Source organism: Pyrgilauda ruficollis, unplaced genomic scaffold (genome assembly GCF_017590135.1).
Source record: "Pyrgilauda ruficollis isolate IOZ18807 unplaced genomic scaffold, ASM1759013v1 scaffold54, whole genome shotgun sequence".
Classification (NCBI taxonomy): domain Eukaryota; kingdom Metazoa; phylum Chordata; class Aves; order Passeriformes; family Passeridae; genus Pyrgilauda; species Pyrgilauda ruficollis.
The window spans coordinates 7,911,479-8,054,627 of NW_024527044.1; the positions used below are offsets into that span (position 1 = coordinate 7,911,479).

The 143,149-nt window shown below is 45.6% G+C and overlaps 2 protein-coding genes across 2 annotated transcripts; both read left to right on the plus strand.

Moving 5' to 3' along the window:
• Positions 1–31,985: 31,985 nt before the first annotated feature.
• On the plus strand, positions 31,986–90,507 carry PINX1 (PIN2 (TERF1) interacting telomerase inhibitor 1). The gene is made up of 7 exons (XM_041480950.1): positions 31,986–32,018; positions 36,534–36,643; positions 38,471–38,563; positions 38,906–38,984; positions 42,667–42,759; positions 45,308–45,384; positions 89,504–90,507. Exons 1-7 carry the CDS (start codon positions 32,000–32,002, stop codon positions 90,104–90,106), a joined length of 1,074 nt encoding a protein of 357 aa, XP_041336884.1. The 5' UTR covers positions 31,986–31,999; the 3' UTR covers positions 90,107–90,507.
• Positions 90,508–98,460: 7,953 nt separating this feature from the next.
• On the plus strand, positions 98,461–102,977 carry SOX7 (SRY-box transcription factor 7). The gene is made up of 2 exons (XM_041480928.1): positions 98,461–98,780; positions 100,699–102,977. The coding sequence occupies exons 1-2, from the start codon at positions 98,555–98,557 to the stop codon at positions 101,595–101,597; spliced, it is 1,125 nt and encodes a 374-aa protein (XP_041336862.1). The 5' UTR covers positions 98,461–98,554; the 3' UTR covers positions 101,598–102,977.
• Positions 102,978–143,149: the final 40,172 nt, after the last annotated feature.

Here is a 143,149-nt window from a genome sequence, read left to right on the forward strand (position 1 = left end):
TTTTTTTTAAGAGCAAGGAGAAGAATTATTACTGAACATAAATCCAGCTGTTCCATTAGGAAACAAAAATATTTTCAAAATAATAAAATGTAGAAAGGAAAAAGAAGTAAAGAAAGAAACAGGAAATGAAACCCAAAGATGAATAAATCTCTGTGGAGAAAATGCTGTTGGGTTTCACTTAAAGCACAAGACAGGACTGCAAAGCACAGATTTAGACTGGGTTTCACGAGACCCCTTCTCTGTAGTCTTCTCTCTAAAACTGGCACAATTGTTCAGTACAAACAGCATTTTTTTCCTCATTCTGATCTGGTGTCTGTACAAATCTGGCTTGTTCTTTGGTTTGGTTTGATTATTTTTGTTGCCTGTTCCCACCTATTTCTATTTTTATGGTGTAGTATTTTGTCTATCTGGAATGAAATACAGATGTGTTCATGAAGTTGTATAGCAGATGGAATTACAGGTTGGAGTTGAATTGGAAAAAGAAATAATCTAACAATGAGAAAAATATCTATATGAAAAGTATGCTTCCAATGTGTGTGTTTGAATTTGGGCATTTTGTCATTCTACTGAGCTTTTTGAAAGGTTTATTTTGAGATAATGAGACTTTCTGAAGTTTGAGAGGAGCTTGAGATACCAAAAAGCACAATTTATTGTTAAACTGCTATAATTTGATTGAGGGTCCATTATGGTAGTTCAATCTTTGTCTATTATAATCCCCAAATTTTGACATGAAATACGCAATCCTTTCAATCTGTTCATTAATCATCTTGCATTAGGCAGAAGGGAGAGATGCAGCTGTTTCATTTCTGCTCAGAAATCACATGGAATTCCTGGACTTATTTGTTTTTTATTTGCTTCAGGAATAGGGTTGGATTTTGTACTTTGTGGTTATTGCCTTCAATCCCTGCTGTGAAGTCTAAAAAGTCCCCTTTTAAGTGAGTGGCAAAGAGTCTGTCCAGTAAATTGAAGAGACAGCCTGGCTTTTCTCTCATCTGCAGTGAAATGTGCTCTGGGAAGGACCAGGTCATGGAATCACTGGTGTTTATCTAATTAATGTTAACGAGGTTCCTGGTGGATCCTCTCTGCCCTCCAGAGCTGCAGGTGCTGGATGAACTTCATGTCTGAAGCAGCATTAACAATGTCCTCAGATGTTCAGAGGGCTGGTGGTGGTTTGATGAACTGGGGAACTCTTCAGCATTCCTTCTCCTTCATCTCCTTGAAGGGAGCTCAGGTTTTCTTCCCTTATTTCCACAATTATTTCCACTGGTGCTAATGGGATGCCTTTGGTTTTGGTCCTGGAAGCATTTCCTTGTCCAAGCTGGTTGGTTTATTACTGTGGTCATATTGCAATGATTTCCTAATGCCAACTCTGAGGTTTTAGGTCCTTCTGGAGCATCAGTTTTGCTTTTTTGAGAATCTTCCTGTGTCTCTTCCATCCATGTGGAGGAACTTCATGCTCACTGCTGGGCTGTCTGCTCCTTTCCATGCTTCAGGACTGTTAATTTCTATAAAGATCTCTTTTGTTTTGGAAGCTGGCGCCTGAGCAAAATTTTCCTTTTATTCCACCTTGCTAAATGTGGGAAAGCTTTACCAGCTTCAGTCCTGGCCTAAAGCAGAGCCCCCATCAGTGAACAGGGTGTGCTGTTTGAGCAGGAATTGCCTCTGTGTTGCCTGCTGCATGACAGATGGGGTAGAGCAAGTGGATAAAACAGCACTGGGAATGTCTTCTGCTGTCTCACCTACTAAAGAGAAGGTTTGGGTAAAATGTTGAGCAGGTTCAGACTGTGGATCTTTTACAGAAACAAAAATCATTTGATTTGGATCAAGGTTTTTCCTGAGATCCTTTAGGCAGCAGAGCAGTGAGAGAGGCTGCAGGACTCAGTTTTATTTTCTCTCTGTTACTCCTGAGGTTTGGAGGCACAAGGCCCTGCACAGAGTCAGATTTGGCTAACTCACTCCTCAGCTCAAGTCAAGAAACAGTTTTGTCCAAGGTATGAGGGTGAAACCATGGTTTGAGGGTTGGGCATCAGGACATGCCCAGGCTCTCATGAGGAAGGACAAATCAGTGCACCATCAGAAGATCCTACAAAAGATACCAGAGCTTAAAATATATGGAAGAAGTGCTGCAATTTTAGCCCACTGAAATTCTCCTCTGAAATCTGGACTCAGCAATGGAGGCTGAGGACAAAATGCCTGATGGGTCAACTGTGAATTATGTTTGTTCTCCTGTCAGGAAAAGCTAACTGTTCAAACAAGTGATGGATCACCTTGATTCTGAGGAGAACTAGCCTGCACTCACCAAAGCAGTCACGCCATCAACACACAGTCCTGCCTGACCTGGACTAGGCATGCCAGGAGGAGGTGTAAGGCTGGTAGAAGCTGAAAGGATGATCTTCCTCCTCCTCCTCAGGGAGCCTGCCCCATCTCCGAGGCTGGCTCCAGTCTCAAGTATGCACCCTGAGTTACTTTTGTGAGGTGTTAATGGCATTGGCTGTGAGGACACTCAGCTCTTCGGTGCCAGTCCTTCTTTGGATCATTAGCTCAGCCCCGATGACATCACTTGGCAGGGAATTTGGTACAGCTCTTCCTGAGCACCAGATGAGAGTTTCACTGCCCAGCCAAGTTCAGTCTTCAAGACGAGCAACCAAACTCCTTCCCTGGTGGAATTGCTTGGGGTCTCTTCATCAGCATCCCTGAGATGCAGGATGAGGGGCTGAGTAACAGTTTGGATGCCATTTGAAGTGGCAAAAACTCTAAACTTAATAAGACACACAGATTATTCTCCCATTCCTGTTGCACTCCTTGTCTCCACTCACACTAATAAATTACACAGAGCAGGATCTGGCACTCAGTTGTCAAAATTTTTCAGTTCTTGGCACAGTTTTGGCTGCAGTCAGTGAATATTGACCCAGAGATTCCCCCATGTGAGGATTTAGCAGAAGGCCTGGAGAAAACTTTGGTTGTGGGCACCCTTTTGTGGAGGCTCAGGGACATTGTCACAGGGAGAAAGAACCACTGTCACAGTTGGTTTTTATTTATTACGGACAAAGTCACCACAAACCTTATCAGCTTTTGGTTCAATGTCATGACACGCAACGGTGCAAAAGTCAAGAGGAGGTGATATCAGACTGAAACTCAAAACAAGTTCCTGCCTAATAAGAGAGAGCCAAGGTTTGGGGGAGAGGTCGTATCTTTTACAAGAAATATATATTTTATTATTAAAATACCTCCCCCTTCAAACCATGCCTCTTGTATCACCTCAGACTATGCCAGCTCCCAAAACGAGACTGGAAAGTGCTCAGAAATGTCTAAAAATGGATTTTATCCCAGTGTGGTCATTCTATTGTTAACAAACTTTTGTGGCCCATTTCATCCTTCTGACTTGCGCCCTGCTCTTATCCCATACCAAAGCAAGAGGCTTCAACTTTGCAAGGTGCCAAAGGTTTCTTATTAAATCCCAAAATACCATCCCTGCTTTCTGTGGGAGCTGAGAGGATCAGAATGTTCCAAGAAGAGCCCAGAATTTTTTTGGTCCATACCTTCCCTTTGTTATGCTGCCAGCAGAGCCTCAAGGACAGCATATGGCCTTGTTACATTTGCTTTTTTTAAAAAAATAATGACTCCACAGTGCTGCCTGAGTTTTAATAGTGCTGTGTTTATGTCCATTTTGCTTCAATAAGTGAGATATTTCTGCAGAATTCAGCACCTTCAGAGTTGGCTGCATTTTCCTGCAATAATTCCTAATTTTTCAGGCTAGGGGGAGCTTTTCTGGCTATTTTTTTTCTGTCTTTCCCACAGTCCAAAACTGACTTAAAATGTAATTCTTTGTTTCCTTCCCCAAATCTGATGAGGTATCTGATTCCCCAGCTCTGATGCTCACTCTAAGAACTCAGCCTTGGGCTTTCTTAAAACTCACAGCCAAGAGCACTGAAAGAATTTGCATCAATGAGGCCTGGGGAGGTGTTTGCAACTTGAGATCGGGTTAAAAGTCCACAGATTTGTTAACCAGATTTGGCTGCACAACTCTCTGGATCACTTCTATGCTGGCTCAATCAGGTCCTGTGTTCAGTGCATCAGATGCTTTTGCAATGTTAGGATTTTTTCTATAAAAATGTCACATTTTATCAGAAAAAAATAAATATATTTGCATCTTCTTATGACAAGAGCAACCTCCATCCACATCAGCCAAATTTTGATAATTCAAACAGCAGAGATCACCTGTAACCCTTTATTTGAGCAGCTCAGTTCCTTTCTCAAGAAAAGAAGAACCTGGTTTGCATGAAGCAAAAACAGTTGGAATCAATCTGGTATTAAAAACTATACCAGGCATTTAAATAAACTGTTCTGTGCTTATTTCTCGTTTGGTATAGTCTGGAAATATTTAAGCAATGATTGAAATCTGGTTGTTTTCACATCCCATGGCTACATTTATAATTTATTTAGGTACTTGAGGAGTTCCAGAAGATAAATCCCTTAAACCTGCAGGCTTTAGCAGCCAGATGTCCTTCCCCAGGTGTGTCCAGGCCTGGTTATCATGGTAGGATTTTGGGATCACTGTAGAAACCTGTGAGAATACCCAGCTGGTTTTGTCCTTTGAAAATTTCTCTTAGCAGCAACAACAGAAGTTTCTAGCACATTGTTTGTTTTATGTTCTTTATTAAGGTATATTTCATCTACATTCCCATGACCATTTGTCACCCCTGTACACCTTAGATGGGTGTGAGAGGCAAGATAATAATTCCCTCTCATTCTTCCAGGGCAATTTTATTTCTTCTCCTTGTTCTATATTCAGAAAAGTTCTCCCACAGAGCTGCAGTAGGAATCTCTCAAGTTTTAAGGTTTCTGACTGTCCCCTAGAAATAGGATTGGTCCTTGAGATTTGTGTTTGCTCCATGACATCCTGGATGCTTTGGGAGGAAAAAAAAAAAAAAAAAATGTGAAAATGAATAACTTTGCAATGAAGGTGAAATTTGACTCACCCAATTTTAGACATTTACAGCGTGGTTGTCCCACTTGTGTAGATTAATGAATGGATGCCACATTTAGGAAGGAATGTGCCTTTCTTGGATGCAATTCCTGTCATTGTAAAGCAGCTGCCTGCACTCTGTCAGGTGAATCATGACCTAGAAATGTCTGCATCTGTCTTGACTTTAGAAGGAGTCCGAGATACCAGCTCAAACACAGGCATCGATCTCTGTTTGTTCAGATAATAAGGCTCCCAGTGTCCCAAGATCAAATCAATTTTTAAAGTGTGCCCTGCAGACTGCTCACCTGTCAAGGTGATCTGTTTCTTCCAATCTTTATGGGAGGAAAAGAACTTCTCACTTTTAACACTGTGACTCAAGTTGATAATATTTAAAAGTTTGGTTTCTGTAGAAGATCTCATTGGAACCTTAATGGCCACTTAACACGGTATTTATACAGCAGCACTTCCAAACAATCTCATTTTCATCCCAAACAACCTCATTTTCATCTTCTTCCCCAGCTCAGGGTATCAGTAGAGAAGTATTACCTGCTGAAAATCTCCAGCTGCTTTCAGTCTTGGTCTTCTATCCAGATTTGGCCACAGCCAATTTTGCTCATTTTTGGAATTTAGATAAATTTGAACAAGATCAGCTTGCCAAGCCCCTCCGAAGGGACACTGCAAGGTCCTGCAGCTCCTCTTCTAGATTTTTTTTGCAACATGTAAAAACAATTCAGAAGCTTGAACTACCATGTCTGATACCTCATTTTTGAAGAAGGAATCCTCCTGTGTATCCACATCTCTTGCACAAAGCTGACATCTTTTCTCTGTCAGAACAAGTGGCATCATTTGTTTTCAACTTCCAAAGAGATTTTAGAGGACTAATGTCAATGAGCCAGTGCTGAGACATTCCCCATGTTCCAAAAAGCACAGATCCTGCTGATCTCTTTGTGAACATCTCTCTGGAATCTCGACTCTGTGGGATGCTCCAGCAATCCTTGCATGACTCAACAAGAAGTGTTCAGTTCCCAAAGCCACTGGCCAGGGCTGCACATGGGAGACCCAAGTGGGAAAACAATTACAGGTGTAGTGGGATGAGAGGAACTGTGCTGACAACACTGGGCAAAAACAGCTGTGTTGCCTTGACACAAAATGAAGGGACAAAAATTTAAGATGGCTGTTGCTCCAATGTGGATTAATAAATTCAGGATGGAATAAGCCAGCATGGAAATGTGTAGGTACTTTAAAAAATCCAAACCTCTACAAACTTTTAAGACTGAATATTGCTGGTATGAAAATTCACTTCATCTGACTTAGATAACTAAAAGTTAACTCCCCAAACTCAAACTAGTGCTGCTCAACTTTGTCTTTGATCCTTGGAGAAGAACACTCACCCCTCCTAGCAGAGATATCTAAAGCAGGAGAGATCAATCAAGCTCTGGAAATGCCAATTTCCTTCCACTGACTACAGAAGGAGACAGGGGTGATCCTCTAACACAATGTAGAGATCACAGGCCATTTTCACTACTCATGCAGCAAATTCCTTTGTGCAGGAATGAGGCAACATTCCTGCTGTCCTTCTTCCATCAGCAATTCATCAGAGAAGTTCAGACATTAACACCAAGGGGCAAAATCACTGTAAAAAGTAGAGATCTTCATTGTTTCCTGGAATAATCAAAGCCTACCCCTCTCAAAAAGCCTCACAGTCTCAGATCCCAAACCTTGACATAGTCTGATGGAAGCACTTGGCTTAACTGATTTCCACCACTTCTTTTCCAGCTCGAAAGCTTGTGCTTTAATTGCCCAAGCATTTTCTGGGCAGGCCATAAAGTTTTCAGGGAATTCCTAACTTTTCAGCCCTTTGTAGGTAGGTTTGTCCTTCACTGCCTTGTTGCTCAGCGTTTGGGAGGAGCGGTGCTTTTCCTTTGACAAGGTTGCAGGTTTTTGCTGAATTAGTCTGTTGAAGGGATTTTTGCTTTCGAAAAATGATCATAAAGAAATCCTTCCTGCTGTGGGGCACCACACAACACCACAGGCCTCCATGCTTGGATTCTTGGCTTACCACAGGCCTCCATGCTTGGATTGCTCTTCCACTGGCCCATCAAGCTTCCAGAGGAATGTCTTGTTAATTAAAGACTAGGGCAGAGGACCACTGTGATAAGAACTTTCCTATTTCAAGAGATTAATTCTTCCTGACCAGGGATTTTGTCAAGCTTTTTACTTTTCCATGAGCTGTACTGCTACAAGCTCCCCCAATGCTGGGTAGATCCCACCAGCAGAGCCAGGCTCTCCCCAAAAAGCAGGCAGTGTTTATAAATTGGGAAACCCAGGTGCAGGTTTGCCATGGGGAAAAGCTCCTCAGGACAAGGTGCAGGTGTGCTGTGGGAAAGGAGGGATTCCTACATGGACAGAATTGGCAAGGAGGAGCTGAGGGGCAGTGCTGGAGCTGACTGCAGAAATCTGCTGGGAGGATGTAGTGTCAGACAGAACCAAAACATGGTGACTGACACAACCAAGGGCATCCCACTCTTGTGTTGGACTCCTGCTGCTTCTAAAAGTCCCTCAAATGTCCAGAATAAAATCTAAAGGGAGGCAGAGATGGAAGAACTTTGATAAAATATTTGTCCTTATCTCCTTTGAGCCTCACAATGTTCATCAAACCTCCTCCAGCCTCTGGCTGGGACTGCATTTTGTTAAGGATTGCAGATGCAATTTTCAAAATATGTTTGGTGTTTTTTGTATAAGACATTCTCTTTAATGAATGTCTGCAGCCTTTCCCACCTGAGTACTGCATATTTACTTACTCACCCATTTGGAGTGGGGAGAGAAGTCAAAAGAGGGATTAATCCCACTTAACTTTCTCTCCCTTAAAGAGTCTGGTCTGAGTTCTTTGCATCTGCTTCCTCTACCATCAGTGGAAGGAGATGTGCAGCTTTGGAGAGGAATTCCACATTACTTTTCTGGGTCTTTCAATAACTGGCACTCAGATGAAAAACATATTATTTACCTGAGTAAAGGCAACTTGAGGAGGTAGAAATTGTAAAATCATGCAATAAATAATTTCCTGAAGAGGGACAGGAACATTTCTGTTGGAAGCCTGTGTTTTTGGTGGTTATGAAGTCAGCTGGATCCTTGTTCTTGGAGCTGGGATTTAAACTGCAGCATCAGATTTTCATGGCTATTTTCTGATTACTGTTTTCTTGCTTTCAGACAAGTCAGGTTGGTTGTGAAGTAAAATCAATGTGTTTGACTAAATTAGCGAGTTACTATGATGCTTCAGGCACAGGGTGGGATTCTTGGAACTGACCTGTGCAGGGCCAGGAGCTGGAATTTGATGATCCTTGTGGGTCCCTCCCAACTCAGGATATCCTGTGATTCTGATTCTAAAGCTTCTTTAACTCAGAAAAGTCAAAGCTGGGTGCAGTGAGACCGTAGTGGATGTGGCACTTGAGGACATGGTTTGAAATGGTGAACATGGTGCTGGGTTGATGGTTGGACTTGATGATTGTACAGGTCTTTTCCAACCAGTTTCCAAGGATTATTGCAGGGCTGCAGTCATTTGCATCTCATCCTGATCATTCCAAAAAAGAGCCCCTTCCAAATAAACCTGAGGCCTGGAGTCACAGACCCTCTGTGGATGATCCTTCTTTTTGAGAACTCATCCACCCAAAAAATAGATTGTTGATAACGTTAAATGCACAAACTCAAATCCCAGCTGTGGGAAGCTGAACACCACTTTGCCTGGCCAAAAAAAAAGCTGGTGGGTGGGCAAGCAGCAGCAGTTTGGACAGCACAAACTCATCCAGGAGCTGGGGTGGCAGAAAGCCGTGACTCAAACACACACTCGCGTCCCTCATTGAATGGTTTTCACATTTCTTTAAATGTCGGGGTTTCAACCAAGTTTTCATGCTTTTTATTAAGGCAAAAGTCCGTGCTTGTGAAATTGTGAACTTGATGTGTTATTTTGTATCTGTTTAAAAAAAAGAAAAATGTATTTAAAGCTAAAGAGCCGTTATTGTGCGGGGTTTTCTCTCAAACTGGTGCATACACTTTACATCAGGGACCTACTATACATAACAAAAATCAGTGCTACAGTTACTGTAAAACCAGATACACACCTTTTACTGTAATAATAACTTTTAAAACCTTGCACTGTAATGGTTGCTATTAAAAAAAAAAAAACTACAAAAAAAAAAACCTCTTGTCAGAACTGATTTTGTATCTTTGATTATATCTGAAATTTTAGCATTTTTGTATACTTGCCATGTCAACCACAGCATCCTCCATGGTTGGTTTCCAGGTTCCGTTTCCTTTCCTTCTAATCCAACACATGCATTGCTCCGTGTGGATGGGCAGGGTATGGCCGTGGGGGAGCCTCCTAGGTCCCCGCCCCTCTCTTGTTCAGAGCTGAGTAGAAGGAAAAGCAAAGCCCCCAAACCATTGGGATGGTTTCAGATCCCGTTCCGAGTTCCAGCTGCCCCAACAGAACCCAGCGAGCGATTCCCGAGTCATTCCTTTATCCTGGCGTTGCTCCGGCCGCCGTGGCCGTCCAGCTCCATCCCACGGCAATGCATCATGAGTAGGTAGGAAATCCAAACCAACGAGATAACTTTGCAATCACTGAGTTTATTGATTGATTTTTTTTTTTTTTACCTTCCCCTTTTGAACATTTTTTCGAACTAAGATGTATTTGGAATCACAGCATGGTGTTGCAATTCTTTCTATTTTTAAATACTGATACATTCTGTGTGTAAAGTCTTGTTTCTTAGCTAAGAGAATCTTAAATGTGGAGCTGAGTTCGAACCATTTTTTTCCTTGTTGTACTGTGATTTGGGAATTATTTTGATATAATCCTTTAATTTGGTAGAAGATTTCCCACACCTTCTCCCTCCTTCCTATCACCATTTCATATTTTTTACAAAACTGAAAAAAAAACAAACAAACAAAGGAACAAATAATCTTTTTTTCTCTATTTAGGCTGTGTAATGTTGTGTTGTCCAGATTCTGTATAAAAATATGTATATGATGTATCTGATATTTGGCAGTGAACGGCTGCAACTTTAACCAATATAATTAACAAAGAAATGCATAATGTTGGTGTTTTAAAAAGTAAAAAAAAAAAAAAACCTAGTTAAGATGTTTGTGTAAACTTGCATGGTTTAAAATGTACTTAGTGCATTGAGAAATGTTGTTAGGGTCCTAAGTGAAAGGCTGGTTTACTTTTTGATTCTAATGGTGATTGGTTTGTTGATCAGAATATCCCCTATACTGTATGTCTTAGTTTATTTAGCATATTGGTTTCTTTTCTTTCCTCCAGACCTAGCATAGTGTATCTATTTCTGTGTGATACTGTTCCTTAAAACCAGGTTGTGGAAACTGCGTTTCGTCCGGCCAAAACGATGTTTCGCATCACGCTCGTGGTTCAGTTGCGTTCCATTTGATTTGCTGTGAAGTCCAGGTTTTGACTTTCCCTTGGGATCTGACGGCGGGGAGATGCTCCAGGCCGGGCTGTGGGTGCCACTGGGACCAGCAGGATCCGAGGGTGTGGCTCCAGTGGGACACCAGGCCCAGCAGTCTCTGACCACGGAGGGGTTTGAGGGCAGCATTTGGTCCATCCTTAACCAACAAAGGCTGGGTTTTTCCTCTCGGCAGCATGTGTTTTATCAGGATCACAGCAGGCACGCCCTGGGCTTTCTCCCAGCCCTTTAGTGGATGAATTTGGCTTTTATAGCAGCCGTTCCACACTCCTGAAATCACAGGGCACTGGCAGCAGCGGAGTGTGGACAACCAGCCCTTGCCACCATGAGAAACACAATGAGCTTTCAGCACTGGCAATAAGCTCCATGTTCCCTTCCAGAAGCACAAATTCCACGTTCCAGAGGAGCTGTCTCTGCATTCCTGCAGAGCTGACGGACATCATGACAGTTAGGACCAAACGTCCAAGAGGCGACCACGTGGGCAAAGGTCATGGTTCGTTTTCACATCTCTTGCACCCACCACTCCTCTTCCCAGTTCTCTCCAAGTTTTGCTACTGCTGAACCACCAGAATGGGGGCATTTCCAAGCCTCCAGCAGGAAGCAACAAAATTTGCTATTGACCATTAATGGCTCATGTGACTGCCCTCCCTGTGCTGGGCAATGCCAATGCACGTGTTCTTGTCTCTCAATGCCTGAAAAATCTCCGGTGGCCTTTCCCAAAAATAAGACAGAGCTAGACTTGAATATATAGAACTATCCAACTTCTTAAAGTCCTTCATCCCAGTGGGTCTCCAAGGGCTTTTCCAGCATAACACGATCTTACTCATGCAGTAAAGTGGCAGACCACTGTTAGCAACCTGCAGCCCCCTCTGGGGTGACCACGCCAGCTCACGGCCACTCTATGCAACAGTCTGGTGCAAGAGGTGTTGATCACGCCCTTGGAGGGACTTGGCAAAGGTATAACACACACAAATCCCAGCTAAACCCGTGCTGGGACCAAAGAGGACAGATTGATTCATTTAGTTTTCCTTTTCTGGGCAGTCCCCCTCTTCTTTTCTGTCCTCACACCACAAGCGGTCCAAGTAACCTAAACTTTTCCAGTTTGCTTTCATCAGCTTTTTCCTTCCTGAAAGCTTTTTAAATATTCTTTTCACACAGGAGGATAGGGAACAAATCTTTCCTTCTCAGTTCCAGAAATAGAAAAACTCCATACCGCTTTCTTTGCTTACCTTCCTTCTAGTCATTGACCAATTAACTTCCAGTCTTCCCTGATCTTCACCACATCTTTTAAACAACAGCTGCACTCTGATTTTGCTGCTTGATGTTCTAATTGGTTTTAATCCAGACAGAAATGAACAGCCTGACACTAGGCACTGGCAGGAATCCTTGCTTGGCATGCAGATATAGGCACTGTCCTGTGGCCAAATCCTACAGCTCGATGGATGCCGGCTTTTGGCCTTGCTGCTGACTGCAAATCCTGTGATTTGTTGCAGGATTGGCTGCATCTCTGAAAAGCTGCTCGTGGTGCTCATCTCCCCAGCTTGGTAAGCTTTGTTCTTCCTTTGTTCCAGGTCCAGAGTTACTGCAGTCAAACAGTGGAAATGTCTCAGCACTGGCTCTCTGGAGAAAGGAGATCTCCTGGTTGATGCTTGCACTGTAATGGTTGCTATTAAAAAAAAAAAAAAAAAAAAAAAAAAAAAAAACTACAAAAAAAAACCTCTTGTCAGAACTGATTTTGTATCTTTGATTATATCTGAAATTTTAGCATTTTTGTATACTTGCCATGTCAACCACAGCATCCTCCATGGTTGGTTTCCAGGTTCCGTTTCCTTTCCTTCTAATCCAACACATGCATTGCTCCGTGTGGATGGGCAGGGTATGGCCGTGGGGGAGCCTCCTAGGTCCCCGCCCCTCTCTTGTTCAGAGCTGAGTAGAAGGAAAAGCAAAGCCCCCAAACCATTGGGATGGTTTCAGATCCCGTTCCGAGTTCCAGCTGCCCCAACAGAACCCAGCGAGCGATTCCCGAGTCATTCCTTTATCCTGGCGTTGCTCCGGCCGCCGTGGCCGTCCAGCTCCATCCCACGGCAATGCATCATGAGTAGGTAGGAAATCCAAACCAACGAGATAACTTTGCAATCACTGAGTTTATTGATTGATTTTTTTTTTTTTTACCTTCCCCTTTTGAACATTTTTTCGAACTAAGATGTATTTGGAATCACAGCATGGTGTTGCAATTCTTTCTATTTTTAAATACTGATACATTCTGTGTGTAAAGTCTTGTTTCTTAGCTAAGAGAATCTTAAATGTGGAGCTGAGTTCGAACCATTTTTTTCCTTGTTGTACTGTGATTTGGGAATTATTTTGATATAATCCTTTAATTTGGTAGAAGATTTCCCACACCTTCTCCCTCCTTCCTATCACCATTTCATATTTTTTACAAAACTGAAAAAAAACAAACAAACAAAGGAACAAATAATCTTTTTTTCTCTATTTAGGCTGTGTAATGTTGTGTTGTCCAGATTCTGTATAAAAATATGTATATGATGTATCTGATATTTGGCAGTGAACGGCTGCAACTTTAACCAATATAATTAACAAAGAAATGCATAATGTTGGTGTTTTAAAAAGTAAAAAAAAAAAAAAAAACCTAGTTAAGATGTTTGTGTAAACTTGCATGGTTTAAAATGTACTTAGTGCATTGAGAAATGTTGTTAGGGTCCTAAGTGAAAGGCTGGTTTACTTTTTGATTCTAATGGTGATTGGTTTGTTGATCAGAATATCCCCTATACTGTATGTCTTAGTTTATTTAGCATATTGGTTTCTTTTCTTTCCTCCAGACCTAGCATAGTGTATCTATTTCTGTGTGATACTGTTCCTTAAAACCAGGTTGTGGAAACTGCGTTTCGTCCGGCCAAAACGATGTTTCGCATCACGCTCGTGGTTCAGTTGCGTTCCATTTGATTTGCTGTGAAGTCCAGGTTTTGACTTTCCCTTGGGATCTGACGGCGGGGAGATGCTCCAGGCCGGGCTGTGGGTGCCACTGGGACCAGCAGGATCCGAGGGTGTGGCTCCAGTGGGACACCAGGTCCAGCAGTCTCTGACCACGGACGGGTTTGAGGGCAGCATTTGGTCCATCCTTAACCAACAAAGGCTGGGTTTTTCCTCTCGGCAGCATGTGTTTTATCAGGATCACAGCAGGCACGCCCTGGGCTTTCTCCCAGCCCTTTAGTGGATGAATTTGGCTTTTATAGCAGCCGTTCCACACTCCTGAAATCACAGGGCACTGGCAGCAGCGGAGTGTGGACAACCAGCCCTTGCCACCATGAGAAACACAACGAGCTTTCAGCACTGGCAATAAGCTCCATGTTCCCTTCCAGAAGCACAAATTCCACGTTCCAGAGGAGCTGTCTCTGCATTCCTGCAGAGCTGACGGACATCATGACAGTTAGGACCAAACGTCCAAGAGGCGACCACGTGGGCAAAGGTCATGGTTCATTTTCACATCTCTTGCACCCACCACTCCTCTTCCCAGTTCTCTCCAAGTTTTGCTACTGCTGAACCACCAGAATGGGGGCATTTCCAAGCCTCCAGCAGGAAGCAACAAAATTTGCTATTGACCATTAATGGCTCATGTGACTGCCCTCCCTGTGCTGGGCAATGCCAATGCACGTGTTCTTGTCTCTCAATGCCTGAAAAATCTCCGGTGGCCTTTCCCAAAAATAAGACAGAGCTAGACTTGAATATATAGAACTATCCAACTTCTTAAAGTCCTTCATCCCAGTGGGTCTCCAAGGGCTTTTCCAGCATAACACGATCTTACTCGTGCAGCCTGTAAAGTGGCAGAGCACTGTTAGCAACCTGCAGCCCCCTCTGGGGTGACCACGCCAGCTCACGGCCACTCTATGCAACAGTCTGGTGCAAGAGGTGTTGATCACGCCCTTGGAGGGACTTGGCAAAGGTATAACACGCACAAATCCTAGCTAAACCCATGCTGGGACCAAAGAGGACAGATTGATTCATTTAGTTTTCCTTTTCTGGGCAGTCCCCCTCTTCTTTTCTGTCCTCACACCACAAGCGGTCCAAGTAACCTAAACTTTTCCAGTTTGCTTTCATCAGCTTTTTCCTTCCTGAAAGCTTTTTAAATATTCTTTTCACACAGGAGGATAGGGAACAAATCTTTCCTTCTCAGTTCCAGAAATAGAAAAACTCCATACCGCTTTCTTTGCTTACCTTCCTTCTAGTCATTGACCAATTAACTTCCAGTCTTCCCTGATCTTCACCACATCTTTTAAACAACAGCTGCACTCTGATTTTGCTGCTTGATGTTCTAATTGGTTTTAATCCAGACAGAAATGAACAGCCTGACACTAGGCACTGGCAGGAATCCTTGCTTGGCATGCAGATATAGGCACTGTCCTGTGGCCAAATCCTACAGCTCGATGGATGCCGGCTTTTGGCCTTGCTGCTGACTGCAAATCCTGTGATTTGTTGCAGGATTGGCTGCATCTCTGAAAAGCTGCTCGTGGTGCTCATCTCCCCAGCTTGGTAAGCTTTGTTCTTCCTTTGTTCCAGGTCCAGAGTTACTGCAGTCAAACAGTGGAAATGTCTCAGCACTGGCTCTCTGGAGAAAGGAGATCTCCTGGTTGATGTTTCGAGGTGTGGTGCTCCATGGATCTTTCTCCCCAAAAGGAATTCAGTTGATCACAAGTCTGAGGTCTTTATATAGAAAAGCTGGTGCTGGAATCAAGCTTTGCTTTCAAAAGCTGTGAGCTCAGCTGCTCCAGATCCCTCAGGGCTATGGAACATTCTCAGATGGAGAACATCAGCACTCAATCCCTTACAACAGCTTTTCCCATCAGTTTTCTTTCTGCAGAGCTTGCCTTCTGTATCTCCAGCACATCTGGGAGATGTGCCCTGCTAGGAAAAAGTTTATTCCTTGAGAGATGCCATCTAGATTTATGGACCTGTAGTGTCCCCTTGCCCTTGGCCCATCTGCCTCTTTGTGGCCCCACAGATATCAAGAGGAGTTAGCTTTTAGATCAACGTCCTGCAGAGGTAGTCTCCAACAGTCCATCCTCCTTCCCTGTCCCAAGGCCAGCATGAAAATGTTTCCATTTGATTAATTAACCATAGACCTGACATAAATTAGCAGAATCCCACAGAAATATCTCATGGCACAGCTCTCCACCAGCTGTTCATCTTCCAGTTGTCCACCAAGCTTTGGTTTGCTCAACAGGAACAGTTTTTGGGATAAAATAAAAATCTTCTTAAAAAATATAGACCTGGATTACAAGCTGGGCACATGCTTTGCTCACTCTCACTAGAAAGACATCAGAAGAATCCCTCTGTAGAGACAGACTTTCCCCTTCCTGCCCTCAGAAGAACAAATGCCATGACCAGCTCTAATTTCCATCCTTGAAACCAAATTAAAAAAAAAAAAAAACAAAAAAACCCCAAAAACCCCCCCCAAAAAAAAAAACCCCCAAAAAAAAAAAAAAAAAACCCCAAAAAAAAAAAAAAAAAACCCCAAAAAAAAAAAAAAAAAACCCCAAAAAAAAAAAAAAAAAACCCCAAAAAAAAAAAAAAAAAACCCCAAAAAAAAAAAAAAAAAAAAACACCAGAAGCCCTCAAGCTCTAAACCCTGAAAATATTCAGCAAAGTCAAGGTGAGGTGGGGATTTTGCAGGCCATGGCTGTGGATTTATGCAGGACTTTCCATGACTGTTTTATTTCCAACGCAATAAAGAATAACCAACTTATTGTAGCAAACCTTATGCCAGGTGCTATCTCCCAAAACCTTCTGCATGGGACAGTCTCCCTGTTTTTTCTCTGCCTCACAGCACTTTGCAGAATGTTGGAAGGGAAAACACCCCCTTTACAGATTGCAAATAGGGAAAACTATGTTTTTTTCTTTCTTTTTCTTTCTCTTTCTCTTTTTTCTTCATTTTCCTTATCTTAATCCTTTTCTTTCTTTCTCTTTCTTTCTCTCTTTCTTTCTCTCTTTTTTCTCTTTCTTTCTCCTTCTTTCTTTTTTGTCATTCTCTTCCTCTGTCTTTCTCTCTATCCTTGATCTCTAATTTTTCTCTATTTCTCTTTTCTTCTTTCTTTTATTTTTCTTCCTCTTTATTTTTATTTTTTTTAATATCCTCCTCAGTCTTGCTCTCTCGACCTCTTTCTTTGCCTTTCCTTCCTCTTCTTTTTTCTTGTGAGATGAGGAGCTTCCACTGGCAGCCACTGGAATCTGTGAAAGCAAATCCTTTTGCTCTTTCCATCATAGTTCCAAAGCTCACTTGAGGGTGTGCTTGTGAAGACTCCACAGATGTCCCTTTGGAGCCTTTTGAAAGTGCTTTTCTTCGTGTCCCTGCTCCATACCTGACTTCCCAAATCTTCTGACTTCTCTCTTTCACTGGTCTTATGCCCAGTGTACTTTTCTGACCTTTAACAAGCTGAAAACCGGACTTCAAAAAGGAAAAAGAACATTGTCCCAAGAGTCTGGCGTCCCTCCCACCTTCCAGCAGACAGACATGTCTCTTCTTCTCCCTGGAGCAGCAGGCTGGTACTCAGGATCCCTGGATCCTTGCTGTAGTTTTTCCTCACACTTTCTCCCTCCTCCTTCTCTGTGCGACTCCATTTGCCCACCCAAGGTTTAATATCTACCACACAGGGCTGCTGTGAGACCCTTAGGTGGGGTAGGAACACTCACCATTTATGGATCAGCTCATCAGCATTCCCAAAGTCTGTCTTGACACATCCGTGTTGGCAAAAAACAGAAGTTCTATTCATTCCTTTCGTCTGATGCCAAATTTTGGGGCATTTGTGTCTACATCCCACAGGCAAGGCTGGGTGTGAGATGTGGAGGAAATCAGATATAGGAATTCCTGCTCTTATTCCTGAAATACATTAAATTTCCAACACAACCACAGACAGAGGGGTTTAGTCCCACACTCCCAAGCCACCACCAACAACCTAATTATCTTTCCAACCCCAGATTCAGCTTTGGACTGCAAAACTCACTAAAGAATTGTGCAAGTGCACATTTTGTCTGTAAAAATGATGCCAGTGCTTTCTGTGCCACAGTCCAGGCTGTCCTACAGCACTGCAGGAGCAGCTCAGGAAACGTTTGCTGGTTGCTGTTTGAAAGGATGTGCAGGGAAAAGTAATTTTCAAATAATTTCTCAGCTTTGACAGGAGTTTAGCACCCTCAGCCAACCTCTCCTTGACTGTACACACTTCAGTCAATGGATTTGGGCTCCAGCAGACAAGATTTAGGACATGAATCCCAGCAACTGGTACTGGAGAGGACAACTTTGTCACCATCTTAGCCTACCCCATAGTCAGCAAAAAATGCTATTTTATCCCAAGTTAATCTTAATCAGAATGAATGGTTAGCAGGGTGAAAGCAATTCTTTTCAAGTGCAGGAATTTCTGCTTGGAATTTCTGCTAGTTCCTTCAAGAGCTCCACTGAGGTGGACTTTTGAAAGCTCTAAGAAAATTGGATTGGGAACAAAATGGTAAAAAAATAAAAGAAAAAAGAGCAAAGTACCCACTCAGGGGTAGAAAAGGAGCCCACAAAAGACCCTTCTTGTGCACCATGTGAATTTGATTCAGGGAAAACAGTAGGACAAATTACCTCCTTCCAGCCCCACAGGCACATGGAAATTCTTGGAGCAGCTTCGAGTGGGTCCCTCCCACTGGAAAGCAGCACTTGGAGAATTTCTGCTTTGTTTGTCTTTGAAAACTGAGTCACAAATTCAAAAGTACAGAAGGGGAGAGCTTTAGGTAAGGTGAATCAAGTCTTCTGCACAGGGGAGTTGGACAGGAAAGAACTCTTCCATCCCTTAAGAATTTCTGTGAATTTATTTTTCCAACCCACATGGAAACCTCAAGGCTAACAGCAAGCATGAAACAAAAACATGCAAAACCATGCATATGCCAAAAAAACCAGTTTGGCTATCATGGAGGGAGATTGTTTTGATCTTTCCCTGTTTGCATACTTTTTTTTTTAATTAAATATATAAATTATCCTGCATTTTGAAACAAAAGCTTTTCTGAAATGAAAAGAAAACAAACTGAAGGAAAATGTCAAAGAAGACCTCCAAGAGCTTCAAATCACGTCATTCGTTTCCCAACGGATGTGATATTTTCCAACAGGAAAAGGCCTGAAGTTGGCATTTCCCAAGAAGTTTAACTGTGATTCACTGGCTTTTTGTGGAGAGAGAGAAAACAATTTTCCTTCCCAAATCTTGACCAATTTTCCTTCCCAAACCTTGACCGTCTATCACATCTTTAGAGGGTTCTTTTTACAACGGGATCCCCTTTGATATGGGAGCTTGCAGCAACATTCAGAGCCCTGAAAACATCTGGTGCCACAAGATTCTTCCTCACAGGATGGGAACAGCCAAGTTTCCAAGAGGATGTAACCCCCATCAGACAGTGGAGCACCAAGAACAGCACAGGCAGCACCTTCTCAAGTCCTGCCTGCCCTTCAGCCCAGCCAGGGTGGGGCTGTCCCTCCTTTCTGAGGTGCCAAAATCTTCTACTGCCTTCAAAGCAAGCAAACAAAGAAAAGACACCCTCTGCTTTGTGTGGTTTCACTGGCTGGCAGTGAAACAACCCAAGCCCTGAGAAGGTTAATCCAGAGGTTGGCAGGAAGATTCTCTTTAACTGCATTTTAACATAACCACATTTCTTTTCCTCTTTTGAGTGAAACTTGAAGAGTTCCTGGAATGCCAAAATTGGGAAGAAGTCACCATTATCCATCAGGGAAGCCCATTCTCCCACACCCAGCCCCCAGCAGGACCCTGCCCATTGCCCAGAACAATAAGCACATGGTAGAGGTTAGAGGGACCACGACAGCCCCTGGCTGCAGTGACAAAGACAAAAAGCACACTTGAGATTAAAGCACACCTCCAAGCCTGCTCCATGATCCTGATAAAACCTGCTGCCCAGGAGGGAATTCCCCACTGCCTCTCCTCCAAGGTCCCAAGCCCACACTCACACTTCCCCCTCTGCCCCTCTCGCTCTGTGATTTCTCATCTCGACGTCACGCCCCTCTCCCAGGCCAGGCTTACTCCAGGATATTCCACCAAGCTCGGCTCTTGCTTCACCACCAGCGAGGAAGGAGTCTGCAGAAGGTTCCTGTCTGCCAAGGGGGGATTTTCCTGGGATCATGGACACCCCTGGGAGCTGCAGGGGAGCCCAAAATGGTGTCATCAGGGCTGATCTCCAAGCCTGTGCTCCCCTTTGGAGAAGAAGTTGTTTTGTTAGACCTGGCCTGGAGCTTTGCACCAGATCTGGGCTTGTGCACTTGCCTCTTCCTTGTCCCATTTGTAGGCTTTGGTTTCTGAGCCGTTTTCCTTTTTTGCACTGTCAGGAGTTTCTTTACCGGTGTTTAATTGTTGTCAGCTGCAAAATGTTTGTTAAGCCTCTCCACCAAGCTCTTTAAGTGAACGTCAGTGGCTGTCTTCCCTTGGACAATAATGAATGTATATATCGTAAGTGCAGACTATACAGAAAAGTGGCTAAGTCAAGGATCAGAAGGTTTTGTAAAGCCTGTTTATTTTTTTAAATAAGTTTGAGCATTTATATTTTACCACCATTTACGTGGTTTTGGGGAACCCAGATTGTGTCAAGATCTCATGCCAAAACAAGCCAAAAGTTGTTTGATTTCAACCTTTTCTTCCATGAACCATATTTTAAATGATATTTTGTCATTTTAAATGTTTTATTGAAACATGTACTGATGAAAAAAAAAAGAAAAAAAAGAAACAAAATGTCATCTTGACAAAAGATTTATACATGAATCAGAAAGTATTTATTTCAATTTTGTACCTTTCCATTTTAATACATTATAATGTATTGACTCAACCGAGATAATATAAACAGTTCATTTTAATAACATGTTTGCAGTGTGCTGTGTCTTCTTTTTCTTTCATTTCCACTCCACATTGAACATAGAGATTATGAAACCAAAAGAAATACTTTAGATCCTGACAATCCTGGGGGTTTTTTTTAGACCAGAGCACAAGTGTGTTTGAGCCAGATGCTCCAGGAGACCCAAACAGGCACTGGGTCAGACCATGGGATGAGGTCTCCTGAGCGAGCAGAGGACCTGGGCATAAGAACAGGGTCAGAGTAATCCACAGGCTGCTGGAAATCCAATTGCCTGCTGCTGGCTCTGGGTGATGTGACACCCTGTGGAGTCCCCAGACAGGGAATGGCACCACCATCACCCCACGTATCCCGTTTCCATCCTCTGGCAGCGGTGTGGTCCCTGTACTGAGACCCCAGCTGAGCCACTCCCACAGGGACTGACACCTGTCCTGGCCCTCTTCATCCCCACTCAATCCCTAAGTAAGGATTGACTCTCTCCTCCACCCAATTCAGCACCTATTCCTGATTTTCTTCATTCACCTCCTTTGTCGCCTGCCCAGGGAGGTGCATAAACCCCTCACACACACAGGGGGACACATCTCTACTGTTCCCCAAGAGCTGTGCTTTGGCTCCTCTGCTTTGTCCTTTGTCAGGGCCATCCCAGACATCAGCACACACTGGGAGAGGAACTCACTGAGGACAGCCCTGGCAGAAGGGTTTGGGGGTGCTGGTGGGTGAGAGCTGGACATGACCCATCCCTGAAACCCCCCAAGTCTTGGGGCAGCAGGGGAGGGGGGATTCTGCCCCTCTGCCCAGCTCAGGTGAGACCCCACCTGCAGAGCTGCCTCCAACGCTGGGGCCAACAGCAGAAGAATGTGGAGCTGCTGGAGAGAGTCCAGAGGAGGCCACAGAGATGCTCCAAGTGCTGCAGCCCCTCTGCTCTGGAGCCAGGCTGGGAGAGCTGGGGGTGTTCACCTGGAGAAGGGAAAGATCCAGGGTAACTCCACTGTGGTAATTAAAAGGAGCTTGTGAAAAAGAGGAAGAACAACTTAGTACACAGACAGATGGTGATTGGACAAACAGGAATGGTTGTAAACTAAAAGAGGAGAGATTTAGGTTAGATGGGACATTGGGAAGGAACTGTTCCCTGGGAGGGTGGGGAGACCCTGGCACAGAGAAGCTGTGGCTGCTCCTGGATCCCTGGAAGTGTCCAAGGCCAGGCTGGATGGGGCTTGGAGCAAGCTGGGATAGTGGAAGGTGTCCCTGCCCATGGCAAGAGGGTGGAACAAGATAATCTTTAGATACAATACAAACCATTCCTTAATTTTCTGCTCCAGTTTTCCAGCCTCAATTTGTGCCTCCTGTTGGGTCCCTCTCCCAGCCCACTCCTGAACCCAAATGGACATTTGATGATAACTGATCCCTCAATCCATCACTCCATAGGGAAAACCCATGTATTAAGCAGTCTGTACAAGCTGTCCTCCCTCACACCTGGGTCTGCCATGTCATGGTAACTCCTGTCCACAGGCACCCAGGATATGCTGTTTGTGAGGACAGGAACCTGCTGGTGAGAGCTCTCTGTGGTGCTGGAAGTTGGTATCATGTGAAGAGCAAATTCTTCTGTGACCATGAGGGAAATGCTGATTCCATCCTGGGATCTGAGGCACCTCTGGCCAGGTCCATGCCCCCAAAACTTCACAGGAGGGGAGGGGTCACATCCAAACCACCTACTGGGAATGGTCTGTTCGAAGTCCAAGGATTATCTGGGACATTTCCAGTTGACCTGCTCCAAAACTGCTCAGGAGTGTACTTGGAAACCAGCATTTGTTTAATTTTTTGCTATAGATACAAGTAGTGAGGACCAAAGCACACAACAACAAAGGAGAGGGGACATTCACTGCAGAGTACCATCTGGTACTGATTTCTAGTGGCAGTTTTTGGGTATTATCAGGAAAAGAAGACCATATTCTCCATAACTAAAGTACAAAGCTGTTCCCCTCAAGAAACTGCTGTCCTCTTCCCTCTGTTGGGGGTTTTTATGGCAGTGGAAATATTGACCCAAAATTGCTCCACTCCTATATTTCAAAGCAGAATGAATGCCCAGTACAGACTCACGGAAAATTCCTCCTCAAATTTGCCAGTTTGGTGTCAGTTCCATTGTAAAATATCTGATCCTGGGAGGTGATTTGGAAAGAGGACTTCTGGTACAGTGAAGTCTCAAACTCTTGGCGATTTTCTCCAAAAGTTATCAACTTCATCTTCAAAAACTCCCTAAAAGAACTTTTTGCTCCACAACTCTCCCAGTTTGCTGCAGGCAGGACCCCACAGCTGTGAAGGTCCAGTATTTCATTGCATATCAGGGAATACAAAGTAGGAAAGGAGGTGTTTCATACACAACAAGAGCTCAAACCAAACATCTTTCAAGAGTTCAAACCAAACATCTTTGTGCTTCCCAGATGCTCTGGATCTGGATTTCAGGACACTGCCAAAGCTTGGTTGGAAGGCAGGGCTGGGAGATATTGTATGGGAAAGGAAGGAGAAAGGGCTGGGAAGCTGTGCAGTCTCAATGTCACACCTGAGAGCCATCAGAGAAGAGAGTTCATGGGTTATGGAGAGGCATCTGGAAGAAAACCAGGTGAGTGTGGGCACTCACTGCACACGGTGTCCTTTATTCTGACTCGACTTTCCCTCTCTGGGGATGTCACAACATCACAGACATTTTTCACAACAAACACAGGCTGGGGCAGAGTGGTTGAAAAGCTGGAAAAGACCCTGGGGATGCTGCTGACATGAGCCAGGTGTGCCCAGGTGGGCAAGAAGCCAAAGGCACCTGGGCTGTCCTAGCTCTGGGGTGGCAGCAGGACCAGGGCAGTGCCTGTTCCCTGTGCTGGCACTGCTGGGGCATCTCCAGTGTGGGAGGCAGCTCTGGGACCCTCCCAACAAGTAAAACATTGAGGCACTGGAGCATGTCCAGGGAAGGGAATGGAGCTGGGGAAGGGGCTGGAGTACCAGGAGAGGCTGAAGGATCAGCACTGAAGTTAAAAATTCTTACCCCTCCATGCCCTTGACTCCTCAGATATGTCAGGAGCGGTGAGATTCCTGCACTTTTCTATATAAAATGGCAACTCAGGGTCACAAACATATTCAAATGCTTTTGCAATGGGGTCTTTGAGGCTGGGACATGGAGGAAAAGGGAGAGGAGTAGGATACAGGGATGAGGCTGAAGAGGTCATGGGACTGTGGGAGAAGCTGAGAAGGAGCCTGAGGAAAGACAGAAACAGCCAGGAACTCCTTAAGGGTGGGAAGGGAGGCAGAAATAAATGCCAAGGGAAGAATTCCAAGGGATTTCAACCAGCACCAGGACCAGAGCAGAGCAGCAATCCTGGAAAAAAAAAATATCTTTCACTTATTTGAGGGGGTAAAAAACAAGTGAAAAAATTACTTCACACAGCAATTACTTCTCTCATGCCAACACCCATCCCAGGACAACCTTCTGACAAAACAGGCTCCTTGTTCCCTTCCGTCAATCTGCCAGCTTCCATTTTAGCACTTTCCCTAATAATTTTCCCTGGTTTGCTGCTAACAAACAACTTCTGGAGAGGACAACTGCCATTCAGTCCACAACCTGTCTGGTTTCCTTGCTGTCCCTCACCTGCCTGAGGAGAGAACTCCTGCCACGTTACAGCACAAGGTAGGTAGCAGCTGCCTCCACCTCAACCAGATATTCAGTGGGAATTTCCTGCAATGGTTCCCAGTCTTTGGTTCTGCAGGCAAACTCAGGGAATGGGTCAGCATGGCCACATCCAAACTACATGCTGGGACTAGAAAACAAAGGAGTCAGGACAAACAAATGGGTTGAAAAGGAGCAAAAAATGGGTTGAAAAAAAGTGTGGGGTGAGACAGCAGGAGCAGCTTTCTCCTGATAGGATAAGGGGACACTGGGGAGGTTCTGTGAGTGGGAGTTGAGCATTCCCAAGTGGAGGTGAAGAAGGGGTTGGATATGATACAACAAGAATGGTGTGGGTGGCACTGTCCTACCAGTAAAGGGGACACTGCTCCAGGGTTTGCTAGGAAGAGTAACCCTTCAATAGAGTAAACTGATTTTTCCAATTCTCTGCCTACCACTTACAAAACCTGTGACCATGTGTGCATGTGCATCTTACCTGTTTGTGAGTCTCTCTCTCCCTACAACAAGCAAGGACCTGAGTGCTGCAGTAAACTAGAGATTTTCTTCCCAAGCTGAGCTGTTTCCCAAGAGCTCCAGAAAACCTTAAACAAACAATGGTATTTACAAGCACTGGTAGTGCTGCTGCTTCATTTAGCTGTGGATTTGGACGTGTCTGTGGGGTAAGTGTGCCATGATAAATTCCCTGCCTCACTGACTCCATGATGGGTGAGCAAAGGAAAGCTCCAGCTCAGCTCCTGCTTTACAGGGGAGAATTCCTTCCCAATATCCCACCTATCCCTGCCCTCTGGCAGTGGGAAGCCATTCCCTGTGTCCTGTCCCTCCATCCCTTGTCCCAAGTCCCTCTCCAGCTTCTTGGAGTCCCTTTAGGCACTGGAAGAAGATTTGAGGTCTCTCTGAAGGTTTCTCTTCCCAATTATGAACAGTTCCAACTCTCTCAGCATCATTCCTTGATGCTTGTGATGCTTCCATGGGCTTCATGAGGGAATCCTGTTCTTCCAATATGTGGAAAAGGTAAGGACAGGGACATGGACTGGCAATGAATGACAGTGATGCCCCCAGACCTGGCATTCCCTAGTCAATGGGGAGCTCAGAGGACAGATGAGAGAAAAGAAAACCAACATGTAATTAAAGAGCTAATGAGCCCATCTTGGCTATTTTTAGTGCTCTTTTATTTTCCAGTGGTTGCTCAAACAGCCCCAAAATGACAGTACTGGGTCAGCCTTGAAAGTGCAGCTCCACTTTGAAAAGTGAGCAATGTCCTTGTGGGTTTCCCTCTTTATTTCTGTTCAAAAGCCCTAAATCTAATTTGCTGTGTTTACAAAGCCGAGCCCTGCTGGGACTGAGAGCAGTGCTGGTTCTGAAACCTTCAGAAGGAGCCTCCATCCTGCCACAAGAACATCCCAGACAACCAGGGCTAATGAATAAAACGGGCTGGAAATTGGCTGCATTAAAACCATTTAAAACCCATTGCAGGTCTATTTGCTTTCTTCACTGCTGACCTCTGTTTGCTGCTGCTGGATCCTGACAAGTCTTCAGCACATAATTCCTTATGAATAATATATCAAACACGCTCTGCTGGGCCTGGCATTTCCTCCTCCTTGTGGAAAGCAATGAACTTTCCTTGTAACTGTTTGCAAATAAAAAGAAAAAAAGAACGCTATCTGGGGCAGGGATGGTTTGTTTAATTCTACCAGTTTCTTCCTGATATTTTTTGTGGGTTCTGTTGAAGCCATTGGCATTGCTTTTGTGCTGCTCAATATTTCTTTTCGTGCTTCATGGCCAGAGGAGTGATTTCTGTGTCTACAAAAGTGCCATTTTCTTCTTATCTCACATGTGTGGTAAATAACACTCAAACCCCTGGCAACACATGTCTTGTGCAAATGAAATTTGCTGCCGAGTTGCTTCTCAGAAAAAGAACACAATGGTGGTGGAAAGGGATTAATTTTGAAATCTGAACCAGCATCTGCAGGAAATTTTTTTTTTCTTCCTTTCCCATCTCAGTTAGAGCAAAGCAAGTGAGTGTTTCATGGGATTAAATGGGACACTTTATTTTGCAGAGTGAGCTGCACTTTACAGAAGAGCAATTACCACAGGGTTGGTTTTGTGGTTTAGCCATTGCATCGGGCCTGAGGGAAGATGCCTTCTCAGAGGGCTTCCTGAATTAACTCATAAAGTGATAAAATCTGGAGAACTGCAGGAGCTGGAGAGCCTTTGGGCAGCCACCCATCTCCCTTCCCCATTCTGTGGTCATGTGAAACAGTCCATCCATGACAAATGTGACCATCAAAAAAGACACTCCCAGCACCCCTTATCCATTCCCAGGTGTTCTGTAGCCTGTCTGTTCTCCAACATGCTCAATTATTTTGGGTCCTGCTTTTCCAGGTGGCAGTGCACAAGGAAACCTATCCATCCCTAGCAGCCTGCACTGCTGGAGCTCCTGTGTGCTTTTCATTTCTGGACCAAAGAAGCCCAGTTCATCCAAGCTCTTCCTCAGACCATCTTTTTCAATCATCTGCTTGTGTCCCTTCCTCTCCTGTCTGCTCCATACCTGGCTCATCCCTGATTTCCTGAAGTGCAGTGGCCAGATATGGGCACATTGCTACAGCTGTGGGGCTTTTCCATCTCCAAGAGTGGGAGCCATTATCCTCTTCCATCACAAGTAATGGGTCCAGAAAGGAATTGGTTCTTTTGAACCAGTTTTTTTACTAAAGGTTCTCATTTCACTTGTTATTTTCAAGCTTTACTACTTCCCCTTTTTTATTTCTCCCCAGTTGGTGCCTCTTGGTCATTCTCACTTTCCCAACTTGACTGGTGCCCAGATGAAGAGTTTTGCTCCCTTTTGACCCTTAGTCACCAAAAACAGTGTCATGGTCAGAGACAAAATTGGGTTGGTTTGTGGAGAATCCACAGTGAATTATTCAGGTGTTTTTTCATTACTCTGCTCTCCTCCAGTGCACAAATATTGACCCATTTATGGAAGAACTTCTGCAGGGTTTTCCCAGGGACTGGAGGCAAAGTGGCTCCTCCATGATTCCCTGAACTCCACCACCCTTCCTCCCAGTATGGTCATTACTCATTCAAAGGCTGTTACATGACAGTTCTCAAAATGTCCAGGCTGACTTTTCCCTGAGTTACAAACCTCCAAGTGGATAGATCCATTTTCTTCCTACTCCCAAACCTTCACCATTAAATTCACTCCAGATTTCATGAAAAACCAAAAACAAGAAACCTGCAAAGCCTTCAGTCTCCTGTCAATGCTTCCTATGGGTTTTTCTCCTCTTCACTTACATCAAGGTGAGACCAAGGCCAGGTTGGAGGGGGTTTGGAGCAACCTGGGACAGTGAAAAGTGTCTCTGCCCACGGCAGGAGGTGGAAGAGGATGAGCTTTAAGATCCCTTCCAATCCAAACCATCCCAGTTTTCCATGATCCCACAAAGCCCAGGCTTTGAGCAATACTAAGAATACAAACACACTGCACTCATGGAATAGAAGGAAAATCATCAGAATTCCTCTCTGCTGCCTCTTTCACCATGCTCCCTCCAGCGTTCCCAGCCCGCCACTGCCCGGCACTGCCGAGCTCTGTGCTGGGAGCACTTCCAGGAACAGCACCCCTGTCACTATCATATTTTCTTGAAAAATCCCTTCGCCAGGATTTCTTTCCTGGGAAGCTGAGAAGCCTCAGAGGAAAATGCAAACAATTATTATCTGATTTGCTTCTCCTGTGTTTTGCTGCTTTGGAATGTGGTTTAGGCATTGTTTACCAGCAGGTGCATGTTTGACCAGTTTCATGTGAATTGTTTTGACTTAATGACCAATCACAGTCAGGCTGTGGAAGCCTCAGAGGAAAATGCAAACAATTATTATCTGATTTGCTTCTCCTGTGTTTTGCTGCTTTGGAATGTGGTTTAGACATTGTTTACCAACAGGTGCATGTTTTATCAGTTTCATGTGAATTGTTTTCACTTAATGACCAATCACAGTCAGGCTGTGTCGGGACTCTGGAAGGAGTCACGAATTTTCATTATCATTCTTCGTAGCCTTCTGTCTGTATCCTTTCTCTAGGCTTTAGTATAGTTTAATATAGTATTCTTTAATAAAATATCATAAAATAATAAATTCACCTTCTAAAAACATAAAGTCAAATTCATCATTTTCCTCCTTAGTCCTGGAGACCCTGAAAATACCACACACGCCCTCACCCTGAGCCTGTTCGTGCTCCTGAGTGCCCCAGTAGCTCTTCTTTGAACCCCTCATCTCCTGGCTGCAGGCACTCATTGTGACATCCTCTGCTCCATGGGTCACACGTTGTTAATCTCTTGCTCCCTGCCTGGCGCTTGATGGGCGGCTTCTCCCACCAGAGCTCACCTCTAATCCATGTGCTCCCTCAAATCAATGTCCGAAATCAAAGCTGTCTTGTCGTTTTAAGGTCTCCAGGCAGTCCCTGTCCCTTGTGCTTCCATCACACCTCTCCCAGGACTCCCTCAATAAGCATTTCCAGCCTGGCCTCAGGCCATTTATCGCACAACAGAGGCTGATTTGCCTCACAAAGGACTTGTTGCACAGCCGGGGCTCACATGCAATTTCTTTCCTCACTTTCTTCCTCCTTTTTCCCCCACTTTTCTTTTCCTGGCCGCCTCTCCCTCCTCACGTCTCCCTGGTTTATGGGGCGTTGGAATGGGGCCCTTCTGGACGGCACGGAGCCCTGGGAAATGTAATTCTCTCCTTCCAAGGGTCTCCTCCAGGTGGAAAGGGGTCGACAAGGTGAGTATCAGGTTCAGATGTGCTTCCAACCTCCCTCCACTTTCCTGCTGTTTCAATGTCGGGACCTAGGACATTCCTCTGGCTGCCCTGGATGATTGGAGACCCTGGCAAGGGGCTCAGAGACCTTGGCACAGAGTCAAAAACACCTCTGCCTTCAATTTTAGTCCATGGAAAAAATCACCAACTTTGTGTGAAGATTTACAAGCCACTAGAGTTTGAATAGAATGATAGTTAATTTGTCACAGGGTGAAAAAGTAGAATTTTGGGGTTTTAGAATGGGGGTTCAAGAGGCAAGATGGAGGAATCTGGGCGTGTCCTGTCCTTCTCCTTCTTCTTGCCCTCCATCTTCTGCTGGGATGGTGACACTTCTGGATTGGTTTAGAGACAGACTTTCTAATTGAAAAATTATTGTAAATAAATTACACATAGTTCTTAGTATAAAAAGTTAACACCATCCCAAGGGCAGGTGCTGTGCCACAACCAGACCTGCAGGACAGAGCTCAGTAGGTTAGAGAAAGAATGTAATAGATCAGAAAAAAATAAACAACCTTGAAAAGCAGAACCAACGAATCTTGACTTCTTCGGTCGCAGGACTGGGAAAAAATACTTTCTAATACCTCGGGGTCATCTCAACACAGAAACTCAAGATTTCAATTCCCATGTTGCTGGCTCTGTTCATCCCACCTGGATCTTTCCCTATGACCCCAACTCTGCCTGGGAGTGGCACCAAAGGAATTCCCTAAAGCCTGAAGGGACTCTGGAGCTGACAGCAATCGGTAAGGACGTGCTGGGAGGAAAATTCCCTGCTCAGACTCTGAGCCCTGGGTGATCCTCACGGGGCTGGCTCTCAGGAAACAGCTCTTTCCAAGGAAGAACTCTGAATGGAATGCCCACCAGGCATCTTTATCCTTTTATTTTCCAGAGCTATATCTCAACCTCCCCAGGCACACTGGAGACAGGATTTTAGGCTAGTTTCTTAGAGGGCTGGAATAAGCCATAGCAGAACATATACATTCAAACATTCACTTTTTTTTTTTTTTTTTTTTTTTTTCCTGTGACACCAGCTTTTAGTCAAGAATGTAATTGGGAAACACACATTGCCCCCAGATGGAACCTTTTCTCTGCCTAATTTCACTGCCCCTATGCATATTCGTGGACTTAATTGTTTTATACACTCCTAATTTGCAAGAACTATGTCGGATAATTTGGACTTTGACCTCAAGCTTCCCGTTAAGCAAATATTAAATAATAATTAAATCAAGTACAACCTCCTTTGTGTTTGCAGTTGAGATTCTTTGCCAGCCAGGAGTGAGAACTCCGGAGGCAGAAGTGCTCTGATGCAGCCGAATATTAAGTTTCAAAACCAAACAAGAGAAAAATCTCAACCTCAAGGCATCCTTTAACAGAAATTACTTCGCATTTTCCACCTCCAGTGATGTCTTTATACCACAGCGAAGCTGTTCCAAACGTGGGGAATGCTGCTCCCTATTGGAGCGATCAAATACAGCACTCAGCTCTCAGCCAGGAGACTCAAACCTCTCCAGAACCTCAAACCAGAGCAGATTTCGGCTGGTGTGAAATGGATCACACAAGCGATCATCCAAACACTCGACACACAGTAAAATTTCATTGATGTAAAAGAAATCTTAGAGGTATAATTCATAGAAATGGCTGTCACTGCCAGGAAGGGCACTTGGATCAGGGAATACAGGTGGAAGGATAAGGGAGGGATAAATTATTGTATTTCAGATCCAGATGACAGCAAAGAGTGGCAACTACAGAGAGTTTCTGAGTGGTGGTGGAAGGGGAGGAGAAGACTTCCTACAACTCCCTCAAAGGAGGAGGAAATGGCCTCAAGTTGTGCCAGAGGAGATTTAGATTGGATATGAGGGAAAATTTCTTCACTGAAAGGGTGGTCAAACATTGGAACAGGCTGCCCAGGGCACTGCTGGAGTCCCCATCCCTGGAGAGATTCAAAAGACATGTGCATGTGGCACCTGGGGACATGGGGCAGTGGTGGCCTTGGCAGTGCTGAGGGAATGGTTGGATTTGGAAGTTTTATCCAACCTGAGTGACTCTGTGAGGATGCTGGTGAGTGACCTGTGAGCACTGGAAAGCAGATGAGGTGACACAGAGCTGGGAAAGGGGCTGGAGCACCAGGTCACGGGGGATATTCCAGAATGATCTAGACACAATCCTGTGCCCTATGCTCTGGAGCAGTGAGGTGGGAGCAGAGGAGCCATTCCAACCTGACCCTGGATCCTTCCAGCCTCACCCACCCTGCCATTCTGGGCTCCATCCTCCCATTATCAACCTCACTGAAGGTATTGAGGACACCTGGGGCACTTCCAGGTGAGTCCAGCTGGGAAAGAGAAGGAGAAACACCAAATAGCCACAATTCAGAAGAGCACAACAACATGGAAAGACACAAATACTGTAATTCAGTAAAGGGTAAAAGACAGAATTGTCACAAAAACCTCTATCCCTCTATAAAAGAGACATTAATGAACAAAATATTGCACTTAGATGCAAAATTCAGGCAAGAAGGGAGCAGGAGGAAGATGTCTGAAGAACTCAGTCATATTTTGGGTGCTGGTTTTCAAATAAAACAACTGAAGAGCTGCTAAAAATCCCAGAAAATATGAAAGAACAAAGGCTCAAGAACGTAACTACCAAAAAAAAAAAAAAAATCCTGTATAGAAGCACTTTGATTCAGAGGGGCTTCTTCACTCCTCAAATACAATTTGAAAATAATAAAAATATAAAATTAAAAAAATTAAAAATATAAAATAAAATGTATTTTCCCCACACACACATTTCACAGAAAGGCAGGAAGGGGATGTTTCTCAAGATGCCTCTGGGTATCCGTCCCCAGTTCCCTCCCACGACAGCGAGATTTGGGAACTCCAGGGACATCCACACCTGAAATTCCCTGCAATATTCCCCCTGCCCGTGCTCTTTATTTCCAGCCACACACAGCGAGCGCTGCTCATCCCCTTCCCCCAGCTCAGAAACAGCCGGTACACAGCCGAGACGAGTTTTGAGATATTTATTACAATATTAGCAAATTTGCAAACTTTATTTTCTTTTTTTTATTTTTTTTTTTTTAATTTTCACTTTAGTGGCCGCCGCGCTCGCCTGTTTTAAAACTTTTTTTTTAATCAGGCGCTAGCCACGCCGCCCTTTTTATGCGCCGGAGATCACGAAAGTCCCCCTGCGCGCAGGAAGGCCCCCAAGATGGCGATGCTGGCGGAACGTGAGTGCAGATCCCGGCGGGAATGCCGCGGGAATGGGGACGAGGCGGTGGCCCAGGAGCGGCCTGAGACCCTCCCCACAGCCCTGCCTTGAGGGGTCCGGGCCGCGCTGCCCCTCCTGAGGGGTGCGGGGTGGGGGGGGGGTGGGGTCCCAGGGCTGGGTGAAGCGGTTCGGGAGGTTCCAGAGTTAAGGAAAAGGGAGTGCAGGGACTGGGAGAGGTGGGATGAGGGGTTCCGCTGTCCAGGAAATTGGGTTCCCTGTGTCAGGGGAAGGTGGTCATGGGGTGGGGAGACCCCGGGATGGCCGGGAAAAGGGTTCAGGGGCTCCGGTGTTGAAGAACCGGGGAGTTGGGGGCTGGGAAAGGCAGGAGTGGGGTCCGGAGGGGGCCCAGTGTGTGCGAAAACGGGGGGGTCTGGGAGCTGGGAGACCCAGACCGGGGCGGCAGAAGGGGCTCAGGAGATCCTGATGTTGAAGAATGAGGGGATTGGGGCTGAGAAAGGCAGGATGGGAGCATGGGGGATCCTGGGGCCAAGGAAAAGGGGGGCAGAGGAGGGGCTCCAGGGGTCCCTGGGGGTGAAAAATGGAGGATTTGGGGTCTGGGAAAGACAGGAAGGGGCACCCAGAGGGTCCCAGGATTAAGGAGAAGGTGGGGCCTGGAGGCTGGGAGAGCCGGGAAGGGGCTCCAGGGGGGCATTGGTGCAGAATAAGGGGGTGCAGGGGGTTCTTTGTGGGGTCTGCCATGTCCCAGGCAGGGCAGGAGCAGCTGGAATGTCCCTTGGACACCTTTAGGGGCAGCTCGTCCTGTCGGTGGCTCGGGGCCATCTCTGGCTGTGTGTTTGAGGGGAGACACCTCCAGCCTGGGGGTGGGTGCTGGGGACACCCAGGGGACGTGGCAGGGCCATGTGCTGCGTGTTGGTGACACCCAGGGGAGGTGGCAGAGCTGTGTGGTGGTGCTGGGGACATTGAGGGGACATGGCAGAGCCAGGTGTTGGAGACACTGAGGGGACTGGCAGAGCTGTGTGTTGGTGCTGGGGACTCTGAGGGGAGGTGGCAGTGCCAGGTGTGAGTGCTGGGGACACTGAGGGGACATGGCAGGGTTGGATGTTGGTGCTGGGGACCCCCAGGGGACATGGCAGGGCCAGGTTTGGGTACTGGGGACGCCCAGGGGATGCAGCAGGGCTGGGTGTTGGTGACACTGAGGGGAGGTGGCAGAGCTCTGTGTTGGTGCTGGGGACATTGAGGGGACGTGGCGGAGCTGTGTGTGGGTGTTGGGGACAGCCAGGGGACGTGGCAGGGCCAGGTGTGGGTGCTGGGAGATGAGGAGATGTGGCAGGGCCATGTGCTGGGTGTTGGTGACATTCAGGGAACATGGCCCCGGCTCTCCCAGCCTGGATCCAGAGCTTTGTCCTTCCTGTGACCCCCAGACCATCTCTGGGCACACAGCAGGGGTTTGGATGAGAAATTTCAGAAATTATAATTAAAAACATGCTCCAAGCATAAAATTCATCTTGGGAAAGGGATTAGTAATGAATCTTTTCCAGATCATAGAATATCTGAGTGAAGGAGTTGAGTTGTGCAGCCCAGGGCAGTGCTGGTGTCCCCATCCCTGGAGGGATTTAAAATCCACGTGGATGTGACACTTGGGGACACGGCTCAGTGATGGCCTTGGCAGTGCTGGGGGTTGGTTGGACCCGGTGATCTGAGATGATTCTGTGATTCCCTAAAGAAATGAGGATTTTCTCCACTGGGTGGTGCTGCTCTCCCAGAGTTCCATCACTGCCTGTGGCATCATTTTTGAAGCAGCCCAGAAAATTGGTGTTAAATTAGGAGCTGAATCTTCTACCTGGTTTTCTCTCCTGCTCTAAAGAGATCAGTGAACAAATTTACATTTCTGATAAATTATTGATTAATAAGTGGATTTTGTTTGTTTGGAAAGGGAAGATGATATTATGTTTTCTGTAAATGGCATGGAGCTGTTCCTGGCTTTCTTAAATACTTCTCTAAAGATGAAAGCAAGTTTGTTTGGGGTTTTTTTCCATCTAACTCACTCTATTTAAAATTCAGAGTATGTTAACCTGACAGAAACATGAGGATTAATCCCACAGTGTAGCTAAGGAGGTTGCAACACTTAGATTGAAAGTGCTGGTAAAGGGAATGCCTCTTAATTTCAAGAAATAATTGTGTTTGACACCGTTGTGCTTTGTGACCATCAACCTCCTGGGAGCAAAACATTTCAGGGGCTTCTCCACAGGGAGAGATATTCAGGAAGAGCCATAGAAATTCACTTCTGAAGGTGTGATTGAAAAGAAGGGCAGCTGCTCAGCTGGGGAATGTAAGATCTGCTGGAACCCTTGAACCAGAATCACTGAAGTTGGAAAAGATCTCCCAGACCTCCAAGTCCAAGCATCTGCCAGCACTGCCAAGGCCACCACTGAGCTGTGTCCCCAAGTGCCACATCCACAGGGGTCTGAAGTCCCTCCAGGGATGGGGATTCCACCACTGCCCTGGGCAGCTGTTCCAATGTCTGATCAACTTTTTCATGAGGAATTTTTTCCCCCATGTTCAATCTAAACCTTCCCTAGCACAACTTGAGGCCGTTTCCTCTCCTCCTGTCCCTTTTCCTTGGGAAAAGGGAAAAGAACCTGACCCCCCCTGACTGCCCCCTCCTGTCAGGGAGTTGTGCAGAGCCACAAGGTCCCTCCTGAGCCTCCTTTTCTCCAGGCTGAGCCTGTGGTTCTCCATGGGACAGCAGGAAATCCCAGTTTATTTGGAAGTTTAAAATCACAGACCACAGTGCTGATTTCCCATCTTTTCTTGGCACCATGGGCAGGGCTTGGAGGAGTTGCTGCTCTCAAGGTTTCCTGGTGGGAATAATCACAGAATCCCAGGATAGTTTGGGGTGGAAGGGACCTTAAAGCTCATCCCATTCCACCCCTTGCCATGGGCAGGGGCACCTTCCACTATCCCACGTTGCTCCAAGCCCCATCCAGCCTGGATTTGGACACTGCCAGGTATCCAGGGGCAGCCAGAACCTCTGAGGTTAATAAGTTGTTTCCTGTAGAGAAGTGAACCAGGCAAAGGTTGGGTTCCCCTCACAGCCCTCGGGCCCTTAACCCAGTTAAAAATTGTTTGGGGACTGTTTGGAGCTTCAAAGTTTCAGAAGTGTGATAAAAAAAAAACCCACCTTGAATTCTGACAGTCTTAGTTCCTTAAAAATGAAACAAACTGGGCAAAAAATGAGTCAAACATCCCTGTAATATTCAATCCCTCTGGCCCAAATCCCAAATCTTGTCTTTTAGGGAACGATGACTTCCTGATTGCATTGAAAACACCTCATTGGATTTGGCTTCTCCCTGCCTTGTGTGGCCTTGGGTTAACCGGTCATTTTTGATCCAGCATTTCCCATGGTGTTTAATGAAGTTTGTGATCTTCCTGTCTCCCATTCTTTGTTTGTCTTGTTTATTTAGGTTCTCTTCCTGCCTGGGCTTAGGTGCACACTTCAAGTGACTGGTTAACTGGGCTGACTGCTCTTCCTTGATTTCAAGGAAGCTGTTCCTGGTGGGAAAGGCAACATGTGGGTCTGGGAATCTGTAATTTCTTTAGGAATCCACACAGGACAAAGGAGCCTTGACTCTTCTTTGGATCTCTTAATTCCTGCAATAATTTATGGCAGCTTTTCAGTTTTCCCATAAACCATTTTTGAGAAATCCAAAGGCTGAAATCCCACAGGTTTCTGTTCTGTCATTCCCTTTCTCTGATCACTTACATTGGATTTTTCATTCGGCTTTTGTTAGGAAGCCAGATACTGAAATTTCTGGGTTCTGGTTAGAGGGACGCCTGGAGAATTGATTTTGTCCAGAACTGGGAAAGCAGCATCATAATCTCCTCCTCTGTAGACTCCATGTTGAAGCCAGATGTAAAACAAAATTGGAGTCAATATGGAATTCACACCTAAATGGTAATCCTTAAAGCCTCCCCTGAACTGCAGCCCATCCTGAGGGACAGCAACTTCCGCAGCAATCCCGCTTTGGGTGGTTCTCCATGGGACAGCAGGGAATCCCAGTTTATTTGGAAGTTTAAAATCACAGACCACAGTGCTGATTTCCCATCTTTTCTTGGCACCATGGGCAGGGCTTGGAGGAGTTGCTGCTCTCAAGGTTTCCTGGTGGGAATAATCACAGAATCCCAGGATAGTTTGGGGTGGAAGGGACCTTAAAGCTCATCCCATTCAATCCTTAAAGCCTCCCCTGAACTGCAGCCCATCCTGAGGGACAGCAACTTCCGCAGCAATCCCGCTTTGGCATCTTCCCATAATAATTAATATTTTCACTGGGCTTTTATTGTTATTGTTGTGTTTTTTTCATTTAGTAAAATTAACCCCCAAAACATATCGAGTCTGGCATAAGTTCTGCGGTGTTTTTTTTTGCAATGAAGAGCTTTGGTTGTTGTGATTCAATACCAAGAACTCTCTGGGAATGCCACTAGAGCCTGTTTGAATTTTCCCTTCCTGCTGCAGCCCGGAGAAGGCAGAAATGGTCCGTGGATCCACGGAACAGCGCTTGGAGCAACGATGACTCCAAATTTGGCCAGAAGATGCTGGAAAAGATGGGCTGGTCCAAAGGAAAGGTAGGATCTAAAGGAGAACAATGTAGCTGAAGGGTCTAAAACTGCCAGGGGACAGTTTTGATTTATTCTTTTAAGTGCACAGGGAATTTGAGCAGTGATAGATTTCTACACTTTGTTACAAAGTCTTGTTTGTGCCTCTCCTGCTTTCCAGTTTCTCTCCATTCTTTGACAATCTAAATTCCCAAGTGAGAGCAGGAGTTGGAACATTTAATTGGGTTAAAGGTTTTAAGCTGCCTTTAAACCCTCAATTCTCTTCCTGCTTTTAGTACTCTTTAAAGAAACTCCAGGACCTGCTTTAGTTTTAAGATTTTTTTTCTGATCTCTTCCTTGAACCTCCTAAAATGCTGTGAGCTGTGTCCCTTCCCAGCTGTAACCAGGACCTGTGGGTGAGGGGACTGGTTTCTGGCACTAATAAAAACCTCAAGGTCAGCACAGACACCTGCAAACTGCAGGTTTAATTCCACAGAGGTGCCTCAGCAAAGCTGAGATTGGGGGCTGCACATCAGGGTGTTCAGTGACAAGAATCCCCACAAAACCCTCACTAACTTTAATTATTCTTCTAGATTTCCTCTTCCAGACTTTCCTTAAAAGGCATAAAATTAGGATCACTCTCAATTATGTAAATGCCTTAAAGCCTATTTTTGGATTTAAACTGTTGCCTCAGTTGTCTCACAACGTTTCCCACTCAAGATACTGGATCTTCCTGGCCAGCAGTTGTACAAGAAGGATCTATGTCTCCATTCCATTACAAACTTGGTCAAATTGAACTTTCCCTTGATTAAATTAAGGGGCAAAAACCCATCTGGGCAGTGAAATTAGGCTGCTTAACACCAATCCTGTAAGTGGTTGTACTGGAATTTGGTCAGGGAAGGATGTGTGGCCAAGTGTCCTGCTTGTTTCCATACTTTTTGGTCAGCAGAAGTTTCAAGGCAAATTTTCCACCCCATTGACCAAATAAACTCTTCTTTGTTTGTAACAGCAAAAGCCTTTTCCAAACAGGCCTCATCCATTCAAATCTTCCATATCCATATCCATATCCAGGATGTGGTTGCAGGGCTTCTCTCCACTGCAGCACTATATAAGTGTTTATTAATTCTAAGACATTTGGCTGATGATTTGTGACAGATGAGACAAAAACCAGGTAAATACCAGGAACCAAGTTTTAAACCCAAAGTGTTGCCTTTTAATTTTTTAGCCTTGACCATGGAGTTGAGAAAGATAACCCTGGACCTGAATATTGCTGCATATTAAACAATCCCAAAGTTGTTTGCTCCAGTATTTTCATCCACTTTTGAGGTGGAAGGAGTTGTGAATGTCCTGCTGGCTCCAGTCTGCTTCTCCCCTGCCCCTCCTTGCTCTCCTTCCATATAAATTCGGTTTGGATTGTGTGTTCTGTGTGGATCTGCCTCACCTTTCCCAGTGACAGAGACATTTTTGGGGAGAATATGGAATCAATATGGAATTCACACCTAAATGGTGTTCTTCTTCATAAGAAGAAGGCACGTTCTTCTTATGTAGAGTCTTGTTTGAAAACTGGAAACAATCTGGGCTTGCTTAGGAATGTCAGGTGGCTTCCTGATTAATCACCCAACTACTTAATGTTGTTGCTATTTTAGTGTTTATAATGCTTTGCTGGAGGCTTAAGTAGTAAATTTAAAAAACTTTGTGTGTTGTGTGGTAATGTCTTTGAATGAATTCAGCTACAAGCCGGCAAATTAACAGGAAGTTGTTATTTTTTGCTGTATTTCCTTGTGAACTGTCTCACAGACCAAAAGCTCTAATTGCTGCTGTGAAATCCTTACATTTTTACCCTCAAATCCTCCTTAGGGTCTCGGGGCTCAGGAGCAAGGAAATCCAGAACACATCAGAGTTAAGGTGAAAAACGACGTGCTGGGATTGGGAGCTACCATCAATCACGAGGTGAGCACTAGACCCAGGGCAGGGAATGGATCCCATTTCAGCAAAAGCACAAGCATTTGAAGGGAATATCAGTGAAATCTGTAGTCACAGCTGGTGGTAGCATATACCAAACAGGATTGTTGAGGATTTCCAAGACAACCCTTTTAAATTTCATTTCACTTTGGAGTGGCTGTAGGAGCTGTGGTTGCTGTTACCACCTGTGGAGCTTCCCAGGATCCCTCCCACCAACAAGGATTGGATATATCCAATTCATTTACTTCTAAGAGTCTTAGTGTCTGTTTTGTAAAACTTGTGTTGGTTCAGAAGACTTCTGCCTTGTATTCATGTGGGTGATATTTACAGGACAACTGGATTGCTCATCAGGATGACTTCAACCAGCTTCTGGCTGAGCTGAATAACTGCCATGGACAGGGTGAAACAGGTAGGTTCATGCTTGGCTCAATCAGATGCTGGAAGCTCAGCAGAGTTTCCATTCTGTGTCTTTAAAAAGTTCCTGAGGCCCAGTTTGTGATGCAAATAATATTTTGGATAAGGTTGAGAACTCCTTCCCCAAAATCACTGGGAGCCAAAGGATGTGTTGCCATCCATGAGTGTGGATTTGTGGATCTCAGTGGATCAGTTTTGCTCTCAGCACTCAAAGAAAGCCTTTTTCTTGAGGAAAGAAAACATAAAATGCTAGACCTGTTTATTTCATTCAGGATCACAATATTTGGGACACTTTCCCTGGGCTGTACCTAGAGGAACATTTCCTTCTTTATAAAGCACCCAGAATCTGTCTGAAGGCTCACAACAATCACTCAGCACTGCAATGCTTTGCCTTCCTTTTGCTGGTGAACTGTCACACTTGGCTTCCATGCTCCAGTGGCTTCTTAAATTCCCCCTTTTCCTGTCCTTGGAGAGCTGCTCTGTAGCTTTTGCCTCAGAGTTCTACATCTCTGCTCTGAGTGTGGCATAAAGTGATTTTTGTAGCCCTGGTGTTGAGCACACAAGTGGGGCACACAAGCCCTTTCCCAAAAGGGCTATTTTTAAAGTCTTCTATTTTTGCAAAGCTTCTTACAAACTGACCTTGCTTTGTGAAAATGAAGTTAGGAAGTTGTGGTATGTGTGAGCTTAGAGAAGAAATTGTTTTATCAAGTGATTTATCATCTCTCCTTTAGTTAAATGCAGTTTAAACTCTGGTTTTGTATCTGAACACCTCTCTGGAGTGTTGTTAAAACAGGGGCTCCTGTTTGGGCCCAGCCTGTCCTTGTGCTGGTGGGGCAGAATTGCCAGATTAGTGAATTTACCAACTCTTCACTCATTCATTCTTAACCTTTGAGCACTGAGTTTTCTGGGAGAGAAAATGCAGAAAGAAGAGGAGGAAAACCAGTTAGCAAGGACATTTTCTAATCCTGTAGTAACAGGATTAAAATTTTGAGCCTGATGCCTCAAAACACCTTTTTTAACCTGTTATGCAAGCTGTCCTTGTGAAATCAGGAGGCCACCCAGGACTCAGTGCTGTCACTCAGCTCCTGGAGAGGTAGGAGAGCATTTCATGGGGAAATTCCACAAGTTCCTGTCTCCCTTTAGAACTAAATCCTGCCCAAGTTGCAACTTGAGCCCTGGGAAGATCAGGGAGGTGTAACTGGTGGGAAACCTGCAGACTGATGAGCAGAGAGCCGAAATGACTTGCCAGGCCCACGGTGAGTCAGCAGAGGCAGGTTCAAGGAGCAAGGCTTGGCCCTAAGCTCTGCTCTCTTCCCTGGGTCACCTCATGCAAAGTGACCTGTGAGAACTCTTATTTCTCCCTGTTTCACTCAGGTTTTTTGTCCTTTTAGGAGTTGGGACAAGTTTTCAATCACTGAGAACAAATTTGGGTGCACCTTGGAAATTCCAGGTCAGAGTCACATTTGGTGATTTACAGAAAGGCATTGCTCTGGAACTTGTTTTTTTCGCAATTGTTGAAGCTGGCAAAACTCATCCAGGAAAAGACTCTGCCTGCAGCTGTGCTGCAGGAGCAAATGTAACATTATTGGCCACCCTCCAGTTTCAAACTGCATTAAAAGTCAGCTGAAAAACTTCATTGTTCTTAAAGAACCGGTGCAGTTGCCAGAGCTGGATTGCAATTAGAGGTTGGAAAGGAAGGGTTCCATGGGGCTGATGCCAACATTCAGATACCCTCAGTGTCTGTAGCTTTAGCTGTCTTTTCCTTTTGTTTTTTTCCTAGCTGGGCACCAAGTGAGGGCAGGTTTAGATTAGATTAAATATTAGGAAGAAATTCATCTTCTGGTGGTGAGACCCTGGCACAGGTTGCCCAGAGAAGCTGTGGCTGCCCCTGGATCCCTGGAAGTGTCCAAGGCTAGGTTGGACAGGGCTTGGAGCAACCTGGGATAGTGGAAGTTTGTTGGGACTCCATGGCCTTTTCCCACCCAAACCATTCTATAATTCCTGACTCTTTTGCTGTGATCCTCAGTGATGGTGACTGACCCTTTCCCATGGATTAAAAGTGGGAACAACACCCTGCAGTGCTTTGGCACATCCACCTCAATCACGTTTGCTGCAGAAATGCCACTTTGGTGGCTTTATTGCCCCGTCTAAATTGCTTTAAAAAGCACGCTAATACTCCTGCAGCACTTACTCAGTTTGTCAGAGGATTTTCCAGTCCCTGGAAGACACAGGAATGTTATTTCCCTGCCCACTGCAAGTGCCAGCACGTTCTGTAGTGAAGTTCCTCACTGCAGGCACAAGGCGGTGCTGCTGCCCCTTTCCCTGTAGGAATAACGTGGAGGAGGAAGGCTCTGTGGAAACCTTTTGCTGTGTAATGCTCCTTTTGCTACCAGGAGATTGGAAGCCAGGCTCAAAGTGCTGCATGGCTGTCAGGATATTTTAGTTGTGATCCTTTCTTTCCCCACAGACCGTTTTTATTGAGCATTTTTTTGTTAAAAACTGGATTTGCTGGTCCTTTCTCTTCCCATTAGTGTGGGAGTGGGAGAGTGGGTTTCAGCCTGCTGGCCCTCAGCTCTCCCACTGCAGGCTGGGGATTTCAGGGATTGATCAGGTGGCACTCCCTTTCAAACAGGGAAGTGCTGGAGTTCCAGTGTCAGAAAAGCTTGGGCAGCAGAGCTTTCCAGGGTGGGATCATATGAAAAAGGTGACTCAACTTGGCCCTCAGGGTATGGGTTGATTTCCCTACCCATCCCACAGGGAGGAAAAAAACACCTCACCATAGTAACTCTCTGTGGAGTTACAGAGCAGAGACTCCTGTGCTGCCTCTTTTCAGGACTAGTAAGGCAGTAATTAACTGTACAACAGGTTAGTTCTCTCTTTCTGGCAATGTTTTGTAAACTAACAGGTTCTGTGACTGCAAGGAGAACATTTGTACCTCCAAAATAACCTGCCACAGCAGAGGAACGTGATCTCTGTGCTGTTAAATAGTGAGCTTAATCCTTCACATGGCCTTAACCTGCTCACAGTCTCCCAAAGTACTGCTGAGTGACTGTGGGACTGAGCCAGCCCCAGAAACCATTCCCAGAGGACAGTTTAGATGCAGTCCCTCTTCTGGAAGCCTGGAAAATGAGATAATAGGGATGTGGCAATTTGTTCTAGCTGGCCTTAGGGACAGAAAAGCTTTGTCACCATTCAGTTTCCTTACACAGATGTATCAGCTTATGTCCAAATAAAGGTATTTTGTGTAGGGTTAGAAATTAAAATCCTGTTGGGGTGGGGGGATTTCCCCCTTTTTCTTTCTGCTCAATCAGTGTTTTATTTCCTACTATTTCTTACATCTTTCTCAGATTCTGGTGCTGGGGATACTCTATGAAAAACAGCACTGTTATTATTTTCTTACCACAGAGATGGGTTTGCCTTTGACCTGGAGTACCTGTATCTGCCTTTTCAAATTACATTGGAGTGGAAATGGGAGAGAAAGGGGATGGGGCAAAAAAAAAAAAATCAAGCATTGACATATTTCAGACAAAACTTAGCGTGCTTTCTTCAGTAATACTTGATGATATTTTGTTGACTGGATTTTGAGAGAGAAGGTTAAATAAACTGATGTTTGAATTTGGTGCTTAAGTGCCTCTAACAGAACTGGACCCTCTTTGTTTCGGGTCTGTTTTTTTTAGAATTCTCAGTGAAAAAGCAGAAAAAGACATTCAGCCTCGAAGAAAAATCCAAATCTTCCAAGAAACGTGTCCATTATATGAAGTTTGCCAAAGGTAAGAGGAGTTTTGTTGTTTCATAAGCCCTGGCCAAGATTAGAACAAACCCTGCTCAAGGTGATCTGTTGCCTTGTGGAGTCTAAATTTGGCAAGTAAAACCTGGGTTTAGAAACACCCCCTGTGGCTACTTGCTTAAAGCTCTAATATGCTGTTCCTCTTTATTTTGGGCAGTTTTGGGTGGCCTTGGGCTGCTGGTGTTAGGAATAAAACAATTCCCTAGTGAAGGAACTGAATAAAGGAGCAGCAAATATTCCGAGTGGTCAGGGCATGGACAGGGATGGGGGCAGAAGGCAAAGGTGAGATGAGAGTGACTTGGGCATCTGCGTGGCGCTAACCCCTGCAATCCCCAGTAACCCCTGCTCAGAGATCATGTGGATGAGATCAGGGATCAGATTAAACTTTCATGAAGGAAGAGGAAAGCCCTGTTACATCGACCAGGTACTTTGTGGCATAAATTAGGGCAGCCAGAAAAACTCTATCAAGAACTTGTGGAGTTGAGTAATTTCTTTCTTTCTTAGAGTGATGACATTATTTCAGTCAGCCCAGGTTCTGGCCCTTGACAGTTGTTCAGTCCTTTCCCTTTTGCTCTGTTCCCCTTTCACACGGTGTGTGCCCATTTCAGGGCATGGATAGGATCAGTTTCCACTAATGGCTGATTTATTAAACTGAAAGCTCTGTGTAATGTTTTCTGACAGCAAATGCCTCTGCTAAAACAGAGCTAATTGATATCTGAATGGAGGCCAGATTTTCATATCAGGGTTTGGGATTTTTGGTGAAATAATTCGACCTTGAAGTCCGAGCTGTTAACATGAGCCTGCCACTTTATGACATTAAACAATTAAATTGGTTCAGGGCTTGCAAGTACAGAGGCCATGGCCTGTTTGAGCAAAGAGGATTTATTTTGATTTGGATTTAACCTTTTACTAAATATAGAGGAAAAAAGAAGTGTCTTTTGAGCATGTAAAACACAGCTCGAGGCTTTCATATTCACAATACTCCTGATTTGTTTGGTCACATTTCCACAAGGCAGCCCCTCATTTGCTTGTACCCTCTGTGGCCTGACACAGGGAAATTGTCCTTTTTCAGTGAAAGAGGAAAAGTTATTTGAGAAAAGCTCGTGTTGTCATGGCCCTTGTTGTTGAAGTCCAGTCCTGCTTCCTTTCAGACTAAACAAGACAAGCTCACACAAAAGCGGGAGAAGGGAACAGCGACGGCACCAAACGCGGCTTCCGCTCCCGGGGCTGGTTTGGAGCCTCACTGCTGGAGGAACAGCCACCCCTGGATCTGGGAAATACACCCCACGCTCAGATTAAATCAGCTGCTTTTCTAGTAGCTTCTCCCCTGTGATGCTGCAGGAGATGGGGGCTGTCAGCTGAGTTGGTTTTCTGTTAGAGGAAAAATGGGGGAGATATGTCCAGGAGGAGGCACGGAAAAGAAGCAGAGTCTGAAAACAGGAGCAGGAGGATTTTAGGTGTCACATTCCAAGCCTTGGCCAAGAGAAAACTGAGAACAACCCCAGTGTCTTCCAGCTTGCTTGGACAAGGCCATTTTGAGGCAGTGCAATGAGGCAGCAGGAAGCTGGGGAACACTTGCTCCTCTAGGCTGATGTGTCTCTTTACCCTGCAGGGACAGTTAAGGATCCCAGGAAAAGGAAGATTTGGGAATTTTTTTTTGTTGGTTTGGTTTTTGGTTTTTTTTTTTTTTTTTGGTGGGGTTTTTTTTTGTTGTTTTTTTGGTTTTTTGTTTTGGATTTTTTTGGCCATTACAAGATTCATTTTGAGGTCACTGATTTTCAAGTGATTGAGACACCAGCAGAGTCTTAACAAGTTGACCTGTCTGAGTTAATTTTGTTTCTTTAACTTTTGCTGACCTTTTCCAAAAGAATTTTCTGACAGAGTCAGTGGACAACTCAACTCCTGCACTGTGGAATTGGTTAAACCTTTGCCTGTATCTCTGAATATCAAATCACACTCTCCTGCTTCCCTCTCCTTGCTCCATGTCTGATATCCAGCTCACCACACAACAATCAGATGGCAGTAATGGCCCTCCTGGAAATCTTTGCTTCACCCTTGAAATGGTTTTGAGTTGGACTAACCCAGTGTGTGGCAGAGGTGGAGTTGCTTTTCAAGAGCAACATCAGAAGTCGGAGAAAAGTCCCCACTGAATAAAAATTGATTTTTTTTTCATTGTGTGGAGGAGCTGTAACTCCCTAATTGTGTCAGAAATAGGGAATCCTCGTGAGAATCCAAAGATCCCAATGCATACACACATTTCCTCTTGTGTACCTTCATTTAGTCACTTTAGCATAGAACCACAGCATGGTTTGGGTTTGAAAGGACCTTACAGTTCATCTAATTCCAGCCCCCTGCCATGGCAGGGACATCTTCCACTATCCCAGGTTACTCCAAGCCCCATCCAACCTGGACCTCCTGATTTTTGTTTATCTCCAAGAGCAATTTCTCTCTGTCTGTGTGTGACACTGTTACCAAAATGCATCCTCAGATGTGAAGGTTTTGGGGTTTTTCCCTCTCTTTACCCCTTCCAGGTAAGGATCTCTCATCACGCACTGAACAGGACCTGTCCTGCATTTTTGGGAGAAGGCAGAAGAGTGCCAAGATCCAGGTAAACAAGAATCTTCTCATTTCTCTTGTTTCCTTGTTTATTATCCTTTATAACAAAATATCCAAATGTCTTCTGCCAATTTGTTTTTTCTACTTGAAGTGCTGTGCTTGAACTGTGAAGAAATAAGGTTAAATTTAATTCCTGTTTTTGTGGATTGTCGTGATATAACTTCTTTGGAGATCAGGAACTCCAGTATTTTAATTTTTTGGTAGGAAATGTATATCACAAAGAAGAATTTGCTTGACCTGAAAGGTCACATCTTGGACTTGATGCTCTCAGAAGTCTTTTCCAACCTAAATGATTCTGTGAAAGATCCATGAATATCCAAAATAAAACTGGACATTCAGTAGCAGCTGGGAAATCTCCACAAACTGCCCTTGTTTCCACAAAAATTGCAAAAGCCTGAGCAGCTGCAAAAGATTCAGAGGTGGCCTGAACAGTGATAAATATTTGATGAGAAGACCTTTCCCCTAAGTTTGGGTAATGAGATCCTGGTTTGGACCAGTTTTTATTTTATTTATGTGTTCATTAGCATTTTCACTTGCAGAGCACAGACCAGCTCAATCAGTGGATAAAATAACTGTGACTTGACCAACATATCCAGAAAAATTCTTTGGAAAAAAATAACATCTGGAAAAGCACAAATTAATATATTGCAGGAATTGCCCTGTTGATTCCAAGTTCTTGGAAATCTCTGGTTTTAAGGGAAAGATGGGGCTTGAAATGGAGTGGAAATTTCTGGAATACACTGCAGTGTGACACCTTGCTCCTTGTGCTCTTGGAAATTGTTGTGGAACTTCACTGCAGGTCACTTGGAGCTGAAATAAGGATTTGGGAACTTCCAGTCTGTGAGAGCTGTTGGAGCTCTCACATCCTGTGGGTAAACTTGTACCAGGGAGCCCTGTTGTTTCTGATCACCTAAATATGCCCTGGATCTTCTCCTTGGCTTCCTTGCTGTCAGATGAGTGGGAAGCAGGACAAACTGGGATTTAAAGCTGCTCAGCACTGCTGGGGTTGAGGGAGCAGATTTTGCCCACTCATGAGTTGTCTCAAGTAGTTGGTATTGTTTTCTCTCTATGTTCTACATCTTTTGAAATTCACAGTTGGAAAGTTGCTTCTTCTGGGATTTTTTCCTGCAGAACATTTGCTCTTTTGTGGATAAACACTGGAAATCACACAGATTTTATGAAGGGTGTCTAAGTTTGTGCATGTTTTTGCCAATCCCTTGACAGATGCAGTGGTTGGCTGATGGCTGCTGTGCAGATTTCCTGAAATGGTTCAAACTCCTGGCAGAAAAGTCACAGACTGTTCCCTCCTAAGCACCCAAATTTCCTCATGCAAATCTAGGCAGGAGGGAACAGAATTTGGAGCTGCATTGTTGTCTTCTGGCTGCTGCTGAGCAGCCACAGGGGGAGGAAGCCAGAGACAGCACAATTGCTTCCCCCAGCTCCCCCTTCTCCTTCACTTCATGGATCAGAGATCTGTGGAGTTTGCACAGAACAGAAGTGCATTGCTCAGGCCCTCCAGCTCTGAGCAGTTTCATTGCACTGCATCCATGAACTCTTATGATCCCTTTCCATCATGTTCTGGAGCCTGGTCCTTAAGGTGGCACAAAGGGAAGTGCCCTGTGAGGCTTTGCAGGAATTCCCTGTGTTTGCCTTTGGTTTGAAATCCCTGAGCTCTGGGCATTTCCCTGCTGTGGCACAGAGCTCCCTGCAGGAGCAGGAAGGTGCTGCCATTCCCCTGGAACTGAGTTGTTCCTACATGGAGATGAGGTAGGAAGGGCTCTGGTGCCCAGCAGAGCTCTAGGTTTGCCTGCAGGTTGTGGTAGGCTCCAGTTCCCTTCAAATTTCAACTCCTACAACCCTGGGCTGCTTTCCTTGATGACATGATAAGGACTTCCATACTTCCACAGGAGCCAGAGCTGCTCCTATCCATGAATCTGATTGCAGGTTCCCAGCTGTGGGTGCAATGGAGAGGATACATGGAAGTTGATCCTGGAAAAGCTGGAGCAGTGGCCACAGGAACCTCCTGGATTTAAAAAGACCAAGTGCTGGTGCTGCATCTGGACCAGGGCAACCCCTGGGATCAATCCAGTCTGGGGATGAAGGGATAGAGCAGCCCTGGGAGAAGGACTTGGGGATGCTGGTGGGTGAGAGCTGGACATGACCCAGCCCAGAAACTCCTGGAGCTGTTGAAGCAAGCCCAGAGGAGGTACCAGGAAGATCAGAGGGATGGAGCAGCTCTGCTGTGAGGAAAGGTTGAGGGAGCTGGGATTGTTCAGCCTGGAAAAGAGAAGCTTTGGGGTGACTTAATTGTGGCCCTCCAGTACCTGAAAGAAGCTGCAAGAAAGATGGAGAGAGACTATTTACAAGGACGTGGGAGGGACAGGATGCAGGGAATGGCTTACAGAAGGCAGAGTTATGTGGGATACTGGGGAGAAATTCCTCCCTGTGAGGGTGATGAGGCCCTGGCACAGGGTGCCCAGAGAAGCTGTGGCTGCCCCTGGATCCCTGGAAGTGTCCAAGGCCAAGCTGGATGGGGCTTGGAACACCCTGGGGTAGTGGAAGGTGTCCCCACCTATGGCAGAGAGTGGATCTGGATGATCTCCAAGGTCCCTTCCAACCCAACACAACCCAACCCATTCCATGATTTTATAGCTTGAAGTCCTGTCTCTGAGTCTCTTTCTAAGGTATCATCTCCCTCCTCTGTTCTCAGAGGTGCAGCTTGAGAAGCATTCAGCACACATTTGATGTGCACTGAATGACCCTAACAGAGCTAAAGTTCCACTCTTGATCTTTTGACAAAGATTTTCAGCTTAATTCTTTTCCCCTTACTTCTATTTGTTTCAGTCTGAGATCAGAAAAACTTGGGTGTAAGTTCGTGGGAAGATGCAGGAGCTGCTTTTCACAGAATTGCTGGGACTGGAAGGGACCTGGAGTTCTCCAGAGGAGTCACCTGCTCAGAGCAGGGTCAGCTATGGCAATTTCCTCAGGAGTTTGTCCAGAGTCTTGATTATCAGCCTTCCCTAAAGCCTCCAGTTTAAACCCATGACAAAATTTCAGAGGGTGGATAAAAGAGATCACTTAAGGGGCAGAAGACATTATAGAATCATGGAATTGTTAAAGCTGCAAAAGACCTTTACAATCTTCAATTCCAAGCCTGTTCACCACTTTGCCATGTCTTCAGGTGCTATAGCCACGTGTTTCTTGAACACTTCCAGGGATGGTGACTCCTCCACTTCTGTGAGCAGCCTGTTCCAGTGCTAGACAACCCTTTCCATGAAGAAATTCTTTCCTAAATCCAATCTAAACCTCCCTACTGTTGCACTAGGTCTGGCTGGTGTCACACCAGCCAGAGGTTAGGAAAAGAGAAGAAAAAAGCAAAACACAGGGAATTCCATCTGTGCTTATGCTCCAAGGGGAATTAGTGGGAGAACTCAAGGCTCAGTGATGGTCTCTGGACCAGCAGGATAATCCTGGCTCTTCTGAATGCTCTGGTAATGGATCCTTTCTCTTGTTCCACACCAGCTCTACAGCAGTAAGTGGGGAATGTTGAAACTTGGATTATCTACCTTATCAAAGGAAGAGGGAGTTGGACTGTAAAGATTGCAAAAGAGGGGAATTGCAAAGGATGTGGAAGGAAATGCTGTTTGCCCCTGAGGGTCAAAAGGAGTTTCTCTAGAAGTAATAAAACTACAATGCTGTTGTTTTGATGGTTCTGGGATATGTGTTACTAATCAGAGGCAATTACAACTTTTAATTCTCCTGAATGTTCAACATAACAGTCTTTTTTTAAAACTTATTTTTGATAAATCGTGTGTCCAACTCAAACCTCCTTAATAAACTACACAGGGACCTTTGTTTAAACACACAAAAAAAATACAAGTCAAAAAAACGAGGTGGGGAAGAAAACAATGGCTGGGCTTCAGAGTGGACCTAAATTGAAAACGTCTGCAGTTTTTCCCAGGGAGAGCAAGTGATCGAAAATATTGAATTGTAATTATGATGCTCTCTGGAGACCTGCAGTGAGGACCTGTTTTGCAGGCTAAGATCTGCCAGACTTGTTTTTTGCCACCACTTTTCCCTGTGATTTTCTCACTTGCTTAGGAACACTGGGAGCTGGGGAGACAGAAAAACAAATTCCATTAGTTCCTATCTGGTTGAACTTCCTGGAACCCCCACTATTTTTTTTGCTTCTCAGAATTTCCTTCCTCCATCCAGCTGTGTTTCCTGATGGAGCCTTATCACTGGAGAAAATGCTCCTGAGTGAAGCTGAGGATTTGGGAATGAGTTGCAGACGGTCCCAACTTGGTTGCTGAACAACATGATTCTGGCACTGATTTCACTCTGGGGGCTGGGGGAAGCAGCTCTGATTTGCTCAAACCCTGTTGGAGATGCATAAAAACTTGAGTGTTTTGCATCCATCTCACATGCATGGCTCAGGCCATTCCATGAGTAATCTGCTTCCTCCAAGTTTGTGTAACTTGGATGTAAACCTGCGTAAGTTCCCTTAAGCCACCCAATCCAAGTAGCCCGAAAGTCTCAGGCTTGCAGTGATTTCTTCCTTGTTAGGCATTAGAAATGGAACTGTCCACCCCTGGTGCTTTTTCACTTTTTTTTTTTCTTTTTAAATCAGGAAATTGTCTTCTGACACATTTTGCAGAACTTCCTCAACTGATTTATATTTCCCAGCACTTATCACAAAAGCATGTTGGCTAATCTTAAGGGACATTGCTGAAAATCCATTAAAGTCTGGCTCTGCCATGGGCTCCCTGAAGTTATGGGTGAACTGATACCATTCCCTGCACCTCAGCTTTCTCTCTGCAAAATACCAATCATGATATTTGTGTTAGTGGGGTTTCACAATTGTAACTTTTAGGTAAGTTGCAAGTTTAATCTTAGGGTTTTGTTTTTTTTTTATCTGTGACCAAATTTGTTGCAGGGTTAGGACATAAATTAATTTGCTGCTCCCTTTTTTGGCAATGCCAGGGAAGGGGAAAAAACCTGCAGAAGAGGAAAATGAGTTACAAATTAACACAGATTTTTCACTGTTCTGCTTTGGAGACCACAGTTAGCATGAGGTATTTGGGACTGAGCAGCAGAACAGAAAAAAAAAGACATCAAAAACCTGGAGAGAGTCCAAAAGGATTTAGTAAAATGGGAGACAGGGTTAGAGGGCATGTCCTAGAAGGAGAGAGTGGAGGAACTGGATACGTTCATCTCAGAAAAGAGGCAGAAAAAAGATGACCTCTCTGCCTATAAATACCTGGGGGTCATGAGGAGGGAGGAGCAGAGGAAGGGAAGGGACAGTAATCAGAGCAGGCAAAAGCCAGCAGTGGGACTGGGGGTGAGAACTTCAATTAGAAAAAGGAAGACTCACACTTACTCTTCAGCAGGCTTCCTCACCATGATGTCAGCAGGGCACTGGAGGAGTCTCCTGAGGGAAATCCCAGCTCCTCAATGAGTGACGCCAAGAAAAAAGATGGATTTAACACCTTTAGACCCGTTGGGATGGGCAGAGATGGATCAGTTTAAGTAAAACAGCTCCCAGAAGCCGTTCTGTGAGCGGCTTCAGTACAGAAGTTGGATTCCTGTGGTTGTGTTGTGCTTGGATTCTGTGTGGCTAAAGGAGATGAGCTCGTGCTGGAATCCCTGTCCTTGTGCACGTGGAACTCTTGGCCTTCCTTCCCTCTTCAGTTGTGAAATATTTTGGAATCTTCATATCTTTTAAACCTCTGCTGCTTTGACCAGCATATTTTACTTGCTTCAGAATTTTAGTCCCAAGTGGTAGGACAAGGGGGAATAGTCTTGAGACAAGGCAGGGGAGGTTCAGATGAGATATGAGGAAAAAATGGTTCCCTGTGAGCGTAGGGAAGCCCTGGCACAGGGTGCCCAGAGAAGCTGTGGTTGCTCCATGATCCCTGGAAATGTCCAAGGCCAGGTTGGATGGGGCTTGGAGCAACCTGGGATAGTGGAAGGTGTCCCTGCCCATGGAAAATGATTTAAGGTCCCTTCCCAGCCAACCATTCTGGGATTATTATCAAGGAATTTTTACAGCTTCTGTAGTACTGCAGGAACTTTGGCCTCTCTAGTTCTGCTCTGCACCCACCATGGGCTCTTAACAGCCAAAAGGGTCAAAAAGAAGAGAAAAAAACAACCCCAAACCAGTTTCTGCCAGCAGTGAGCAGTGGCAAGGCATTTGCCCGTGCCTGAGGAGCAACCAGGACAGGCTGATGACACAAAGTGACAAGGAGTGCAACAGGACAGTACAGCTAAAGGGTGAAATCACAGAACCACAGAATGGTTTGGGTTGGATGGAACCTCAGAGCTCATCCAGTTCCAACCCCCTGCACAGGTGGTACAGGTAGAGCAAATCTGGCAGCACAGATCCTTGGAAAGTGGATCTAAAGCCCTGTTGCTTTGAGGTGGTAACTTAAAACATCCTACATAGCAAATCAGACAATTAATTAGGCTCAAGGTGTTAATTTGGGCCGTATATTTTATATCTCTCCATGCAGATGAGAGTGTTTCAGGAGCACCAGGAAGAATTTCTTTTACCCAGCATTTTGTCCTAGTTGTGCTTTTGATTAAAAAAAAAGAGGAAGAGCAAAGTATTGATGTTTTGTTGCCTATTCTATAAGCACCTTGTTAATCAACTGGAGGATAAATTATTGCTGTCCAGATATCAGGAGAGAGGGAGAGGAGGAGATATCTCCCAATCTTTAAGTAAAGGTGCTTTTTCTTCCCCTCTTCATTGGAGAAGTCTTGCCTCCACATTTGTTCCTTGGGGGGGTTGTTAAGGAACAGAAACAAAAATGGGGGGAGCTCTTTTTGATTTATCTTCTCTGCTTGCCTTTTGGTCACTTCCAGAGGCTTAAAGAGCCAAGTTGGCTTTAATGTGTTACCATTAGAGACCAGGCATTAGCTGGAATAACCCATCCTGCCTCACAGTGAAAAATATCCCTTGATTGGCTAATTAATCAGTCAAAGGGGAATGACATGGCCCTCTGCTTGAGGGACTCTGCAGCACAGGTAAACAGGTCATTGATAAATGGTTTACCCACAAATTCATATATCAAGAAAACTTAGTCATTTTTTAACCACACTTGGTGTGAAAGCTGTGCTGCGTTTTTTGGAGGTGGATTTTTGCTGCCTTTGCTTTTTTTTGCATCGTGGAGGCTTTTAGGCTGTGGAAGTTTGTAAGAGGAAAAGGCCAATCAGAACTTTGTCACGATTGGAGTACTTCTGGTTTTTTTCTTTTTGGAAGTAAAAGAAACCTCAAGAATTTTTTTTCTCCCTCTCAAAAAGAGGAAATCATTGACATGGCTTTGTGTTGAGGTGGAGTGGGTCTGAAATCAGGATGGCTCAGTTGCTTTTGTCATTTAAATATCCTGAGGTTGCTCAGTTGGTCATATCCAGTCCTAAGGCACTGCATGGACAAAAAAAAAAAAATATATCCATAAATGGCTCTGATTAAATAATTGGGGAAAATCTATGGTGTAAGAGGCAGGTCTGTGTAAGTAACAGGCTTTAACTAAACTGATTTCCTATTGGCTTTTGGCATTTCTGTGCTGGACCTTGTCATCCCTATATTTTATAACACCTTGTCCTGCAAAGCTGTTTCTCCAGTGGGATTTTTCACTGAGATTTAGAGAAAAAAAGGAGGGGAAAAAAATAGAAGATTAAAAGTGGAGGAAGGAAATCCAGCTCTAAATTAAATTGCATAAAAATGTGATTTAGAAGCACTTTTATCCATGGGGTAAATAGGGTTAAAGCAGTGGAATCGTGCAAGGGATCACAAAACAATGTTTGGCATAGCTGCTTAACTGGGTGCTAAACAAATCCTAATTGGTTTTTTTTTCTTGCAATTGTCTTTTTTTTTTTTTTTAACTGTGTATTATGTGAAAGTAACTCATCAGTACCTAAGAACATGGGTTTGGCTTCTAGGGAATAAACCTCACCTTACTTTTTGTCCTGTGTAATCCCTTCTTCCCAAGGAGCCATTGCCATGGGCCTGAGCTTTATAGACCAGCTTTGTTTTGTTTTCCTTTTAAACATATTTGTCTGATCAAAGAGCTTTCCTTAAAAAAAAAATGAAAAAAAAAATTGCAGTGCAGCAGTTCAAAACAAGGAAAAGTACCTTTTTTTGATCCTATCATAACAGGATTTGTGTATGGAAGTGTGAACTAAGCAGGTGGCTTCCTGTTGATTTTTAAGCCAGGTGGGCAAGTTCTTGATGATGAGCTGGTCTTCCCTCCCTGCCCTGCTTTCCCTGGGGCAGGAATTTGCTTATTCCTGTGTCTGGAGGAGTGGAATTTGGGCTGGCAACTTGTAGGGATAATGTTGCTGTGGGATTGAGAAGGAAACAGCAGCTTGGTCTCTCTCAGAAATAAGGGATTAGGATACATTTTAATACCTCCAAGGTGGCAGCTGGATCTGTTCAAGCAGCCTCCAAGGGCTGGGTGTTCACAGCAATCTGATTTTTGCTGACTTAGTGTCATTAAAGGGTGTCTAACCTTCCTCCAAGGGTGTCTTCTGATTTTTGGCTCATCAAACTGGTTATGAAACTGCTGGTTGGTTCAGATGGGTTAAACAAACCAGAAGTTGGAGCAAAGGAAATGATTCAGCCTGAGAAAGTGCTTAAAATCTAAAGAAATAAGCTTTTCCACTTCCAATTCAGTACTTCAGCTTCTCTGCTGGATCATTCTTTCTTCAGCTGTGAATATTTGCTTTTTAAACCCTCCAGTTAGGAGAAATGTCTCGTGCAGGAGAGTGACTTGGTGGTACCAAGTTCCCCACCAGTGTCCAAACTGGTTCTTTTTCTCTATGAGCTCTCTCTGGCTCCCTGGCATGTTTGCAAACTTGGACATTTGAATTTAGTTTGGGCTTATTTGAGTTTTCCCAAGATTAAGACAAGGTTAAGAAATCCAGTGTCTGTTTCTCACTGCATCTGCAGCCTACCTCTGCAAACCACCATCAATCCCAGCATGTTTCCTTTGAGCAATTTTAGTGTTGCCATAGAGAGAGGGACAAATGTGACAAAAGCACAGATTAATGTCATTAATTTGACCATCTGTTTAATAACTGTGCATATCCCTCAGCTAAGGAAAGAGGAAGAGGATGATGGGGAAGACAAATCATGCAGGGGGACAGCTGGTGCCTTCTGTGCTCAGGTGGCTTCAACATCAGCTTTGCAAGATGAGTCCCTTGTCAGGACCCTGGTGATGAGGACTTGCTGTTCTCCCTCGTGGAATATGTTGTGGGAAGGGTCTCAGATTTGGAGTTAAGGATGAATATTGTCCTGTTTTGATTTGTTGAGAGGAGAGAGAAGGGACTTGTGGACCTGTTAGAATGTTAAAATCATAAGGATGCTCCCAGGGCTGGAGCCCCTCTGCTCTGGAGCCAGGCTGAGAGAGCTGGGGGTGCTCACCTGGAGAGGAGAAGGATCCAGGGAGAGCTCAGAGCCCCTTCCAGGGCTTAAAGGGGCTCCAGGAGAGCTGGAGAGGGACTGGGGACAAGGGATGGAGGGACAGGACACAGGGAATGGCTTCCCACTGCCAGAGGGCAGGGAAAGATGGGATATTGGGAAGGAATTGTTGGCTGTGCGGGTGGGGAGGCCCTGGCACAGGTTGCTCAGAGAGCTGTGGCTGCCCCTGGATCCCTGGAAGTGTCCGAGGCCAGGCTGGAGAACCTGGGATAGTGGAAGGTGTCCCTGCCCATGGCAGGAGGTGGAACTGGATGATTTAATGTCCTTTCCCACCCATTCCATGATAACAACTGAAATCGGCCACAGAAAAGGCACCCAAGGGGAACCCAAGAGTTTTGCTGAGTTAGACAGAGTTTGGATACTCTGCTGAACAGATTCCAAAATTTTCATGCACGCAGCAGGGTCTAAAGTCTTCCCTGCACTGGATTAAGGGATGTGATCCATCTGTGGCGTGTAGTTTGTCCCTTCTCTCCTTGGGGACAGTTGGTTGTGCCCTCGGTTGTTTGGATTTGCAGAGTTACAGCGCTGCAAACCCAGTGGGTGTGGAGAGGAGAGGCTGGAGGTTGGTCTGGCTTTGGAGCAGGAGGTGCTGCTGTCTGTGATCATTAATTCCTCAGAAATATTTGGTTGTAGCCTGGGATGGACCTCCAGAAGGTTCTGCCTCAATAATCTTGATGGAAAGTTCTGGAGTCTCTCAGGATCCAGAATTCCCAGGGTGGTTTGGTGGCCGCCTTGCAACTACCTCTGCTGGAGTTAAAAACCAGCATATGTTGGATAAACTTGCAGCTCCCACAAAAAGTCAGGATCAAAGATGATTTCACCACAGATAGTAGAGTGGACAGAGGGTGAGAAGTGTGCCTGTCCACAGCATTCAATTTTTAATTTTTTAGTTACTGGGATTTATTTTAAACCTGCTCTGTTTCACCAGGAGCTGACTTTTTCCATGTGCTGGGAAGTGTTTTTGACAGCAGATATCCAGCTCAGGATAACACCGATCCTGTGTCACCTGTGTGGTACAGGTTGTTTTTTAACAAATGAAGGGAAGATCAAAAATATTGCATGCCCTGAAATCCTGTTTTCCAGAATATTGAAGAATTTAAATGTCACTCAGTGCTTCAATACTTGAAAGAAAATTATTTATTCTCAATACTTTTTTACAAAGAAATATCTAAGCTTGAGAGCAGAAGAAAGTTTCTGTAGTACAAGGTAGTGAAAGGCTAATGCTAATTAGGAAATGTTTTCTAGTTCACAGAAAATACAATTTATTTTTCTAAAAATTTCTAAAAAATATATTTTAATTTCAAATTGTCAGCTTGTGTATTTTGCAATGAATATTTGCCATTACAAAAATAGTAATTGCTACAAACATCTTGCTGTGGTCAAGTGCAAGCTTGAAGGTGCTTTTTTATTATTCATTAAGCCACTATATCTCATAAGGGAGTAAAAAAATCTTAGATGAGGAAAAAAATCAAGCAATTTTATTATTTCAGGAAACCCTTTATTTATATATTTATTCTTTGGTGTCTCATAATATGGATATGGTGTTTACATTTAGTGGAGAAAAAGAGGAACAGTTCAAGTAAATAAGCAGAAGGTTTTTGTTGCTTCTCTCCAAATTTCGTCTACTGCTTAAACTCTTAAAAATATTTAAAAAGCACCAAACACTCCAAGTGCCTGGAAAAGTTCTCGGGTTTCGTGAAATATTTGCAAAGTCCTCTGGGTATCAGTGGATGTGGAATTTCTCTCCAACTACTAATGGATTAAACCGCTAAGAAATTTGATATGAAATATGTCAAAGACAATATCCCAAATTCTGTATTGATGCATTTTGGGGGTGGCTGACTCTCCATGTTCCTGCTGTCACATCCAAGCAAAAGCTGTTCCTCCAACAGTTCCCAAATTATTTTAGAGCTTCAGATCTTTATTGACTTGCCTGGTTCAGCTCATCCCAGTATTAGCTCCTTAGTTTCTAAACACCACATTTAGCCCAGTGGATTATTGAGTTTTCTAAATATCTCCTTTTTCTAAGGACTCAGTGCAGTGATAGCACCAGTTCAAAACTCCAGTTGTTCCATGAAGACCATCCTAATATATAAATTATATAAATTATATAAACCTGTAGGTGCTGCTCAGCCCCAGTCTGGGGCAGTGATATAACAAAACATGTGACTGTTAAGTTATCCAATTCTCAAATTGCTTCCCCCTAAAAATGTTTCTCCTCCTGACTTAAAGAGGGAAGCGATTCAGCCTTGGCCAAAGTGACCTAAATTCAGCCTTTTAATATCTGTGTCTGTGCTGATGCTGGGAGCTTAAGCATTCATTTATATTTCATCTTAAGAGCAGTGAGAATGCTGGGCCAAGCTTTGAGGTGATGAGAGAAAATTGGGTAATCCTACACGTCAGCAAGTGGCTGGAAGTGGAAGTTTTTTGTTGGAACTTGCACACTGAGAAGGCACAATGTCCCTATTTTAACTTCTGGCTTGCTAGGCCTCCTATTAATCACTGCTTTTGAACTGCTCTCTCCCAGCCCCTCTGGATTTGGAGAATGGGATTTGTCTGTGGAGGATCCCAGGAATCTGGTTCAGGTGAGGTACAGCCAGATTCCCTTTCACCACCTATTGTGCAACCTTGGGTCAAGTTTGCATCCCAATTTCCCAACCATTAAACCCGGGGATGATTCACGTGGTATCAGCTTAATTTGTGTTGTGTGAAGTGCATTGAAATAGTGAGATGATAATTGAGAATTTTGAAGTGCAAAGTGTATCACCCAGGTTTCTCCCAGTGGTTATTTCTGGCAGAGCTCTTGGAAGTGTTCTGTGCTTCCCTGTTCACCTTTTGAACTTTACAGCCACGGCGCCCATAGTGTGGTTTTAAGACATTGCAACTTAATTAAACTTTCAGAGAGTCCTGGAGCGTGACTGTCTCCAGCTTTCCTGAAATCCCTTGCAGAAGCAGGGCTGTTTACATAAAATCTGGATGGGAGAGAGGTGCTGTGCTCCAGAGCATCCCCTGAGGGCACGGCTCAGGGTGGCGGTGTGTAACCCCGGAGATTTGTGGATCTTGGGAAGCTGAGGTCAGGCAAGAAGTGCAGGAGTATCTCACCTGCAGAAGTGTTTGTGTAAGTGGTCCAGTGGAGCAGCAGCCCTTGTTTTGACAGCCAGGACTTCATGTATCCCTTGAGCTGCTGATTCCCTGCCCTCCTCTCATTCCAGCAGTCCCCCTCCGTCCAGGCTTTCCCACCTGGAGCGCTGCAGGCTCAGGGGATTTTTCCACAACTTCTGGGTCAGGTTTTTTTCCCTTTTTTTTTTAATAAGCCTGGTGTTTGTCAGTTACCAAATGGCAAAGGAATGCTGTGTGTAGCAACTGTGATGGATCTGGTCCAAAGGCAGGGAGCGTGGCCCGTTCCTTTTTCCGGCGTTGTCGTAGGGAAATGGGTGTCTCCAAGAGACGCCCAGCGGCTGAGCCCTCGCTCGGCAGCACCGCCGGCCTGGGGGTTCTGATCTGAGCACTTGCTCCTGGAAAACAGAGCTTTGTCACTCCTGGCAACTGGCTGTACAAAAACACTGATAACAATAAAGGGCTCCCTGCCCAGGCCAGGCTTGCTCTTGCTTTCTGGGAATCTTCCAGGGTAGAGGAGATGCTGCCCCTCTGCTTTAACCCACAGTGGGCTTTCAGAGGGCCCTTCTGCTCCCAAATTCTGTACCTCCACACACCTAAAGCCTTGTAGGGCTGTGGCAGATCCTCTTCCAATCACAGATTTTGAGTCTTGAGACTCCTTTCTTTCCTGTATCAGCAGAACAAAATGCCTTTCACCTTTACAGAGTGGCTGAAGGGATGGGAACTGTTCACACTCTCAGAGGAAGTTTGGGAAGTAGGAAAAGTTATCTCAAGTTCATGTCAGGCAACAAGAGATTAGAATTTTGCCATGACATCTGTAAAGCACTTTTGGTACTAATTTTCCAAGAAGTTTTTATGGTTGAAAGTTTTGGACTGAAAGCTGCAAAACTCTTTTGTGCTAATTAGTAACTGATTTTTCTGGAACCTGGATTGTCAGGCTGTCAGACTCTGTTTTCCTGGGTCTGAAGTCCTTGAAAGAAAAGATGAGATTGCACCCAAGGGGGGGTTGTGGGGTTTGACACCACTTAAGGGCCCTGACAGAAAAATCACCTTCAGGGTGTCATGCAGGAGGCACCCACTTGGCTTCTTGTTTTGTCCTTCAGGATATCTTGTTTCTGTGGAGATTTGCTGATCCTGATTGATTCAAGGCAATATTCTCCAATTGTTTCAGAGTTAAGCTAAATGCCTAAAGGAGAGGGAGTTTAATCCCAGCTGAGAGGTTAAATACAGTGATGTAACATCTAAGAAGCAGGGGAAGAGAAGAGCTTCAGTGAAGGGCCATTTAACCTGCTTAAGGTGTGAGCTGTGCATTTGAGGGTCACCTCTCTCCATTGGATATGAAGATTTGAGACTCCAGATGTAAAGCTTCCACTAAATATTAAATATTTGTTTTGAGCTTTAGGTACAAAGCTCTTGGTTTATAATCATATATTGCAAATATATAAAAGCTTTATATTATTTTCATTTCCACATAGATACTTATCAAGGCAATATGCTTTTGACAGTTTCTGTCTTATATTTTTCATAGAGCAGAGTGGTTTGGGTTAGAAGGGACCTTAAAAATCATATCATTCACACCCTCTGCCACAGCCAGGGGTTCACATTTTTGGTGCTTCTAAAAGGATTCAGTCCCAGAACATGGCTAGGACCCCAAGGAACATCAGAAGGGATCACATGTACAGAAATTATTCTGTAGATTAATGCCACTTCCTAACTTATCCTTAGATAAATGATCTTTCTGTCACTTCTGATTGCTTTCCTTTCCCAAGTTCTGCAAATAAAAATACTTTTCTGTAGGAGATACAAGCAGAAATGCTTTTTAAGGCAGGAGTTTTTATATGTCCAGGAATTTATAGCCACCTTTTTCCCCAGTGTGCAGCTCTAAATCGGTACCTGGCTCTTATTTAGGAGGGCATATTATTCACTTTTCTCCAATATTTGGGAAAGCAGGACATGCTGCTCATTTGAAAATCATACCAGCTCCTTTATCACTGCCAGTCACAGTCAGCAACACTGCATTCCCAGCTTGACACGAAGGAGGTTTGCCCTGAATAAATAGAGGAGATAAATGGTCTTTCTGTTCCTCAGAGGAATTTGGGCCACTTCTCAAAGTTGGTGCCAGGAGTACAGTAGCAGAGTGGCATGGTTAAAGTTAATTGCCCTCAGATTTTAGTTAAAAGTCTAACTAGCTTGTCAGCTTTGAATTTATATTTTCACAGTTCACTAGGGAGTGATAATAGGGAGGCTTTGATGTAGCTGCCTGTTTTTTGCTTTGTACGAAATGCTCCCAAGTTTAGTAAATAAACTTTTATTGAGAAGGGGGCAGGATTGACAGCTTAGAGCCAGCCAGGAGAATCACAGATATCCCCTCACCGAGGGGCAGAGGGGCAGCAGGACATTGGGGCTTCATGGCTGGAATGACAAAAGAGATTTTCAGGAGCACCGTGCTGAGCTCTCTAAGAAACAGCTCATCAGAGATTTGTTAATTAGGTGTCACTCGAGACTTGCTGAAACAGTGAAGCTTCGATGCACAAAGCACTACCTAATTAACTCTTTAATAGCCCTGGAATACACTTGCTAGTTCCCTCCACCAGGGAAAGTGAGGAATGCTGGATTAATCCCCTGGGGCTGCCCAAGGCTATCCTGTACAGCATTAGAGAGATGAGAGACTGATTCAGAGCTTTTAACAGGAGAGTGTGGCATCTAAACCAAGAAAAGCCTCGCCAAATTACAGATGGTCATTCTGGCTTTAACTGGAACCGAAGTATCTTTAATTTTTTTATAATTTTAATTTATGATGACCCTTGCTCTATACTGTACCTCTGCCCTATAGCCAGCTGGGAGGGACCCAAGCTGTTCAGTCATCTTCCAAGTACAGAAGCAAAAAGGCACATTCAAAAGCATTCAAAGGATTTGCTACACCTTATTCTAATATTATTATCTTATTCAAGATTACCTAATAATGTCACTCAGAGGGTGGTGAGGCTTTGGCACAAGTCGCCCAGAGCACCTGTAGCTGCCCCATCCTTGGAAGTGTCCAAGGTTTGATGGGGCTTGGAAAAACCTGGGATAGTGGAATATGTCCCTGCCCATGGTATGGGGCTGGAACTGGATGATTTTTAAAGTCTCTTCCAACCCAAACCATTCTGGGATTCTGTTATTGGTTAACTTTATAGTCACATTACTATTAGGGTTGGTACCTTCCAGGCAGCTGTTCTCTGGTTGAAGGGCAGATCAACTCCAATTCCCCCTAATTCTTGCTAAAATCATTCTTGAACACTTTTTAATTTTAATATATTTTTAATCCTTTCTCATTAAATGGGAAGGAATAACTTACTCTCCTAATTCACCTGGTGATGTGTGAACAAACCATTGAGCTCTTTGGAGGTGCAAGTGGTTTTCTTGGCTCTTGGAGCTGGGGTGGATGAATTCCATTGCCAGGATCTTACTGCCATACAGACCTTGTCTCAGTGGGCTGCTGGTTTTTGTAGTCTTTTTTTGAGCTGCTCTTTTCACTGCAGGTGGTTCTGCAGAGCGAGCTGGCTGCATTTGGGCATGGAGATAAACTTGTGCCTTTGTGCCTGAGCTTACACAAGCACAGATCACCTGCTGGCCACCAGGAATGTGGTCTGATCTTGTTCTGGCTGACCCCAGTGAAAATGGGAACTTGCATTGCCAAAACTATTGAAGCATCCAGTGGCTCCAAGGAGTCCAACAGGCTGCAGACAGGTTTGAACCGTCTGAATGGGAAGGGACTTTCTGTTTTGCAAGCCCTGCAATATTGATTTCAGCACTGCCTGGCTGGGGCAGAGGAAATGTCAGCTCCTGGAGGAATAGCTGGGACTCTGTCTGAAGGAAAACTTGGGGTTTGTCCACTCCGAAACCATAAGACTAAAAATGTTATTTCCTTCAGAAAGTTCTTAAAGGAGTATTTGATTAAAAGAATCCATTTGTAAGGAAAACAATGAAACAGTTACATGTAAATAGCCATTATTGCTTTAACATAAAATCATGGATTCACAGTAAGGTTTGGGTTGGAAGGGACCTTAAGTTCATCCAGTTTCAACCCCTGCCATGGGCAGGGGCACCTTCCACTATCCCAGGTTGCTCCAAGCCCCATCCAACCTGGCCTTGGATGTAAATTTCCTCCTAATTGGAAAATTACTAATTTTCAGTAAAGTGTATTTTGAACTCAAAATTCTGGATTGTTTTACAGTTTCTGCCTGGTGTCATAACTACTGTATTTGAAAATTATTTGTTTGAGGGAGAGGATGTTGCTCTTGGGTTTTTATGGCAAATTTTTGAAAGACATGTCTCTTTAAAAAGTTTATGCCTTTGGGCTGTCTTGAAAGTACTTGAATAAATACAATTCTGGAGTCCTGGAATGGTTTGGATTGCAGGGACCTTAAAGCTTCTCTAGTTCCACCCCTCTGCCATGGGCAGGGACACCTTCTGCTATCCCAGGTTGGTCAGTGCCTCATCAAGCTGAGGCAAATTAATAAAACCCATCAAAATTAATAAAATCCATCAAAATTTTGGGGGATTTTTCTTTCATAAGACACATGAGGATTTCATACAAAGAATGTTTAAGCCTCTGAGGATTCCAGTGCTTGTATTTCCATTAGGTTGGAATTGCATGTTCCCCCAGAGAGATTTTGGGCTGCCTGTGCTGGAGTTGGTTGAGTGGATCAGGCTGTGTCTCCTAGAGGCCTTTATACAATGCCCTTCTTGTACAGTCAGGAGTTTAAGGCTTATTTCATCAATTTTTCTCCTCTCTGTAATGTCACTTCTCCACATATTATACTGAACCTCATTCAAATGCCAATTTGTGTAAAAAAAAAAAGAAAAAACACCAAACAAAAAGTCCCCTAGAAATGCTGAATCTGAGCTTGATCATGTAACTCGACTCTCTCCACCCCTACAATGAGATTATTTAGACAATCATAATTGTTAATTACATAATTATGTGCTGTTCATTTCTCTGGAAATGGCACTCACATCATGAACAGCTATTGAGTTCTTTGGGGTTTTTTTCATTTGGGGTGTGCCTTTGGTCTTTATTTACTACATGCAATTCAAATGCTGTTTGGAAGACAGGATTTGGAATATTCTTGCTGGGAATTTGGGAATATTCTTTCCGTGTTGTTTGCTGCAGTTTTATCTTCATCCTTTCTGGTCTGGGGGTGGTATCAGGTGTTGTAAAAGACTGTTAGATGCTGAAGAACAAGTCAAAATTTGGAATTTGGGTGCAGCTGCCTCACAAGGCAATGTAGATATTTCCTGATTTTAGGTTTGCAGTTTGAGATAGCTGAGAACTCAGCTCTTTTTGTTTTCATATTGCCTCAAATGGTTGAGTTTGAGCCCAAATTCACACATCTGGAGCTGAAAGATTTTGTGTTTCCACTACCAGTCTCTGGTGAGGTAACTGAAGTACTAAAGAAGAAACAGTTTCTGATGTCAGCCCTGCTGCTTTGCTTGTTCCTTTGTCATACCTGGGAATGCTTTTGTCATCCTTCCACATATTTCTGGATTAAATTAATAAGCATTATTTCAGGTGATATTCATGACAGCACAGTGGGAAGTTATTGTTTTGTTAGAGAAGCAGATTATACTTCAGGGAAATATTCTAGTCATATCAACTTCCATTTAGAAGGCTATTGCATATCTGACATGTCTGCAAAAAGAACAGACAAATTTGGATTTTTTTTCCCACTATTGGACTCCATTTTTTTAATGTATTGACACTTCTGCCTTTTCTGGGAGGGGTTACAGTTTCTTAGATAAGTAGAGTCAGCTGGCTCACAAGGGAAGGGATATAAATACCTGGATGGGAACTCACTATCTGGAGTTGCTCTATTACTTCATGCCATCTGTCTGGGATGCTGCTGATGGATGTCACCTTGTGAACAATGCAGGTGGGAAAATGGAGCATGAGGGCTTTCCAGACAGAGTTTCCTGTAAAAAAATACCAGGTGATAGTTTCAGAGGCCTTTGGCTACCTGAGCTTAAGTGATGTCCTTGTGTATAATACACACAAGCCTGGTGCTTGTCTGTGTGCCTGGAAGTGCTTGTGAGCACAAATTCACAGCTTTTGCCTTGCTGGCATGTTTTATTAATCAGATCCCATTGATGGCACTCACTGGGAATTCCCTGTGAACACTTCAGAGTGTTCCATGCACAGATTTTGATTGCTTATACTTCCATCAGGCTGGAATTACGTGTGTGTGTGTGTGTGTGTGTGTGTGAGATTCCCGGTGCGTTCCATGTGGTGGTGTGGCCTGAAGGCTTCTGGAGTCTGCAGAGTGCCTCATTTGGGATGGATAAAGGTGCACAGGAACAGAGGGATTCTGCCCCATTCAGGTGAGACCTCACCTGCTGAGCTGCCTCCAGCCCTGGGGCCCAGCACAGGAAGGACCTGGAGCTGCTGGAACAAGTCCAGAGGAGGCTCCAGGATGAGCAGAGGGATGGAGCAGCTCTGCTATGGGAAAGGCTGAGGGAATTGGGCTTGGTCAGGAAAAGGGAAGCTTCAGGGTCACCTAATTGCCCCTTCCAGTACCTGAAGGGAGGCTGCAGGAAGGATGGACAGAGACTTTGGACAATGGCATGGAGGGACAGTGTGGCATTCACATTCTCTGGGAAAATCCCTTTGCCCAGGATTTTTCACCTGGGAAGCTGAGAAGCTTCAGAGAAAAAGAAAAACAGTATTATCTCATTTGCTTCTCCTGTGTTTTGCTCCTTTGGAATGTGGCTGGAGATTGTTTATCCAACAGGTGATTGTTTCATTGGTTTTTGCTGTGAGTTGTTTTGGCTCATTGGCCAAGCTGTGTCGGGACTCTGAAGAGAGTCATGAGTTTTCATTATTATCTTTGTAGCCTTCTGTAAGTATCCTTTCTGTATTCTTTAGTATAGTATGGTTTAGTATTCTTTAATATAATATAGTATCATAAAATAATAAATTATCCTTCTAAGAACATGGAGTCAGATTCATCATTCCTTCCTGCCACCCTTCAAATACAATAGGACAGGACACAGGGAATGGCTTCCTACTAGCAGGGAATGGGGATAGATGGGATATTGAGAAGGAATTCTTCCCTGTGAGGCTGGTGAGGGCCTGACACAGATAGCCCAGGCAACTGTGGCTGCCCCATCTCTTAAAATGTTCCAGGCCAGGCTGGATGAGGCTTGGAGCAACCTGGGGATAGTGAAAGGTGTCCCTGCCCATGGCAAAGGGGAACTGAATGGTTTTCAAGGTCCCTTCCAACCCAGTCCATTCTGGGATTCTGTGATTTGGAAGGCAGCACTTGGCTTGATGCACTTGGTTTACAGAGAGAAAAGCATCTGTGTGTGTTTGCTCAGTGGTTTCTTCACACTCTGGTTTCCATGGTTGCAACCCAAACCTTTTTCCAATTTCCCACCTTCTCCACAACTTAAGTGCCCCAATCATTTCTGATGTTTTCATTTAATATTAAACATGTCACAGTGGCAATGTAGCTATCATACAGAGTTTAGACCTCACTGAAATACCTCAAAATACCCATTTTTGTGGATGCACAAACTGTTTACTTGTTATTAGTGTGGAGTATTTTAAGAGTAGCAGCAGGAGGAATACCTGTGGGTCAGGTGAAAGTTTCTTGTGCCAGGGTGTAAAAGCATCAATGATGTGTCAGTATTATGAGATGTTTCTCTACTGCGTTATATTCCTGTGCCATACCTTCTCCTTTTTTCCAACTCTCCAGCCTGAGCTCTGCTTTTGGGATGGATCTGGGCAGAAAAGGACAGCTTTGTGTTTCTTGGAGAGCCATTAAATTCACTCCTGGAGAGGCAGGAGCTGTCCAGGCTTTCTCCCCTTCAGATACATGTTATCACACATTAACTTATCTTGATTAATTCTGCACCAGATATGGGAGCAGTTCCCTGGAGTTCTTGTGAAAATGAGAGGGACCTGCTATCTCCCCATCATCCTCCCTCGGCGTCAGAGTGTCTGTCTCTGGCATGACTGGGAGCCAAGGGAAATTGCTTGACATCACTTCAATTTCTGAATCTCTCGGCAGCGGGAGTTTGGCACTGGGAAGGTGAATTCCAAAGCCAGATTTATCCATTGGATGGTACAGATCATGTTGACACACTTCCTGTGCTCCTTATACTAAATCTTCCAGGAAGACTTCCCCAGGTGAAGTCGCAGCAGCTTGAAAAGTTGAGGATTTTCCTTTTTTTTTTTTCCCCCTTTTTCCTCCTCTGTTTTTTTTGTCAGAGGTAGGCAGATGCCACCCTCTTCCCATCTAACCCCAGAGTATTTCTGTGCATCAAATTTTGATTCTGGTCACTGTAAGATCCAGATGGTTCTCCCAGTCTGAGGTAAACCCTCTTCAGCGTAATACAAGCAAATTAATGAAATTTGGACAGAAAGTCACATTTCTAAGCCATGATTTCAGTATCATATCCAGGTAATAAGTCTGCATGTCTTCAAGACAGAATTTATTAAAACATGTCACTTTTGGCTCATTTTAGTTGATGGAAGCTTCCTTTAAAAAAAAAAAAAAATTCAAATAGCCTAGTTTCTGCTGGGGAAGCTTTCTTCTGAATTGAGCATGAAATGCTTTTTTTTTAATTCAGAAAATCTGTTTCAGATGTGTTTCAGACTTTTGCTTTGATCAAGAAACAACTTGCCAATCAACCTATTGAAATTCACTTTTCCAAAGGACACCAAAAGAAAATTTTAAAAAAATGTTTTAGGAAGTTCATTTTGAGTTTTGTTTCTTCAGACACCACCTCAAAGCCACTTTACCAAACAGATTCCCCCTGAAAAGGCTGGTGTCTGTCTTTTTGTCCCTTTTTCTTTTTTTTTGGCTTTTCATTTTTGTTGTTCTTCGACAAGATTATCTCAGCAGTGTCAGAAAGGACCTGACTTACCCAAAACAGCAGCAGTTAACAAAATCCAGCCTCTGATCCGGGTTTTCCTCCCGAGACTCTGCTGAGTTTATTTTGCCATTCTTGAGAGGTGGTTGCTTTTCCAGTCAGCTCTGCCTTTGATATCCCAGCTAAGTAAAGCTGCTAAATTTGTCCTGGCTGTGTTTTCTTTTTGAGCATTTTCTGGACAAGTGTTTCAACTCTTCCTTTCCTGTCCTGTCTGATATCCAGGGATAAACACACCCAGACACACAAACACACACACACACACACACATATGCTGGTTTATCCTGAATCCTGGACTCAATGCTGCTTTCATGTGATTTGAGTCCTAAAATACTTCTTTCATTCCAGTTTGAAGGAATATTTGACATTTTTGATGCCATCACTATAATTCCTGTCTTGCCCAAAGAGCATTTCATTATAATTTCCTTATTTTTGTATTATTGCAGGAGGTTTGAGTGGGGAAATTTTTCTTTATTGTGATATAACTTAAAGAGAAATAGCAGAACGAACTTGGAGAAGTGCTGAGCTCTCGTGATTTGCCTTTGAATTCTTTACTCATTAGAAGAGTAACAAGCAGAGTAACAAGAGTAACATAAGTTTTGGTGTTCCATGTATACAGAAAAGTGTTTTTCATTTAATGGGGACACTATGTCATGTTTAAGGGTAAATATGTATCAGCAACACAATTATTTTAAAATCAAAACTTCAGAAGCTTCTTTTAAGGAGGAGGAGGAGGAACAGGAACTTCTAAGAGGGAAGTTCTGCTTTGCCTAAAATGCCAGTAAATTGATTATTCATTGATCTCTGTTCATTTTGGGTCTCCACATGTTCTTCTGTATAGATACAGAGTAAACTCTTTCAGTCACCTGGAAAGTTAGTATATTTTAGGATCTAGGTGCTTTTAAAAATGAAACTGGACTGTTCTTTTAAATGTCTCCCCAAACACCTTGTCCTAGAATAAACTGGTAGCAGAAGTAAATCCAGAATTTCGGAATCTTGAACTGCTCAAGAACTTTCTGTGCCCTGTCACATCCATGAAGTTCTCTCCCCATTTTTTGGCACCCTGTGACATCTGTGATGTGGATTTAACAGCTGCTGCAATTACATGAGGGGTGTTTTCTAAAATTGTTTCAATTTATAAGTTGACAGTGCAGCTGTGATTTCAATAATTATATTGAGGGCTGGGGAGGAGCATAAGAGCAATTCTTGATGTTTCTAAAACAGCCATTTGGCAATTTTATGTGGGTATTTGCTTGATGGTTTTTGGTTTTTTCTACATCAGTAGATCCAGGTGGGACTTTATGGAGAGCTAGACACTTAGTTTCCATCTGGAACATTTATTTATCACCTTTATGTTCAAGTCTTACTTGAAGGTGCCTCCTAAAATGACGTTGAGTCCATCTCACTTATGGCTGACAATGTTTCAACAAGAAGTAACTCCAGTTTTATAGAGGGTGGAGACTGAAGCACCCATAAATTAAATCCTATGTGGGCAGAAGATGGAAAGATGGGAGATAACCCAAAATCCTTGGAGGTTCTGTCTAGCCTGTCCTCTGCACATTAAGAAAATGAGATTGCAGGAATGAAGGAACATAAGAGAAGGAGGGAGCAGAAGGAATAGCAAAAGAAACCATGAAGTAAAAATATTAATTTATAGAATGGGCTTTGGAGGAAAGGAAACCATGAAATAAAAATATTAATTTATAAAATGGGGTTTGGAGCAACCTGGTCTAGTAGAAGGTGTCCATGCATATGGCAAGGGGTGGAACAGGTTGATCTTCAAGGTCTCTTCCAACCCAAACCATTCTGTAATTCCATTATCATTTCCATATGCAGGGAATGTCCTTTTGCCAGCTAATTGGTTTTATTTGCAAGGGGAGGAATTCTCATGTAGTAAAGGTTATTTAAGTCATGAGATATCTTTTAAACCCTAAGCTGTCCTGGGTGTGTCAGAGTAGGTCAGTTTACACTGAGAACACAGAAGATTTTAGGTGGTTTTCAGTACTCCTAAAAATCCCAGCACAGGGTTTTTTTCCCAAAACTTCAATCTTTTGTATTACAGTTATGAGAAATACTTCTCTTTTTTTTTTTTTTTCGTCCTCCTCTTGCTTAAGTTTAATTTTTACTGCCAGCCTTGGTGGTGTCTGTTCTGGAGAGTAGCAGGAAAAGCTGATAAGGGCATAGGACAGAAATCTTTGTGCTTATCTCCCTGCAACACATGGAGCTGAGAGTGCATCCTTTTCCTGTCCTAGGACAGGAGACGTAAACTGACCATCTCCTGACAGCAGGGACTTCAAACAGAGCCTCCAGCGTCCAGAGGGTAGGAATCTTCTCTCAACTTCAGAGGCCAGCTAGGTGAAAGTGGGTCACTGGCTGTTTAGAAAGCTGGGTTTGTGCCAGAAAGAATAAAAAAAAACCCCACATTTCTGATAACTGCTGGGTCAATAGACATCTCTGTAGATATTGCGGTGTTTTGTGGTGATTTTTTTACCCCAAAAGGGCATAAATTCAGCCTGACTTCTAATTGTTTGTTTAGACTTTCACCAGAAGGTGAATTAAGTTTAAAACTAGGCAAAGAAAAAAAAGTGTATTCCAAGAGAGTTTTATAAAATCAGAATTTTGCTGTCAGATTTGGAACAAAGGTCAGACAAAAATTGTCCTCACAGAAGGGGTTATTTGGACAGTGTTGTTACAGATGAACATTCTTTTATGTATTGTCTTTATGACAACAAAGACCTAAAAGTGACCTAAAAGTGAAGGGTCTAAGGCAGAGGGAGTGGGAATTGGAGCAAAGAGAACATTCCACCAGGAATGCCTAAGCCTTGGTGTGCCTGGAGCTGTGCCAAGGCCTGAGCTGTGACTCCAGGTTGGGAAGCAATTCTTGGAAAACTGTGAACACAGTCAGGAATTGGTTAGAGCAGCTCATTTGTTACACTTAATTACAGTTAGGGTTCATTCCTAATTTTCACCATTAAGAGAGGCACAGAAAGTCCCAGCTCTTCTGGCTCCATGTGAAAATCTTCCTCAATGGCCAAAGCCCAGGAAGAGAAATGCAGGAAGAAAACCAGGAGTCCTCACATCAAATATTGATGCTGAACAGTTTGGGACAAACTGCTTCAGTGCTTCCCAGGCCTTGGTGTCCCTGGTGTAGGACAGCCCAAGAACTCCATGGCAATGCCAAGTTCAACACAGAGGATCACAATGGGAAAGAATCTTTGGAAGTGTTTTTCTCTTAATTAAGTGCCTGCCTGGCAGCCTGACCCTTTCCACAGTGGCTTTGCTCTGGAGTCTCCCTTCAGGGAAGCGCAGAGCCAGATCTTCATTTTCCCAGAAATCCTGAGACTCCACAGGTTTCCCAGCTCTGACAGCAGCTCACATCAGCTGAAGGTGCAGCCTTGTTGAACATTTATTTATTGCTCTGACATTGGCAGGCCTTGCTGAGGCAAGTCTCATCTGCTTCATGTGTTCACTTGGAGACCTCACCAAGGCTGAAGAAACAGTGATGATCTCATCCTTTCCCTTTGTTTCAGGATTCACAGCAGTTCCTCCAGAATGATTGATTTGTTTTACTTTTTTTTAGCAGTCACTTCTAGCAAATGTGAGGGCTGGAGGAACTAGTAGCATTAAATCTCAAAGGTTTTCAGCTCTAGGCTGGGATTTGAGGTTTACTACAGTACTTAATCTCAGCTCGTGGTCACATAACTTTGATAAAGGCCGGCTTGGAGTGGAAAACCAGTAAACTTTTATCTCTTCCCTCCTTCCAATCTGATATTCCTGTCCCAGCAAACCTCAAGTAACTTCCCAAATGCAGTTGAGGCAGTGCAGAGCAGCTCTAGGACCCTTCAGCAGCAGGATAAATGGGATCCCTGGAGTCATGTGATTAATCCCATTATAATCCAAATTTCCTAGTTATCTTCCAGTCCCTGTGAATCAGATGCAAATTGTACCCTGTGGGGTTGGCGAATCTGTCATCAATAGCAGGCTCTCAGCTGCCTCTGCAGATCTTTTGGTGTTTCCAAAATCATCCTCAAACCTTTACATTGTTGTTCTACCACGACTTTCTGCTCTCCAGCATTCACATTATTGTCAGCTGTGCTTTAAAGACAAAGCACAACTTCTGGGGAATGTTGTAAAAGCTTTTCCTAAAGTCATGTGAATCTGAGACCAGGTTAAATTGGCTCAGAATAAGGGTTTTCTGCAGTCTTCAAACTAGTGGTGAACTAAAGGCCTAAATTTTAGATTCAAAACCCAAACACAGGGATGCTGAGTTTTCTGAGAAGCAGAGGAGCTGGAGCTCGAGTTCAGCTCCGAGTTTACACCCACATCCCCTTTTCTCCAAGGCAGGAAAACTGGGAACTGGTCATAGCACAGGGTGTGAAGATCCCAGTCTGGGAGGGAACATTCTTGTACAGAGCTCACCCTTCCCCTGGACTTGGCAAAATGAGCTCAGCTTCCTCCCTCTGAATCACTTTTACCTTCTACAGTAGCACAGAGTTGCATGGTTAGGTGATGAACATGGGTAGAAGATGCAGAGGCAGAAATTAGAGTTATGGATGGTTTAGATTGGAAGGAATCTTAAAGATGATCTAATTCTAAACCCCTACCATGGGCAGAGACATCTTCCACTATCCCAGGTTGCTCCAAGCCCCATCCAGTAACTCTTGTGTAAGAAATTTGCCATTTGCTGTCGAGCCTGAAGCAAAATTCAAGTAGCTGTTGGTTCTGCAAAAATTTCTGTCCTCTCAGAAGGACCCTGGTCTGCAGCTGGGAATTTATCCCCAACCTTCCAATCACTTGGCCATTGCCTGAAAGGCCACATTACCCAGTAATTCCTGTTGGATATTGCAGAGGCTGTCACTCATCTCTGGAACTGCCCAGCAGCGTGGCAGGAGCCGTTGTTACGTGAGTCCCATCAGCTTTTCCGTGCCCCGGGACATTTGGGAAGCAAATCCCACCACCTGCCAGGGATTTCAAGGCTGTCAGTGAATTCCTTAGTTCCTGGAGAAGTGTTGCCATGGAAGGTGGCCTTTTATTCCTGTTTGTGCTGGCTTGTCTGCATGAGTGTCAATAGCAGCATCAGACTGGGCAAAATGAAACCTGTCAGTAGCTGCCTCCCGATGTTAACATTGGCAGCAGCTCCTCAGAACTGTTGCAGGGAAGTAGCTCTGGTGGCCAAATTCTTTCAAAATTCAGAGATTACCTGTTTGAATGGTTAACTCCTTCAGGAGAGCTCTCAATCCATTTCCAAGCTGCTGTCCAGGTTTCTTTACACGGGAGGTAATTTAGGAAAGTATCTAAGAGCTCAGGAAATCCATCACCCTTTCTCCGAGGGGGATCAGCTCTGCTCAGGTGAGTCTTGACAGATGTATTCAAAAATCCCACTATGGGTGCTCTTTTACATCAAGAGGCTCATCCCACAGGCTTTGCACAGGCTGTTGTGTGCCTGACTAAACATGGAAAGGCTTCTCCAGCTCTTTAAAAAATGCATCTCTGTTGCTTCTGTTTACAATCATTATTTCTGTACCACAGGGAGTAGAACATGGAGGTGAGACCATCGTTCTCTCCCAACCTTTGACATTCATGTTGCTCCAGGAATCATAAACCCCAAATCATGCATTCCTGCCTGTGTCCCTGGTTAAGGCTTTAATAGCTACTGGCACTCCAGGCAGAGATGAGGCTGGCAGATTTTCAGGTTTTTTCAATCATCAAGGCTAAATTACCATTTTTCTCCTTACAGTGAGTATAACCTGACCAGCCCTCAGTGTGAATCATGGCAGGCTCAGACTCTGAATCTGTAGTCTGGCATCTTAACCATTACTGTGACCCTGAACCAGCAGATTGTTGCTGTGCCTGACCGTTCCTCTGAACATATTTTAGGGAGTTAAACTGGAAAAGACATTTAATATTGTTTAGAAAGTGTGTGTGGGAAGGGGGGAGAAGGTGGGTAGGGCAGGTTGAAAGATGAAGGTGCTGGAGCACCGGTAGCAGCTGGGGGAGCTGGGGGGGCTCAGCCTGGAGAAAAGGAGGCTCAGGGGGGACCTTCTGTCTCTGCACAACTCCCTGGAAACAGATTGTAGCCAGGTGAGGGTCAGGCTCTTCTCCCAGGGAACAAGAACCAGAATCAGAGGAAATGGATCCTCCACAGAAGTAAATTCCCTCCCAAATTCTTCTTGGAAGTGAATGAGGAAACCCCCTCTGAATTTCTGGAGTCAGTGTCAGGAACCCTTCCCATTCCAGCCATATGGACTAGACTGAACCAAGTCTGGCTCCTTCCACCCTTCCAGCTGTTCTTTAATTCCCAAATGTGGCCTTTCAGAGGATGTTGAGCAGGTACCTTCACTTGCACGTTGGGAAAGCAGTGATGCCTGGCTATGCTGGGTGGGCTTTGCAACAATTACACTGTTATTAATTGAAAACCAGCTTGAATACACACACGCAAAACTTGTAACAAGAATCCCCAAAGCAGCATCCCATGATGAACTCCCTCTGAGCCCCAGCAGAGAGATAAATCCAAATTTGTGCTTTTTAACTCCTACAGATGTGCAGCAAACAAGGGGAAGACTATTAGGGAATGAAGAATGTGGTCTCTCTCCAGGGAGTTTAATCTGCCCTGGTGACTCCAGGCTTAGCAGGAGATACAAATGGTTCTGTTTCACTGCTTTGTTTTAATGTTGATTTGTTTGTAGTCTGCCCGAGGTACTAATTGGTGTTTTACAAGTAGAAATACAAAGGTGTCTGCCCTAAAGAACTCACTAACAAAAAGCACTACGGCACCGTCTTAATGACAGTCAGATTTTCTGCCTAATGAACCAATCGCTTTGATAAAATCTCTACCTCCTGGTGAATTCCCTGCTTTGATTTCCCCCTCGACTCCCATCTCCTTTTACACCTCACTTTGTATTCTTTTTCCACTCTGCTTTAAATTTTTGGGGCGGTTCAAACTCTAATCAACATTTTACAGTGCAGCTCCTGGAAAGAAAGTGAATCACCTCTTTCATTAGGAACAAACAACACGGGCCGATGTTGCAACTGTGGATATTTCAGCTGAGAAAGTGGAAGCTCCTGGCCTGGCACTGGATTTTAAGAGGGATGGTGGCCTGTCATTAGCTTTTAAACCCTTCAACATGCTGCAGTCCCCAACAGGTTGTAACATGGATGTCAGTGCCTGCATTTGCAATGCTCATACCCAGGATAATAATTGAACAATTCCTCCTCCTCAGTGATGTGTTGGCTTCTTACCACCTATGACTTAGCATGGATTCTTGCCTTTTTTCTTCAGGAGGCAAGGAGGTGTTGATTGCTGCAAAAATAGTCATGTTAATGGGTGCCACCAGCACCTTACTCTCACTGCTTCCATTTGGATGTCATTGCCACTTTTCCAGAGGTGATTTCCTCTCTGGAAGAGGGTCTGTGGCTGCTTCTTGTCTGCTTCAGCACAAAACATTTTTCTAAATGGTCTTTAGTGGTCATTTATACTGTTGTTAATCTTTTCCTGTTTCTCATTGAGCCTCGCTTCCACCTTAAATCAACACCTCCTTTTACCACAAGTCTGTTTGCATGAACGTGGTGAAAAATATCTGAGAAATCAGATTAAAGGTAGCTGGAATCAATGGTAAATAGTTCTGGCACACTTGATTTTGGGGAGCTTTGGACCAATCAGCATTATAGGGATTTCTTTTTAACCTCTATCTGTGTGATATACTGCTTTCTAAATTGTCCAACTTGTTTTAGATATGGTATTTTAGACATGCAGAAGCATCAATAACATCCAGTAACAGGCTGGATGAATGGCTGAAATACATCCTGACTTTCTAATTTTATATTATTTCATATTAGGTTCTATTTTACCCAGGTGCATTTCTTTTTATTTATCAACACTGAATTATTTTGGTTTTATTTCAACTACTTAAATGACTGCTTCATTTTTAGCCTGGCTTCCAGGTCAGTTAAAGAATAGATGATTTTTTTTTGTTGTTGTTTTTTGAACACTCACCATCCTTGGAAGTGTTTGGAAGACATGGATGTGGCACTTGAGGATGTGGTTTATGGGTGAACATGGTGGCAGTGCTGCATTGACTTTTCCAACCTTAATGATTCATGATTCTGTGATTTTTTTTGTTCTATTCCATCCTCTCTCACTGATTTGAGGCACAATCCACAGGCAGACAGCAGCCTCACAAATATGAAGTTCCTACTCTTTGTGAAAATAAATGATTGCATGAAAAGAACAGACAAATCGTTTTCCCAGCTGGGTTCAACTGTATCATTCAATGTCAGAGAATCCATATGGAGAAAAGGTGTTAAAAACTCCATAACCACAGTTACAGCTTCTATCAGAACCTGTTAGAAGCTTTATCAGGTCCAGGATCATCCAGCCACATTATCCAAAGCCACAGGAAGTGGAGCTGCTTTGCTTTGAGTTACCCCAACCATTTTTTCCTAAATGAAAAACAAAGCTCCCACCTCGGAGCAGCCGTGACCTTCACCTGTGCTTGGAATGAGTTCTTGGAGAACTCTGTGGCTCCACCCTCCTGCTTTTCTGAGGGCATTAAGTGTGGGGTAATGAAGGGAAAGAACCTGAACTGGCATTGCACAGTCACTGCAGGGATTTGAAATGGGATGACTTGGTGGTGGAGGGACCACCCAGCTCTGGAGGCAGCAGGAGGAATCAGCAGAGGGCAAACCCAAGGAAAGGACAGGGCAGTGGAGGATTAACTGGAAGGAGGCAAAGCAAAATTAGCAAGCAGATTTAAGGTGGATTTTAGAGTGTGAATGGGGGTAAGCAACATCTCTTGAAGATGGATGAGGGGACATTCCCCATCCCTGGAAGTGTCCTAGCTCAGGTTGGATAGGGCTTGGAGCAACCTGGGAAAGTGAAAGGTGTCCCTGCCCATAATCTTTAAGGTCCCTTCCAATCCAAACCATTCTGTGATTCTTTATTTCCCCTTTCTCTACACCGTTTTAATGCATCAAGCAAGAATTTCTTTGCTGTTTGGCATCTGGTTTTTTTCTCTGCTTCAGGACACTTAGGACTTCTTGATTTATTTCCCTTTTCTCTACACCATTTTAATGCATCAAGCAAGAATTTCTTTGCTGTTTGGCATCTGGTTTTTTTCTCTGCTTCAGGACACTTAGGACTTCTTGATGAGCTCTCCTGAGCCTTCCATTATGGATTTGAGACCCCAACCAACAGCACTTCCCTCTCAACAGCTTCCCACAGCTGAGGAACGGGAGTGGGCTGGGGACAACCAGCTCTGTGTTGGGCTGATACCTGACAGGAGGGGGCAGCCAGGTGGGGCTGACAGGGGGGTCAGGTTGTTCTCCCAGGTGACAAGTGACAGGACCAGAGGAAATGGCCTCAAGCTGCACCAGGGGAGATTTAGATTGGATATTAGGAAAAATGGAAAGGATTGTTCAGCCCTGACACAGCTGCCCAGGGCAGTGCTGGAGTTCCCATCCCTGCAGGGATTTCAAAACTCTGTGGGTGTGGCACTTGGGGACATGGGTCAGTGGTGGCCTTGGCAGTGCTGGACTCGGTGATCTCAGAGGGCTTTTTCCAACCTCAGTGATTCCACAATTCTGCTTTCCTTTGCTTACCTGCAGACCGCAGAGCATTAGGAGCAAATGAGATGTTGGGAACAAATTGGTCTTCCCTTTAATCTGACATTTCCTCTTGAGTCTTCATTTTGCTGCTTATTCCTGGAGCAGTTTGCTGCTGAGCTGTGATAAGCATCCCATTCCCACTCCTTTTCCAGAGCTCCTGTGCCAGGAGACTTTCCGGCTTGGAACGCGAGCACTGCCTGCGGGGTCGCCTACCTGGCAATTATTTGTATTGTTTTGTACCCACTCAGAGCTTTAACCTGCAAGTCCCTTGGGGCACAGGTTCTGTGTTTTGTGTGGTTCACTGGGCAACCATAGAGCTCTTCACTGCCCTCAGGGCATTACACAAAGTGTTAATAATAAAATCCTAGGAAATCTATCTGGAATTGCAGGCACGGGGATTTTCTCATTGTTGTTTTTTTGCATTGCTGCAGAATCTTTATGCAGTTCCATAAAGCTCGTGCTTGGTGCAATGAAAGACAAGTGTGCATTTAAAACTCAACCAGGTCAAAACCAGGGATGCAGTCATCACCAAAACAATTTAAAAAAAAAAGGAAAAACACCTCTGCTCTGGAACCAGGCTGGGAGAGCTGGGGGTGTTTACCCAGAGAAGAGAAGGATCCAAGGAGAGCTCAGAGCCCCTTCCAGGGCCTAAAGGGGCTCCAGGAGTGCTGGAGAGGAACTTGGGACAAGGCATGGATGCGCAGGACACAGGGAATGGCTTCCCAGTGCCAGAGGGCAGGGATAGGTGAGATATTGGGAAGGAATTGTTCCCTGGGAGGGGGGTGGGGGCCTGGCACAGGTTACCCAGAGAAGCTGTGGCTGTCCCTGGATGCCTGGAAGTGCTCACAGCCAGATTGGACAGGGCTTGGATCAACCTGGGCTAGTGGGAGGTGTCCCTGCCCATGGCAGGGGGTGGAACTGGATGAGCTTTAGGTTCCCACCCAACCCAAACCATTCCATGTTTGGGAATGTGATTCCATGAAAAGCAGAGCAGAAATGCAAAGGTCAGCCATGGAAAGCAGCCCAAAGGCAGAGAAGTCCAAGGATGGGTTTGAAGGTGGAAAATGAAGCTCCTTACTCTCAGGACAGGAATTCAGTGTAAACCCAAGAGCAGGTTGGACAGATATGGATGTGAAACAAGAATAAATCAAATGTTTTCACCTTTAATATTTGGGAGATCAGGACTGTATTGCCCATGAGCGGAAAAGCTAAGATCCTGACTGTGAGGCTACAAAGTGGCTCAACATTATAGGATCAGAGAATCACAGAAGGGCTTGGGTTGGAAGGTTCCCTGAAGATCACGGAGTTCCAGCCATTCTGTGGCTTTTTATCAGTTTTGAAGGACAAGACCTCTCCCCTTGGACACTTAAGATTTCCTTTGCCACTGAGGCAAATTGGGAAATTTCTATCCTGTATGTGCTGATCTGAGCTGTTCTCTCCTCAAATGACCTAAGGTTAAACCAGGTGAGTTGTTCTACAGGTTAGCAGAGCCAAATTTGTGCCAGGGATTGCAGATTTCACAAAGTGACCATGAGGATCCTTTGTCCCAGGTCACAGCAGACGTGCTCTGTCTTGCTTAGGCTGCAGGGCTGGGTGAGACATTCTGGCACTCTCAGGCTCCAGGGATTATCCATAAATTAGTGCCAATTGCTCCATTACAGGTTTTCCAGCTGCTTTGTGGCTGAAATGTGCTGTTCACTTTCCTGTTCTCAGTGGGGATCGCCTCAGTTTGGTGTTTCAGGAGAGGATCAGTGGTGGGTGGATCTAAAATCAGAATTTCGGAGTATGCTCATCATTGTTGACCTACTCAAGGCTGTAAAATGTGGAGATTTAACCACATACTTTCCCCCCTCTTTCCTCAACATTATTCCTTCTCTGTATATTTCAAATGCTATCTTTCTCCATCCCAATAACCATTCAAACTGATAATTTATCCTTTTCTTCCCTTTCTTCATCTTCCTTTATGCTTCCTTGGCTCCCCAGCAGCATTCTGCTTCAGCCTTATTAGAAACCTTTGTCTAATTGCTTTGACACCTTATTTTTCAGTATTGAAGGGATACCCAGGACTCATAACACTTCCTAGGAAGTGTGCAGGAGCCTGGAAGAGCTGTCTTAACAGTAGGAAGCTTCAGGAATTGGAAATATTTTATTTGCTGCTGAAATAAGAGCGAGGCTTTAGGCTTTCCCTGATAATCGTTACCATTCCCTACAGGCTGTTGTGGGGTGTGTGGATGGAAACCCAAGATTAGGTTCTGTCCTTGTCTCCTCCAGCAGTTTTTTTCATCCTAAATGATGTCATTATTTGTGTTGCATCTTGCTCATGGTTACAGTCATCCTGCCTTTCCTTCCTTTGGTGCTCCGTTGCCAGAGTTAATTTAGAACCAAACTATGAGCCTTTCACCTCCAGTTCTGAGATTTATTGTAGTGTTCTCTGTGTAAATACTAACAACTGGTCGTGTTAATGAGCAGGGAAAAGCAGCAAAGCCTGGAAATCCAAATAAAGTCAGAACATTTTACATCTTCTTTAAAACACAGCGTTCACCTTTGCTTTTGTGCTGTCTTGGAGGAGAATCTGTGCCTCCAGGAACTTGGAAGCTGCAAGCGAGCACAGAACAATGCAAGTCTCTGCAGAAATGGGGCTGTGATAACTTGGCTTTTTTGGCCTACATTTCTCAGTGGTTATTATTTGTTAATTATGTTGTAGAGTGCTCACAAGTGGGCTAATTGCTTCCCCAGAGAGCTTGCAAGGAAATGATGGACAGAACAAGGGCAGGATGTTACACATCTCAGATAGCGAGAGGGTAAGGTAGGACACGGGCAAGATGGGTAGGGAAACACTTGGAGCAGCATTTTGAAGCTGAGAGGAGAAGAGTTGTGTTGGTTTTTGGAGGGGAGGATGAGTCCCAGTTGGAACTGATCTGAGGAGCTGATTGTCAGAAGAGTTGTTTAAGGAAGCACCGATACTAAAGGCAGAAATGAAGAAGAAATGCAGGAATTTATTAAAAAAAAAAAAAAAAGGCTGCAGAGAGGTTGTACCTGGCTAGGTTGTAGTCACTGGACTGTGCTCTGTGAATCCTTGAAAACAAGGATAAGATCCTCATGAACTGTAGGCACACTGCATGAATGATATTCCTTAAAAAATAAATCCCATTCCTCAGACCAACTCTTTTCTTCAGACCATTATAGATGGGAGAGAAGGAAAAAAATGTGCATACACAGCCCTACTGTATTTCAAATTTAGTTCTCATTCTTGCTGTTTGTATTTCTGCATCTGTCTTTTAGCCTGCACAGGAGGGCCCTGCTGGTATTTATGGTGTTTCTTGTCTGTCCTGCCCCAGATTGTGAAGTTCTGATTCATTTCCCTGTGCTGAGTCCCCCTTCACACCTGCTTAGAGGAAAGGAACCAAACCTCAGGAAGGCACACTAAAAAGTGACAACAAAGTGACACAAGGTATTTCTTGGGCTCCTGGGCCACTGCTGGTGCTAAAAAACAGGAAATGTCTGTCCCCTTGCCCAGAGGTCTGAGCTGGTTTGGATCCATGGATCAGCTCTCCCACAAATCACCCTCTCAGATCAGAGGAACAGAAGAGGCTCAAGTGTCGATTTTTCTTTTGAGAAGCATTTTCTGAGGGGAAGGGGAAAGGAGAGAAGCTTTGGTTTAAATTACCTGCTTCGAATGCTCCTGGAAGCAGTTTATTCGTACACAGATCTGATTTTCCACATTTATTATTAGAAAAGAGCCAGAAGAGGAGTTTGACATAGGCAGGTGTTGTTTTCAGATTTCAAAGCATGTGCGGTTTCCTCTGCCAGAAGCCAAAGCTGTGATGCTGTGACTGTGCTTGCTCTTGGAATTGCTACCAGAACTCCTTTCTCTCCTCTGGGTGCTTCTAATGGTTTTCATTCCATTCTTTCTCTCAGCATCCCAAACCTTCAGAGCCCTCATTGATACCTTTGCTTGTATTCACAGTCTGGCTGGCCAAGCCCACTTGTTACTTCTTTTGGGTTCTTCTGTATCTGTGGAGCACAGGAAGAAATCCTGAACTCAAGAATCAGTGAGGGTTTGGTCTGAATCTTTAATAGCAACTGCCCATTCCACACACATCACAGAGGGATAATAAAAAGTGCACAGGAAATGTGGAGAAGGCTTGGATTGCTTCTGAGCATGGCACAGTACCCACAGAACTGCGGACAGGGATAGGCATGACTGTCCTGGACTTTTGAAGACTTTTTAGACATTTAGTGTCTGGATTCAGGATTAACAAAACAATTTGCATTGATTTGCATCCTGGGCTGATCCCCAGTGTCGGCAACAGGGGACAGGAGGATTCTGCTGCTCTGCCCTGCTCAGGTGAGACCCCATCTGCAGAGCTGCCTCCAGCCCTGGGGCCAACAGCAGGAGGACATGAAGGTGCTGGAGCAAATTCAGAGGAGGCCACAGAGATGTTCCAAGGGCTGGAGCCCCTCTGCTCTGGAACCAGGCTGGGAGATCTGGGGGTGTTCCCCTTGAGAAGAGAAGGATCCAGGGAGAGCTCAGAGCCCCTTCCAGGACCTAAAGGGACTCCAGAGGAGAGCTAGAGAGGGACTTGGGATAAGGCATGGAGGAACAGGACACAGGGAATGGCTTCCCACTGCCAGAGGGCAGGGAGAGATGGGATATTGGGAAGGAATGAGTGAGTGTGAGTGTGGGGAGGCCCTGGCACAGGCTGCCCAGAGAAGCTGTGGCTGCCCCTGGATCCCTGGAAGTCTCCAAGGCCAGGCTGGATGGGGCTTGGAGCAGCCTGGGACAGTGGAAGGTGTCCCTGCCCATGGCAGAGCATGGGACTGGATGAGCTGCAAGGTCTCTTCCAACCCAAACCATTCCATGATTTTTCTCCTGCCCACTCCTTTACAATACAGTATCTGAGACTTCTGGTGATTTGATTCCTCACAGATCTGTCACAGAAGTGCCGCCAGGTCAGGTGTGTGTTTGATGTCCCAGATCCAGGTGCACATGAGTGGAATTTGAGGATTATTTCCATCTTTGTTCATCTGGGATACCTCTGTGAAGGATCTCAAAGCACCTTACAAACACTTTATGAAACTCTCAGCTCTTCTGTGAGTTTCATGCCGTTGATCAGGCATGTTCTGTGCTTTGATAACCTGTGCCAGAGCTGGAGGGAATAACTTCTCCAGGGTTTCCCAGCAGCTGGGAAGAGAACTTTGGAAATGTGACCTTCCCAGTCCTGTGCTCGCTTTGCTGGACTGTACTTCCTCTGTTATTCAAGGTGAGAACAGAACAGTTAAAATTGATTTAAGTGCTTTTTGGGAAGATGAAGTCACTGTGTTTGGATCTCTGCATCGTGCCAATGGAGAGATCCTAGGGGAAATCTCTTTTAGTAGTTTTGTTTATATCCAGTGTAAGGCACAGATGTAATTTGCAGGGAAATGTGAAGGAAGAGAGGTTGTGCTGGCCTCAGCAGAGGAGCTGGAGTGGTGAGATGACACAGGGATATCTGAGTGTCTCTCAAGATATGAAAAGGATTTTCTCTGCCATGTGCTGAGTTTTTTTAACTCATTCCTTATGTGCTTTCAGCCTTCTGCACCTCTTGAGAATTACCCCATAGTGTGTATTCCCCCTTAGCCTCAGCTCCTGGACTTTACTCTCTGCCTTTGTTGTGCAATAACTTAAATAAATTGTGTTATTTTTCCTGAAAAGTGTAAGAACAGTAGGAGGAAGTGTGTGTGTGTGCCCTGTGGGACACAGTGCTGGGATTCCCAAGCTGCCCTTGGAAATACAGGTGCTGTGGCCTGAGCAGGATCTGCTCAGGACAGCTGGAATGAATCCCCAGGACTATCCTTGCAATCACGTCCCTGGCCAAAATTTAATCCGTTGCACTTTTGCAACCCTGTTGTTTCCTGTTCCGCTGGTGTGTGCAGGCTGGAGGCAAAACCTGGCTGAGTTTGTGAATCACAGCTTTATTGTGAAGCTCCTGTTTCACTGATGGGATCAGGCTGGGCTCCAGCTCATCCTACACCCCTGGAAATGGATTGTTTGTATCACAAACAAATGGCATTTTGCATACCAGGAGTATTCAGCAAGAGAGATGGGATTTTTCTGTTGTGTGAATTAAAAGAATGAATGAAAATTGCTAAAACTGGCCACTTGCTGAGGTACAGGGTGAGCTTTTGACAAAAATATAAAACAGAAGGATGAGACAGACTGGGAGAATTTGGATGTGGTTTTAATAGAAACGCATCACCACAGAATTTAAAACTGAATTAAAAATGGAATCAGCAAATACAAGGTAAATGAAAATCAAGCACCTGTAGATTGCTGCAGTGGGCTGAAATGGGGGCTGTTATGTGTGATAAAACCTCATTAGGATGTGGTGCCACATCCAAGGCCAGGCTGGATGGAGCTTGGAGCAGCCTGGGATAGTGGAAGGTGTCCCTGCCCATGGCAGGGGGTGGAATGGGATGGGCTTTAAGGTCCCTTCCCACCCAAACCATTCCATGATTCTGCAATCACAATAGGGATATCCTGAAGGATGGTAAAACCTCTGTCTTTGGAGGTTTCCATGACTCCACTAAAAAAAGTGGCCTAGCACTCACAGTAGTTCTGCTCCAGAGGTCAATGATTCTGTTAATAACCTCCAGATTATTTTAGGCATAGATTTACTAAAATAAAATTCCTTGGCCTTTTGATTTCTAGAGAAACAATCTGCTCTTTTGTAGTTGCAAGTGTAGCAAAAATGGATCCATGGAAAACATTTTTCCTTGTCCTCTTACCATTAATTACTTCCTTACCTCTCTTCTTGTCCTTGCTGGGTTAGAGACAGCTGATGGCTCGTGTGGAGTGTAGAAGTTAATATCAACTGCAAGACACAGCTGATGTTTCAACATATTCTGGCATAGAATTTATTTTATCAGAGTCAAAACAGGAAAGTGCTTCTCTGTAGTAATTGGAACTTGTCCTTTTAACAAGTGTCATGTCACCCAGGTATTGGACATTCAGGATTCTCATTCCGTTTCCTATCAGTGGATTCAGTGTTCTGTTGGTACTCAGGATAAATCATAGTAAAATTAAACCTTCCTATGGATATGTGGTGTGTTCTGGTGATTACACCACCATGGCCAACAAAAAACAGAAGTTGCAGAAGACCTGAACTTTTACCACTTTTGTCCAGGTTGAGTATCCCTGCTTCTCATCTGTTTCATTAAACCCTCATTTATTTTAACAGGCTGCCCATGGAAGTGGTGGGAATACCATCCCAGGAGGGATTTAAAATCTGTCTGGATGTGGCACGTGGGGACATGGGTTGGCAGTGCTGGGGAATTTTTGGACTCAATGGTCTGAGAAGGCTTTTCCAACCTTAACAATTCTGTGATTACCAGGAGGTCAAATTGTATCCCCTGCTTAGGTTTTTCAAGCATTACAGGACTGAAAGATGCTTCTGGAGTCCAGATCCCACATTTTCCATTCCAACCAAGGATTAACTCCCCCTAACACTTCCCTGGTAGTTGTCTGAGTTGTTTTCAGTGGTTGAGACTCCCAGTGGTTGTTCAGGCTTCACAAATATACTGATTTCTCCTACTGGCAAAGTTTTCCTGTGGATAATTTCCATCTGCTGCTTGTCCTTTTCCTCATGGGGCAATTGTCCTGTTTTCCCTTTGCATCAGCCCTTTCTGTATTGGGAGCCTGGTCTCATCACCTCTTCACAAGATGCTGTCTGCAATAAACCAATTTTAATCAGGTAAATTAAAAGCATTAGAGCCTCCTGGGTACCTGTTCTGATGCCAGAACTGACTGCAGAACTGATGGTATGTGGCCATATTTATGCATGTATTTATTTTAATCCTGCTTAAACTCATCAGGCTACAGGTCTTTGTTCACCCTCTCGCCTGTTTGATCCCAATCCAAATGTTAATGCTTGTACTTAACTTGAAGTTGTCAGCTCCTTAAAGCAAGACTCTGTCAACGTTGATGTCTGCAAAGCTCCAGAGTGACTCTTCAGGAATTATCTGCAGCCATTCCTGGGATGGAAAGATACAGGTGTGCTCTCAGCTCTTGTCTCTCAAGTTTTGTGCACTGCATGGGGGTCCTACCATCCTCTCAGTGAGGATCTGAAGCAGCAGGAAGAGAACAGGATTATTTTAATCTTATTGTTACAGTGTCTCAGCAAGGAGGTTGGTAAGAAAGGCAGAACAGCAGTGGCTGCATTTTAAAGCTAAGAGCGATCCTGTGTTTTCCATGGAACTCTGGCTCCATGTGCTTCATCCAGCCCACTTTTTGTCATTTAAGTGAGATCCTACTGAAATAGCTTAGCTTTTTTCTGCCTTTTTGCTCATCCCTTCTGGACTTTACCTTTTGTGTCATTTTTGTGAATCAGATTTCACAAAGTCATTGTGAATTAGTACCAACAAAGCAAAGTCACGTGAAATTACTGGGCTTAAGTAATAGTAGTTCATATGCAGCAGACAGAGGTGGTATAAGAGATTATTTTATTCCCCTGTTTTAAGATTTTAAGTGCTAAAAAGGAAATACTTGCATTCTGAAGAGGAGAGGAATTTCTCTGAATTAATCCAGGCTGCTTCTCTTGCTCCTGTATGTTGTCAGCACCTTTTGCTTTGCACATGGTCTCACTTTTCCTCCCGGGTAACGTGCAGGTGCAGTCCTTATTTTTGAATATTAATTATAATAATCCCAGAATGGTTTGGGTTGGAAGGGACCTTAAAGCTCATCCCATTCTTACCTCTGCCATGAACACTTTCCACTAGACCAGGTTGGGTTTCAGACCCATTTGATTTCATGAGGTGTCTAAATCCTTCTCCCTTTAGGCTTCTCTTCTTGTTTTCACTGATGTGAATTCCTTTGATAATTAACCATAACCCCCTGTTTTTTCCTTTCACTAAATAACTGAAAGGTGCTCTGAGAGTGGGATGCCCTAGAGATGCAATCCTGATCCTGCAGGATTCAAGGGAACCAGGATTTCCCTCTGTAAGTTTAGTGTACTCCCTTAATGATTTAATCAGCAAGCAAAGAAAGGCAGAGAAAAACACGGTGGTACATGGAGTGCTTTATGTCCTTTAGATTATTTTCCATACATTTCACTAATTACATAAACAGATGATATTTACAGGGAACTTCTGCCTGTAATTGACCTTCATCTCTTCCTGTGCACTTCCCAACCTCTCCTTGAATTTTCCTATTGTTTCCTCTTACTCATTCCACATTTAACACCATGTTTCAAGCAGTCCTTTTGTTTTGCTTGGGACCATCCTACTAAATCCCTATTCCCAATTCCTTCTAACTTCATCTCCTCAGCTTGATTTTGTGGGTAATTTTGGAACCCATGGCATGAGCAAACATCATTTCCAAAGACCAATCTTCAGGTTTCCCTCCAGTTCCAGCACAATTGCTCTTTCCCCATTACCTGATCATCAGTTCTCTAGAGCAAGAATATTTTTTTTTCTTTCTTTTATCTGTTGAAAGTTTTGTCTTTCAGAAGTTTCAGCAGCACAATCCACTTTTAGGGATATCTGCCTTATTTTTCTTAGAAATTTGTCTCTGTGTTGGGTCAAGCAGGGGAGGAATTGCATAAACTGTGAGGGGTTAGAGAAAACCCCTGCTTAGAGTTCAGCAGTGTTCCCATGGCTGCTGGGACAGGTACACTATGGAAGCAGGAATACCTTGGCATTTAACAGCCTTCCAGGTGATTTATGGTTTTACATAAGCTTTTCCTAAACTCAGAGGTTTTCTAGGGTTGGCACCTCTTTGCTTGTCTCTATGCCCTGTTAGTTCTGTGCTCAGTGGGCCATGGTTATTAAAATTCTTATCAATAAAGGAGTTTCTGAGCAAGGTTCTTATTTTCTAAACTCGTACATACCTTTGTAACTCCTCTGCTTAACCAAAGGAACATTTGTTTTTATGCCTAATGTACTTCATGAAAAGAAAGACGTGTAGAGTTCAAGTAATATTTGCCTTCAATTACAGTAATTAAGTTGTCAGGACTTGAAGTCACCAAGGCAATGAGAAAATCCTTTCCTGGTTGGCCAGGGGTTATGGGTGTTCTGAGCCCAAGTGTGTTTTACACATCGGGGTGGGGAGGGAAATGGTTCTGGCTGAAAACCTGGGAGTCTGTTTGTCCTTTTGCAATCCAGGGTGTCAAAATCCTGCTGTGGGGGGAAGGAAAATGACCCTGTTTGCCTGGGCTTCAGCAGGGCCAGGGGAGTGATTGTCCCTCTGTGCTGGCACTGCTGGGGCACCTCCAGTGCTGGGGACAGCTCTGGGACCCTCCCAAAAAGAGAGACCTGAAGGGGCTGGAGCGTGTCCAAGGAAGGGTACAGAGCTGGGGAAAGGGCTGAAGCACCAGGAGGGGCTGAGGGAGCTGGAAAGGGGCTCAGCCTGGAGAAAAGGAGGCTCAGGGGGGACCTTTTCACTCTCCACAACTCCCTGACAGGAGGGGAGAGCCAGGGGGAGTCAGGCTGTGCTCCCAGGGAACAGGGACAGGAGGAGAGGAAAGAGCCTCAAGTTGCACCAGGGGAGGTTCAAGTTGGACATCAGGAGGAATTTCTTCATGGAAAGAGTTGTTAAACATTGGAAGGGGCTGCCCAGGGAGGTTTGGAGTCCCCATCCCTGGAGGTGTCCAAGGAAGGCCTGTACATGGCACTCAGTGCTTTGGGCTGGGTGACAAGGATGGTCACAGGATGGACTTGATGGTGTTGGAGCTCTTTTCCAACCTAAATGATCCTGTGTTGACATGGGATTCTCTGTTGGTTTAGGTCTTAATAAAAACAGGTTTAATATAAATATAGCTCAACCCATTTTATCCTGGGAATTCTGTCTTGTTAAACTTCTGCTGCAGCTCCCCTTTCAAATGTAACCTGCGTGGAGATGTGTGGATACATCCTGTTTTTCCCCGTGTTCCACATCCCTTTTCAGGCTTCTTTGCCAGAAGTCAAATAGTTTCAGTTACTTCATAACCCTTCAGGAACACTATAACATATCCCTACAAGAAAAGTCCCTAATTTTGATAAGTGCCCACACAAATATCACTGGAATCTCAAGTGCAGCCTTACTTTCGTTCCACTGGAATAGCTCTCTTGAAAGCAGATGGATGAGGAAATCACCACTCGTAATGCATCACTAATGACACCAATTTTTGCATTCCTGCTCATGGGAGTAAAGGTTATGGATGCATAAGGAGCCAGACCTGGAAAACCTTACTCACAAACCCTAATAAACCCTGCTTCAGCCAGCAAGTTTAATGATGCCCTCAAGAGAACCACGTCCCTTATCTGCAGCATCACACAATAACTATAAAGTGTTGAGATAAGTGGGGTTTTATCTCCCAGCTCTCTGCTGGCCTTCCCCGGGTATCAGGTTGTGGCAGTGAAAGTGGCTGTGAAATCTGACTGCTCTGATTTGGGCAGGCGGGATTCAGGATGTGTGGGCAGAAGGTAAGAGGGATGCTCTTACCCATCCGTGCATTTATGAATGGAAAATCAGGGAATTATCTCTGACTGTAATCCCTGTGGATCCCCTTTCCTTCAGGAAGGAGTTGTAGGGCAGATGTTGGTGAGAATTCTACATCATCCATCCCAGCTTTTTCCATCCAGAGGGGGTACCTGGTTCCCTGTGGTGTGTATAAGGCTTTAAAAAAACAATTAATGAGCTGAGGGAGCTGGGAAAGGGGCTCAGCCTGGAGAAAAGGAGGCTCAGAGGGGACCTTGTGGCTCTGCACAACTCCCTGATAGGAGGGGACAGCCAGGGGGGATTGGGCTCTACTCCTAGGGAACAGGGACAGGATGAGAGGAAATGGCCTCAAGCTGTGCCAGGGGAGGATCAGGTTGGACATGAGGAGGAATTTCTCCATGGAAAGGCTGGTCAGCCATTGGAAGGGGCTTCCCAGGGCAGTGGAGGAGTCCTCACCCGTGGAGGTGTCCAGGGGGTGACTGGATGTGGCACTCAGTGCTCGGGGCTGGTGACAAGGTGGGGTCAGTCACAGGTTGGACTCTATAGTCTTGGAGCTCTTTTCCAACCTGAATGATTCTGTGATTCTGTGAAAATTTGGGGCATTTCCAAGAGCCATTTGTGACTTTTGCCAAGCAAAAGGCTATACCACAAAGGCTTTGTTTTGAGTGCTTTGGTATGTATGTGAACAAGCCTTAATTTCAGCTGCCTTTTTGGTTTGTTTCTTTTGTAAATGTCAGATAATTTAACAAATTATACATTTCCATCTTGTGGCATTTGTTGCTTTCTCAGTCAATTCTCTTCATGCCATCCATAACATCCTGCTCCAGAGCTGTACTTTGCTTTTAGTTTGATATTTCCTTTCTAGAAAGGAGACTCTTCACCTGCAGCTGGAGATGAGCAGCTCTTTATTTCATGTCTGCAGAAACCTTGTAAGATGTAACCTGTGATGTTGTTTGTGCCATCTGATAACGTGTGATCAAATGGAGCCTGTTTAAATAACAACATCTGGGACACCCTGACAGCAGAGCAGCTCTGAAACAAACATTTCCAAAGATCAGATAAGATGGAAGAGATGCCTCAGTGCTGGATTGCTCCCTGGATTACAAGTTCTTTGCTGAAGAGTTATTCCAGGCATGGGATTTCCTTTGTGCCACAGGCTAATGGATTGCAGTGGATCATTTTTCATGCTGGTTTTTGTCTTGCAGAGACATGTGCTTTGTAAAATCAGTGTAATGTACTAAGTATGGCAGTGGTAGACATGAGTTATGTAGGAGTAGGTAAACTAAGGAACTCAAAACAACTGAAAATTGTCTTGGTTTGTGTTCTCTTGCTGCCTTCCCTCCTTCCACCTCTTTTCCCTAAACCTACAGCATCTTTCACATTAAGGGCTGCCTCAGTTCCACCCAAATCTGTACTTTCACAATTAATTTTCAAAGCTCAACATTGCTTTTCAGTATTTTCCTTATTACTGTGCAAAAAACCAGCATTGTGTTTAAAGCCATGACTCCTGACTCACTCCTGCTCCTCTCTGTTCCCTTGCAGGAGGATATTGCTGATCCTGACTCCCAGGAAGAGAAGGAAAGGAGCAACTGTCTCTCCAACCCTGGAGATGGCTCCAATACAGTGAAGAGTGCTCTCACTGTCCAGGAATATTTTGCCAAGCGCATGGCAAAGCTGAAGGGATCCCAGCAGGAAACAGAACCAAAGGTGGATCATTCCAGCCCAACTGCTGAAGAAGCTGTGGAGCCTTCAGAAGAGCTGGAAACCAAAGTCAAAAAGAAAAAGAAGAAGCACAAGAAAGATGATGAGGCAGAAAGGACAGAGGACTGTGAGAAACCATGGAAAAAGGCTAAGACAGGGAGCTTGAATGGAAAAGAACTGGATGATCCACTAAATGAATGTCACAAAAGGAAAAAAAAGAGGAAACATAAAGAGGAAAACAAAGGAGAAAACATCAGTTGTGATGAAAATACGGGCAGTGGAGAAACTTCTGTGGGAATGTGTGAGGGGGAAGAGCTCAGCGCAGAGGAGCAGGAGGAAAAGCAGAAGAAACGCCACAAGAAGCACAAAAAGCAAAAAGAGGAGACAGGGGAGTGTGGGGAAGGAGCACCCAGAAAGAAAAAGAAGCACTGCAAGAACTTTTAACCCTTTCAGGCTCAGGGGTGAGTCTGTGTTAGAGGAGGCTCTGTGTAAACACAGCACCAGTCCAGGCTTGGACACTGCTCCTGCTCCAGCTGGGGCTGACTGGATCTGAACACAAGCTGGATCTAAACACAGGCTGGATCTAAACTCAGACTGGATCTAAACACAGGCTGGATCTAAACACAGGCTGGATCTAAACTCAGACTCTTATCTAAACCCAGCTCTCCCAAGGGAAAACGTGGTGACGGGCCAACAGGAGCTTCAGTGCCACTTTCAAAAGGGATCCACGTGGAGGATCAACACATCAAGACTGTGAAAGGCAGGGGATGACTTTCTGCTGCTTCACCTGACTGTGTTTTTCTCAATCCAGGAAAAAAAAAAATAAAAATCACCCTAGTACTGCCTTTTTATTAAAATTGTTTTCACTTGTGAGAGCCCAGCTCTGCTTCTGGAAGCAGGAGGGAGTTTGCAAAGCTGTTTGTGTTTTTTCATTGATTTTTGCAAAGTGGTGTCTAATTTTTACATTCATCTCTTTTTACATATAAAGTGATTGTTGTTTCTTCCCAAAATGCTTACTCTGATTAAAAGTTTGCTCGTGAGTGTCAGCACTTAAGGGTGAAATAAAAAAGACCTCCCTGTGCCTCCAAACCATTGTCAAACAGCTGTAACTTTGCACCAAAGCTAAAGGAAATGTGTATTTACCTTATCATTTATTAACCATACCTAAATCTTTGATTTCCAGGCACTACTCAGGATCTCTTCACTGGTACTTATGGAATCCAGAAAGCTGCCTTGGATGGAGCAAGGTTTTTTCCTGAAATTGGGAGACCAATTGATTTTAAAAGCACAGTCAGATTGCTGTTGCCATTCACACACTGAAAACTTGCAGTTTGGATTTATAACCAAACTAGAGCTTGTTTCTCATTGTAAGCCTGGAAATAAGGAATGCTGGAACTGGGCACTGCCACAAACAGTTTTGTGGGAGATCTGAAACATTCAGCATGAATTTTGGCATTTTAATGTCATTTAGAGCTGTCATGAGAGATGGGTGAGCTTGGAAGTGGTGGAATGGGAAGAAGGATTCACTTTCCTGGTGTCCTGTTCTGATATTTCTTTGACCACAGCAAACTGACAGCACAACCCTGAACACCAGCCAGTTATCCTGGCAGAATCCAGAATCCAAATCCATGAACTGCTCATTTCATCCAGGCCTGGCTGGGTTTCATCAGTGTAAATCTAAAACATCCCATTGGCCGCTCTGCTGGAGAAAATGGGTACATTTTTATATTGTCTCAGCTCAGCAGAGTTGCTTAACACGGTCTGAGGAACATTGTCAAGATACAGATGTTAATTGGGAAAAAAATTTCCTTAAGCTGCCTTTATTGTGCAGTGGAGGAAGCTCCATCTGCAGCACCCAGACCACATGGATGGTTTGGTTGCAGCTCAACTCCTTTTTTAAAGATCTCTTGGTTTCCAAAGCACCTTTTTTTCCCCTGCCTTCAGGACATGCTCATTCACTGCAGCAAAATGAAGTTTCACTTCTTACACAGGAGAACAAGATGCCTTTCCCTGGATTTCACATGCCAGGGGTTTTAACCCTTGTTGCATCTCCTGTTCAGGCTGTACAATTATTATTCACCATAATCTGCTTGTCCCTGGCTTCCTTAAATGAAATACCACCAAATACCATCAGTTATTGTCAAACTGGGAGGAAACTCCATGCTTGAGGTGAAAAAATCATCTTCTCAGTGATAGAAGACAGCAAAATAATGTTTTATGTTAAACTGAAGCATCCCTCCTGATTTCTTGCTCACCACAAGTTGGAATTTTTGTTATTAGAATCCAAAAGCCTGATTGTTTCCAATGATTATTTTTTAACTCTTAAGCCAACTGAACTTTACAGCCTCTCTGGGATTTCAGTTTAAAAAGGTGCTAGTCAAGGAATAAGGTTTCCTTCTCCAAATACTGCTGGGCTTGTTTGTTTGTTCCCTCTGTGAATTTTCATGTGTTTCTGTGTGCTCATTCTTGTGGGTGCTTGGCCACATTCCAGTGTCAGTTACAGGAAGAATAAAACCAGGAATAAACTTTTAAATTTGTGCTGTTGCTCCTGTTAAACTCAGGATACCCAAGACTTAAACCTGGCTCAGATGAAGTATCAGCTACCAATGGAAGATTCTCTGTTTCTGCAATAAATACACAGCACTTTATCCTGGGAAATGTGGAATTTTAATGTGCCCCAAGCTCAGCATGTGGTTGTAGGAGGGGGAAATCATAATAAATAAATAATCATAAATCATAAATTGCTTGTATTTGACAGAAACAATTGATTTAACTGTTCTGCTCTGTGTTTGTGGTCAACGTTACTCAGTGAAAAGCTCTTCTTACCAGATACTGTCCAGTGAAATGGATGATTGGAACAGGAGAAACATGTCTCAGAGTAATAAATTACATATATATTTTTTGTTTGTTTGCTTCTAGTGGGTTTTGAGTTCTGTTTCAACCCAACTCTGGGTTTGGCAAGAAGGCCTTTTTTAGAAAGCACAAGAAAAAGAATTACGTCAGTGCCCAGATGGTGGAATTAGCAGAATGTGAGCACAAAAGAACGACTTGGTTTCATTTCCGCGAAAATCAGACTTTCAAACTCCAAGGCCTTTTGTTATAAATTCATCCATTGTGCTCACAGAATGAGGTGGCTCCCAGTGAAATTACCTGGACACCAAGGAAAATGAGACTCCCCGCTCTTCTGTCACTCCACAACAGGGAATGAGGCACTTCCAGCACAGATATTAAAATGTTTTCAGTTTTGGTAACCCCGGGGCAGCAATGACTGAAGGAAATTTTCCTTTTTGCTTTGGGAACATTCCAACACTGGTTTCTCCTGAGCTCTTCTATTCTTTGCAGGAATAGGGCTGTTCTTGGCTTTGAGGCTCGGAATTCACTGCAGGATCCACGGCCAAGGACGTGATTGGCAAGTGCAATGTTAGAGCAGCAATAATGGAGGTTGAATCGTGCTTGTTAGCACCTGCAGGCACCAAACTACCTTGGGAAGTAGAGACCATGGAAAAATAGTCCTGGTACCATTGTCGGACCCAAATATGCATGAACTTCATGGGCTTTTGGAGTTTTGTCTGACGGTGGAGCTTTCCTTGGAGCCAGAGATGGGAGGTGGCACCGGCGCACCTCAAGTGACAGCCCAGACATGTGGTAAAGACAGAATTCCTTGAATTTCCTCCCAAAATGTTCCAGCTCTGATGCTTCACACACAGCCAGTGTAAAGCAGAGGCAGAACTGTAGAATCAAGGAATCATTAAGGTTGGAAAACCCCTCTAAGACCATCGAGTCGAACCATTCCCTCAGCACTGCCAAGGCCACCACTGACCCATGTCCCCAAGTGCCCCTTGGTAACAACCAGGGTTTTTTAAAGCATAAATGCAAGACACCATTAAAGATTTCAGAACCACCTGTACTTCTGTTTAAGTGAATTTGAGTCCATTGGGATGCAGCTGCTTTGTGACTTGTGTGAACTGAAGGGGCTGGAGCATGTCCAGGGAAGGGAACAGAGCTGGGGAAGGGGCTGGACCACCAGGAGGGGCTGAGAGAGCTGGGAATGGGGCTCAGCCTGGAGAAAAGGAGGCTCAGGGGGGACCCTGTGGAGAGCTGAGAATGGGGCTCAGCCTGGAGAAAAAGAGGCTCAGGGGGGACCCTGTGGCTCTGCAGAACTCCCTGACAGGAGGGGACAACTGCCAGGGAACAGGATGAAAGGGAATTGGCACAAGTTGTACCTGGAAACGTTCAGGTTGGACCTCAGGAGGAATTTCTCCATGGGAAGGGTGGTCAGGCATTGGAAGGGGCTTCCAGGGCAGTGGAGGAGTCCCCATCCCTGAAGGGATTTCAAAGCCATGTGGATGTGGCACTTGGAGACATGGGTCAGAGGTGGCCTTGGCAGTGCTGGGGAATGGTTGGACTCGATGATCTCTGAGAGGTTTTCCATCCTAAACCATTCTGTGGCTCTGTGGAGTGTTTGGGGATAGCTCAGCATCATGTCCGTGGCTGCAGTTCTTTCAGCTGCCCTGGTGCTCTCTGCCTCCAGCTCCTCGGCTCTCAGCAAGGACAATTAGCTGCATTCATCAGCGCAATTAACCAATTTTCTCCTGTTTAAACACACGAGACTGAAGTTGTTGCAGCATCCACCTTCAAAAGCGCAAGTTACGTCACAAAACCTCTAAACCTGCCAATACTGAGGGAAGGAAGGAAGCTCCAAGAAGAAGAGAGAGGGAAACAAAATCTGTTGGAAACACTGCCCAGCATCACACCTGGCTGGAAAAAAAGATCTGGGAATAGTGTATCCTATTGGATATGGGGTGAGGATTGTGGGCATCCAAAGCCATCCTTTGCCTGATTCCCCCTTGTTCCTGAGCAGGAATCCCCAGGAAGGATCTGAGCTCAGAGAACTTGGGACAACAACCAAGGTTTTGTTACTGTACCTGTTCCATCCAGGGATAGACCAATTTTGTCTTGGATCAGCAAACTTTTAGTGATGTGGGACTGGGAAATGCAATACAAATACATAATATGTGGTGGCAGAAGTGAGAATATTGTAAAACAAATTGAAGCTTCGTTTCTCAGCAAGTCAAAATCTGCTTCTGAATCACGCAAATACATTTTTTCTTATCTTAATCCATCTTCATAAATTTAAAGGTGTAAGAAGGAAACTCTTCCTAGTTCCTTTTAACCCAAAGGCATTAAAATATATATTTTTGTAACCTTTAAACTGCATTTTAAAAGTAGTAAGAGCAGAACTATTCAGCACAGTGCTGAAAAATTTAGCATTTCAAGGGTTTGGGGGGGAGCTTTTCTGCATTTTTTTTTTGTATAACACGAAAGCTCTGGGGTTTTATTACCTAGAAAATAAATGGTCCAGGTAGCAATCCCTGGGGAAAACCTCGTGGAATCAAGGAGGATAGGCAGTGGGCAGAGTTGGGAACTACAGCACTGAGGGAATCTTCTGCTGGGAACCCCCAGCTCTCTCTGCAAAAACTTCCCTTGGGAGCCAAGAGTTTCATCAATAATTAAGGAACATGTGAATATTGAGCTAATTTAGGATTTGCACTTTCTCACATATTTTAATGTCCCTGAAGGTTGGTGGGGTGCGAGATGCAGAGATGGGGGGGGAGAAGGTGAAAGTAAACCCTCCCTTTTGCAGGAGTAAAATTCCAGATGTCGGATCCTCCCCTCAAAAAAAAAAAAAAGAGGGATATTTTTAAAGAGGTGGTCGTTCCATATAGGGTTCAGGCACTCATTTTCTGCCTGTCCCATGGGAGTTGTTGCCACTGTTCCCCATCCGTGAAAATGGGGGAGAACAAAGCTTTCTTCCCCCCTTTGTCTGCTCCATCTATTTTCGCTCGCGGCTTTTCGCCGTAATTTCCCTGTTCCCAAAGCCCTGGGAGAGCTCTGCTGCTTCCTGTGCCCCAGATACAGGTGAAGCCTCACAGCAGAGCAGGGAAGGTGAGCACACACAGAAAAAAAAAAAAAAAAAAAAGAAAAAAAAAAAAGTAATCTCGAGGTTTTTCCAGACTAATTACCCCGATCCGGTGGTAATTAAGAGGTGGCATTTTCACATGGCCCCAGCCTCCTTTATGTAACGTGGGAGCTTCCGACAGGACAGGTTTGACCAGCATTTTAGGCAGGGTGCAGAATGAAACCCTCCTTACTAATGCCATCAGAATGCCAGGTGCTGCAGGAGAGGGGGAGAAGGGGGAAAAAAAAAGTGGTTATTAATAACAGTAGCAGTGTTTGCACTTAAAATTCTGTATGGGGGCCCTGGGAAGGGAGGAAATCCAAATGAGGAATATTCTGCTGGATTTCTTTGTGCTGTAACCACACAGGAGCCCCAGATTGTGTCTCAGGAGGTTCTGAAAAGCCGCGAGTTGACCCCTGTGATACCTTTGGGAGGTCAAATGTTACTCTCAGGATGTGGAGGGAATAATGAGGATCAGGAACACCCAGAGAGATGCTCCGAGAGCTTCCAGGCTTTGGCAGCAGAGTCAGGAGTGAGTGCAGGTCCTGTCCTCACTCAGGGTTTTTTCCTCTCCCAAACCTATCCTACCCATCCTGCAAAATGTGGAAACACAGGGCAAGGTGGAAGCAATCCTGTAAAAGGCATCAACTGGAATTCATCCATCTCTTTCTTTTTCCCAGGAAGTGAAATTCTGCTGCTACTACTAAAAATCCCTGGCCCCTGGGGCCTCCACAGAGGTGTTTTTATATTCATGATATCCAGGTCCTGAGCATCCTGAGGGTTAAAATTAACAGTAAGCCATGCAACATATTCACCAAACCCAAAGTACCATCCTGTTCAAAATAAAACCTTGCAACCCCAGGCAGCCTCTTTTACAGGACACTTCCACCCTTCCTAAAGGGAACCAAACAAAATTAAGGATGTTCCAGGTTTTCTTCCCAAAATATCACTGCCAACCTCTGCAGCAGCTCCAGCCTGCAAAATGCACCCGGGAGACCTGTGCAGGGCAGGGTGGGGAGTTTGACATCCTCCCTCCCTGCCCCATCCCGGCACTTCAAGGCGTGAGGCAGGACTTTGGGACAGAGCTGGAGCTGCTGGGACAGAACAAGCTGTCCCCAGGAGTGTGCCCGGCTCCAAACCCCACATAAAAGGCAGCTCCTCCTTGTGTGTGTGTCTGTGTGTGTGTGGAAAGGGTTTATAAATCTGTCCCGAGACCAGGAAATCTCCTGCGCCTTTTAGATTTAAGAGAAGTTGCCTTCCTGTTGTATTCCCAGATAACGCAGCTCTGATGGAGCCCACTTGTAAATAGCTTAATAGATTTAATCAGTTCCTTTGGAAAATGTTGCTGCTTCCGCAGGGTTTTAGTTCTGTCCCGGAGAAAAGCTCGGGGAGGGCAGTTGCTGCTTCTGCTGAGAGCAAAGTTGGCAGATTCCAGCACTCCTGACCCCAAAATCGCTGCAATCCACAAGAAACCAGAGCCATCCCGCTCCTGTGCAGAGGGAAGGGAGAGACCAGGAAGCCCAGGCGGATCCTGCCCGGCTCGCATTTACATGAGCTCTCTCCATCACTCCTAATCTGACAAGAGTCAATAGGAACACCCAGGCACGTGGGAAACCTGCCCGAACTCCCCGGTCTGGGATCTGCGCCGGGCTTTTCCCCCCTGCCTTGGGGTCAGATGGGGCAGCCTCGGCCAGCCCCAGGAAACGCCAGCCCATCCCGCACCCGTCCCGCTGCTTTTCTGGCAGCAAGGAAAGGAAACCCACGGTCAGTCAAAGCGGAGCCGCTGCAGCCCTGCAGCCCCGTGCCCGCGGGTCAAAATCATACAGGAATCCAGTCACCAAATACATTCCCCAGGGCAGGCTGCAGGGATGAGCCGGGAAAGGGCAGCCGGCTGGGGATTTTCGGTGCCGTCACCTTCCTGGAGATCCTTTGTCCTAGTGGGAGGAATGCTGCTTGGATGATTTTCCCACCCTTGTGAAAACCCAGCTGGGGTTAGTGGGGAACACCATTGTGTGGCTTTGGGACTTCCATCCCATCCAGCCTTTTTGGGTTGGGGCAGCACTCCATAAAAAGCAGTAGCAAGGAAAAGATCCTTTGTCTCCCAGTGTCCAGGGATGGGCAGAGGGGACCAGCTGGAGACGTTTCATCCTCTTTGAGCTGTGCCCGGCCCAACCCCTGCCTTGTTTTTCCCTAAAAGCTCCCTTAGGAGTCTGACCAAGCTGGACAAGCACCCGCCAGCAGGTTCATTGTGTCCCAGTTTCCATCCCATACAAAGGGATCTGGAAATTTGGGGTGAAAACCCACATGGGATGGGCAAAGCACAGCGTGCGCTGGTGGTTAAAGCAGGAGAAGTGGGGAAAAGGTGTCCCTGTCTGTGGGATCCGTGCCTCGATTTCCCTTGGCAAAGAGGGTTCCTGCAGCTTGTCAAAACCTGGGGAGGGGCCCTTTGCACCCCAGTGGGATCTTCCTTTAGGTGCCTTTCCCTTTTCTTTCCAAGTTTTCAGTGCCTTTATCTCCTCTCTCTGTGTTACCCCCCAGATTTAAAGTTTGAAGGTCCCTGAGGTGCAGGGGGGCAGCGGGGCTGTTTGGGGGCGGGACATCTCCAGCTCTCTCTTCACTCCCTTTCAGTGAGCAAAATAAGGAAAAAATAATAATAAAAGAGGGGGAGGGGGGAGTAGGAAGGAGACAGGGGGGTGTTGGGGGTGCTGCTTCCCCGGGGGGGTGCCGGGCAGAGGGTGGGGAGAAGTTTTCTCGCAGCACCATCCCGGCCGGGGCTGAGGAGTTTGCAAACAAGGAGGAGCAGCGAGTCCCTTCGGTGTCATTGGAGGAGGCTTTTTCCAAGGAGCTCATAAATACGGGAGAGGCCGGGCAGGAGGCTGGGACTGCGCGGGGACCCCGAGGGCAGCGCGGCGGGGCGGGGGGGCCGGGGGGCCATGGCTGCGCTGCTCAGCACATTCCCCTGGCCGGAGCGGCTGGAGGGGGACGCGGGCGAGGGGTTGTCCCCAGGGCCACCCTCCCGAGCGTCGCAGGGCGAGAAGGGCTCCGAGAGCCGCATCCGCCGGCCCATGAACGCGTTCATGGTGTGGGCGAAGGACGAGAGGAAGCGGCTGGCGGTGCAGAACCCCGACCTGCACAACGCGGAGCTCAGCAAGATGCTCGGTGAGGAGCGCGGAGGGCGCGGGTTTGGGGGAAGGCGCGCGGGGGGAGATCGGGGACCCACCCGGGCATCCCCCGGGGTGCAAACCCTGCCCCGATCCCGTGCACCCGGGCACCCACCCAGCCATCCAGGTGCAAATCCTGTCGGGATTCAGTGCCCAGGGGCACCCACCGGAGATCCCTGAGGGTGCAAACCTTGTCCGGATTCGGTACCCATGAGCCCACCAGGGCATTCCCGGGGGTGCAAACCCTGCCCGGATCCGGTGGCCCCGGGGAGGCACCCACGCACCCACCTGGGCATGGGATGCACACCCTGCTCGGATCCAGCGCTCAGGGCTTGGTCCTCAGGCACTCACTTGCGGTCCCGGGAGTGAAAACCCCGTCCGGATTCAGTGCACTGGGGAGGGGATCCAGGCACTCTCCGGCCATTTCTGGGCTGCAAATCCCATCCAGATCCAGTGCCCCGGGTTGGGAACCATGTTCCCACCCGGTGACACCAGAGTGCAAATCCCATCCAGATCCAGTGCCCCGGATTGGGAATGCCAGCACCACTGGCCATCCCTGGGGGTGCCAACCCTGCCCAGCTGGGGACCCGGTCTGGCACGCAGCAGGAGGGCACCCCTACACCTACCTGGCTGTTTTTGGGGTGCAAAGCCAGCCCGGGTGCAGCACGCTGGGGCTGCAATACCTGATGGAGTTCTGCACCCCGGGAGCAGCACTGTGCACCCACCCTGTCACCCGGGGGTGCTCACCCCAGAACTGTCCCACACTCCAGGTGTGCAGCCACTCCTCAGGGTGCAAAGCCTGATGGTGTCCTGCATCCCAGGGCACAGGCACCCTGCCACCCCTCTGCTGCAAACCCTGAGGGTGCTACCCTGCCCTGCAAGGAGGGACCCCCAAATTTTCCTGGCCTGTCCTTGCTGTGCCACTCTGTGCCAGTATTACGTGGCTGGGGGCTGTGCATGTATTTCTGCTGTTACTTTTGGGGGGATCACAACCCATTTTGAGCACATTTTTTTTCCCACCCCCCATCCACTATTTTTCCCTTCCTCTCAATCCCCATTTTGATGTGAAACCAAAAGGGCAAACCGAAATTATCAACCCAGACAGCCTGAGAAAGAGCTGCCCGAATTGCAACACAGCTTTGCTGCCCAACCTCTTGTCCAAAGTTTGTGTTTCCCTGGACAGTTCTGTGGTGTTTTCTTTGGTGGTTTGGGTTTTCTCCTCGCTGCTTTGCCATGCAGCATCTCAGCTTATTAGTGTTATTTTTGCTGTCTCAGGCCATGGAAAGGCATCAAAGGCTTTGATGTGTATCCTCATTTCTCCCCCTTACCCTGAGGAACAGCCTGGGACAGCCTCACTGTGGGATAAACCCCCCTGCCCAATTCTCCTTCTCTGTGCTCTGTCTTGGGGACGTTTTATCTCAAACAGGGAGGCACGAGGTCATAGGATTACAGAATCATGGAAAGGTTTGGAAGGGACCTTAAAAACCATCTAATCCATCCCCCTGCCATGGGCAGGGACACCTTCCACCATCCAGACCAGCTGTCACAGTGCCCAGGTCTCCTTGTGCCCTGGTGCAAGTCCTGGCAGGGCACGAGCTGGGGCACCTTAAAGGACAGCACGTCCTGACCCTCTGCTCAGCCAGGCACGGCCTTGGCTGTCCCTGCTCCACAGCCCACGGAGCTGGGAGAGTTCATCTGCCTGGATTTATTTACTAACCCTAAACCCACCTCGTGTGGGGACTTGTGAAGAAGCAGTCAAAGACCCTATAGCAGCCTCAATTCCCCCTTCTTCTCCCACCCGCTGTCACCTCATCCCCCTGAGGGGTTTTAGGGATGTGTCCTCTGCGTGAGCCAGGCGGGATATTGAGCACCCTCGGGAGGCTGCAGGTGCTAAGGGAGCGTGTCCTCCGTTACAGGGAAGTCCTGGAAGGCGCTGAGCCTGTCGCAGAAGCGTCCTTACGTGGAGGAGGCCGAGCGGCTGCGGGTGAAGCACATGCAAGATTATCCCAACTACAAGTACCGGCCCCGTCGGAAGAAGCAGGTCAAGCGCATCGGCAAGCGGGTGGATCCCGGCTTTCTGCTGGGCAGCCTGACCCGGGACCAGAACTCTGTGCCAGAAAAGCGGACCTGCAGCCGGGCCGGGGGGGACAAAGAGGGCCCGGGTGAGTACCCCCCCCGCCCAGGGCTGCCGGCTGTGCGGGCATACCGGGAGGCTCCAGGCAGCGGCAGCAGCACCAGCGTGGACACCTACCCCTACGGGCTGCCCACCCCGCCGGAGATGTCCCCTCTGGATGCCATAGACCCCGAGCAGAGCTTCTTCTCCTCGCCCTGCCCCGAGGAGCATCACCGCTCTCACCTCGCCGGTGCCACATTCTCCCCGGAGTACGCGGGCGGCTCGCTGCCGTGCGGCCACCACCCGCTCAGCCCCATGCCACAGCCGGCCACCTGCATGATCCCCCCGGCCTCCAGCTGCCCTTCCCTTCCTCCTCCTCCTCCTCCCAGCTACTACACACCCGCCTTCCCCTCCCTGCCCCCTCCCAGCCTCCATGCCCACCTGGGCCAGCTCTCCCCACCGCCCGACCACCACAGCTTCGACACCTTGGACCAGCTGAGCCAAGCGGAGCTGCTGGGGGAGATGGACCGCAATGAGTTTGATCAGTATCTCAACAACCCCGGCCACGGTGACCACCACGGCGGGGCCTTGGCCAACGGGCACGTGCCGGTGTCCGGCAGCTCCCACAGCTCCGAGAACAGCCTCATCTCCGTCCTGGCAGATGCCACGGCCACCTACTACAATAACTACAGCGTCTCTTAGGAGCCCAGCCGGGGCCGCCTGGACCGGCCGAGAAAGGACCCGACACTGTTCCGAGGCATTGCTCCCTGGGGACATCGCCAGTGGCCCCTCAGGGTGACCGAGTCCGAACCACTCCAGGGCCCTGGAGTCTCCTCGGTGCTGTAGGTAAAGGATTTGGGTTGTTGGGTCACCAGCGTGCAAAGCCTGGAGTGCTCTGCTCCGATCGTGGCCAGTGAGCACTTCCCGACGCCAAACCCCTTTGGCCAAGTCCCTCTTCCAAAGCAGGGATTCTCCTGGGAGCACAGGAAGGCTGCCCCTCATTTTGGGGTATCCCTGGCTCTGCTTTGGAGTCAGGAATGCAGCAGCACCCCACAAATGTCAGGTCTGAATTCCCCCTGGAAGGGGGAAAGGCAGGGATGGGAGAAGGGAAGATTTTGGTGAAGGTCCATGAGCTGGTTTTGGGTTCCAGTGGTGGAGTTGCTGCCTGACCACCCTGACCTGCCTGACTGCTCCAATGGGGATTAAAGCCCGCATCCCCTGCCCCAGAGCATGGATTGGGGTATTCAACCCTCAGGAAATGCCAGAGGGGATGGGGCACCAGCCAGAAGAGGGGTAGCCAGCCCTGAGAGCACTGAGCCTGTTCTGGAGTGGGGTAAGATCAGGGCTTGGAAAGGCAGGATCCAGCTGGCATCCACCCCTGGGAGCAGGCCCTGGGATGAACATTTTGGCCAAGAGGTGATGATGTAGCAGACACTTTTTTTTATCAAACATCCTTTGAAGGGGAAGGCTCCATGTTTGGAGCCACAGTGCCCAATGCCTCTCCTAACTCTGGCGTTTTATTGCTTGTAATAAAGCTGTACATTGATTTATTCCTTCCATTATTCCTCCCGCCCCCCACCTCGGATTTTGTATTGCTCGAGTTCTCTTCCTTTCCATAAAGATGAAGCTTTATTTTAAATCAGTTATATGACATGATTAATCTTAGTGTTTACTGTATGGCACTTGGTAATGATTATTTAGTAACGTGGTTATGATTTCCTGGTTTCAGTCCCCAAAATGTATTAATAATAATTGCAAAGAAAACTTTAAAAAAAAACCCAAAAGTTCACCGGTTTTTAAGCTAATACATTCCATCTCTTTTGTGTGACTCTATGCATTTTGAATGAGTGTAGATACGAGTTTGCATAAAATATTTAATTTAAATAAATATGTTTTTATATGATGATTGTTCGATGATTTAAATTGCTGTCGCTATTGACAACAGTTTTCAAAACAGAAACATTTCCCTTGCAAGTGCTATTTTTTTATATTTTTGTTGTCATCGTTGTTGTTGGTATTTTCAGCCAAATTTTTCTACTTCCATTTTTTTATAAATAAAACAAAGATCTGTGGTTATCTTTACAAATTGTGTACTGCTTTCTAACAAACAGACTTGGGGCATGATGAGTGCCTACCCTCACTTTTCATGGAGTGTCTCAGGGGCTCAGGTCACTGTGCTGGCCTTGATCCTGCTTTTGCCATCTCTCAGATATGACCTTTGTAATCCTGTTTCTATATTACAGTGAAGTCAAGAGCTTTGCCTTTGGTGAGCAGAGATGTTGCTAATTTATGGAGTGAGTGCCTGGAACGTGGGTTTTAGTCGCATTTAAGGTTATCTTTTCTTTCACAGTTTGGGTGATTCACCTTTTAAGGTGCTCCACAGTGTGGGGACCTCGAAAAGGGTCCTCATTTCAGGTGCACATTGAGGCAATGAGGCCTCAGAAATATGTGGGGGTCAAATTTGTGGAGGCACCTGAAGGTGACTTAGAGTGGCCTGGCCAGCAAAGAGAAAAGCTTAATCCATGTTGTTGTTCATGGAAAAGCATCACAGCCTGCTCTTGCCAGGCATTAAATCAGGCTGTGTCCCTGATGTCCTTGAGGTTAAGCCAGGCACAGGGAAACCCAGAGTTGTTAGGAAGGGACCTCTGGAGACCCAAGGCAGGGTAAACATCTCCCAAAGCAGTGTCCTGCCAGGTTGAGTCTTCCTGCTTGGCCCCAAAAAGTGGAGGAGCACATTTGTAGTGCCCTTTGTGATGCCACTTCTGGGTGGGGTGTCTGGGAGGGGTCTTCAGAGGTCACCCAACCCAATCCAACCCAATCCTGTCCCTTGTCTCCCATAAATGACATCACTGATCCACGAAGCCCATGGTCCCAGAAGGTGGAAGCTGTGTGAGTATTTGGGGAGGCACCAACATGATCCTGTCCTGTTCTCCTTTATCCCCCACTTGTACCCCCTGGATTCAGCTCTCCCATCCTTCCTCTTCCTTCTTCCATCTCTCAGGCATCCAAACTCACCCTTGGCCTTTCCTTTTAGGGGAAAAGGAATGGATGCCTTAGGGTGTCCTGCCAGCCTCAGGTACTGTGGTGGCTCAGCCCAAATGTGACTCTTCCAAGAAGATTTTGGAGTTGGAGGGAGGGAGGTGCCAGGATCCTGTTTGGCCTCTCTGCCCAGCAGTGTTGACTCACGTGGGACCATGCCAGCAGCAGGAGTGGGGCTGCTTTTCCCTTCTCCATCTCTCCCTGCAATCCCTGTGGTGCCCCAGGCCTGAGAGACAGCAGAGAATAGAGAAACTGCCCTGGCGAGGAGGCTCAGCTGTCCCAGCCCCCCCAGAAATTCAGCTCTGGGTATTGCCACCAGCCTGATCTGGGATGTCACATTTTTATCCTATAGGACCCTTTCTCCAGGACATTGACTGCTCCTACTGATCCTTCTCCTTATTCCCATGCCCTGGGCAACGATGGGATCAACTGCACCACCCTATAAGCCTTTTCCCTCCTTGCTTTCATCCCATGCAGGGCTGCTGGAAACAAACCCCTCTCCAAGAGCTCCCAGCATCTCCTCAGGGTCTGATTTCCCCAGGAAAAGGGGTTTCTCCACACACCCCATCCCCAAGGAGCCCATCGTGCCCGGATGAACGGAGAGCCCCGCCAGCCAAGCCTGTCCCCACTTGCTCAACCCAGAGCCACGTGAGGAGAGGTGGGAGCTTGTCCCTGTGCTCTCTGCACGCCAGGAACAGCTACAGGCCCCAACCGGGAGCTGGGGCCCCCCGAGGGCGTTGGGAGCCTCAGCCAAGGCGAGGTGCGGCTCCCTGGGAGCCACGGCCGGATCCGGGCACACGCCCAGCGCCTGGAGCAGCCGGCTCCCACCTCCAGGACACTGCAGCCCAGATGGGATTCAGGAGCACCACCCCTTCTCTGGGGGGATGGAAAATGAGATGCTATAAGTCAACCCCCTCTACCCACAGCAATTTTTTGGGATGCAGGGTGTTGCTGCAGGGAGCAGATGGAAAGTAAGTGGCTGGCAGAGGTGGGAAGGAGTGGTTTTGCTCGGAGAGTGGGCATCCATACAAAAGATTGCTGGCTGTCGGTGTTTATGGATGTTGAGGGGGGGGTCTAGACCCCAAGCAGGACTTGTTCTGCATCAGTCCTGGGCATGTTTCTCCTCCCTCCCCATCCCAAATACAGGGACCCATGGCTGTCTCTGTGCATGCTGAGGAGACTTGTGCTTTGTGGCCTGCTGTCCCCAGCCTGGGAACCAGCAGGAAAATCAAATCAGGGCTGCAGGAAGGGATAAAACAGCCTCGCACCACATTTGGGCTCCTGCTCGGGGGTGCCAGCTTGGGCCAGGGCAGGGGTATCTCCCTGCCACGAGGTGGGCAGGGTGTGACCCCTCTGCCCCTGGTGTCCAGTGACCTTGGCCAGTCCTTGGCCCTGTGGCTGTGCAGGTCGTGGTGCTGGGATGAGGTCACCTTCCTGGATAGCTGGAATTTGGGCTGGCCAGGAGCTGCCTGCAGTGTGTGTCATGCCCTGGGCAATTTCCCTTGCATCCCCTGAGCAGGTGGCTGTCCTCTCTCTGCTTGTCCCAGTGCCACTGGAGAGGGGTGGGCCCTGGTGACAAACAGCCACAAAGATGTTCCATGCCTCAGTTTCCCTGTCTGTAAAACAGAGATAATTCTTCCTTCCCTCCCACCCTTTTTCCAAACAGTGCTGGGACATGACCTGTCTCTTCCCCAGAATCTGAACAGGACCAAGTGCTTGTGCTGCCTTTAGCAAGAGGGGTCCCTGCCCCATTTGAGGGATCCGGATCCTGCTAGGAAATCAGCTGGGAGACAACAATTTTCCCATTATTTTTCAAAGCAGAACCAGGTGACAAAAGTAGAGGCAGAGAAAGGGATGAGATGTCTGGACTAAGCTCACCCTTCAAATCAGCACAGAGCCTAGAGAGACCCTCAACAAAGCCAACTCCCCCAAATCCCCACATCCTAAATCTCCTTTTTCCCCCTTTTTTACTCACCTTCCCCCCTCCATCCTTTTTTTTTTCCCCACCCCACCCTGACTCCAAACCCTGCTGCACCCCACGGCTGGGAGGGCAGGATCAGACCCTCCCTCTTGTCTCTCCAGAGGAGGGAATGAGACAAGCTGCTGAGTGGTTTCCTGCCCAGCACTGCCAATGGGAGCTGCTTGGGGTGCCGGGAGCAGGGGAGGATGTATCCGGAGCTGAGTGTTTCCTGGCAGATAAGGCCAACCCCTCCTGCCGGATGTTATGAGTCCAGGTCCTACCTCCACGTTTCAAGAGAAGGGGCCGAGGAAAGGCTTGGATGTTTATGTCAAGGAAAAATAACTTCTCCCTCTGTGTACAATCCTCTGGCTCCCCCAGGGCTACGTGCGGCAGGGTAAATGCTGGGAATAGGAAAACGGGCGAGGAGGGTGATGGGGAGCAAGGGGGGCTGTGGGAAGGCTGGGATCTCTCCCCCTGCTTGGGAATGTGCCAAGGCAAAGATAGGATGGATCTGGGGAGAAGAGCCTGAGGATGGATAGTGCATGCTCAGCACTGTGGGATGAGGCTCATCATCAATCCAGGGTCACAGTGGCCGAACCCTGTGTGTCACCCCTAGTGCCCATCTGGAGCAGATCCAGGCCCAGTTAGGATTTCTCCTCATCCTTCAGGTGAGACCCTTCAAGGCCAGAGCCAAGGCAGCCCGCAGGGCTGGAGATCAGAGCTATCTTGCCCATCTCTGACATCCAGGGAATCAGATGCTGGCAGAGGGAGGACAGTGGCAGAGTTGGGTCTGGCTGGGGAGGAGGGGAAAGTTGTGCAGTGGGTATGGAGAGAATGAGGAAAACATGGATTTTCTCCACATTTTTTGCAATGAATAAATAAAATCTAGTGCTGGCCAGAGCCTCCTCTTTGTGTTGTAGCTGCGCTATCCTATTCCTTCTGGGAACATCCCCAAGGCTCAAGCCAGAGCCTGTGCACTGCCTGAGGGCTGGTACATGTCCAGGGCCACCTCTGGATGATGGAAGAAACATGGAAAGACCTGCACTAGAATTGGACTGGTCAAGAAATCAGGACAGGGAAGACCCCCAGCTCTCAAGTGTTACTATTCCCACTGAAATTATGCCAGATTCCAGCACAGCCATGCCCAGGCCACAAATCCTGCCCAAGGCCCAGGAGGGGCCTGTGAGGACATTTCATAGGGGCAGTGAGGACATTCCTGGTGAGGGTTTGGATGTGGTCAATATTTGGATGGGCCAGACATTGAACAGCTTTTCATGGAGGGTTTTGTCTTCGTCATCAATAGGGAGAAATCTGAAATTAGACAAATTCTGGCAATCTCCTACCCAGGGTGATTAACGAGAGCTGAGCTGCCTCCCACTCCCATCTCAATCCAAGAGGGACTGCTGGAGGTCTCTTGGACCCAGTGGGTCCAATAGAGGCCTGGAGGACAATCTGAGAAGAAAGGAGAGAGGGAAAAGCCGTGTTCTTCCTCCTCTGAGCTTGAGGAGCCCATGAGGGCTCCCACCAACAGCTGAACGGCATCCAGGGAGCGCTGCTGCATTCAGGGAGAATTTTGGGACAAGAAGCCTGGTGCTGGAGCCCTGTGCCGTCCTCCAGTGCATCCCACCCCTCTTCCCTGAACCCCTGGAGTTCCCCATCCAGCCAGGACACCGCACCCCGCCTCAGCCAGCCCGAGATGTTGTTCCTTTCCCTTTGATTTCCAGGAGCTCCCACTTGGCCCCCAGAGCTCCACGGCAAACAAAACATCAGAAGCCCAGGCTTGGCGGTGCAGGAAGGAAACCGGCTCATGTGGGGCTGAGTCACAATCCCGCTGCTCCTCCCGGCATCCCAGGGAGCGAGATCGGGTATCAAGGGATGCCAGGTCCCACCGACCCCTGAGCGTCTGGGGCACCAAAAATCCTCCTAGGCCGCCATCACCACCACCCCGCTTTATTTGTTTTGATAAACAAAGCATGGCTTGTGGGGTTTTTTCCATTAAGTTGGAGTGGGAAAGGCTGGATTTGCTTCCCTGTTGAGGGAAAAATCTCCACACTGCCCATTTGGGACTTGGCCAAAATTCAGGGAGGCTGCCAAAAACCTGAGTTTAAAAGAGACTCCTCAGCATCCCTGACCTGGGACCAGCTACTTGATTTTCTCCTCTCAGGGCCAGACTTCTTTTCTAGAGCTTCACATGGTTGTGATTGACACCACTCAGACTTTTCCAACTCTCCCCCTCATATTAATATAGATTTAAAAAAATTAAAATAGTAAAAAATACACACACACACACACACATATATATACATATATATGTATTTATTATAGATAAGAAAGATGGATACTCCCAATTCTACCCCTCTCATTTAATGGAAATGCCAAACATACAAAAATATAAATATAAAAATATGATTATAAGTATATAATTAATATAAATATGTATGAGTATATAAATATAAAGATATGCACATACAGGAGATATTACACATACATGTATGTATATATATGTATAAGGGATCCTTGTGTATATATATATATATATATATATATATATATATATATAAGAAAAATGAGTTCAAAGTTTTTAGCAAGGCCAGTCATGATAGGATAAAGTGTAATTGTTTTAAACTAAGAGAGGGTAGATTTATATTAAAAATAAGGAAAAATAGTAAAAAATACACACACACACACACACATATATATACATATATATGTATTTATTATAGATAAGAAAGATGGATACTCCCAATTCTACCCCTCTCATTTAATGGAAATGCCAAACATACAAAAATATAAATATAAAAATATGATTATAAGTATATAATTAATATAAATATGTATGAGTATATAAATATAAAGATATGCACATACAGGAGATATTACACATACATGTATGTATATATATGTATAAGGGATCCTTGTGTATATATATATATATATATATATATATATATATATATAAGAAAAATGAGTTCAAAGTTTTTAGCAAGGCCAGTCATGATAGGATAAAGTGTAATTGTTTTAAACTAAGAGAGGGTAGATTTATATTAAAAATAAGGAAGAAACCTGGTCTAGAGGAAGGTGTCCCTGCCCATGGCAGGGGGTGGAATGAGATGAGCTTTGAGGTCTCTTCCAACCCAAGCCACTCTTGTATTCCACGATTTTGTGATTTTATACATATTTGTGTGTGTTCACACAAGGGACACAGAACATATGGCTCAGAGACAGCAGCATCCCTTGGTCTTCTTTGCAACAGCTCTCAGCACAGCCTGGTGGAACTCTCAGCAGAGTCCATGTCTCATGTGTCCTTTCAGGGTGGATATCAGGGAAAGGTTCTTCCCCAGAGGGTGTTTGGGCACCCCAGGGAATGGTGACATTCCCAAGGCTGACAGAACTCCAGGAACATTTGGGCAACACTCTCAGGGATGCACAGGATGGGATTGTTGGAGTGTCTGTGCAGGACCAGGAGTTCAACTTGATGATCCTTGTGTGGTCCTTCCAAATCAGGATCTTTTATGATTCCAGGATTCTGTGATTCTCATCCTCTTCAGTGCTGGCCTGGGAGAGGTGACAGCCTCTGGATGTGTCGATGGCCTGGTGGTTCCAGAGGCTCCAATGCCCCTCATGGATGCACCTGTGCAGGAAAATGAAGGGATCAGCTCTGAACCCCACTGGCCCATCCTCTCAGCCTCCCAAAAGAGAACATCAGCACCCAAAGAGTGTCCTGGGAATGATCCCTGGCCTTTGCTCACCTTGAACCTTACCGGGGCAGTGGTTGCATCCCTGCCACTTGATCTGGGCCAAAATCACCCCCAACAACTGGAAGGTCATTGGGAAGCCTCTGACCCTGCTCCTGTTCCTTGATGGGCTCTTCTGGAGTGTGGATTTGTCTGCTGGGCTTTTACCACCTTAGAAAACATTCCTGCTTCCCTCCCTCATGCCCAGGAAGATGGAAGGTCTGTTGCAGTTGCAGAAATGTGTGCTCCAGGATTAGGAAAGGCCAGGCTGGAGCGTGTTTCTGCAACCTCCCTACTCCTTCCAGGTGCCAGGCATTGCAGGAGAGCTGGAGTTGCAGGAGTTCCCAGGATGTGGCAGTGCATTGGAAGGCACTGGTGGATCTTGTGGTTACAGGATCACAATGGATTTGTCTCCCTCCTTGGACCATTCTCAGCTCAGGCAGATTTGGGTGTATCCACTCAACATTTAAGTTTTAACAAGGCCTGCCAAGTCCCTTCCTGGTGACTGCACTGGGCAAGCCCGATCAGTGATTAAAGGTGGGATTTAGCTCCCAGGTGTGCCCAGCTGTCTCCACTCTGATTCGGAGGTCAAATCCATCCTGGTGCAGTTTTCATCTCAGTTGGTTGGAACATGGTGCCAATAATGCCATGGTTGTGGGTGTGATCCCCCTGTGGGAAATTCACTTAAAAGTTGGACTTGATGATCCTTGTGGGTCCCTTTCAGCTCAGAATATTCTGTGATTCTGTGGTTCTCACAGAAATGCTGAGGTTCTCAGAGGCCTCTGGAGATTCCATATGGGATCTGTGACAGATTTTTCCTAGATGAGGGCCTGGCTTGGAAGCAGAAGGAGGTGGGACTCTCCTGGGGTTGACTGTCCCTCTCCAAACCAGCATGGCATTCCAAAATGCCTTTTCCTGGACCCTGGAGGTCCTTCACTTGAAACAGAACCCACATCTCCACCATCAACAAACAGGTTGGGTACCTTGGCACCATGGTCCCATAGAGGATCCTTGCAGGTCCCATCTCTCCCAGGATCTCCCATGTCAGACCTCCTCCCAATCCAGGCTCCTCTTCCCTTCTTTACTCAAGGGAAAGAAGAGAAGGAAAACCACAGCCCAGATCCTCCACACCACCCTGCCTGCCTTCCATCCCCAACCTCCTGAAAAGCCCCAAAAGCCATGCCAGGGGAATTTTCCCAAGGTATGGGGCTCCCCTGTAAAGGACCTGCTGTACTAAATGACCCATCAGACCTTCCTGGTTGTTCTTCCCTGCTGCCTTCCCGGGTTCAAAAGGTGATTTAGGATGACATGCTCTGCTCTACATGAACTTACCAGCTACTGCCAGCTCTTGCCAGCAGCGTGACGAGACACCCCTTCATTGTACATTAATTCCAGCAGGCGTACGGCCCAGCAATCAAAGTGCCTCATTAAACTTTAATTAAATTTCCCAAGTAATTTGCTCCCGGGCGGAGAACCTGCAATGCAAGCCCAAGCAAGTCTGTGTGTGTGTGTGTGTGTGTGTGTGTGTACATGCGTGTGTCTCTGTTTGTGTGTGTATCTGGGCTTTTGGGGTCTTTTTGGTCTTTTTTTCACCCAAAACATTCTCAACGTTTCATAGCTGGGGTGTGAAATAAAGCCAGAGGTGGAAATGCAGGCCAGAGGTGGAAATCCAGGTCAGACTAGGAAGAACAGCCAAACTGAACAGACATTCTGCTCCTGTCACTCCTGCTGGGTGCTGTTCTCCTGGAAGAAGAGTCTCCAGGGCCTTCTCTTCTCCAGGCTGAACAATTTAAACTTTCCCTGCTGTTCTCCTGGAAGACCAGGAAGATTTTGCACTACAGTCCCTTTGTAGGATATGGACAGGAGATAAAATGGTCAGGAATTCGAATTCACCCTCAGATCAGTTCCCACAATCAAAGCTTGGCAAAAAACAGGGACAAAGCAATTCCAAACTTGCAGTGGATGGCAAACAAAACTAAATCTCTTTCTAACAATGACAAGTCTTAGAATCAGAGGGGTGAGGGTTAGAAGGGACCTTAAAGACCATCTAGTTCCACCCCCTGCCATGTGCAGAGACACCTTCCACTTGCCCAGGATGCTCCAGGCCCTGTCCAACTTGCCCTTGGACACTTCCAGGGAAGGAGCAGCCACAGTTTCTCACATGAACCTGTGCTCTTCCCCTGCCTTCATGACCAGTTGACCTGGTCTGATCAAAACTCCCTCCAGAGCAAGGTGGCTGCACCTGAACAAGCCCCAAGAATGGTCCTTGGGCCGTGCTGACCCCTGACCCACGGCTGGGATCATTTGGGCTCGCTCCAGCAGACTCAAACCCAAGCCAGGAGTGCAAACGAGCGATGTCCAGTCTGCATCGAGACATATCCAGCTTGTCTCTGTCATTTCCTGCAAGCTGCAAGTTGATCTCCAGATTCCAATTCCCTGAAGAATCCAGAAGGAGCCAAACCTGAAGCCGTGTTCAGGGGACTGCACAGAACTGACCCAGCGTGGTCTCCATGGGTCCCTGCACCAGGATCCTGCCCAAGGTGAAATTTCCCTGTGTTTTTCCTTGGGCTGGAGTGGATGGACAGCAAACAAAAGCGAATACTGGAGCACTTATTCACATCGAAAGAGGCACGAGCACAAAACCCAGTCACCCCCTTGAAACTTCGAGTGAGGTGGGGATTTCCATGTATTGCCTGCGCTTCCAGATCTGCAGATAAGGGTACAGCTGGTCAAACATTTTCCATTGATGATTTCCTTGCAGAAAACATCCTTCTAAGGAAAAAAAATAAAAGCTCAGTAACTTAAAGAAAAGTTAGAGTTTAGCTTTGTTTCCCTTAAGCACACTTAAAAAGAAACTGCATTTTATGCAACTTTTCAGGTTTTTCTCGTAGAAAAGAAAAATAAAAGTGATGAGGGACCAGTCAGAGTGAGGTTGGTTTTTTAAAAATGACAAGTTGTATATTTTTTAATGTTTTTCATAGCAATATCCAAACTCTCCCAAAAACATCCATAGAAAACAGACTTTTTTTTCTCATGTTCTGTGCTTTTTCCTTTCCATTATCTGTACTTAACAGTTTCTTGGCCAAGTTAAGCTTCATCCTCATCACCAGATTCTACCAGCTTGAAGACCTGTTTAGTTTTAGGGGTCAGAATAGACGGTCTTCGAAGATCCCTTGCAGCCCAGTGATTCTGTAATTTAAACCCTTTCTATTTTAATATTAACTATATTCAGGTGTATAACTGTGAGTAAAAATAAGAGATTTTCCAATAAAATTGATAGATTACTATTCTCAATTAAACAAAGGTAAAACTGAAATAGAGAAGATGATTTTCCCTCTAAAAAAAAAAGAAGATTTTAATAAGATTTTTTTTTTTGAAAGGCAATTTTTTTTTTTCACTGAGGAAATAAAGATGAGAACGTCAGCTGGGAAAACAATTGGGATTTTCCAGTTGTTTGTTGCTGATTTTGCCTGTCTCTTCAGTCAAACAGGATAAAATATTTTTATGAATATTCCCTATTTTCTAGAAATAGGGAATATTCATAAAAAATATGTTTGGAAGCTGAAGGGAAACAGGGATCTGCTTCCTAACTCTGCAGCCTGCATTATGTTAATGGAAGAGAACAATTAGTAATGGAACCAGATCTCTGCATTTACATGATTTTGCTCCTGCCAGCAAATCATTCCACACCTTCTGCCACGTCCCTTAACCCCAGTGAGCTCTGTCTAACCTGTGAGCAGTACTGGGATGACAATTCCTCTCTTAAGGGACCTGGGAACATCTATTATTCCCTGCAAGACCCTAAAGTGAGCACAGGCTGTTGTTGCTTTCCTCCAAGGTGACACGAACGAGTTGGAGAGAGCTCGGTGTCCTGAGGGAGAGATGTCTGTAGGAATAGGCAGAGCCCTGGGAGACGAGGCTGTTAGCATGGAAACATTTGTCTGGGAAGGAAGATCCATGGCAAAACCTGGCAAAAGCCCAGCCCAGCCCACTGGGGAAGTGTTGGATAAACTGGTGTGGTGATTAAGGCCAGCATTCCCTTGATGCCTTTTTGGTGGGGAATATCTGAGACAGCTTAATTAGAGGAGGCTGGAGGAGCCTGATGCCCACTGATTCCACTTGGAGGCTCATTCCTGGACTTTCTTTGGGCTGGATGTCCAAAAATGAGTCATGTCCCGGGAATGGGGTTAGGGGGTGAGACCAGGAATTGACTGGGTACGCCTCATCCTGCCTAGGCATGAAAAATCTTTCAGGGATCCTGTGGGATGAAGAGGAACAGGTTATTGTTGTGCAAAGTGCCTGGCTACCACTCTCCAGCCTTTTGCAATTATAGGTTCAGTAAAAGTGTGTAAAAGAGTAAAAGTGGAGTCTGCATCCTTTGTGAGTTTATACAGGAAAAACTTGCAGGACCGAAGTCCCCAAATCCTGCAGCTTTGAACACATCTCCCAGCAGACAAGGAACGATATTATTTCTGGGGAACTGAAAGCCAGAGAGCCACCCCCTGCTTCTGATTTGTGCACAGCTGTGGTGAATTCCCCTGTAGTGAAAATGGCAGGATAAACCTCAGCATTTGTCTTTTGATCACGATCTTGGAGGTCTTTTCCACCCTTAAGGATTCTATGGATTCTGTGAGCAGAGAAAAAAAGGTAGGGTGCTGTTTATCCCACCTAAATTATGGAAACTCAGAGCTTTATCTCCATTAGTTGTCTAAATATTCTAGGGAAACATGTCCCTGCCTATGGTCTTTATAGTTTCTTCCAACCCAAACCCTTTTATGATTCTATGATTTTACTATGATTATATTTCCCAAGTAATTATAATATTAAAGATTTTAAGATGTTACACCTATTTTGCCTGTTAGGAATCAGCCTAGGAAATGCAAACTCCCAAAATCTGCACAGAAATACACTGGGTCTGTGCTGGTTTTCCAAGAAAAAAAACATTTCAGTGCCTTTGCTCTCTATCACAAGGGACAGCAGTGCTCCAGCACTGGTGCCTTGGGACTTCCCGGTTTGCTGGAAGATGAATAAGCAAAAAATCCAGGTCTCAGCTAATTTAATTTGCCTCTAGTCCAAGAGGAGGACTGACAACCTCCAGACATGGTGAGGGTATTTTGTACAGCTATTTTAAAATAAGACAACTTGTCCTTTTGGAAAGCAACCTTTTTCTGACTCCATTTTTCAATTTTATTCTCCAGAAGGTATAAAGCGAAGGAAGAGCTTGGATTTCTCCAGCTCCAGGGTGTTTCCTGCATTTCAGTCAATCCCAATAACAGACAAAGAGCCTGGTAGCCTGTGCCAGGGCTTGACAACCCTCTCAGGGAACATACTTTTCCTAATATCCAAGCTAAACCTCCTTTCTTCCCAAATTCCCATCTATCCCTGCCCTCTGGCAGTGGGAAGCCATTCCCTGTGTCCTGTCCCTCCATTCCTTGTCCCCAGTCCCTCTCCAGCTCTCCTGGAGCCCCTTTAGGCTCTGGAAGGGGCTCTGAGCTCTCCCTGGATCCTTCTCTTCTCCAGGTGAGCACCCCCAGCTCTCCCAGCCTGGCTCCAGCCCTTGGAGCAGCTCCCTGGATTCCTCTGGACTCTGTCCAGCTGCTCCATGTCTCTCTTGCACTGAGGACCCCAGAACTGGACACAGTTTAATGAGCCTCATCCCAGAGACTGATCATCCTGCCTTTTCCTTGCAGGAAGACCTCACAGGTCAGGGAATGAACCAGAAATGCTGTTTTTCTACTTCTCACTCATTTCCTTTTTTATTCAAGTTCATCTGAACGTTGGCTGCTGGAAGCTTTGAGCTTCTTGTTCTCCAGCTGACTTTGCTCTTCCAGCCTCTCACTGGAGATTTCCCTCACTGGAGCAAAGCAGGAAGAGCCTTTGTGCTCTCTAAATACAAAATAATTTAGGGTGGCTTAAAATTCCTATGTAATCAAAGCCATACACTGTGGTTACAGCCATTAACCTCAGGATTTTTGTTAAAAACCCTCCTAAACAGGGACAATTTCAAGGCTTGCTGAGGGAATATCCAAGCAAGTCTTGTCAGAGCCCTCCAACTCCCAATTTTCATTGCTCCTGACCCCCCAGAGCTTCTCTCACTCTGCCATTGCCCCCTCCACTGCTCCCTGTGTTTGTGGGGATGTGTGAGAACAAGAGCTGCCTCAGGATTTATTTTTGAGTATTAATACTTCTCTTACATGAGAGGAAGTGCAGTACCAGCGTGAGAGCCCAGAAAGCAGTTTCTGAAATTACCCTCCCAAAAAATGCACCTCCAGAAATTCATCAGGAACTCAAGGCTGTGCTTTCCATCCTTGTTTCTTAAACTGAATTTTTTTTTTATTGCCATCTCCCCAGCTCCTCTCAAAAAGAAAGGAGTTGTGGAAGTACATCCTGGCTCCTTTGCAGGACTTTGGATTGTCATTAGCATCTCATGCATTATTCAGTGAGCTGATTATGAATGAATCAGCATAGATCCCTCCCCTTGGAAAGCTGAGAAAAGCTGCAGCTCTGTCAGAATGCCCCATGGCCCTTCCTGACCCAGCTGGCTGCAAAGGGAGATGTAATTTCTTAGTGACGTTTAATTAAAATTTAATTAATTTGTGAAGAAGCAGTGGATGTCCTGAATAGATTTCTATTTCAAAGGGAATGCTTGAGAATTGGTGCCCTGATCCTGTGTAGTGCTGGGAAAGCACTGAATGGACACTTTTTTTATTAGGACTGGGAGATCAGTGGGGCAAGAAGCACCTGGAGGAGGGTTGGGGGTGGGATGTTTGATTCATGACTGAATTTCTGTTATTTGCAAAATAAATAAGGGATGAATGATTATTAAGCATCTTCTGACTAGGAACAGCACCAAGAAGCAAAGATCCCCTCCAAGTTATAAAGCCTGGGATAAATTCCACCTAAACCCAGCAATGCAGGAGCAATTACCACAGTGAAATCCAGCTGCTTTTCCCTTTTCCTCTTTCCTCCCTCTCAAAATTCACCCTGTGACAATTTCCTCAGCCTGGGAGTTGATCCCCGTATCAAATGTGCTGAATGGATAAAATCTGCAGCAGCAACAAGTTGTCTGTGGGATTAATTTGTCTCTGGAATCAACATTATGCAAACGGGACCCACCCTAATTTGTGTGAACAGGCTGTGTGTGTTATCTTATGATTAAACAGCTTTGTAAGCATCAAAATATCTCACCTGGCTTCCCTGAGCAGAGTCTGATCCAGGACAGGATCTTCTCTTCAGCTCTTCTCTGCACCTCCAGTGTGATCCTTAGGGCTTAGAAGGCCCCAGCACTTTTTTTAGGGAGAGGAACCAACTCTGAGTCAAGTTTTAAATGAGTGGTGTCTTAATTTTATTTTGGAGGAGCCCTAAAAGCCCAGTGGGCAAAGGTTTAACCCAGCATCAGCACAACCCCCTGTTATCTCTCTTTAGCCATGCCATGGACATGGACCACCTCCCAAACATGGGTGAGGTGGGAAGAAAACCAGAATATTGTGCAAAATTCCATGGTGCTGTAGCACAATTCTCTCTTTTCTCTGCACTCAGTGCAGGGGATATTTTCTTACCCAACTGTTTTGTGGAAATCTTTTGAATTGATTGATGGAGCCTCTCTGTTTCCTCTCATCACTTGCTCTCTTCTAATCCTCCATGGAGGCACAAAGGGAAAAGGGATCATCCTCATCTTTCTCTTAGCTTGGATCTGATTCCTGCCTTACATGCTTCAATTCAAATAAGAAAAAAATTCAAAATACCAAGAATATGGATATGAGAGAGTCTAAGAGAAGGGGAATCCTTATTACTCCTTCTGGAGTGCAATGGGGTGTAACAGAACAGCATCAGTGTGTCAGAGAGGACTTTTCTCCTTTTTTTAGGAGGCTTTGGTACATGTGGGACTCATCCAGAATACTGTGCCTGGTTGGAGACCTCACAGTTTTGAACTTTTCCACAAGGAGGAGATTGACAAACTGAAGGGAGTCAGACAGAAGGTCAGGGTATTTACATATTCATATATTTATATTTATATTTATATTTATATTTATATTTTTATACTGACATGTTTAGGGAGAGAAAGAGCAGGATTTAGAAGCAGAGGATGAAGGATCTGGGTTTATTCAGCCATGGGAGGGTGTAGAGAATGTAGAGTCAGACTTTCCTTGGATGTCCAGAGTGAAAGGAGAAGAGACAATTGACTTTGATAGCAAGAACAGAAATCCCAGTTAGACTTTAGGGGATTAAAGTCAGGGAAAAAAATCCACCATGAAGAGAATAAAAAATGGGAGGGGTGACCCAGAGATGCTGCAGGGGTTCTCCATCCTTGGAGATAAAATATTGCTGAGCATGACCCTGAGCAATGTAACTTTGAACTTGCATCTGACTTGGAATTGGGTTTTGGGTCAGACACCTCCTGTCTGTGAGGAGCCTGGACATGGCTCCAGCTGCAGCTGTCCTGCCCAGCCCTGGAGGTGAGGGAAGCTCTGCTGAAGCTCCCACCTGGCTCCTTGGCCAGATGTGATGTCCCCAGGTGAGGGAAGCTCTAAGGAAGCTCTCACCAGGCTCCATGGCCAGAGGTGATGTCCCCAGGTGAGGGAAGCGCTAAGGAAGCTCTCACCTGGCTCCATGGTCACAGGTGATGTCCCCGGGTGAGGGAAGCTCTAAGGAAGCTCTCACCAGGCTCCATGGCCAGAGGTGATGTCCCCAGGTGAGGGAAGCTCAAAGGAAGCTCCCACCAGGCTCCAAAGCCAGAGGTGATGTCCTCATGACCACAGAGAGCCGGGGCACACAGGGCACACCCCGTGCTGTGAAGCTGCTCTGTTATCTCACAGGCAAACAAGGGAAGTGTTAATTTGGGATTATTCCTTGGCATCGAGTGCAGGAGAGAAAGAATCAAACTGATGATGGTTTTAAATGGCCCAACAATGCAGATACTTCAAAGCACTGAAGGACTGAGTGGGTTCAGTCTGAAACATTAACACAAAGGCTTAAAAACTGAGACTCTTGCAGGGGGAAGCCCTCAGGATACTCTTATCTGTCTGTGCCTAAGATATTCTTATTCAACAACCCACAAACCAACAGAGGCAACATAAAAAAACCCCTTTATTGCAATATCTGTAAATCAAACAGTGCTTTTTCCATTCTCTGGGACTTCATGCACCTGACATGGTTTGGACATGTCCATCCTGTCAAGTTCAGCCTTCAAAACAGGGTGGACCTGTGCTGACTCCTGATCCACACCTGGGATTTGTTCCTGAGAGTGGTGCAAGGTCATGCTGAAACCCTGCCAGGGATTTGACACGGGGTTTAGAGGCAGCCAAAGTTCCCAGTGACTCAAGTCAGCAGTCAGGGTATCCATGCACAGGCACGGACACACTGCAGGGCTCATTCATTCCTTGAAATTACCAGTGCATTCCTGATGATCCTAGGGGATCACTACTGGAAGGGAGTAGAAAATGCTCCATTAAGAATCATCCCACCTCTCATTGGAGAGTTGGGACCACTTCAGTGGAGAGTCAGAGCTGGGCAAGGTGGTGACATTTGTACAGCACCAGGGGTGGAGGCCCAGCAGAAGGGGCTTGGAACAGAAAAAGTGCAAAAGCAAGCCTTGTTCTCTGGGGAAAAAATAATTGCAAATACAAGCCTTGTTCTCTGGGAAGAATCCATCTGCACTGGGATTTGCAGCAATGGCATAGCCAGGCTCCTGCAAACTCCACCCAGCAAAGCCAATTTCTCTCCTCTGGAGAGACTGTAATGCCCAACGTGAATATAATAATCAGCATCAAGTGAGGGGTTGAATTCTGGATTTGTTTTAATGATGTAAAGTCACAGTAGCTCCTTCATCTTCAGTCTGATCAGATCAATGTTACTGTGACAGAGAATCTGTAACCAGACCTGATGCCCAATAATACCTGTAAGTCCAAAGCAATATAAGATACAAGTAAAATCAGTAGCAATTTTTTTTACTGCCATACAGGGGACTGAAGTCTCAGGGTTTTTATTTAACTTTTCATTTCTGACATGGTGTGAATGTATTCTGAAAAGGCTGGGACAGGGAAAGGAGCTGGATAAAACCCAAGACCTGAGTGCAAAGCTAGAGTTAAAGAGTCAATTTACCAAGGAAGAAATCCTCACAGCGCTTTGTATGGGAGGTGTGTGTGTGTGTGTGTTGAGTAGAACTCCTTGCTGCACAAACCCCAGGTACCCAGAGGTGTGCAGGGGCCGTGGGCAGGACCCCTCCAGCTCAGCACCACGGAGATGTTTTCCCTGCCACTCTCAGATCCCCGCTTGGCAGGGCACAGATGGATGTTGTCATCCCTATTACAACACAGGGAAGCTCTTCACAGCTCACTGGGAGGCAGGGTGAGGGCAGGATTTCATACCAGTGTGAACACACCAGCAACCCCACCAGACTCGTTCTGCCGGGCTGTGCTCCCAGACACTTCACCCAGAGCATGACTGCTCCTGGTGTCCCCAGCAACCACAGCTCCAACAAACCCTTCCCTCCTGGGCTTATCCCAGCCTGGGGCCACTCTCAGCCTGCCATGTGTTTACACTTCCTCTCTGAAACTGCACTGGATGGTTTGGGGTTAGGACAAGAGGACACAGCCTTAAGCTGCACCAGGGGAGGTTTAGGTAGGATGTTAGGGATTTCTCCATGGAAATGGTGATTGGGCACTGGAATGGGCTGCCCTGGGAGGTGGTGCAGTGACTGTCCCTGGAGGTGTTTAAGATTGGATGTGGCACTCAGTGCCATGGTCTGGTTGACAAGGTGGTGTTTGGTTACAGGAGGAACTCGATGATCTCAAAGGGGTTTTCCAGCCTAGTTAATTCTGGATTGGAAGGAGCCTTCAAGACCATCTCATTCCAAACCCCCTCCACCTGCTATGGCCTGGATTTTGGGCTGAACACCCCACACTCTTTATGTTAAAACCTCTCTGGAGGCATCTTTCCTGCCTGCTCTCCCCACTTCCCCTCACCTCAGGAGACACAATGGGCAAACAGCTCAAGCTGGACCACACAAGGTCAGTCCTCCCTATCCTTGAGGAGCTTTACATCTTCCTCACTGCTGTTGTAGAGGACAGCACTGAAAATCCCAAATCTGTTTGCAGATTTGTGCTTGGGAGGGGTCTTCAGGCTCTGCAAGAGGCTTTTGGGAAGCCAGAGCAAAGTTCTGGAGCCCCATTAGAAAATTATTGACTCCCACTCTCGGCTACTTCCAAGGAAAAAGAAAACAAATTCATTCCTGAAGGTGAAAGAAAAGTGAAAGGAAGGGAAAAAAAATGGAGAGAATGCCTGGGAAGAGCAGAGTGAAGTAGCTGGGAGAGTGGATTTTAAATAACAAAAGGACACGTGGTGCATCCTGTAATGTTGTCATGTTACAGAGTTTTAAGGCATTTCCCTTTTCAGCAAAGCCAGGAGAAATCCAAGCCACTTTCCCTGAAGGCGTCAAATCCCACAGCTGTGATTAAATCTCTGAATCTCATCCCCTGAAAGTTTTTCCAAGAGGACCAGAGTTGGGTGGTGGGTAGGGAAGGAACCTCCACTTTGCACATAGTGTCATTTCCTTGGGGAAGCGTTTCTGCCCTGATTCACATCCCTTCCACCACTTGAGGGCCTGACCAGAGCCAGATTTCCTTTTCCTCAAGGTTCTCCACCCTCTCCATCATGTTCCTGGCTTTCCTTTAGTCTCCAGCTTTTTCTGCTCTCTGAATCCAGCAAAATGATGATGCTGAGAACAGTCAGGGACAAGCACTGGGTTAACTGGTCTGTAAAAGCTGTCTGACCAAAGTCCCGGGTCTGGCCCAAACTGGTACCAAAGCCCATCCCTGATTCCAGACAGGAAACCTTCACTTCATTTTGGAGGAAGTTTAATATTATGGACATTGCCAACCCTGACAATTGTCATCAGGACCAGAAAATTTCTCTGATTGATTTCCTGGTAGAGATGTCACCTTCCTGTCCTGTATCAGCATCTCATCCTGAAAACTGAGGTATGAAAATGCTGGAGAGAGCAAATCCTGGTTGTCATCACCCATCCTCTCTAAACCAAAAAATCTGTTGTGGTTTTATCGGAATTCTGAAATTATTACCCACCTCTCCCTTCCCAGCCTCCTCTGGTAGGAGTGGATTGTGGGATAATCCCAGAGAACACAGGACATGCTCCAGCATTCCCCAAAGGTGTCTTCAACCCCTACATCCTCTGGTTAACCAAGGCTGCTGATCAGCTGAGATGAAATAAGAGTTTGTGTCCCAGGCTTAGGGAATTTGCTAAAGCATTCCCAGTCTGTGGCACAACCAGGAGAGCACCAGAGCTTTAAACTTCCTACTCATCATTTCCATCACCGTATTTTGGACATTAAAGTGTTCAAACAAGCAGCTCCTGGATGAGTGGGAGAGGTTTTCCCATGTGCTGACATGACAGGCCAGATCTTCAGTTCAAGATTTAAGGAAGTTGCATCATTCCTCAGAATACAGAGATTTCCACATTTCTCCCACCTCCCCTGCATGGCCTGAGTTTTTTTCCCAGCAAATATCTTCCCTAAAGAAGATCTCCATCTACTCTGTAAATACCTACAGCTTGGTTGGATGAATTCAGGTTGATGCAGCTGAAATTGTGGGGGAAAAAATGAGCCATGAAAAGCTCTGCTTTGCAGAAATTCCCTCTGGGCTGAAGGCAAGACCTCGGAGTGGGAGTGTTGGGCTATGGCTACAGCAACCAGACAAAGCAGCTAATTCCTGCTGGGAAATTGTATCACCTGAGGAGAATGGGAAATACCAGGCTGGCACATGGCTGAATTTGAGTGCAGCTGCAGATTAGGGGTGATCTAATTGAGGCCTTCCAGTACCTGAAGGGAGCCCACAGGAAAGATGGAGAGGGAATTTTTAGAGATGCATGGAGTGACACAGCAAGGAAGAATGGCTTCAAACTGCGAGACGGCAGGGAGAAATGGGATACTGGGAAGGAATTCCTCCCTGTGAGTGTGGGGAGGCCCTGTCAAAGGGTGCCCAGAGAAGCTGTGGCTGCCCCTGGATCTCTGGGAGTGTCCAAGCCCAGGCTGGATGGGGCTTGGATCAACCTGGGACAGTGGGAAGTGTCCCTGCCCATGGCAGGGGTTTGGAAAGAGATGAAGATCCCTTCCAATACAAACCATTCCATGATTCTGAGACTCTGCAAGATGAGAAGTGAGTGCTGGAAGGCACAAGGACCAGGCAAGGATGGAGCCCTTTAAAGGCCGGTGAGGTGGCGGGCGGGGGCGTGGAGGTTGCATCATTAATCAGGCCCCTAATGCTCTTAGTGCTAATCCATTAATGCCACAGCATATAAGGCAGTTACTTCTCTCTTAGACCAATTTTGGGCCCAAGGGAATTAGGACAGAATGTCTCTCATCCCCTGTGCTTGTGTTGAGCAGTGTACCCTTGCATCTCCTGCACCTTGGAAGGTGAAAAAATGCAGTCCTGAAACTGCACCATTGCAGGTGCAAGCAGCTGTGGCAAGGCCAGAGATTTATCCTCAGCCCAGCAAGGCTCAGCTGGCTCCCAACAGCAAGGAGAGATCCTGATCCCAGAGCCCACCACACTGAGAGCATGGTCAGGCCAGGGATGTCACCCTGTGCATCTGCTGCTCGTGTCCCAGCACCAAGAGATGGAGCCCTGAGGAGATGGCAGATGCTGATCTCCAGCTGAGATGAGCACAGCCAAGGCTGGCAAAGCTCCAGTTGTCCTTCATGCTCACCCAGAAGAGCTGTTGTTGATGGAAGGTTCTGCTCAGACCACTGTGGGGAGCCTGGGGTTGGTTTTAAAGAGGGGCCCAGGCAGGAGGTGGGGTCTGGAAGATGCTCGAGCTTCCCACAGCTGTCTCTTACATCTGTGATAGGCCAAAACAAGGTAATGTCACTGTCCTGCCTGTCAAACCTCCACACAATCTGTTTTGAGACCAGTGCTTTTAGCCTCTTACTCCTGACCCTGCACAGGACATCCCAACAATCCCACCCTGTGCCCCAGAGCATTGTCCAAACATTCCTGGAGCTCTGGCAGCTTTGAGGCCCTGGCCATTTGCTGGGGAGCCTGGTCAGTGCCCATCCACCCTTTTTTCATAGCTTAATGCATTCATACAATCGCATTTCAGGACAAAACACAGTTTTCAGGCTTGTTTGGTTTTCAGGTGTTTCTATTTTTGTAAAATTCCAGAGCAAATGAAGAGCTTTCTTAAGTGACCCTGCAAGGCTGAAGCAGGATGTGTGTTTGGTGAGGAAAGAGGAGAGACTTGGGAAAGAAATAACTTCAGTCTCAATGGCAAAGAGGAGTCTGTCAGCCTGCAGATGCATTTCTCAATTTTCTTGACTCCCCTCATGCAGTCCTATAGAAAAGAACCATGGAATGGTTTGGGTTGGAAGGGACCTTTAAAGTTTATTAAGTCCAACAAACAGCCAAGTTTTCAACTAGATCAGGACATTCTTGGTAACACCCAGGCCTCCTAGAAGTTGGCCACACACCACTGGGATCATCTGAGCAAAGCAGTCCTTAAGTGCAGTCTGCCTAAAATTGTGCAGTGCTGATGTCCACCATGCACACAGTGAGAATTTAATTTTCTCTGGAATTTATTTTGGTAAAGAGCAGAAACTGATAACTGGCACAGGGAAGTCTAGACTCATTCTATTTTCCTGGGCAGCACGGTCACCTCTTGAACACTTCTGGGAGGCTGGGACTGAGGTCCTTTCACTACATGGAAAATAACTCCATAGGGAGAAAGTAAGGCCCTGTTCAGAAGAGGAAAACACTGGAGGAGTTTAAATATCTCCTGGAAATGAGGTGCTGGCTCATAGTCCTATGGGAAGAGGGACTAAGTGATTTCCCCAAAATAATCCCAGTTGTACCACATTCAGTTTTTCTGAGTGAGACCCAACAGCCTTGGTAATTTCACTGTTAAGTGTAAAACCTTTCAATAATGGATTAGAAACAGGTGCTAATCATATCCAGACATGAGGAGGGGTTTATGGGAGTCAAAGGGATTAGGTTCTCCTTGTATTTCAGTCAGCAAATTTCTCCTGTCTTCTGCTAAATTTCTCCTCGAGGGGCAGGAGGTGTTTAGTAGGGGAGGAGGGGATTAGAAAAGGGGACCCCTGGGTTTGTTGCTGCTGTGTCATGTTCACTGGGTGTTTGAGCTCAAGACCTTACAGAACTCTTCATCTGGGGAGGAAACAGGGTCAGAACAGCCACTGTGGTGAGGAGCTGGGACCTACAGCTTTAATTTATTAAAAAGGCTGGAATCTGGGTTAACAGCTATCCACTCTGGTGCTTTCTCTCCTCTGCAGACTTTCCTGGGGTTCAGCCTTGAATTTGAGCAGTGGTCCCAGCAGGAGTTTTTTCCAGCCTAACACGTTTTCCAAAATGCCTTTCCCCACCCTGCATTCTCCCTTAACACTTAATAAAAGCTGCTCAGCCACCTTCGTGGCTGAGTCTATTTTCATTAATGCCTTGAAGTTACATGGAGATTTACAGGTAAAATAGTCCAGGGAGGCTGCCAAAACATAATTAATTATAATAAACAATTAATTATTGAGACAGTCTCAGAGGAGAGAAATGCTGGAAATCCCACTCTGAGCAACTCTGTGTAATCTCCTTTTGGAAAAAAAACCCCAGCCAAGCACGGCAGCGTGAGGTCAAGCTGATCATGTGCAGCTTTAGGTGATGAAGACATTGCACGGGGTAAAGCTGGAGAGATTCCCCCTGTTCTGATGATAAACAGCCACCAATCCCTCGGGAGATTTAGCATGACACCTGCCTGCAGTTACAGCCTGCAATGTGTAGAATCCTCACACATGGCTGAAACCAGCTCCTTGTTTTGAGTCTCGGAGGGGATGGGGTGAGGAAGGAGGTGGGAGTGCAAGGCACCAAGGGAGAATCTTTTTACACCACAGTTCTTCTGGCCTTGTCTTTTGGGGTGTTGTTTTGGGCCAATCATGCAGAATTTTAGATTTTTCTGTGGTTACAACCATTGAATGATTGCAAGCAGCCTGTAGTCTGTCATCAGTGGGGCAAGGGTCACTTGCAGGGGTAATTCAGAGCTGGCTGAGCTTTCCCTGTTTCCCCCTAGTAGAAACAGAAGCACCTGAATGCAGGTAAGAATTTCTGGGACTTTTTATTTACAGCCACACCTCGTTTAGGATTATAGGATTCATTGAATATACTCAAACATTGAACTGTTTATGCTTCTACTGCACATGTTTTGCATATGATGATATTCCTCCTGGATGAGATGTGGTCAACAGGGCCTGGAAAATAGTTCAGCTCCTTCTAAAGCAAGGTTTCCAGGGTTGTCTGTCTTGGTCTGGAAGGAATAGTACCACTTGTTACATGGCTTGGAGCAACCTGTGATAGTGGAAGGTGTCCCTGACCATAGCAGAGGGTGGAATGAGATGAGTTTTAAGGTCCCTCCCAATCCGAACTGTTCTAGGATTCTGTGATAATTGTTCTGTGCTACAGTCAGTTTTCACTCTAGGATGCAGAAAGATTTTGGAAAGTGCTTATCCTCTTAAATGACTGGGCATGATGAGAGGATGTACCCATCCCATGTAATTCCAGCTGTCCATTCCAGAGGTCAGTATCTGAGCTAAAAATATCAAATTTCACTTATTTTCTGAAGTGATGAAGTCATTATTGAGGGTGAATCATGGAATCACAGAATATCCTGAGTTGGACAGGACCCACAAGGATCATAGATACAATTCCTGACCCTTCACAGACACCCCAACCATCCCCCCCTGTGCATCCCTGAGAGTGTAGTCCAAACACCCCTGGAGATCTGGCAGCCTTGGGGTGTGCCCATTCCCAGGGGAGCCTGATCAGTGTCCAAGTGGGAATGAAGCCTTAGAAAACACAAGAGTTTTGGCATGGAGGCATCATCTGGGCTGAGGATGTTGAGCTTGGCATTAGGACATTGGGGTCTGCACTTGGTCTTACTGTGGGGAAAAATACCAGAATCAGAAGATGCCTCTTCTCCACTGAAAGGATGAAACCAATGAAGGAAGAAAACCACTCACCCTCACCTCTCTGGGTCTGTGATTTTTGCCATTCCTTATAGTTTATAATACAATTTAAGAGTCCCTGATTAAATATTTGAAACTTTGTCCTGGATATTGAATTTTTCTCTTTGCCACCCAGAGTTTTTCAGGCTGGGAGAGGCTTTTGCATTCACTTAATCTGATTTAATTATTGCATATCAGAGGCTGGAGACTTAAAACATGGGCTTGGTGATCAGAGAAGGCAAGAAAGCCTTTGCCACCAGGAGCCAGCTTTTCCATGTGCTCCAGCTCCTGGCTGGAATACATGTGGACAGAGGAGGAGGAGGAGGAGGAAGAAGAAGAAGAGGAGGAGGCACTGGGTCAGGCTGGGCGAGCAGCAGAGACCACAGTGATGTTCACAGTGATGCAAAATTCTCCGTCACCAAACCTGCATGGGGAACAAGAGAAAAAAAAAAACCCACAACTTTAAAACCTCATTAGTTAATCATCGTCACCACAGATGGTGCCCAGCTCTAAGCTCCTTTCTGCTCATCCTAATCCCATTCCAAGCAGCTCCCCTTGGCAGAGGAGCCTGCTGGCTTTGTTATCTGCAGAAGTGGCCGAGCATGGGAGCACCTGACAGTGGGGAGAGCTGCAGGAAGGGGAGAGATGTAAAGATTTAGCAAGGGAGGTGGGGGCCCATCTCCCTGTGCAGGCAGGGACTGAGCAGGAGCGTCCCACCCTTCGCTCACAGGGCTGAGGAGCAGGAGCCAGAAGAATTCCCTGCTTGGCTTTTGATCTCCACTGTCAGTGCTCGAGGAAGGCCTGACCTGGGATGGATTATTGACCTGAGCAAAGCTATGTAGCTGGATTACCTTCGCTGTGGTGAGTGGAACCTGCCTCTCTCTGTGCCTCTATGTGCTTTTTAACCAACACTGGGAAAGGAGTGACAAGGGAGGTACTGGAGGACTGATGTCAGTACTGGTTGTCTTTTTTCAGCAGCTCCGTCATCCTTTTTAATTTGTTTCTTACTAGGAAATTGAGGTGTTGTTGGTTACATGGGAGACGTAGGTGCCTGTGATAAACAGGAATTTTGCTTACAGGGAAAAGTTCTGATGGGAACAAGCCATAGCTGGTGGCTGTACTTCGCTCTGTTGAGCAATGCAGATGTTATCCCTGGAAGGCCTCCAAGGGCTGTGTTTGTGTTTTCCTGGGAGGCTTTGCAGGACTCTGGGTCCATCCTTTTTGAGGCATTTCCCAGGCAAACAGGTCTCCTTTCTGACCAGAGCTGGATTCCAGTTTTCCTGATGTAGCTTGCTGAGGCCATTTAAAGTCTCTGCTGCTATTTAGGGACAGCAGGAGATTGAATGGATCAATCCCATAAGAAGATCCATGCTCCTGTGCACAAAGAGGGGACTCCTGTCCATTTTAAGCAGTGCTGCCCAGGCAGGGAGCCAGGTTTGCCCCAGGCCCTGATGGGAGAGATGTCACTGTCACCACAACCCCAGCTGGAGTCTAAACCAGAATTTTTGCTCTGATTTTCTCTGTAAGAACTGAATAACCACAAGGGCTCTTTTTTCCCCTTTTCTTTTTCTTTTCTTGGCAGCCCCTCAGTCTCTCTAAGCACAAACTAAAAGGGGGCCTTGTGTTTTTTGGCTAACATGAGTCTCAGGTCATTAACCCTTGACAGTTCTTTAATGAATTGCTATTAAAAATGAGTTGATTTATTGGGCTGAAGAGATATTTATACTGTTGGTGACATAAAGGTCATTTAGATCATCAAATATGACTATTATTTGTATAGAAAATGGCATTGAATTTCATCCTGTAGCTCCTTTGCTTTCTGATCTTTTCACATTGTGTTGAGAAACTCATGGCAGGACCATATAAACTGAATTAATACAGAAGGGAAGGTGAGAACTGATATAAATTCACCAGGAGGCCACAGGTCAGCATCCCACTGAGCCTTTGAAGGGAAGAACCTGGCAAGAGAACATCTGCCTCTGCTGAAAACCCAGCTGGTTCCACCTACCTGTTATGGGAGGATGTTTTCTGGTGGCCATACCCCTCATCTGGGAATTTCTGCACCTCTGTGACTCTTCTAGGCTTTGGATCAAGATTTGTATTTGCTTTTGAACATCTGAAACCTGAGTAGGTTCTTGGCCTGGCTGCAGTCACTATGAGCTATTGGTTGTGCTGGTGATTGATTTCTCTTTATCTTCCACATTTTCTACTCCCCCAAATTGCTCCTTACAGCAACTGAGGGCACAAGATAGCATTTCCATCTCTTACTATTTTTTTTTGTTTTGGGTTTTTCTCCCCTTCTTCATTGGATCTCCCTTGGGTCTCCTTTGGAACTTCAATAGTTCTTTTTCTCCTCTCTTTTAATTTATTTCCCTGTAGTGATGGCTGTCTTCTTATTTTGCTTTGAAGAAACACAAACATTTGGCCAAGAGGTTGAGTTTTATCGTTATCAGTTGTTACAAGCAATTTGTGCCCACTAATGTAGAAGAGGGACAAACTGCACATTCAAGTATAAAATGACATTTATAAGGCTTAGGTGATTTAAATATATTTAAAATAATTTTTGAGAGATAAACAAGGCATCTTTTAATCTCTTCCCTTCACAGTGTGATTCTTTCCCCCCTACCAGAAAACAAAACAATCTCTTTTTCCCCACTCAGTCTAGTTTTAAATAACCTGTGGGAAGGGGCTTCCGCTCCTTCATTTGAAGATTATTCCAATCTAAATGACCTCACTTGCCCTTTTCTCAGTTTTATCCCATCACATCTATTTTTACCCTCTTGCTCTACATTAAGCTGTTCCTCTGCACGCCTGGGAAGAGGAAGAATTAGAGCCTTAACATTTTTGACCACTTAGAGAATAAAAAATACAGGAGAAAATCAAGACCCAGGTGCCTGGCTGCTGCCAGAAATGTTCCAGAAAGGACTTGATTTCATCTCTCCGTGCAGTGCCTCCACTACTCAGCTTCCCCTCAGCCCAACTTATCTCCTGGCTCCCAGTCATTCCTCATTGTTCACTTCCAAGGGCTGTGAGCTCTCAACAATGGAGATCCTACTTTTCCTTGGCTCTTGGCTCCCTCCTGCCTGCCAGCTCTTGAATTTTCCCTTGGGCATTAGCTGGCCATGCAGTGTATATTTAGTTCTTTCAACATTTTGTTTTCTCCCTCCGTCATCTCACCAACCCCTCAATCACTCTGCTGGTTTTCTCCAAAACCTCCCCAAATTGGTGGCATCCTGCAGGCTTGTGGTTGTCCAGTGCTACCCTCAGTCCTCCTCCTCCTGCAAGGCATGGAAGTAGAGTTTGTTGCCTGATTTTTTTTTGGTGTTTCCACTGACATTGGTGCCCTGGATGGTGTGAGAAGGATCCTGTGTGTGCTTAAGGGCTCAGAGGAATAAGTGGGCTATGGAGAAGGGAGAGCAAATATTCCCACGGCTGTTTCCAAGCAGCTCACCTGGAAACAGTGGAATTGTGTCAGATATTGGGTTTGTGTCTCTCTCTTTGCTTTAATGCAGAAATGTAAATCAAAATATCGGGGCCAAGGGGACAAAGGTCGTGCTCCTATTGCTGTCACAATGGCAAAGCAACTGGTACTAGACACGTTACTTGATCCACCAGAACCTCAACTTTCCCTTCAACCTGTCTGTGTCTTCTGCCTCATGCTCTGAGAAATTGTGGATACTCAATCCTGGAAGTGTCCAAGGCCTGGTTTAACAGGACTTGGATCAATGTGGGATAGTGGAAGGTGTCCCTGTCCATGGCAGGGGGTGGAACAGGATGAGTTTTAATGTCCCTTCCAACCCAACGTGTTCCAGGATTTTAGGACTATCACTTAGGTTTCTGTCTCCACAGCTCTGAGATGGGGAGACCCTAAGCTCTTCAGGCTCCCCAAGCTTTCTGTGGTATGTGCTGGATTTCAGCTGGGTCTCAGCATCCACCATGTGCTTGGAAGGATCCATGCATGTGTGTAGGGAGAATGGAGAGCTTAAGAGAAGAGAAAGCTCCAGGGAGACCTTAGAACCCCTTCCAGTACCTAAAGGGGCTCCAGGAGAGCTGGAGAGGGACTTGGAATAAGGGCCTGGAGGAACAGCTGAAGGAAAATAGATTTAGAGTAGACGTTAGGAAGAGACTTTTGGCTGTGGTGATCAAGAACTGGCTCAGGTTTCTCAGAGAAGCTGTGGCTGCCCCTGGAAGTGTTCAAGTCCCAGTTGGAAGGGGCTTGGAGCAACCTGGGATAGTGGAAGGTGTCCCTGCCCATGGCAGGGGTGGAACTGGATAAGCTTTAAGGTCCCTTCCAACCCAAACCCTTCTGATTCTATGATCTGAAGAGGAGGTTCAAAGGTGACCTCATCACTCCCTCCAACTCCCTGACAGGAGGCTGCAGCAGGGTGGGGTCAGTTTCTCCTACCATGACTGCACTGAGAGGACCAGAGGAAATGGCCTTAAGCTGAGACAGTGGAGATTCAGATTAGATATCAGAGAAAAAATATTTTCACTGTTTGGCTAGTCAGACATTGAAAGGGGCTGTCCAGGGAGGTGTTTAAGAGGCATCTGAACCTGGCTCTGGCTGATGTGGTTTAGGTGTTGGAGTGGCAGCTCTGGGCTGATAGTTGGACTGGATGATCTTGAAGGTCTTCCAGCCCTGATGATTCCACGATCCAGTGATGGCAACGCAGCGTGACCTGGATGTTAGCCAGCAGAGGGAGGCTGGCTCACGCTGTGGCACCCGGAGAGCAGAGGTGACTCTGTGTGCTCATGTCTGATCACAGCAAGTCTGTTCCTGCCAGCAGGCCTGGGCCTGTGCTGCCTGGCTGTGTCCGTGTCCCAGTGTGTGCATTCCCCATCCAGCCTTGGAGCACTGCTGGAATCCAACCGACCAATAAATCTGTAGAAATTATACCTGCTTGCTCAACAGACATGATGCTCATCCCAGAGCTACATTGTGCCAGTTCTTCTCTTTAAACAAATATGTTTTTTGGTGTTTTTTTTTTTTTTTGGGTTTTTTTTTTTTTTTTTTTTTTTGTTTTTTGGTTTTTTTTTTTTTTTTACCCAGGTGCAGCCAGTAAAGCTGTCAGAATTAGAAAAGGACTCCTTGCTGCCTGATGGAATCGTGTGTACAGATTCCAGTTAACTTCCAGTTTCTGTGCTGGGTTGAACTGGGTGATTCTGGGAGTGACCGCTGAGGAGACCCTGCCTCAGAGCCCAGAGAGCAGTGGGGCTCTGACAAGTAATAAAAATAACCTGCAAAGCTGTAAACTGGGGAAGGGGCTGGAGCCCCAGGAGTGGCTGAGGGAGTTAGGAAAGGGACTCAGCCTGGAGAAAAGGAGGCTCAAGGGGGACCTTCTGGCTCTGCACAACTCCCTGAAAACAGACTGTAGCCAGGTGGGGGTCAGACTGTTCCAAGGCAACAAGGGACAGGATGAGAGGGAATGGTCTCAAACTGTGCCAGGAGAGGTTTAGATCAGAGAATAGGAACAATTTCTTCCCCCAACAGAGTTGTCCAACCCTGGCACAACTGCTCAGGGCAGTGCTGGAGTTCCCATTCCTGCAGGGACTTAAAAGCTGTGTGGTTGTGGCACTTGGGGACATGGGTCAGTGGTGGCCTTGGCAGTGCTGGAGAAACAGTTGGACTGGATTATATTTGAGGGCTTTTTTCAACCTAAACCATTCTGTGACCTAAATGTAGAATACTTGATCAAGAGTTACTAGGAAGAAACACATTTGCAGCAACTTTTGGTACTAAAACCGCACCTAAGAATAATGAGGCCACTACAGCTGCTTCAGTAAGTTACAGCAGCGTGGTAGAACTTTTTGTCCTACTTCTGGGAACATTCCCAGCTGCATCAAAGTTTGTTTAAAGTTGTCCCACACCAACTGCTCCCAGGTTTCTCTTGCATTTCGCATTCTTTCTGCATTAGTGGACCAGACTTATTCACGAGGTGTCATCCTCGATTCTTGACTGCACAAGCCAATCTCATGTCACTGAGATGTGGCCACAAGGCCTGGCAGGGAGGGAGTTCTGACTTGCCCTCCAAGAACACCTCAGCGAGCCCACGAGCACATTTGGCAGGTGCCCTTGCCATTTAAAGTTCAGGCAAAGTGAACGCTGAAGTCAGAAAAACGTGGCCCTTGGCCAACCCATGGAAAAAATAAAAATTGGCACAGATAATCCCAGGTATTTTTTGCAGTACTTTTCCAGACCTATTCCCATGCTGCTGGCAATTCACTCTCCCATTTCAACAACTATCACTTTCAAGCTTCCTCAAAGGCATGCAAAGCCTCTTAATAAATAATCTTGCTATTCCTTATCACATCTGTTTTTGGGTGAGAGGCAGGACAAATGGGACAGCGTTCCCATCAGAATCCAGGTCAGGATCAGATATAAGCTGGGAAATGGTGGAGTTGAGGATCTGAGTGATCACTGCAGTGTTATATAAGCTTTGCTTTAACTCCAGCATGTTTTAGAAGATCTGTGGTTTTGGGATGAGTATGGGGCCAGGGAAAGGAGGTGAATGGCAGCAAGGACTGTATCTCTCCCTAAACCTTCACTTGCTGCCCATTCCCATAGTGTGAAAACAATTCCTGCTCCATGGATGGAGAGGTGTGATCTGGATTGGCTAACCCTTGCAGTCCTCAGGACAGGCAGGAGCAAGAAAGATCTTCACATCAGCTGAGCATGGTAAGGGCAAAGGTGAAAACATGGAAAAAAGCAGAAAGTTAAGCACTGGAAGGGGCTGCCCAGGGAGGTGGTGAAGTCCTTAATCCTGATAATGTTCAATAAACCACTGGATGTGACACTCTGTGCTGTGGCCTCCTTGATGAGATGGTGTTTGGTTACATGTTGGACTTAATGATCTTAGACAGGTCTTTTCCAGCCTAAATGATTCTGTGATTCCGTGACTGCAGAAGAGAAGAATTTTATAGGCAGGATTTTTAATGGATCTTCTATAATATTGTGAAAACTGATAAGAAGTTTATGTAGGCTGAGATAAGGCCTACAAAAAAAGGTGTTTTACAAGAAGAGATGGCAGGAGGTTTGGGAGCAATTTCAGCCAGGAATCTGTAAGATTTGGCAACATTCCAGGTGGGAGTGCTTGGTGTGAAGGAAATGAAGGTGTTGAACATGACACAGAGGTCATGATCTTGGGTGTTGTGTGGGTGAGGGTTATTCCAGCAGGGAGGGAGGGGCTGTGGTGGGAGATAAGGAGGTGGTTTTTTAGCTGTGACAAAAGGATGCCCAGGGATTTCATGGAGTCTCCCTCTCTGGAGGCATTCCAAACACATCTGGATGTGTTCCTGTGTTACCTGCTCCAGGTGACTTTGCCCTGGTGGTGTGGTTGGACTGGAGCATCTCCAGAGGTTCCTTCCAACCCAGATTATTCCATGATTCTGTGAAAAGTATTGACAGAGCCACCTCTGGGGAAGCTCAGGAAGGAAAGGAGAGACCCAGCAGTGGAAAGTTGCACCTGACACTGTGAATATCAAGGCTGTGGTCACCAGCTGACATCACAGGGATCGCAGGGATGTCTGCAGAGAGGGAATGAGGATGAGGAAGAAGCACCAGGACATTCAGATCCTACCCTGGGGTGAAGGCAGCAGAGCAGATCAAGTGTCAAAAAGGTGGTGTCCATTGCTATGGAGGAGAACTGGATCTCAACTGCAGCTAATACAGAGGAGGAGCAGGAGGTGACTTTTTTAGCTGTTTTGATTTAAATCACAAGTTCAGATGTGGAGTGTTTTAAAGACCCCAAACCATGTCTCAATATGACATTTCTACTCTTTTTCTAGCATTCTTTCAAATGCTTTGAAAGAGTAATTAAGGTGAAGCAAAACTTTTAATGTAATGTAATGTAATTTATTTTTTTTAACTTTCTCATCTCTCAAGAATATCAAAGGAATGCTATTTGAAGGGTCAGCTCAGGAGAAAATGCAGTGCTCTCTGCGGGCTTTTACCCCCTTCTTTCTCAGTACTTCAGGTGCTCATTCTCAGTAATCCTTTTCAATTCAATTTTAAAAAAAATATTTTAAACGTGTTCTTTGAAGGGTTATCAAGGAGCCATTCAAGAAGCCATTTCTCATCATTTAAGCCAGGACACAGGGAATGAGACAAAACGGATGAAACAACCTTATTGTAACCTTCTGTGTTCATCACCTTGAGCTTCTTTTCCAGACAGTGGAGAGAAACACCAGTTCTAAGATAGACTTCAATTGAGACTTCCAGTTAAGGATTAAGGATGTGGAGCTGCTGGAATGAGTCCAGAGGAGGCCACGGAAATGCTCCAGGGGATGAAGCCAGGCTGGGAAAGCTGGGGGTGCTCACCTGGAGAAGTGAAGGATCCAGGGAGAGCTCAGAGCCCCTTCCAGGGCCTAAAGGGGCTCCAGGAGAGCTGGAGAGGGACCTGGGACAAGGGATGGAGGGACAGGACACAGGGAATGGCTTCCCACTGCCGGAGGGCAGGGTTAGGTGGGATAATGGGAAGGAATTGTTCCCTGTGAGGGTGGGGAGGCCCTGGAACAGGGTGCCCAGAGAAGCTGTGGCTGCTCCTGGATCTCTGGAAGTATCCAAGGCCAGGCTGGGCAAGGCTTGGAGACACCTGGGATAGTGGGAGGTGTCCTTGGCCATGGCAGGGGGTGGAACTGGATGATCTTCAAGGCCCCTTCCAACCCAAACCGTTCCATGGGTTGAACACAGTCCAAAGGACATCGTATCTTTCTGGTGGCTCTGAAGGAGAGCTGGAGTGACATTCTCAGCTGGAGTCATTACAGACATCCGCATCCAGCCTCAAGTACCCTGCCCAGTAGGATTTATTTGCCTCACATTATCCAGGCACTGGCTGATCCTTGTCCCAGCTCCCTGGCTGCCCTCGATCTCCCTGACCCTGTGTAGGGTTGAGCAGTTTTGGGGCCACCTGACTGCACGACCCTATCACAACACTTTGTTTTCCCAGAGGTGGACAACCCCACCAGGACATTTTGTTCTCTCCAAAACATCTGGGAAGGATTATTTGTGCCAGAAATACCCCCCATTGTCCCACAGCTGGCAGTGGAGGGGAAGCATTGTCCCTTCTGCTCCTGCAGTGCCCGAGTGGAGCAGGTGTTCAATCCCAAGAGATCCCGTGAGCTCTTGCTGGCTCATCTGATCAGAGAGTCTGGCACTGGGATTAAATAGGTGGGGGAAATTAAGAACAGTTTAATTGTGCTAAAAGTGTAGGCAAGCAAAAATCGCAGAAAACACCAAATTTAGATTTTGGCCAGGGCACCAGTATTAGCAATGCTACTCTGCATGAGAGGTCAGAGTTTTGCTGACATGAACTAAAATCAAGGATAAGTAAGAACTTGAATATAAATCTTGGGGGTAGAGGAAAAGTAGCAGAAAAAGCAGGACTAATAATAAATGAATAAGGAGGACAATAATTTAAAATTGGCTGAGTTATTGAACACCTTAAAAAAAAATCTCCTGAAGAAGAAAACTATAAGAGAGTGATTTGGACAGGATTTGAAGTGAAGAAGGAAATCACTATAAAAAAAATGCAACTGGTAAAGAACAAATGGAGGAATCCTTGAAAAAAAAAAATGGAAAGAACAGAGATCAGCTTTGCTGATCTTGACAAGTTGGATGTTAGAGAATGAACTGAGAAACCAACTCTGTCACTTCCCAGAGGCAGCTGATGTCAACGGGGATGAATAAAGGAGAAAAAACTGAGATATTATCCCTGATAATTTTTTTCTTCCTATTACTCAAAACCAAAAGGAGTCACTCCAGGTGAGAAATTGTGTCTTCTAAAACAATGGAGCAAATGTTGAGGCCCAAATAAGAGTACAGCTGTATGGGAGAAGAATTCCAAACAAAAAGCCAGAGAAACACGTGATTCTAGAGAAATTTGACTCTTTCTACTGTTTATCAGATTTTACACAGTGCTGGATTTGGCTTGGAAAATTATTTAAAAGCATTTTTAGATAGAGATACTGTTGGATGAATAAATGCTGTCCTTGGATTCAATAATACACACTGAAAAAGTGATAGAGAAAGGATATATATGTTGGATTGTGGAGAGACCTGATTTGATTTAATATATTTTAAAATAACTTTTTTTTTAAGAATGTAAAAGACACATTAATGAAAATCAAAATTGATAATCATTTGGAAGGAGCTGAAGGTATAAGAAAGGAAAGAGAAATCATATAAAGGGGCCTGGAAATGTTAACAATGGTCAGAAAAATGAGATCTGTACGTTTCATTCAAAGGTTTAATAATCTCAGGCAAATGTCTTATTGGAAATGGAAAATAGGGAAATGATGGTGGTGTAGAGGAAATTGACTTGTGCCTTATGGAGATGGAAACTTTGGGATGCAAATGTTTGCTGGGCATATGGAGAACCACATTCTGAACTCCAGAGGTCTGGGCAATAAAATGTCTGTGCATTTCAAAAGGTGCCTGTTGTCCCGAGGAAGGACTGGAGTGGTGTTTTTGTGGAAACTGGGAAAAAAACCTTCCAGCCCCTGCAGTTTCTGGAACCTGTGGTGAGTTCCCTCTCCCAATGTACAGCCTTGAGCTGCCAGGCCAGATCCAGCTGCAGACTGGAACCTCTCCAAAGCTCGTGGGGACTCTCTCAGCAATCAGCTTCTGGGTGGCAATTTTTAGGCATGGCTTGCCTCAGGTCCTGGGTTTTGTGCATATTCCTGGTTCTTCAGCTTCTCACTCGAATCACCTGGTTTTCTTCCCTGGATGCAGAATTTTCTGTCTCTTCCATCATTCCCTGTTACAGAGGAGCTCACCAGCTTAGGAGATCTCAGCTGCTTCTCTGTAAACTCTTTGGGCACCTGAGCTTCCTCCTCTGAGCTGGAAACAGCCCTGGGATGAGAGGTGGGAGGTACAGGAGCCACCTTGTGTGGCTGTAATTAAGGGACATCCCTACCAGACAGTCTCCATGGAGAGGCAAAAGATCTGCTAACATCTGCTTGGTCCATTCCTGATCCTTGTGATCCGTATGTGTTTTTGGGATCGTGTTCCTTTCACGTAATGAATTGTACTATTTCATGTCTGAGTTGGGCAAGCTGCTCTACTTTTGCCATGCTCTCTCCTCTGTCTGATGTGATGAATAGAATCAGGAATCAGAGAGTCTCCTGAGGTGGAAGGAAACCTCATTGATCCAACTCCTGGCCCTGCCAGGACACCTCAACAATGCCATCCTGTGCCTGAGAGCATTGTCCAAATCCTCCTGGAGCTCTGGCAGCCTTGGGGCTGTTCCAGTGCCCCGCCACTCTCTTGGGGAAGAACCATTTCCTGATATCCAACCTAAACCTCCTCCTGACACAGCTCCAACCATTCCCTCAGGTCCCATCCCTCGTTATTAGAGAAGAGAAATAGCATCTCTTTTTATCAATTTCCTGGTACAATCATGCAGAGCAAACTGGACATCAAACCTCACCTCAGAAGGAAATACAAAGTTATTTTCCCCAATATTGCTGAAATGTGAATTAAGGGCAGTGATTACCTATAACAATAATACTGGGAAATGCCCAGATCAGCACTAGAAACACCCTCTGAAAAAAAAGCCTTGTCCCTGATTCTAGAGGTATTTCTGCCCTGTTGCTGGAGCTAAGCAATGTAGACTCTGAAACACCCAGATGTGGCCATTGTTGTGAGATCCTCTCACTGGGGCTATGTCCCAGCCAAACGGGCTGCCCAGGGAGGTGTTGGAGTCCCAGTTCCTGGAGGTGTCCAAGGAATGAGTGGATGAGGCACTCAGTGCTCTGGGCTGGGTGACAAGGTGGGGATCAGTCACAAGTTGGACTTGATGGTCTTGGAGGTGTTTTCCAGTTCAACCATTCTGTGATTGAGGGTTGTTGTTTCAGTAGAGCACAGGTGGGTGTTCAACAGCAAGTGGCAGAACTGGCCTCTCTGCCTCTAGTTTATTAAACCCTCATTTTCATTTTAGGAAAGACAAATTCTGCATTTCTTTAGGAAAAGAAAACTGTTCTCTCCATTAGGTCTCATTTGGTGGGACAGTGTTTTAATCTCACAGTGGACTGTGCTTATCAGCATCCTGGGGGAGATGTCACAGTATGATTGAATAGAGGGACTCTGAGATGGGGACAACAGGATGTGTAGGGAAGGGAATCACAGTGTCCCTGTTCCTGCTCACCAAAAATCACAGTCACTGAGGTTGGAAAAGCCCTATAAAGACCATTGAGTCCAGCTCTTAACCCAGCACTGTCACTAACCCATGGCCCCACACATCTATGTGTCTCCTGAACATTTTGAGGGATGGTTACTCCATTATTTCCACAGGCAGCCTAAGAAAGCAAAATTCACCACTGAGGAGTTTGAACCAAGTCTTGGTTTAGAGCCAGTCTTGGTAAGGTCTGTCCTGTCTGAGGTCCTGGTCCTGGAACCAGATCTTTAGGGCTCAGTCCTTACTCTCTGAACTGATACCAGGAGTTTGATCTTCAGCTTCATGAATTCACCTTTTATTTGCATAGTGAAGGCTCCTCTTGCCAAAGGAATAACCACAGAATGGTTTGGGTTGGAAGGGACCTGAAACACCAGCTAGTTCCAAAACCCAACCTCCAAAGTTTCTCAACTCATGTATTTTATTGCATGTTGAAGGCACTCAGTTTCATACTTTAAACATATTGAAAATTATGTATCAACTGTAGAGAGCTTGTAACAGAATATATGCTTTAAAAATAAGGAACATTGGGAAAAAAACACCCTGATTTTTCAGCAGTTTCCGTAGATTTTCTTTCTTTGCACTTGTGGCTGACGCTGGAAAATGAATTAGATAATACATCTAGAATAGCAGGGAGATTTTCTGTAGATGAATCTGATCCCTGAGACTAATTCTTATCCTCCAGAAGGCTGGGCTTCTTTATTACCTGGGTTAAGTGCACTGTAATCCTTTGCATTGGAGGTTGTACTTGGAAATGGAACCTGGATTGCTGTGCTTTGAGGTTTGATTTGTTTCAAAATGATATGGACCCAAGCAAAGAAAAAGAAGTACCTCAAACTAATAAAAAACCCTACCTACCCTGTTAAAAAATCCCACCAACGCCCCCCACCACCACCAAAACCCAGAATAACAAAAAAGTCACGTGGGTAAATGTATATTTGAATTTTTAGAAGGAAATCTAGTGATCACAAAAGGGAAAAGCGAATAATGTTAAAGAAATTTGACCTGGATTATTCCATCAAATCCCAGAAAACATCTCTGATGACAGAACAGTTCAGGTGGCTACAAAGGATGGATCACATTAAACTGGCATTTAGGTGGATCCCAATTGCCACCACCCAGTGGAGGCAACCTTTGTAGAAGCTGCCTTACCTTTGCTAAATCACAGAATAAATTAAGCTGGAAGAGATTTAGGAGGTTCTACACTCACAGTCTCAGTAGATCAGATGAGTTTTGAGTATCCTTAGACTTGGCTCTACCTCTGAGGCCCCAGTCTCTAATCATCATCACAAATTATTTATTTCTGCCATCAAAATAACCTTTTTCCTGCTGCCACTTGTGTCTGGCATGTCTTAATCCTTTGCCCTTCTGGGAAGAGTCTCTATCCCATACCTACACCATGCCCTAGGCAGTCATGGACAAGGATGTGGATGTTTCCAAGTCCTTCTCCAGGTTCAACAATTCCATGCTCTTATCATCTCTAGCCACATCATTCACTCCTAGAATCATAGATGGGACCTTAAAGATCACTTAATTCCACCCTTCTGCCATGGGCAGGGAACATTCCACTAGACCAGGTTGCTCAGAGCTCCATCCATCCTGCTCATGAATATTTCCAGAGACTGAGCCTTTACCCGTCCATCTACCCTGCAAATTCCTAACAAAATCCCAGAAGAGAAGGAAAATAAGTTAATGATTTTAGATGCAGTGAATCCAAACCCTCCTAGGAAATAGTTGGTGAACATGTTCTAAGCTATAGGTGCTGTCAAATTGAGAAGATTTTTTTGGCACAGAAGACAGAGTTTGCATCTCCAGTTTCCTTTCTGATCCAGCAGTGAGCAATTTTCAATCCCTGAAATCTCCAACACTGTTCCTACCTGGAGGTGATTTTCCATGGGTTTAAGACCAGCTCTGACAAGGACCTGGGTGAGGAAAAGTGAGGAATAGTTTGCGCTCATTCATCTGTGGAATACAATGACACATTAACTATCAGAAATCTCCTTCCCAAACAATGAAAATCTTAAAGTCCTTTTGATAACACATTCCAAGTAATTTAAGTAACAAATTAATTGAGGAGAAAACATACATTCTATCCATTTTAGTCTCCTTTTTACAGATAATTATTAAATATTCATAGGAAAATGGGTAATCTGCTTTCCAATTCAATGCTTTTATCTTTTTATGAATCAAATTTCTCAAAGTTTCTAATTTTCCAGGCATTACTTTGTCTCGATCAGACCATAAATACTCCTTGTTAATTAAGATCACTTTGATATACAAAAAAATATTTTTCGTCATCAAAAAGAGCATGAAGCAAATTGAAATGAGCTTTTTTTAGAAAAAAACATGGTTGAATCTTCAAACTGATTCATATTCCAGCTAGAAACACTCACCTACTCTGGGAAAAATTCCACATGAAATAATTTTGTTTATGATTTCCCTGGAAGACAAACCTGAAGTTTTCAACAGTTGCACTCCAAATATTTTGGTGGTCTGTAATTTTTTCTTCTGTCTGAAAGAAATGACTTTGCAGAAGTAGAAGTTGCAATAGCTTGTATGGGAAGAGAAATTTCTAGCAAAATTCTGCACCCTGATAAATCAACAAAAGTCATTAAAAAACTGGCACTGTTCAGGTGAGAGGAAAGACACATATTTTAGTATTAAGTGGAATTAATGAGCTGTCATTGCTGGATGGAGTGGGTTCTTGATAATTTAAAGTATTTAAATAAAATAAATAAAGTATTTAAATAAAAGTGTGGAAGCTCCTCATAAAGGTCTTGAACAGTGGTTATGGAACTAGTGCTCAATTCATGGAGTCACATTCCCTGACGTCTCTCCTGGCTTGGCTCAGGCACCTTCTGGGTGACACCTGCATTCCTCTACTTCTTCTACATCCCCAACAGAGAGGAGACAAGAAAAAAAAACAACAACTTTCCAAGATAAGACCAGTGCAAGGGGCAGAAGGTGAAGGCTGATGTGAGCAGATGTTAACGCTGCAAGTGAAGGGACCCTCCAGGAGAGTGGAGAGGGACTTTGGACAAGAAACAGGAGGGACAGGACACAGGGAATGACTTCACACTGCCAGAGGGCAGAGTTAGCTGGGATATTGGGAAGGAATTGTTCCCTGTGAGGGTGGGGACGCCCTGGCACAGGGTGCCCAGAGAAGCTGTGGCTGCCCCTGGATCCTTGGAAGTGTCCAAGGCCAGGTTGGAGCAACCTTGGAGAATGGAAGGTGTGTCTGTCCATGGCAGAGGGTGGAATGAGGAACTTTAATGCCCCTTCCAACTCAAACCATTCCATTAGGTTTTGGCTAAGGGGTCACACAGCTTCCTCTGTGTGAATTCCAACGACAGAGGGTTGATAAGGTTGACAAGTCCAGGACTTCCCTGCCTGTTATACTTTAGTATTGAGATTTCATTTGAAACTGTGAAGGGAGATTGAAAACCAGGGACCAGCTCCCTGGCACAGCCCCTCCATGAGGGGTTCAGTCTTTCTCATGGATGGACTGCTACAAATTTTCCTGTAGACCTGTGACCTTTTATACCCAATGCAAGCCTAAAAATAGATGACCTTGGTCCTCTGGGTGAAGGATCCCACAGGAATGTCCTCTGGACCGTCAAAGATGTGTCCACAGCTGGAAAAGCAGTGCTGCAAAAAGAGGACTATAACAGCTCCTACACTGGCATTATATTTAGAAGATTCCTCTTAAGGATATGAGAGCTAAACCTTGCTGGATTTATTCTTGCAGGATCCCCAGATCCCTGCCCTTGTAATAGAAGCCCTTTATGACCCTGATCTCTCTGCATGTAATTTGTTTCTACAAAAGAATGTGCTTGGTGCTGGGAGTGAGAGAGGTGTACAGGCTGTATAAATAATGCAATCACAGAATCACCATCACTAAGGTTGGAAAAGACCTCCAAGATCATCAGGTCCAATCTTCAAGGATTCCAGTCCATGCAGGAGTGAGATTTCTCACTGATTTTGTACATAAATCCAACCGATTTTTTGTTGTTGTGTTTGTATGTGTCTTTTTTTTTGCAAGTAGGAACTAAGAGACAAAACAGAAAGGCTCTTACAGGTGAATTATGACAAAAGAAGTAGTTTCCCATTATTTGTCTTTCATGTGCTTGTCTGTCTGAGCATATTTCATGCTCAAATCTCAGTGATCCACCTGAGCATCACTCTGAGAATGTGACTTTGACACCTGCCACGAACTTGAAAATTTTGGGGTTAGGGCTCTCCAGATTTTCCTGTTAATATGTCCCTGAAAAAGTTTTTATGGATCTCACCTATCTCTGTCCTGAGTGAGGGACTATCAGCCAGGTGACAAGTGACAGAT

Excerpts from the sequence above, each read along its gene's own strand:
- PINX1 (XM_041480950.1), top strand. Across the intron at positions 38,564-38,905 it reads GAGCTACCATCAATCACGAG|GACAACTGGATTGCTCATCA; the intron begins GTGAGCACTAGA and ends TGATATTTACAG. Across the intron at positions 45,385-89,503 it reads AGAAGAGTGCCAAGATCCAG|GAGGATATTGCTGATCCTGA; the intron begins GTAAACAAGAAT and ends GTTCCCTTGCAG.
- SOX7 (XM_041480928.1), top strand. The coding sequence starts at position 98,555 with ATGGCTGCGCTGCTCAGCACATTCCCCTGGCCGGAGCGGCTGGAGGGG. Across the intron at positions 98,781-100,698 it reads GGAGCTCAGCAAGATGCTCG|GGAAGTCCTGGAAGGCGCTG; the intron begins GTGAGGAGCGCG and ends CCTCCGTTACAG.